The sequence below is a fragment of the Hippocampus zosterae genome, chromosome 5 (genome assembly GCF_025434085.1).
Source record: "Hippocampus zosterae strain Florida chromosome 5, ASM2543408v3, whole genome shotgun sequence".
NCBI classification, from domain to species: domain Eukaryota; kingdom Metazoa; phylum Chordata; class Actinopteri; order Syngnathiformes; family Syngnathidae; genus Hippocampus; species Hippocampus zosterae.
Genome location: NC_067455.1, coordinates 6,715,914 through 6,860,092, shown reverse-complemented (window position 1 = coordinate 6,860,092; position 144,179 = coordinate 6,715,914). Strand labels below are relative to the sequence as shown.

The 144,179-nt window shown below is 43.7% G+C and overlaps 5 protein-coding genes, 2 long non-coding RNA genes and 1 other non-coding gene across 9 annotated transcripts; 1 reads left to right on the top strand and 7 right to left on the bottom strand.

Moving 5' to 3' along the window:
• Nucleotides 1–25,465: 25,465 nt before the first annotated feature.
• trnas-cga (transfer RNA serine (anticodon CGA)) lies at nucleotides 25,466–25,548 on the bottom strand. The gene has a single exon. It is a non-coding gene; the product is annotated as a tRNA-Ser (tRNA).
• A 23,228-nt stretch (nucleotides 25,549–48,776) lies between these two features.
• On the bottom strand, nucleotides 48,777–50,347 carry LOC127601349 (uncharacterized). The gene is made up of 2 exons (XR_007962537.1): nucleotides 50,240–50,347; nucleotides 48,777–50,164 (listed from the first exon to the last, which is right to left on the bottom strand). It is a non-coding gene; the product is annotated as an uncharacterized LOC127601349 (long non-coding RNA).
• A 4,705-nt stretch (nucleotides 50,348–55,052) lies between these two features.
• Nucleotides 55,053–70,134, bottom strand: tlr18 (toll-like receptor 18). The gene is made up of 8 exons (XM_052066275.1): nucleotides 69,987–70,134; nucleotides 62,779–63,777; nucleotides 61,437–62,619; nucleotides 60,204–60,611; nucleotides 58,559–58,635; nucleotides 56,599–56,633; nucleotides 55,350–55,510; nucleotides 55,053–55,269 (listed from the first exon to the last, which is right to left on the bottom strand). Exons 2-8 carry the CDS (start codon nucleotides 63,765–63,767, stop codon nucleotides 55,120–55,122), a joined length of 3,003 nt encoding a protein of 1,000 aa, XP_051922235.1. The 5' UTR covers nucleotides 63,768–63,777; nucleotides 69,987–70,134; the 3' UTR covers nucleotides 55,053–55,119.
• A 4,004-nt stretch (nucleotides 70,135–74,138) lies between these two features.
• Nucleotides 74,139–97,101, bottom strand: si:ch211-113g11.6 (uncharacterized protein LOC559008 homolog). Its single transcript, XM_052066480.1, has 14 exons — nucleotides 96,767–97,101; nucleotides 93,394–93,533; nucleotides 93,097–93,159; nucleotides 92,111–92,206; nucleotides 91,322–91,427; nucleotides 89,535–89,642; nucleotides 89,003–89,142; nucleotides 88,560–88,738; nucleotides 88,331–88,439; nucleotides 87,589–87,790; nucleotides 84,111–84,226; nucleotides 83,694–83,866; nucleotides 82,499–82,554; nucleotides 74,139–79,953 (listed from the first exon to the last, which is right to left on the bottom strand). Exons 1-14 carry the CDS (start codon nucleotides 96,885–96,887, stop codon nucleotides 79,607–79,609), a joined length of 1,956 nt encoding a protein of 651 aa, XP_051922440.1. The 5' UTR covers nucleotides 96,888–97,101; the 3' UTR covers nucleotides 74,139–79,606.
• Nucleotides 97,102–101,082: 3,981 nt separating this feature from the next.
• lingo4b (leucine rich repeat and Ig domain containing 4b) lies at nucleotides 101,083–110,448 on the bottom strand. Of its 2 annotated transcripts, none has more exons than XM_052066481.1 (3): nucleotides 110,289–110,448; nucleotides 103,925–104,033; nucleotides 101,083–103,840 (listed from the first exon to the last, which is right to left on the bottom strand). In XM_052066481.1, exon 3 carries the CDS (start codon nucleotides 103,826–103,828, stop codon nucleotides 102,017–102,019), a length of 1,812 nt encoding a protein of 603 aa, XP_051922441.1. In that variant the 5' UTR covers nucleotides 103,829–103,840; nucleotides 103,925–104,033; nucleotides 110,289–110,448; the 3' UTR covers nucleotides 101,083–102,016. The 2 variants fall into 2 exon arrangements, with proteins under 2 accessions (XP_051922441.1, XP_051922442.1); XM_052066482.1 differs by lacking the exon at nucleotides 110,289–110,448 and adding an exon at nucleotides 107,780–107,879.
• Nucleotides 110,449–118,592: 8,144 nt separating this feature from the next.
• Nucleotides 118,593–120,243, bottom strand: LOC127601346 (uncharacterized). The gene is made up of 2 exons (XR_007962534.1): nucleotides 120,094–120,243; nucleotides 118,593–119,940 (listed from the first exon to the last, which is right to left on the bottom strand). It is a non-coding gene; the product is annotated as an uncharacterized LOC127601346 (long non-coding RNA).
• Nucleotides 120,221–124,658, top strand: ctsk (cathepsin K). The gene is made up of 8 exons (XM_052066495.1): nucleotides 120,221–120,369; nucleotides 120,777–120,903; nucleotides 121,971–122,093; nucleotides 122,179–122,331; nucleotides 122,875–123,093; nucleotides 123,331–123,496; nucleotides 123,743–123,851; nucleotides 123,940–124,658. Exons 2-8 carry the CDS (start codon nucleotides 120,778–120,780, stop codon nucleotides 124,037–124,039), a joined length of 996 nt encoding a protein of 331 aa, XP_051922455.1. The 5' UTR covers nucleotides 120,221–120,369; nucleotide 120,777; the 3' UTR covers nucleotides 124,040–124,658.
• Nucleotides 124,659–129,549: 4,891 nt separating this feature from the next.
• On the bottom strand, nucleotides 129,550–140,543 carry onecutl (one cut domain, family member, like). Its single transcript, XM_052066484.1, has 3 exons — nucleotides 140,188–140,543; nucleotides 136,726–137,872; nucleotides 129,550–130,920 (listed from the first exon to the last, which is right to left on the bottom strand). Exons 2-3 carry the CDS (start codon nucleotides 137,729–137,731, stop codon nucleotides 130,610–130,612), a joined length of 1,317 nt encoding a protein of 438 aa, XP_051922444.1. The 5' UTR covers nucleotides 137,732–137,872; nucleotides 140,188–140,543; the 3' UTR covers nucleotides 129,550–130,609.
• Nucleotides 140,544–144,179: the final 3,636 nt, after the last annotated feature.

Here is a 144,179-nt window from a genome sequence, read left to right as displayed (position 1 = left end):
GCACACACGCACACAAACTCTGGTCTTTCCGATGTACCACCAGGTTAGATGGATCCATCATGAACACACACACACACTCACAGTGGAAAAGGTGTTGATGTGGTGCCCCTCTGAATGACCCTTCACCTTAGCCCTTAGATTACAGCCAATCACAGGTCACTTTGCCTCTTGACCAAATCCACACACTAACACAAAGTTGTTCATTTGCAAGTTGCACCAGAACACACTCACTTGACTCCCTGATAAAATATCACACAGACACGCCCGCACGCATCCACACACGTGACTAAATTGACACGCATTTACATTACTGCTTCGTCATGCTAACCTCACGTCAACCTCCGACGTCAACGCTGACTTCAAGGCTCCGCCTCCTCCTCCACCTCCTCCTCCCCCCTTTTGATCTTCTTACCGTGCCTCCGTGTTACTGACAAAATCACAAGCGTCATGGAGTTCATTATCTTGAGCGCCACCCACGCAAAGAAAAAGTATGCGAAGCCTTCGGAATGACTTGCGTTTTTCTGCAAACGCGATGATTTTTTTCAAGTCACAACAACAGACAGATACGGCGTTTCGCTAATCGTAAAATGTGAAAAACAATTGTGAGTAGCACTGCGATTTATCAATTTTGTATTTATATTGCACTTAATTGAATTGTGTTTGTTTTTCTTCTTTCTTCTTTCTACCCACATTCTTGCTGCTGGAGGCTGTGTGGGACAAATAAAGAATATCTATATAATGTGTGCGCGCGCTAGCGGCTAACAACGAGGCGCTCTGAAGGAAACCGAAGCCCCGTTTCCACTCTTCACTCCGATTTTTTTTTTTCTTTTCACAAATTAACAACAAGGCGCTCTAAGGTGTGTGTGGGAACTAACTAAATGAAAATATTGTGGCTTTTCACCGGGGTTTTTACCGTATTAGCATCGCGCTCAATTTGGGCAAAGAGCTTTTTGACAGAAGTGTCACAACAGCGCCCAAAAGAACGACACACTCATCTTACATTAATTGTGGCGGCACGTAAATTATGTAGACAGTGGAAGGCCAACGAAAACAACAATTGCCTATAATTTTCACTTGTCTTTTTAATTTCACCTTGACACCAAAGCTTATTCTTCAAAGGCTCTTTGCTCCGCCTCCCACCGGCCCGCCGGGCCGACCTGTTTGGTGGCGTCTTCGAGGAGTCTGATGTCATTTTTACAAGCGTGTCGCAGCATTCCTTGGCGATGTCGGGCCGGGTGTAACGCGCTCCTAATTAAAGGGCGACGAGGCACAAGAGGCTTTTCCAGCGCTCCTTCATTAACACGCGAGTGCAAAAGAGCTGCTAGGACATCACACGATCATTAACACAAGCGCTGCTTTTGAGGGTGTTTTTCATGTGGGCTTTGCATTTTTTTGGATGCCCGCAGAATGTTCAGTACTCTCAAAGAGGGAAACACAAAGACACAAACAAATACGACTTGGTGAGGAATTCTTCTCAATGTAGAAATGAAGAACATTTAAAATGAGTGGGGAGTTTAATGACAATGTAAGTGAAAAAATAGATTGAAGAAAATAAATGAACAAAAATCAAATAGTTGCCTTCGCAACCACAATAAACAACCCCCTCCCCCCCAAAAAAAGAAATCAATAAAATAACCCTTAAATAATAAAATAGCCTGAAAAAAAGAAGCAAATAAAGTCAATTTAAAGTATTACAATTTCAGGAAAATAAAATACTGGTTAATGTAAGATTTTAAAGAACAATGAAGACAAAGAAAAATAAAGGGATACAATGAAAGAAAGTCAAATGAAATATAAAGGGAAAAAATTGAAAACATTCAAAACAAAAATTCATTCATTCATTCATCTTCCGTACCGCTTGATCCTCACTAGGGTCGCGGGGGTGCTGGAGCCCATCCCAGCCGTCTCCGGGCAGTAGGCGGGGGACACCCTGAATCGGTTGCCAGCCAATCGCAGGGCACACAGAAACAAACAACCATTCGCACTCACACTCACACCTAGGGACAATTTAGAGTGTTCAATCAGCCTGCCACGCATGTTTTTGGAATGTGGGAGGAAACCGGAGCACCCGGAGAAAACCCACGCAGGCCCGGGGAGAACATGCAAACTCCACACAGGGAGGCCGGAGCTGGAATCGAACCCGGTACCTCTGCACTGTGAAGCCGACGTGCTAACCACTGGACTACCGGGCCGCCCCAAAACAAAAATAAATAACAAAAATAAAAATACAAAAAAAAATATTCAGCAAATAACATGAAAATTCAGATGAGCATAAAATATCACTACTACAACAAAAAAAAATAATAAATACAGTTACAAAGGAAAACAAAATGCCATTGACGTTAAAAATATACATTTCGCTTCATCATCTTGTTATATTTATCGCAGTGTCGAATGTCATAAACGACTTCATAAAACATGTTTTCATTGGTGGTTCAATTGCATTATGAGGATAGCAACATCATATTTTGTCCATATTTTGTATTGGGACATTGTACAGCCGTCATATCGACATCTGACTCTCACACTAGAGACCCACGCGGTGCAGCAAGATGTAGTGATGCAGTCATGGACACATCTTTGTTTGTTTGATTGCGTTTCCATTTTTCAATATGAGCCAAGCCTCACTTGTATGACTGAAACAATACAAAACAACAACAACCACTCCTGCAGCTTTGACGTCTTGTTGAACTTTGACATGTGAAGCCTCCATATCATCTCTGTCCTCATTCCCCAACACATGCACACACACACACACACACACACACACACATGCAGTCAACAGATGGAACCCCCCAACCAAGCATTCAAGTCAATGCTTAACCACATTTGAGCCGATCAAACACTTCCGTCGACAGCGGTAGCTAGCGCACACAAACAACTTCCCCTCTCGCTTCCTCTTCCTCCTGTCTTGTCATCAACACCATCGAGAACCTTCGCCCCCTCCCCACATTTCCACAGCGGCAGTCAGCTCTTATCTGAACTCAAACCTATGATGGGCTCAGATAGCAGCCGGGGTTTACACACACACACACACACACAAAAACCCAATCACTTAGCTTGAAGCTTTAAGTGACCGTTAGCTGGGTTAGCATTAGCACCTCTTTCTGCTTAACAAGCTGAGATATGGATTAATGTGTGAAATTTGAAAGAGACAGCTACGTTAGCATGTAACAGCACAGATGGAAATCCACCAACCAGGAGGGGTCAATTTAATTTCTGTTTTGTAGCTCCCATAAGACCCCGTTTCTCTCCATGTTTATGTGACTCACTCGCGGTCCTTGGAAAGTTACAAAAAATAATCAGCCATGAAAGCTACTTCCACCACTTGAAAAGAAATTAGGTAGTTACTATCATAACAGAATGGACAAAAAAAGTCACAAGAAGCCATGCCTGGACCTGAACAGGAAGTCGGCCATTTTGATTTGAATTGATTTTGTTGGGTGACTTCAAGGGCTTGTACTTGGACAAAGACCGGCGATGAAATTGCTCCAAATGGGTCCTAATCCGAACCCAAACCCTACAAGAACTCGTGAACGCAGGGTATGCCCAATTCAAGACAAATAACTGCCAAGATTCAAGATAAAGTCTCATGTTCCCAAAATTGAACAGGAAGTCTTTTTGAAACAATTTTCTTGGTTAAATTCTAGCGCTTGTACAAACTCAATTCGGAGCTCACTCACAACAACAGCACACACACTCACAGCACTCAATTGTCCGTCGCAGTTTTTTTTTCTTAATGACATGACGATTCCGACTTATTTTTTTTTCCACAGTTATTTATGACGATTGCATGTGTGAGTTTGTGCGTGGCGGCATGTTGTCATGCTCCTATCACTGAGTGTTAAGCAAGAGTGCAGGTTAAAGGGTGTGAGTGAGTGTGTGTTCAAACCAGCAGGGTAATTACAGGCTCATGCACCGTCCAGGCAAATTACATGCACACACACACACACACACACAGGGACACTTTAGGGCCACAGGAAGTATGTCACCAAAGTCCACGAGAAAGCGATAAGTCCAACCAACACACTCCCTCCCCACTCCCGACCCTCACACATACACACACACACACACACTCGCACACATCTTCAGCAAAAGTGACTCATGTGAACACACAAACGCACACTTTTAGCTGGTTAATATTTAGTTGCTCATGTGATCAGAAACAGGACTGATGAGTTTAAGCCCAGTGAAAACTAGAATGTGTGCGTGTGTGAGATACAAGATGATATTGACGGACAAACACGCGCGCGCACACACGCACACAGGCAAATCGTTGACACGCATCCCAGTGATTTTGTGTGTGTCTTCTCTAGCACCTCCTTTTGTTGTTGTTACACTGCTGGTGAATCACTTTCGTCACTGTGTGTGGTTTGTATGTTGGTCTATGTGTGTGTTTGTGGGGTTGGAGGGGGGGGGTGGCAAACAGCTGAAACGGCCAAATTGATTCTAATTGACAGAGAACACACACAAATTGACTGGGAACACGACCCACCCACCATCCACTAGTGCAGGTAAAAGACGCACACACAGTAGAAATAACAGAGGAGACAGCAAGTCTGGCTCCGTATTTAAACTCGCAGTGTTTGTCTTTCTGTTTCACTCATCTTTATTGCTCGGCTGTTTATCTACAAAAGGAGTGGACCACCACGGCCATTCCCACTCTCATTTAGGAGGATTTGCTATTTTAAAATGACACACAATAACTTGAGTGTCTTCAAATGGTGGAAGGTTATTATTATATTTTTTTCCACCCATAGTCTGTTGTGGCATAATGCGCACGCCGCCAAATTCGGCCCTAAGGTAGATCAGACAATCAAACACTTTGTTTCCTGGACGAGATGTGACGGATTAATGACAGTTGGCTAGTTCAAAAGTTCAGTCAGACTTCACTCACATTACAGGGCAGGATGCCAAATTTTCTGAGAAAACACACATTTTAGAAATTAAAGCAAAGCCATGTACTTTTTTTATTCTACCTCTCGGCACAAAACTTTTGGGTGTCATATCTGTCGCTCTTTTTTTTTTTTTAAAGCGGGAACGTTAAGCGGCATTTCTAAATGAAACACAAATCCTTCTAGAAAGCTAGCTTGCTCGCGAGCTAGCTAGCTCGCTAGCTCTCGAGCAAGCTAGCTTTCTCTAGCTTTCTCTAGCTTTCTCTAGCTTTCTCTAGCTTTCTAACTAGCTAAATAGCAAGCTAGCTAGCTCGCTAGCTCTCGAGCAAGCTAGCTTTCTCGCTAGCTAGCTGGACAGACAGACAGACAGATAGTTAGATGGATAGGATATTTTGTAGATGACGTAAATAGGTGATGGAATTGAGTTCAGAGTGAGAGTGACAAAAGAGGTGTGAGCTTTTTAATGACACCTCTCTAGGAGGAATGCATGGTGTGTGCGCATGTGTGTGTGTGTGTGTGCATAGATAGAAATGCTGTCTATGCGTGTGTGTGTGTGTGTGTTTTTGTTCGAGTGACCTGGCCCTGACCTTGTGCATCCATGTTGTACGTATGAATGCTTTCAAGTCCCTTTGTCGCTGGTAGTGTGTGTATGTGTGTGTGTGTGTGTTGTATAATTCGAGGCGTTCGAGTTATCCCAAGCGGCCGGTCATGAGCGAGCTCACCTGTCGCGCGGCTAGAAGCTCAAGGCATGCAGGGTGGCAGCTGAAGAGGTCAAAGTGCGTCCCAGTGTGTGTGTTTGTGCGTGCGCGCGCGCATGTTTTTGCATGTGTGTGCTTGTGTCATCGATTGTTATTTCTTTCTCCTCTTTCGACAACGATACCCTGCATTTGGTAACTGTAGCCTTTTTATAGGCGCTCTTTTGCCACACACATGCATGCTCACACGTACGCGGGCACAGACTCGCGCACAGTGCTGTGTTACGTAGCAGTGAAAGCTACTGCTGCTGTCCATCCCTAAGCCCTTCCCCTTAATCAGTTACAGTGTTTTCACACACACACGCACACACACACACACACGCAGGCCCACACGAATACATGCATACAGGAATCAATCAATCAATCTGTCCATTCATCCATCCATCCAGCCAAGTCGAGCCATCTACTTTTGTCTTTCTGTCAGTCCTCCTAACAGACACACAAATGCGCACACAGACAAAATACAGTGTGTGTGTGTGTGTATGTGTGTGTGTGTGTGTGCAACCCCCGCCTGGGTCTCTATTCCTGTCCTCTGCCAGGGTTCAAAGGTGACATCATTTACAAGCTACAACTGAATACACAAGTCAAGGTGAAGTGGGGGGCTCAGGGTGGTCGTGTGTGTGTGCGCGTGTGTGTGTATGGGACAGACTTGTATCGGGCTCATCCTCGCCACGCTCCTGATCGATTGTCAGGACAGCTGCTGTTCAGACAAGTGTGTGTGTATGATGTAAATGTTGGAAACATGAAAGAGTATGCGTATGAGCACGCTCGTGGCATTCGACTCTATTTGGAGTCTCATCTGTGATCTGGGCTGACCCACAAGGCAACTGACCAAACTGTATCCGCACGCATTTTGTGTCAGCAAAAATCTTCGAGTGCGTGCGTGTGTGTGTGCGTGCATGTGTGTGTGTAAGTGGCAAATTACAGCCTCATAAACACTTCATCTCACGAGCACACACATGAGCAGCAAACCAGTGTTACAACACACGCTGCTAGAGCCAGCCTGCCGCGATCTGCGCATGTGTGTGTGGTTTTTTTCTGTCATGGCGTGTCTTCTTCAGTTCGACACAGGAAAAGATCACATTGGATTCCTTTTGTTCTATCTATCTATCTATCTATCTATCTATCTATCTATCTATCTATCTATCTATCTATCTATCTATCTATCTATCTATCTATCTATCTATCTATCTATCTATCTATCTATCTATCTATCTATCTATCTATCTATCTATCTATCTATCTATCTATCTATCTATCTATCTATCTATCTATCTATCTATCTATCTATCTATCTATCTATCTATCTATCTATCTATCTATCTATCTATCTATCTATCTATCTATCATCTAGTTAGCTAGCTAGCTACATAGATCGCTATCTAGCTACCTAGCTACCTAGCTACCTATCTATCTATCTATCTATCTATCTATCTATCTATCTATCTATCTATCTATCTATCTATCTATCTATCTATCTATCTATCTATCTATCTATCTATCTATCTATCTATCTATCTATCTATCTATCTATCTATCTACAGTATCTATCTATCTATCTATCTATCTATCTATCTGGCTAGCTAGCTATCATTAAATGCATGAATGTTATGTCATCATCATCATTATATTCATTATCATCATGATCATCATCATCTCATCACCAGCGTCATTACTGTATTCATCAACAACATATTCACCATCAGCTTCATCATTGTCATCTTCATCACGAACATCATGATCAGCATCATCATCATAATGAAATCATCCTCATGAAAATTGTTCGCGTCAAAGTTAGTATGTTTGTCTTCATTATCAACATCATCGTCGTCATGATCAAAAACCACATGATTTGCTGAATCTTAGATTTGCCCACTTTGTGCTTAGGAGGCATACGTGGTGTATGCTTCACGGTATTTCATCCTGATTGTGGCACTGATTTTGTCTTTATTTTGACTTAGTTTTCACAGTGTTGGAATTACATGACCGCACACAATGTATGACGGTACCAATCTGCAAATAAACTGAAGTGCCCATTGTAAACATCTTGCCTGTTGTCTGAGCTGAAGAGCAACTACGACGTGTTTATTTAGCACCAAAAGTCCCTTTCCGAAATGTTGAAACTCAAGGCTAGTCACCAGCACCCCCCCCCCTAAAACCCTGAGGCCAAAGAGGAAGTTCTTGGGCGGACAGTAGATGTTATCAGGCGGCACTCTGGAGTGCTGCATCGTGGGAAAAAAAAAACCAAAAACTAGTCAGTCAATCAGTCAGTCGCCTTCAGGACGACAACACAGGAAGGATGCCCTAAGTGGCTGTTTCCATGGAAACCATGCCCGCACCCTCACCCCGCCGCAAGTGAACTTTTTACCCTTGATGAGGACGCCTTAAACAGGCCCGGGCCGCCTACTCTCCCGCCCCACAAACCCCCATCGGCGCCGCATGTGGTCCGGCTCGAGAAAGTGGTGGACGTAAAACCGCACTTCAAACGCAGGTTGGCTTTCAGCGGATGACAAAATATTTCCTTGCAAGCAAAAAAAAAACGCTGATGGATAGAGGGTCCTGAAGGTTTTTACGGGTTTAGTGTTTGGACTGTTTGGACTGCGGCCTCTTGTTAACGTCCTCCCGGCTACAAACACTCTGACATGTGATTTATAGAAATGAGCCATTGGAGGAAACACGGCAGAATAAATCAAATGCACCCTTGAGTACAAGTCCCTCCGCACGAAATCTAAAAAGAAGAAAGTGTGCCAGACTGACTGTACCCCCCCCCCCCGCACCGCCTCCTCCTTTTTTCCCCCTCATATTCTCTAATATATAAATCAGCATGTATTGTATTGTATTGTAATGTCACAGCATTAGCGTCGTGGTCCAAAATGTTAAGAAGAATCTGGAGAAGTACCTATTCACAAAAAAATGCACGCTTGTATCGTGAACTAGTGGATACATGTGATTGCCAAACAATCAATCGTATGGATAGCTAGCTAGGTAGCTTTTCTAACTAGCTAAATAGCTAAATAGCTATCCATGTAGCTATTTATCTTCCTAGTTCTTTATCTACCTAGCTAGCTAGGTAGCTAGCAAGGTAGTTATCTAGCTAGCTAACTAACTAGATAGATAAATAGATAGATAGACAACTATTTGAAATCCATCCATCCATTTTCCGAACCGTTTAATCCTAACGAGGGTCGCGGGCGGTGCTGGAGCCTATCCCAGCAGTCTTTGGGCAGTAGGCGGGGGGCACCCTGAACCGGTTGCCAGCCAATCGCAGGGCAACTATTTGAAATTAATTTTAAAATAAAAATTATGTTAAAATTAATGAAAACATTTTCGGCAACCAATTTGAGTTAAAAAGACGAAACTAATGCAACAAATATTACAGAACCCTTGATAATCTACTTCCCACTCTTGATGTAGTCAAGATAATCTTTCTTTCAGTTTTTTTTTCTTGGTATCTTATCTGACATAACGGGTGAAGAGGTTAGCAGAAGCAAGCATGGCAGGTCCCCCGTTAGCCGCTTAACTTGGGGGGGAAGCGGTCCTTAGGTGTGATGATGCGACCAGAGAGAGCGGTTGACCTTATAGGCCGATGAGTATTAGCAGGTTAATATGATCCGTGAGCACGACCTCAGTCACCCTCCAAACTGTCCAATGAACCTGACGACCCCCCTGGACCCTCGCCCCCTCCTCGCTTGATTACACCGAGTGGGCGGAATCTAGGTGATGAACTCTGAACCCTTTGGAAACATTACCCGAGGTCGTATGAAGAGAAAAAGACAAACAAAATGTATTCACATTGTGTACATAAAGTGGAATATTTGACCAATAAGGAAAACCTTTGATTCTTTGTTACAACAATGGGGTTCGATTTGCGGCATTGTATTTAAAAGATGACTTTGGAAAAAGTACATATGATTGGAATATATTGAAGACCCTTGTGGAATGGCCATGACTTAAGATTGAAGTTGTGATTTTGAAAACTCAAGGTTGGGGTTAGCCAGGTCCAATACAAGTTGACATTTGGTCAAAGAAGTACAGTAAATGGATGTGTTAAAATGTGTTGAAGGTCCTCTGGTTTCCTCGGGGATTCTGAAAATGTGCATCTTAGCCTCATTGAAAACTCTAAATTGTTCATAAAGTGTGCATAAGGAGTTCAAGGGCTGTAGGGTCAAGATTAAGTTAAATCAATTTTTTTTTTCAATATTTTCAATCTCCCGCACAAACCTGAGCAAATCTGTTGTGCTTCTTCCTTTTAGTCCGCACACTTCACCTGAATTAAAAGGGAATGAGATGAGCAGCTTTGATTGGCCGGGAATGAAGTCGACTAAAATCAGTCCCACAACTGCGCAAACGCCCCTTTCTAGCTGCGCCCATCTATAAAACGATCAAAAGAAAGAAAACTCCACCCGTACACACAGTTTTGCTCTCGACTTACGCTATCCATGAAAATTGAATTACCTCAATTATATGGCACTAATCAACTAACCAACATTTGCATTCACACCAATGGACATTTTAGAGCCTTCTTTGAAGTTAACAAGAGAAAACACAAACTCCACAGATGAAGCATCAAACCTTTCGAATGTGTGGTAAAAGTGCGAAATGCAAGTGCACTGTGCTGCCCTACTCTTCAGCATTCACACGATAATCTCTCAAAAGGTGCCAATGAAGTTTGCAGGAAAAGATCGGAGAGCTCTTAAAGGGTTGGAAGGCTCAAAGGGGATCAAGGGATGAACCTCCTGAACCCGTAGAGACCTTGGTTTGTCCTCCAAACGGAGAAAAAAAAAAAGCCTGCAGCGAGTGACTCCTTTTAGCTGTTATTTATTTTTAGCTTCATATTTATAAAAAGCAGTGAGATATCACCGAGGCGTCACTTTGGAATCAGGTTCAGCTCCACGCTGTTATCGAACGCTGATGAAGTTGCATGCTGTCACTAAAGGTCCTCGCAAAAACAGCACTGTGTATGTTTGTGTACAAGTGTGCGTGTGTGAGTGTGTGTGTGTGTCCGGCAGGTTTAATCAGAGAAGTCCTTGTCCGGGATAAATTTGTGGCCCCCAGCCTCCTAATTCATCCTGGGCTCTGCTGCCGGCCTTGGTCCACTAATGAAACCTGCCAAGGCTAACCAGAGCCACACACACACACACACCTTCCTTGTTGCTAAATTACAAAGCCCTGTTATCCAACATGGCCTTATGCTCACAGGTTGATGGATGGCCACACTGTTTTATTTTATTTTTTGAGGGGGGGCTCAAGGACATTTATTACTTGTTTCCTCTTAGGAGTTTAACTAGCAACCTGTTGTGAAATTGGGGGAAAAAAATGACGTCAACAACAACATTGAATGAAACAATTTGTGGATCATAATTTACGACTGCAATCCAATTGATCGTGCTGCTCCTTCCGGTGTGCCTGCCTTGGCCACCGGGGGCAGTATAATACAAATATGGAGACACAAACGAAGAAGGACAATACAGTCAAACCTCGACCAAATCGGTTTTCGATAAAAAATTTTGAGGGTTTTTTTTTCGGATTACGACCGAAAATTGGTTCTCGACCAAACTGAGCGCACTTGAATGTGCCACTTGACTCCTCTCGCCTCGGAAGTGACGCTTCCTCGTGTAGCATTCCATTGTGAGCAGATGTGTTCAATAAAGATTTTTGTTTTTTAAAAAGCATGGTATCGGTTTTTGAACAGCCTTCTGGAACGGATGGTTGAAAACCGAGGTATGACTTGTTCGACAATAACTGACTCAGAAGATTTGGTAATAGTAGTCATTCTTTGTGGTGGATGAAGAATATACTTGTGACTATTGTTTTATTGTCGGTATACGTGTTGCACCATCTTATATGTTCAAAATTTCATTGGTTGCACAATCATGACGTCAATGCTAACCCTTACCATGTCTAAATGTTCAGACTTTTTCGGCAAAAGGCATATTTCCCTCCAAATCTGTCCAAGTGAGCACTTCTCCTTTGCTAAAATAATCCGTCTCACAGATGTGGCATATCAAGATGCTGATTAGACAGCACGATTATTGCACAGGTACGCCTCAGGCTTTCCATAATTAAAGGACACTCTGTGCAGTTAAACTACGCTCTGGGATTCAAGTGGTGTCAAAAAAAACAGTTTGAGTCTGGCGTGACCACCATTTGTCGTCACATTGCCTGGGGTGGTTTTTTTTCTGGAGTACCACACTGGTAAATATTAGTAAAAGGCATCATGTAAAATCCTTATTATTCTGCTTCAGTACTTTTTGGACTCAGGCTGCTCCTATAGGATACATGTTAGCTTGTGATTTTCTGACTGAATTTAACAAAGGAGACCATTTCAGCTTTTCTCCTTCACAACCGTGACCTAATGGGCACTAAGGTAAATCCCGATTGCTCTCCATTTTGTTTGCCGAGGTTTCCTGTACTCAGGATGCAATTTTGCTATATGCTATCACATTAACTGTTTGCATCCGCAAAGAATGAAAACATCTCAAAGAGAAGAAGAGAGGCCAGATTTCCCAAAGGGGTGCTGATAGGCACACACACACACACACATACACACACACGAACACACACACGTTGTCTCATCTAGTGTATTTCTATATCCTTGTACATGCTAACAGGTTGGCAGATCCAACAGCAGGTTGTTTGACGTGAGTGCCTGGGTATGTGTGTGACCTTCTGTACATGGCAGCTTTATTAAAAATCACACATAATTATTACATTTGCATGTTAAAATGCCAACAGATTAGTGTGTAATATTCCCTCACAGTCACGAATTGGCAGTGACTATTAGTTGGTTTCGTGGCAAAGCCATCATTAACGGGCCGGAGACAGGCTTTTCCTGTCGCCGACATCAACCCGTCGGAGCCACCAGGTCACGCCCCGGGTTAGTCTTCTCTCTTTGATCTCTTGAACGGACGGGTTGCATGTGCATGTGCGGATATGTACCGACCATTGACTGTTGCAGCCCACCAGAGATGTTACAGAGCTAATAGAGTAGGAAAGGGCATAAAAACACAGCAGATTGTTTTCTTCGTTGTTCCGCTAAGCCTCACCTCTAAATCCAAACAGACCAATCACGACGCAGTAAAGAACTGTGGTCTGACGGGGGCAGTTTTCTGGATTCAGTGATACGTGTTAGGACTGATCATTATAAATGTTAGCGTGTTAGCTTCATTGAAGGCCAAATTTTGTAAACTTGAGTGTGAATGCTTGTCTATTTGTGGTTCCGTCTTCGGCTAGCAAGAAGTCCAACAACACTAATCTCACCCAAACTACTCTCTTGGGAGCGTAACATTTCCCTCAAAGAAGAAGTTGGAATGTGAGACAGGCTGGCAGACGGCCGCAGCCGAAGGGTTGATGCCTCCCGCAGTCTTTTCAGCCTGGCAGCGGGGAGAATTTACGCGCCTCCTCGGGGGTCTTTGGTGGTCCTCCTCCTCCTCCATATTGGCGCCGTGCCTCTGGCCGGCCGTAAAGCAGCAGTGGGATGGAGAACTTTCCAGGGAGAGAGAGAGCGCAAACATACGCCGCAAAACCCCTCCCAGCCTGCGACATATGTTTTACTGTCTGTCTGAGCATTACACACACACACACACAAGTATGCACACACTTGGCCACGCACACATGGGCCTCCTGCCAACACCTCCTCAGGTCAAACAAATCCCTTTCAAATCTGGCCTGCAGCCGCCTCGCGGGGGGTAAGGTGGGGTAGAAGTGAGCATGCCACTCACTGTGTGAGCGTGTGTGTGTGTGTGTGTTGGTGGGGATTGGGGGGGGGGGGGTTGTGCATTAGTGTAATGGTCATTTAAACCCTCTTCTGGAATATTTGATACAATGATGTCGATGATTTTATGATGAAACTTCTTAATTAACGTTTCTATTCATTGATCAAATGCCAAATTTGAGATTTATTCTAAATAATACAAAAAAATTAAAAATCTGAAAAACTGCTTTTTCGAGATACGGGTTCATTAATTATTATTATTATTTCAAAAAATTTTAATTATTATTTTATTTTTAAACATATATATATATATATACTGTATATACTGTGTATAAAACCTGCTTCCTTTGTGAAGTCAGGAGATTAATTCAAATGTATTGTTTTATTCATTATCTAAAAATATAAATTTATCAATAAAAGCCCTATGTCAAAAATAAATTTTTACTCTTATTATCCCATTTTACCTCATCCGGTTGTGTATTAAAAACAAAAATAATCAAACGTGGCAGTATAGCGCTCAGCTTCGCCATTGTCTGTCACGATGAACACATACATTCAAGTCTTTGTTTTACAACCTGAAAGCTAATTCTGCTCACACGAAGTCCCTGCAGAAAGGTTGAAACAAGAGGCATCGATAAGATGAACAAGAAAATAAGCGACTGCTGAGTAAAAGTCTTAATTTACTTCAGAAAGTCAAGTCTTGGTACGCATTTCTCATTTGCCAGTCAAATGGCGCGTTTTGTTTGAAACATTGCAAAGTGGAAACTAAAAATGGAGCGCGCCACTCTCACACAATGCGTTCATTAGCCATATGTGGGTCAGGAGAGCTTAATGACGTCAATCATTCGTGGCAGTGGATCAATGAAGTCACGACCAAATCTTATGTCAAATCTTCTGAATGCATGTGACAATGCTACAAAACTGTAGCTACAGTTACGTTGCAACTGTAGAGCCATGGCTAATGTTAGTTTGAAACAACTGACCTAGTGTCATTTATGTTGAAATAGCATTTAAAGCTATCGGTGCGTAGTTCACTTTCGCAGCAAATATAGGTTAGCGCAGAGAGAAACCTTTGCTCACATGAAACCTAAACGTTAAGTAGCAATAAAGGCTGTTTTTCTCAAGCAAATACCGATGGGATCATTAGAAAACAGAAGCTGCTATGATGTAGCCTTTGTAGCATACCTTTCCACATAGCTTGGTTTCATTGGAGCTGTAGAATTTAAAGCAAGACAAAAGTGATTGTGGATCTAAACAAGTTGGGAACACCCATACAGCTTTTACAAGCTCTTGTTGTCTGAAGGAGGCGGTTGTCATTGCAACACAAAGATTAGCGAGGTGTAGCTGGTCGTCTGCTAACGTTAAACGTTACCGGGTTGTACCCGATGGATTTTGGGCTGCGGTCGATCTTGTCTCGTTTGTCATTTCGCGCCGTGCGAGGAGCTTAAAAGAAGCCAACAAACAAGGCGTATTGTGCTTGTTTTGCTCCCTGAATTTGTAATCCTCGTCTAGCTAGTTCCTCCACATGCAGACTGGATTAATTAGCTTGATCGGCAGCCCCTGTCCCTGACCAGAGACCCCCAAAGTGTAATCTGCTCACCGGTGCTGTCTGTCTGTCTGCGCAATAACAACATACAATGCTGTGTCAAGACTTTTTAGTATCATTTTGTCAAAAATGTGTCAAAACTGATTTTTAGGTTTAGTATTCATTTGAAGATGAACCTGATTCTGGATTGAAGGCAAAAACTAAATGCTAAAATGAGTGTAAAAACGTTCTGTCGTTAAAGAAAAACAATAAAAATGGCTGTTAGATGGAGTCAAAAGTATTTACATTTTCAAAATCAACCAAAACAGATGCTAAATCAAGTCCAAAACCTTCAAAGATGGCACACAAAGAAAGTGAAAAGCTGTCAGGTCATGAAACACAACATGGCTGCTGAATTCAGTGTAAAACCTTTGTAGGTTTTAAAATAATCCAATAGACGCTAAACATCTGGGGCTTTTTTTTGTTTGTTTGTTTTTTTAAACGCAACTCTGGCTACTAAATGAAGTCTAAAGTCTTGTTAAAGTTGTTTAAAAACATGAAACACGACTGCTAAATATCAATGCTGATGATGTTAATGATGCTAATAGCGTTGACTTTGAGGTGTGAGGCTTGAAAGGGCGTTTGAGCAAACGCTAACAGCGGCCCGTCGGCTTCCATTGTCCCGGCGCTCATTAATGCTAATGCTAACTGTTTGCCCACAGCGGCTACGTAAACAAAGCACAGAGTGGATTGGATTGGATTGACCCACGCGTGTGTTGTCCTGTCACCTAGACCACTTGACATATATCGTCAATATTTTGTGTTAAAATAACAATCGTCTAAACCCCCTCGATGTGCGTACGCATTGTTGTGTGTTGAAACCGACACTTTCTTCAGCTTCTCACTGAAAGCAAATTGAAGTCGTAGTTGTGTTGCCGTGAAAAGATGATCAAATCATTCAAATCATTTCGGAAAGTGCTCATTTATTTTAAAATGTCGTAATGTGCTTTCATTATGAAGCGTTTGCATGTTTTTGTTTGCAGCATTCAAATACCCATGAAAGATCTGTTATGGAAATAAATATTTTGATATTTTACCGCACTGCTGTGGAGTTTCCCAAAATGAAGAAAAAGTGTGCTGTGCGATGCAAATGAAGAGACAGTTCAAAGACAGTTCAAACATTTGCATGGAAACAGAGAGACTTATATTAAAATCGATTACAGCAAACATGTCCGAGTTATGTGATCAAACGGGATCATGGAAAATCATTTTTTTCCCCTTTTCTCATTCGTTCTGTGACCTCATTTAGTAACTCTTTTTGCTTGCACATTTCACACACACATGAACCTTAAGTGGTTTATGTAACACACACACACACACACACACACACACACACACACACACACACACACACACACACAAATTATAAAGCGGGCCAAACAGCCAAAAACACAGATGCAAAATGAACACACTCACAAGGAGCATGAAGACTTTCACACTGAACTTATCAAATGCGGTGCTATTTTCCTCGAAAGACCAAAAAAAAAAAATATTTGGTTTCTTTTTGTGGGGATTGGAACAGATTATTGGCAGATCATTTCATTTCAATGGGAAATACTGACTGGTCACAAGGCGCGTTAAAGTGTAAGTCAAGGTACCACCATACTAACAATGAAGTGCATGTAAACTTGCTGTCACTGTACTTCCTCGGGCGTTGAGGTGACAAGTCAAAGTCAGCAGCCCCCAACCGTAGACCCCTGCCCCCCCCACCCCCGCGCTGGCGGCTGACCTCTAATGATGATGGACGCTGCTGTGGCGGAGAATGGCATCATTGTTCCAGGTGACATTCCTGACGGTCATTTGGGGCCGCCTCCTCCAGGATCCATCTAGACCCCCCCCCTCCCCACCACCACAACCACTGCCTCTTTCCATGACAAAGAAGGCGGTCACCTGACGGCCCGGATGGACCCGCTTCACTCAGCAGCCTCGCAGCCAAAGTAAACAAATGGTTAATTCAGGATAATTCAGCAGAACATACAACACCGCCGTATAAATTCCTAACCTGTAAACCCCCCACCCCACCCCCACCAGCCCCATCAATTCCCAGCATCCCGCTCTTTCTCTTTCTTAACGCTCATCTAATACCTTCACGTGACAACCTGCATCACTCCACACCAACAAAAGTATTGGGACACCTACTGGAAGGCAAAATGAGCTCAAATCTTTCATAGCTTGGCCCCCCCAAAAAAACTAATATTACAATTTTCCAGGAAAGTTGTTTTCATAAAATAGTGACATTGGGCTTGTAGTTCTTATCCTTCCACCATCGTCAAAGGTACATTTTAGATGTGTCACAATTAATTAATTAATCGTTGATGCTTCATCAATTAATCGTTGATGCTGTTAACTCAGGCATCGTTTCGAGTTAATGTTAGACTTTAAATCGTCCAAATAATCTTATTTCAGCCTCTGAACAGTAATTATTCTCAAGTCTCTGATTATCTTTTGTGTTTAATCTAAATAAGACATTTGCAAAAATTGGCTTTTACTTTGCAACGCAAAAGGTTAGTGAGAACCGCAATGCCTCCTGTGTGATATTTCATAATTGTTGAGTTCTTGTTTTTTTTTAATTGCTAAAAAAAAGACAATGATAATTGGTGAATGAACAGTAATCATGGAAAATATGGTTATGCAATCCACTTTCATGTGAAAAGTTGTTTTTTTTCTCCAATTATTGGATGACTCGATGAGATAATGAACAGACTAATTAACTCTAAAAATACAGCCCTAGTATCTTTAACCCTTTCAGGGACAGCGGTTACTACAGTGTACAGCTCATCATGTTACCAGGTTACACGTTATCATTATTGGTGCATGAAAGATGAAATTACAGCTTTTTTTAAAGTATATGCTTTTTTCAATTTGAGTTGGAGATATTTCGTGAGTTTCTACTACCAACTGTAATAAGAAGGGAGCGCGTCCACGAGAAGGTTGGATATCTCCATTCTAGTTCTTCCCACGTGCCTTTTTATCTCGCTTACGTACTGCAACCAAAAGTTGACGCAAAGTGGGGGTGGGGGGGCACGTATTTATCCAGCATGAGGACAAACATCCATTCCTCCGGTGAATAGTGTGTCAGCATGATGTGTGAAGAAGAATTTCGGAGGGAAGTCCGGGTCCATCAATGGGATCATTCACGGTCTTATCAGGTGAGTCTTCACCCCTGTGACTCCTTTACCTTCCCCGTCGCTGCCTCCTGGCCTTTGTCCTCCCGACAATGTGGCTGTCAGGGTGGGAGGAGAGGGTGAGGAAGGCTAAATGAGGGTGAGGGAGTGGGCTGTAAAAAGTAAGGGGGGGGGAGAAAAATATGGTGTTGAGCCCTCATTCTTTACGGGGATGCGCTCCAGGTAAATAGAAGCCTTTTTTTTTACTCCCGCTTTGCTTTGTTGTCGGCACACAATGAAGAGGTTTGTGCACGTGCGTCCCCAGTGCCAACCCGACCCTCACCTGATCATCTCAAAATGTCTGCACAGAGAAATTGTGGGGAGAAAAAACGGCAAGTGTGAAAGACCCCAAATTTACAGATAATTGACTGATGTTATAATTGTAAGAAGAATTTTTGGGTGATGGTGGCAAAAGGTGGACACAAGCACACAAACATAAACATAAATAAATGAACAAAGTGTCAAATTATCGAAACATTCATCACCACAAGAATGATGACATGATAAGGTAACGTGACAACAACAACAAAGCGACGCAGGCTGACCGAAATTGAGAAAACACCTGGACAAGACGCAAGTGGATGGAGGGAGCCGAGTGAGTGAACGCGCAAGATAGAAAATTAAAATGGAATACAACAAAACAGGGCACAACGTGGAATTAAAACTAATTATAATGTAAATAAGGCTTTTTAAAAAAGTGTTGGCTCTTTAACACGTTTGAACAACGTAGTCGTCGCCATTTCAGTTTTCGAGATTTTTTTATTTTTTTTAGCATGGCTAAAACTGCATGAGTCGCCTCTCCGGGCACTATATAAGAAATTTACAATGCCTACATTCTGAAAATGTGTGATTATCAACTAGCATGACCGCTGTAGAGCGCCTCATTGTTGGCTGTGAGTGCACACACATCATTAAGAAAAGGTAGAAGAGTGACGATGGGAGAATGATTATTATTTACAGCTTGTGTGTACCTGAAGCTATTCGCAAAAGCGTGGTCTCTTTAGAGCGCCTCGTTGTCCCAACGTGAAATAGCCCCACAACGACATATTGCAGTTACCACAGGCTCGAAGTGGTTGTACTGTATTTTCATGGCTCAAACAAATACTTTTGTGTCGACAAATAGAATCCATTTTTCAAGGTAGTAGTCTCTGTATTTGATTGACAGCTGACAGTTTAGCGGTGTGTGGTTTCGGTGCCTTTCGCAAGCACACCCAGTGCACTTGAGCCCCATTTTATCCACCCAGCAGCATTTTAAATTATTCAAATTTGGTAGGGTTGTTCACACTCTTCTCGGCGGTGGGTTAAATTTCCACTGCAAGCCAAATTGTTCTGGAACTGGTATTTTTCTCTGATTTTCCTAAATAGTCAATGCAAATTACTCTCGGGTTAATTTTAAAGTCATCAACCGTTGCCATAAAATGTGTTGGAATGTTTTGTACCTTGTAATGTGTTTTTTTTTCCAAAAATAAAACACTCCAAATGCGCTGAAAATATATAAATTATACAGTATACAAAATATAAGATACATTTTAACCCTCTTGAAAAATTCTGCATTCACACCCCAGGTATCCGCACACCTTCTTTTAAATAAATTTGTAATTTGTAAATAAATTAAACCTTGATGTTCTTAATCGGTGCAAACCACCAAATCAATTTCAAAACCGCAACCCCACTTCCGTCAAAAACTTCCCTTAATTGCAAAACCATCATTGAAACTTGACTTTAAATCCCCAAGCACTCTTACCCTACGTTATTAAAACCCAACTTTAAATTGATAACCCTACTGTGAAACTTTCTTTGAAAGCCTACTTAAAATCCCCAACCTTGCTTCGAAACCCTGGGCCTACTTTGAAAGCCTTCTCTGATACCCTAATCCTAATTTGAAGCCCTACTTTAAGTATGGTTGTGCAACTTAATGAATTTAAGTGAGAATTTTGTCCCAGATACCACCAGGATCTAGCAGAAACTCCACGCGCTGTCCCTGAGGCTAGCTTAACGGTTACCTGGGGAGGTTCACAGCATTTGGAGCCCCAGGGAGGAAGCGGGCCTCCCCCTGGGTGAGGATGAGGTGGGGGCGGGGGGAGGGGAGGTTGGGTGATGAGCACCTGCAATCCCCCCTCCTCCCTGGAACACATCAGAGAGTGGAAGGTGAAGACAGATTTCTTCTATCCCACATTGTGTGCCGACCTTGAACGCAACACATACCAACCCATACTTGGTTGTTGTTGTTTTTTTTTTTTGGGAGTACATTTTATTTGGATATTCAAATACAATACCGGTACTCTATTTTCACCGACTTTTTTTCGGAAATTTCCCTCCTTTCTTCCATAACCTTAATTAGTCCATGTACTGCATGGCCTTTCCAATTCTCTCATTTAAACTGTTACACTTATAAATATAACATTTGTCACAACATTCTCTGTGTTGTGATCAAGGGTTACACATGAGTGAGTGTGTGTGCGTGTGTGTGTTGGTGTGTGTGAAAGGGAAAGGCTCCATTAAAGCTCACCTGTTCTGACCCCTGCAGGTACGTGGGCTTCTTTTCATTCATTCACTCTTTTTGCTCACTCATCCCTCTTTTTCTTCCTTCAACAGTGGCCCGGGGCCACGCTTTGAACTCTCAGTGTGTGTGTGTGTGTGCCTGTGTGTGTGTGAGACAGAGAGAGGGAGAGAGAGAGTAAAGGTTTGTCATATATTTGGCCTCAGGTGTTGGCCCACTATTGTTCTTGCTTAATTGAACTGGCATGGAAGTAAAGGCCTCTTTAGTGTTTGTGCGTGCGTGTGTGTGTGTGTGTGTGTGTGTATTTGTGTGACATCCCTGCCAGCAATTCAGATGTTATCTCAGCTTTTGTCAAAGCAGCTACTATTTGTGTGACGGTGTGCGTGTGCGTGCGTGTGTGTGCCATTTAACTTTATTTCCTACTGTATATAAGACAATCACCCCCTTCCCCTCATAAACACACACACACACACACAAACGCCGCGTGCGAGTGAGGATTGCTTAGTTTAATTAAAATTCATCAAAACAATCCAGTTGAAAATGAGAGAACCTCCGTAAAGTCACTGTAGTCATGATTTTTTTTTTTCTTCTGGGAGAACGTCGACAGGCAATCAGAAAGCATCATGAAAAACAAGACCGCATAAAGAAGACAAAGACAAAAATAGGGAAAGAAATCCAGACATAAATAACAAATAACTACTCACAAAAAAGTTCGGGATATCAGGCTTTCAGGTGACATTTCAGGACGAGCCTAAAATGGATTCAAACCTTTAGTGGTGAATTTAATCCGAAACTGTCCACACAGGATCATCAATGACCCGAGGGCTGCCCTTCAAGAAGAGGGGGATGCCGTGCCTCAGTCGACTCGTGAACAGCATGAGACGTCAAGCTGTAACTGACACATGACGAGTTATTCAGATGTGGGATTTTTTTAAATTTTTTGTCGTGGTGTACCCAACATTGTTATTAACTTTTCAATTGATGATCATCGGTGCATCCTTCTCATTAAATGAGATCACTGTAGAATGACATCCCGAACTATTTTGTCGGTAGTGTAGCTTCACCAACGAAACAACCAAGTGAAGTCCCTAAAATCAGAACCAGATAAAGGAGCAAAATACAACCACTCTAAAAGGCAGAGGACACAAAGAGCCGAAACAAGAAAAACAGAAGAAGACAACAGTCAAGGCTAGACAAGAAAAGACAAATAAAGAATGAAGAAGTCACTTTAGTCGTCAAGAAAGTGACTCAGTGACCCCAAACCCCCCCACCCCCACATTGGTCAACGGGAACTCATTTTGTTAGAAGGACAGTGTGATGGATGGATGTAAGGCACCTGTGTCAAACTCAAGGCCCGGGGGCCAGATCTGGCCCACCACATCATTTTATGTGGCCCGCGAAAGCATATCAAAGATGGCAACTTTATGATGCTTGCTAAAATTCATTCATTCATTCATCTTCCTAACCGCTTGATCCTCACTAGGGTCGCGGTGGGTGCTGGAGCCTATCCCAGCCGTCTTCGGGCAGTAGGCGGGGGACACCCTGAATCGGTTGCCAGCCAATCGCAGGGCACACAGAGACGAACAACCATCCACGCTCACACTCACACCTAGGGACAATTTAGAGTGTTCAATCAGCCTGCCATGCATATTTTTTGGAATGTGGGAGGAAACCGGAGCACCCGGAGAAAACCCACGCAGGCCCGGGGAGAACATGCAAACTCCACACAGGGAGGCCGGAGCTGGAATCGAAACCGGTACCTCTGCACTGTGAAGCCGACGTGCTAACCACTGGACTACCGGGCCGCCGCTTGCTAAAATCTCCACCAAAATTTCTCATTTTCATTTGTGATAAATCAAAGTGATAGGTAGCATTTTCTTTTTAACCAAACCTTTCATGAGAGTAACTTAAACAATAGGCGAAAAACACACCTTTCTTGACCAATGAGCGTTTTTTTGTCTGTTTTGTGTGTACGTGCTCAAGGCTGAGGTGTGCCGCTGTAGCATTGTGATGCTAACAGGGATTAGCGCTGTGTCCTCCCTGCTGACCGCTCCATTGTGAGCGAGCCGAGCCACAGCGGGGCTGTGTCTACGCCACCCAGCAGGACTGACTCTCTCTCACTCACTCTTCGTGTGTGCGTGCGGGTGTGTGTTTACATGTTAAAAGCTCTCTAATAAGACGCCAGTGGACGGGAAGCTTTCATCTTAACCTGTCCTGTCACACCCACCACCCCGGTGAGTGTGTGCGTGTGATTATTTATGGCCGTTGTCTCAGAGTGGAGCACTTACACATCTTCTGAGTCAGACTGGAGGCTCCAGAGGAGGAAGAAAAGGAGGAAGAGGAGGAGGGCGTGCTTGTAATCTATTACATTTGATCATTTACCTGATGGAGTGCAGCATTTACTTCAATTCATCTCGCCGCTAAATACGCAACTTGTTCCCGCAAGAGGAACATGGAGATTTATTCATTCTTTCATTTCAGTGGGCTACACAGAAATGGATTTGCAAGATCTTATCCAGTTTGTGAGAAGCAAGAGTACACACACGACGATAAAAAAAAAACATCATCGTCTGTTCTTTTGGATTTACAGTGATTAGCTCATCGGAAATGATGTCAAGAACACACCGCAACAAGAGAGTCGGAGGCCATCGCTCAACCCAACTTGGTGTTGACCATCACTTCGTATCGTTTTGATTATCAACACGATCGTCAGCTATGACTGTTGTCCAAGCAGATCAGGGACGGAAAGAAATGTCTCTTCACAAATTCGATGCCACAGAATAATCACTCAAGATGATCTTTGCAGACTTCCAATCATCAGACTTTTGGTGACTTTTAAGAAATTTGGGCAAATATTATCAGTATGTGTATAGTAATCTTAAAGGAACGAAATAAAATGCTATCTTGACCACATACGTAAGAATTTGCCATTCGAAATATTTAACAGGCTTAGCAACTGTGATTCTCGGCTCTGACTGTTTTCCCATTGGATCGAGTTGGAAAAACTCACACCCTCTTCACACACTCCACACCGCAGGATAAGCATTCAGGATCATCTTTGGAAAGATCTCATCAGAGGGGTTTTTGCTGGCTTTAGAAGCTGGGTTTGGAACTCAAAATCAACTTTTAAAAAAAAACTTTTTAAATATTGGTGATATGTTTAACCCCAAGATACTTAAACTCCTCCACTTTAATCCACCATTTAGTCGTGACCGAAAGAACGAGATCCCGGATACAAGCGGCCGAAATGAGTTTTCTCCGCAGGGTGTCCGGGCTCTCCCTTAGCGATAAGGTGAGAAGCTCGGTCATCCGGGAGGGGCTCCGAGTCGAGCCGCTTCTCCTCCACATCGAGAGGAGCCAGATGAGGTGGCTTGGGCATCTGATTCGGATGCCTCCTGAACGCCTCCCTGGTGAGGTGTTCCGGGCATGTCCCACCGGGAGGAGACCCCGAGGAAGACCCAGGTCACGCTGGAGAGACTATGTCACCCAGCTGGCCTGGGAATGCCTCGGGATCCCCCGGGGAGAGCTGGAAGAAGTAGCTAGGGAGAGGGAAGTCTGGGCTTCCCTGCTAAAGCTGTTGCCCCCGCGACCCGGCCCCGGATAAGCGGTAGAAGGTGGATGGATGGATGGATGGTGATATGTTTAATATTGACATTTTCTGTGCATATTGGGTAGCTAAAATAAGTCTTAACATACTCCACACCACACGATAATCATACAGGATCATCATCAGTGTCCTTGGGTGTCTTGAAAGGCGCTTATAAATAAAATGTATTATTATTATTATTATTATTATTATCAGTAACATCTAATGATTGGAAATGATTGGACCTTTGATGACTTTGATCACAATCAGCAGCATTTTCAACAACGGGAGAATCAGTGGATCAACTGTGTTGACAGCACACATTAGGGTTTGCCATTGTAAAAATTGATCGTTTCGGATTGGTAATCTTGCTTATTTTCAGATTAAAAATGACTCGGAATGGCACAGCATAATCGATCAGGATCGTCACCTATTTATTTTCGTATTGGGCCTCAGCTGACCTTTGACAACAAGAAAGGGAAGCCTTGTTAGCCTTGTTAGCATGTGACTTAGCATGCAACCAGAGCGTTGTTAGCACAGCTACAAAAAAAATTGTACTGCAATGAACATGCAGTATCGTGCAAAAGTTTTTTAGCCGCGTGTAGCTTGGCTGTTCCGATGACTTGTTTTCATATCGATGCTTCGAAAGATGCAAACACAGTGAATTTGTGTGTGTGTGTGTGTGTTTGCTGACAGTAATCAGATTACTTTAATCTGATTACAAGTGTAATTAGTCAATGAGTTCCACCCAAAAGTTGGCAGACGGGCAGATTGACCTAAGCAAGGGCAGGGAAATTCATTCGGGTGGGGGCGGGGGTTCGTGTATATGTCTAGACACACACACGCACACATACACACACGGTGTAGACTTGTATCAGATATCGTTTTGTAATATCGATATGGTGCGAGTTTCATCTCGTATCTTCTGATTGTCTTGTGTCACCTTGTATCATGCCGTTGATCATCATGTACAGTATTGTCTTGTATCATTTTGATAAATGCTGTGTGTCATCTTGAAATAAATCATATTATCTCCGCTTGTATCATCCTAAATGGTCTGACGGCCTTATACGAGCTCTCTCCGGTCCGTGTTTCTTCTTATATCTTCGGATTGTTACGTTTCAACTTGTATCGGCTCGACGCAACATCTGACGCGATCTGATCTTTAGCTAATATTTGACCTTTCTTCTTTTGATACAGGTGTCATGTGGAATGTATCAAAACAGGTCAACACAGGATTTATCCGGCAGCAAAACATTAAAACAGCGTTGCTGGCAGGATTCGAACCTGCGCAGGGAAGACCCCAACGGATTTCGAGTCCATCGCCTTAACCACTCGGCCACAACAACCTGCTGACTAGCCTCTGCTCCTTCGTATGAAGACATGCTCTGTGTTAGCAACTGCAGCTTCATCATCACAAATTGCATATCTACAATATGCGCATCCTAGAAATGGTCTTTTATTGTCTTGTTACTTGCTTGAGACTTTCAGGTATCAGTAAGCATGGGCGTGTATCATATCGATTTCGCAATTCTAAGGGTTTGGAGGGTTTTAAGTTGAGCAAGGTTTCTACAAAATGAGTCGATATCGAAAATAACTGGGAAGGATGAATCGTGAACTAATTTGATCATCAATTAGATGTTGATTAATTGATTAGTCGTTGCAACTTGAGTTCTTGTGATTCTGTATCGTCTTGACTTAACCCGTATCAGCATGTATCAGCTTTATGATGCATGATTACATTATATCAGTGCGCATCGCTCTGTATTGACTTAATGGTGCGATCACTTGGTATCTCAAGAGGGCTGTGTATCACCTTGTATCATCTTGGATTGTCCCACATCAACGTTGATCAGATTGATATTACTCTGTATCATCTTGTATCGTCTTTGCATTTTCTTTAGTTTTTATACATGACATGATGTATTTATTTTTGTATCTTCCTTGACTCTTTTATGTCATCTTGATGCGTCTTGTCTTATAACATCTTGTAAAAACTGCTGATGTATCCTCCGGTGTCGTCTTATCTTGGCTTGTATCGTCTTCGCCCTGCTTCATCCGGTTAAGAGAAAAAGAAGTGGATGTGTGTGCATCTCTTTCACTTTCTGCAGCTTGAAGATTTCCAAATGACTTCTCAACAACATGAAGAGCATTTCCAAACTCTTTGTGTGTCGGTTAACTCGCTGGGTGGGCTGGCGGCGGCATCTGTGTCCAAACGCGCTTTGATTGACAGCTCGAACTGATTGGTCTCTTTCATCTGCGGTTTCGTCTGAAGCTTCCACTTTTATTTCCACCGCGTGACTCGTCACCATTTTGTTTTCCATTCCCGGCTGACCGAGTGGAAAAACAAGGACCGAAACAGTTGCTGCAGGACAAACACCGTTCCTGTCCGGCCACGCAGACTCAAGACGCATATACACACACATGGCCGGGTGGGCTGATAGCAACACTGAGGGTCACGTGACACTCGCATCATGAGCCAATCTGCTTTATTGCCAGTAGTGCTTGTAAACATGGAACCAAGAGAGTAGACCCCCCTCGCGGAAAAGTATTTGTTAGTGTAGTTGTTCTTTTGATTCTCGCAAGGCCTGCGGCTGGCTTTTATTGTCGTGTACGGACTGATATCGTCTTGGATCATTCTTTGTATCGTCTTCATGTTTACAGACATTGTTTGGTATCATTTTACTTTGGCTTGTATCCTCGGTGATGCTGTGTATCCATTTGTATGGCCTTCTGCCATCATGTTTCTGCTCCCTATGGACCTAATTGTCCGGTATCAAGATACCGTGTTTTTACTCGAGGTGTCATGTATCACCTTATATTGGCTTGTATCGACTGGCAGGTGTCATGTATTGTCGTATACCGTAAAAGTAGACCCCCCTCGCGGAAAAGTATTTGATAGTGTAGTTGTTCTTTTGATTCTCGCAAGGCCTGCGGCTGGCTTTTATTGTCGTGTACGGACTGATATGGTCTTGTATCATTCTTTGTATCGTCTTCATGTTTACAGACATTGTTTGGTATCATTTTACTTTGGCTTGTATCCTCGGTGATGCTGTGTATCAATTCGTATGGCCTTCTGCCATCATGTGTCCGGTATCAAGATACCGCGTTTTTACTCGAGGTGTCTTGTATCACCTTATATTGGCTTGTATCGACTGGCAGGTGTCATGTATCGTCGTATACCGTAAAAGTAGACCCCCCTCGCGGAAAAGTATTTGTTAGTGTAGTTGTTCTTTTGATTCATGCAAGGCCTGCGGCTGGCTTTTATTGTCGTGTACGGACTGATATGGTCTTGAATCATTCTTTGTATCGTCTTCATGTTTACAGACATTGTTTGGTATCATTTTACTTTGGCTTGTATCCTCTCTGATGCTGTGTATCAATTTGTATTGGCCTTCTGCCATCATGTTTCTGCTCCCTATGGACCTAATTGTCCGGTATCAAGATACCGCGTTTTTACTCGAGGTGTCTTGTATCACCTTATATTGGCTTGTATCGACTGGCAGGTGTCATGTATCGTCGTATACCGTAATTCCATTGAATTGTGTAGTCCTGTGTAAGCTTGTGTCATCTTATGTAATTTTGATGCCGCTGTGTAGTCGCTTGTATCGTCTTGTATCATCTTAATGATGCTGCGTATAGACTTGCATCGTCTTAATCGTGCTGCGCATCTCCTTATTTCATCCTGGATCAACTTGTATCGGCTTGAGGCCGCAGTCTTTTAGTATCGATGGCTCAGTGTTGACCTGTATCGTCTTGATGGTGACGTGTATCACCTTCCGTTATCGAATCATCACAGCATTTTCTCAGTGTTGCCCTATATATCGACTCATAGTTTCTTGATATTGACCAAAATATAAAAAGTGAGACTGATATTTGTGACCCGAGTGCCGCTGTTGTGCTTGTGTGCGAAGCACCAACTGCTTCTTCCCTTCTTTCTCTCTTTGGGCCCCGACCCAAACCGCCAATGTCAACTTTTTTGTATCCGGCTCTACTACTCTTCCACTTTAGCATATTTAAATGCTGGACTAATGAAGTGAACCGCTTTTGCATAAATATTTGTGTACTCGCTCCATCTGAACTAAACATGGAGTTCCCTTAATAAACTCAACTTTAAGTGTACTTTTATTTTGCCGGCAGACACGTGGGAGGTTTATTTTGAAAGCCTCCTTGAATGAACGCTAAATATTTGGACCATGTCGGTCATTGTCGCTCTCTCTCGACTTTCCCTCCGGCCGGGGTTGCCTTAAAGGGCCGGCGTGTAAATCTTCAGACGGCGGCGCTGGCCTTCGTATGGCCGACAACTGCGCTCGGAATCACACGGCCCCGCATTCTCGGCATTGTGGAGATGTTAAAGGTATATGCCGCTGTCAAAACACACACACACACACACGCACACAACACACACGCCTTGTCTCGCTGTTCCACCTGGATGCTTCTACTTAGAGAGCTGAAACGCACACCTCTTGTGTTAAAATAAGCACTGTCGTGTTATCATATGTGTTGTGCGTGGATGTCATGAATCGAGAGATCGCGCGCACACACCCACACACACACACACATACACACTTTCCTTTGTAATCCCACACACAGTCTGAAGCTGCAGCCTGAATAAGCACAGCGCAGCAGGCCCAGTATTCAAAAGGTCAGTGGGTCAAATGCGGTAACACACACACACACACACACACACACACACACACACACACACACGCAGCAACCTGAATCCAGCAACATTGTCCTGCAGCGTTGACAAGATGCCAGCAGCTGAAGGAGAAGTAAAAGATGAAGAGCAGTAGACGGACAATAGAGGAAGGAGTGAAAAATGAGACGCCGCTTTTGTTATGCGGTTTAAAGCTCGAGCGCGTATGGTAATTGCAACACTTTGACGCACGGGCACATCATTGACACGTATAGGGGAGGCACACGCAATTGCTGCTATTCACATCAACGCACAGAAACACGAACAAGCACACACGCGATGGAATATCGCGAGTGGACCTCGGCACACACGGCGACACGCTCTCACACGCCAGTCATTTTTTCCGTCTGTTGACAGGGACGATGGCGCTGATACTCTCGCCCTCTCCGGGTCACAGATAAAAGGATTTAGGTAACCTAAGGAACTAAAGACGCGCACGCGGGACACGCAGTTCCCCGTTTTAAAAGAGTATCTTTGTCGCGACGCTGACTTGTATCTGATGTGAAATCATTGAGTGAAGACTTTGAAGTCGTACGCGCGCGCGGGCACACACACACTTCTCCTTTCACTGCAAAACGCTGACGTACTTTGTGTGTGTGTGTGTGTGTGTGTGTGTGTCTCAAGGCAGGCTCCAAGGCAATGCCATGGGAACCAGAGAGTGAAAAACTCCCAGATGTAATCACGATTGCTGCAATGATGCAAATAATGAAGTTGATACATTTGAAATGCGATGCGATGACTCACAGGTCAAATGTGGCTTTTGCTTAGCAACGCCGTACGCGACACACAATAGTCGTTTTGGAATCGTCGTGACATTTATTGTTATCACATTTCACGGACTCGACTTTGCCTTTGAGTTCACTTTACTTTCAATTTGACTATTTACTTTGACTTGATCCTTTTTACTTTGCTTGATAGGTCACCCTTTTCCTTTGTATGTTATTTTGCTTTACACTTTGCTCTGCTAAGCACTTTTTACTCGACTTTTCACTTCAATTTTCTTAATTTTACTCTTTTTTTTTTGGTGTCATCATTTCACTTTACGTTTGTCTTACCACAACTTTACATCACCCCTGGATTCACTTTTAACTTTGACTTTTCTCTCTTTGAAAGCCTTAGCTGTCCCGCACTTTGCATTATCTTCACATTTAGTTTTACATTTTTGTCGCGGTTTTTTTTCTTAAAAACATGACTTTGACTTTTGACCGCATTGCATTTTAGCTGACGTTCAAATTTATTTATTTGACATTACTGCGCAGTCCTGCACTTTACATTTTTCATTCCCTTTTGCTTTATTTTATGACGTCATTTTGACCTTCCTTTATTTTTACTTTTTACTTTACTTTTGACTGTACAATACTTGACATTTCAATTTACGATTGTTCATTTTAAACTTCTTGACTTTTTACAGTGTTGCCCTTTACATTAAATTAACTTCAATGTTACGCTAACTTCTGACTGCTTATTCCCTCAAAATGTTATTTGTTATGTTTTTTTTTGTTTTTTTACACATTCTTGCAAATTAAACCCAAAGTTTCCTACATAGGCGGCCCGGTAGTCCAGTGTTTAGCACGTCGGCTTCACAGTGCAGAGGTACCGGGTTCGATTCCAGCTCCGGCCTCCCTGTGTGGAGTTTGCATGTTCTCCCCGGGCTTGCGTGGGTTTTCTCCGGGTGCTCCGGTTTCCTCCCACATTCCAAAAAAAAACATGCATGGCAGGCTGATTGGACACTCTAAATTGTCCCTGGGTGTGAGTGTGAGTGCAAATGGTTGTTTGTTTCTGTGTGCCCTGCGATTGGCTGGCAACCGATTCAGGGTGTCCCCCGCCTACTGCCCGAAGACGGCTGGGATAGGCTCCAGCACCCCCCGCAACCCTAGTGAGGATCAAGCGGCTCGGAAGATGAATGAATGAATGAATGAGTTTCCTACATATTGCCACGTTTCCCAATCAGCAACAGGAAAAAAAAACATGATAAACATGCTCATCATTTCCAAAAAGCAGTGATGTCACATCGCGTTGGGTTGACCATAATTAAAACAGCTCTTCTATCGCTTATGTCATTGCTCGGAACATTTCTGAGGGAATGTTTATATTTCATGACATGTCTACAGTACGCCTACAGTGTTATAAATGTTGTCAATATTGTAAATGTTAATGTGGCTGCTCATGCAAGCTGTTTTCTTAAAGTGATTTGCAAAAGTGAAAGATCCAAATGATTCCTTTTGAAGTTTTTTTTTCTTTTTTTCTCCGCCCATGCAAAAGTCTGCTGCTATTCATAATTTTCTTTTATTGGCTTCAGCGTTTTGCTCCAATTATCCCACTTCCTCCCCCTCCTCTTCCTCGTCCTCGTGTCGCCACACTGACATTGAGTGCGTGTGTGCTGATGCGTTTATTGGCGCCCCAAAATGTGACACTTTGTCTTTCGGGCCGAGTCAGCATTTACACACATATACACACACACACACACACACACACATTTGTGTACTCTTCCGCAAGTCATTATCAACAACATCACTTATCTCTGCTATGTATATACAGTACTCTGTACACACACACACACACACACACATAGACACACAGACACACGCACAACACACACACACACACACATACAGTGTAGAGTTGTACACTGTACCTTGTATACACAAAATGTGTGTGTGTGTGTGTGTGTGTGTGTGTGTGTGTGTGTGTGTTTGGGGGGTCCCCTATGATGTGGTGAGCATATCCGGTTAAAGTGTGTAGGAGGACAAATGAGAGGGAGTGTCTTAGTAGGAAGTCAGAGCTCCTTTTCTCTTCCGTCCCGCACACCTTTCTTCGACTTAAGTGCGTGTCGACACGCACGCGCGCGCGCCCGCACGTCACTCAGACGTCACGCTCAAAGGGAGTGACAGGAAAATGAGACGAGTGAAGTGAGAAGTGAAGCCAAAAGATGAACAGAAAGAAGTGAAGGAATAAGGAAGGGAAGGGGGAACCTGGAACGAAGCGCAAGCACGCCGACATCAACGTTCATTCTCACACAAGTCTGTCGTCTGCTTGAGAGTGTGGCTGGTCGACTTGCAGACCGTCTACACACATGCACACACACACACGGGACTTCCTTCCTGCCCGTCTGACTGAATTAGCAAAAAACCTTCACTTTCAACACACTTTCACTTCTTCCTGCCGACACAAAACAAACACCACATAACACGAAACACCAAATCATCCATCCGTATTCGTGTTACCGCCGTTTAAAATGACCCCGATTATCCCAAAATCAAGTGCAATTGTTCTAATAGAGTTCCTGCTCACGTTCTACGAGCTTTCTAGAAGACTGACGGGTATTTGGAACTGTTCATAATTGCCTCCGTCTCGTCAAAGGCCCCAGTTTCGGATGAAAAAACGAGTCCGGAGGGGCTCCACTCAAAAATATTTCTTTTTTTTCCCCCCTTTTCTTTTATGTGCTTTTTCTTGATTGAATTACATCACTTTCAAAAGTTATACATTTTGTAAAGGAGAAGTGAAAATAAACAGACGAGAACATCTCCGCTTTTTTTGAGGCCGATGTGGTGCATCCAAGCAATTGTAATGAAATAACTGTAACTAATCAGAAACGGAACTAAAGCAAGTAAGCAAGAAAAATATCCGGAAAAGTCCTACGAGAGCCGATGAACTTCACTGAGGGTTACTCAGAGGCGCAATTTTTTCTGAATTGTTTATCCCCCCCCCCCCCCCCCATCTTGAAAACACATGTTTTTGAATCCGCTGAATTTACAGGTTACATGAATGGCGGAAAAGTTTGCAAATGATTTATGGTTTTTTTAAACCTGGTGTTTGAACTGGGGTGTGTAGACTTTGTCACACCCACATATTTTCCGTCAACCGTGTCATCAATTTTGAAACTGCGTTTTGATTGCGCGCATCCTTGTAAGAATACCCTGAAGTGGCCAAAAGGATTTAAAAAAAATAATAATAATAAAAGGCTGATTCAATGTGAAACCTGGTCTCGCTGGTTTGGGATAATGAGAAAGTGATGATGGTGAGAAACCAGAAGCCACTGGACAGATGTGACAAAATTTCTGTGAAAAGTGAAGAATTCATGAGAAATTTAAATGAGCTGATGAGGAAGTGATTGACAAACGCTGTGAAAAGTGAAAAGTGTTGAAAGCGAATGAAGACACCGCGCAGTGTGTGAAATGATGCAACAAGTAAAAGCAGACCAAGAAAGCAAAAAAAGAAGTATATACTACAGTGGACATCCTATCAGGTTATCAAGTTACAGCTTTTCATTATTGGTGCATGAAAGGGTTAAAATTAAATAAATAGCCCCCAAAAAACATGCAAAAAACAGTCAAGATACAACAATACAAGTTTTAAAAACAAGGTAAAATCCTTGTCTTAAACCACTCCAAACACCCAACCGCAGTCGATCAAAAACAAGTCAAGAATTTTGAAAAAAATGTTCAAAACTTTTGTGAAGAAGTAGACAGAAATAGTCAAGAAGCAGTAAAATCAGGATTTCATGTTTGAAAATGAAAAAAAAACAAGGAAAAAAGTTAAAAGAGGAAAAAACCACACCTACCAAGAACAAAAACAAAAACAAAACAAAACAATGAAAAGTCACAAACCGTATTCATTAAGCTGAAAGGAAAACCGTCAAAAAACACTGAAAAAAACCCCAAAATCAACATTCCAGTTAAAGACAACTTTTGAAATGACCAAAAAAATTGTTAAATAAAAACTCAAAACACGTCACGAATCAAAGACCACAGCAACAATCAAAAGCAAGTGAAAAAAAACAACAGCCAAAACTTCTAATAAACAAAACCAAAAAGTCAAAACCCATGTCAACAACCATGTGTAGAAAAGCTGTAAGAAATAGTCATATAAAATAAAATAAATATGAAACGCAATTTTTAGTCTTCAAAAAACTCATTTAAGAAAATGAAGAACCAAGTCCAAAAACAAGAAAAAAAAGAAGTAAAACTCCCTGTCACAAATAAGTCAAAAACCACATCAACAACTCTTAAATAAGTTTGTAGGGTTTGTTGTTGTTTTTTTTTTTCATGTTTTGTTGTTTGGGGGCAACGTTGAAACAGACTTACGAAAACGTCGTGAGCGGCGTCGGGAAGTTGGCCCGCTTGCCGCCTTTCGCGTGCGAAAAAAGAGGAAGTGTTTTTTGCGGGTGACGTTATTCGTCCCACAGACAAACTGGAATAACCTTCGGTTTGTATTTTTTGACGTTTTCTCTCCACCCAAAAAAGCAGAAGTTTGTGGCAAAAGATTTTGGTGAGTCACGCTGGCATGTCGCTCTTCTTTTTGTTGTTGCTGTCAACGCTTCTATCGGAGCCAAATTTTGGTGAGAGTCGCGGCAAAAGGGCGTAACGAGCATTCGCATACATTCACCCCAATGTATGGACTGAAGTTAACATGCTAACTTTTTTCGGCAGCAAGACTCCCGTGCCGAGACTCGAATGCAGAACCTCACGAAAGTGAGTCAGGCAGATGCGCAAAACACTAACATACTGTGCTACCGCTACGCTAAACGGTATGTGCTGCTTTATTAATCCTCACATTATGAATCACGGCGGCCCGGTAGTCCAGTGGTTAGCGCGTCGGCTTCACAGTGCAGAGGTACCGGGTTCGATTCCGGCTCCGGCCTCCCTGTGTGGAGTTTGCATGTTCTCCCCGGGCCTGCGTGGGTTTTCTCCGGGTGCTCCGGTTTCCTCCCACATTCCAAAAACATGCGTGGCAGGCTGATTGAACACTCTAAATTGTCCTTAGGTGTGAGCGTGAGTGCGAATGGTTGTTCGTTTCTGTGTGCCCTGCGATTGGCTGGCAACCGATTCAGGGTGTCCCCCGCCTACTGCCCGGAGACAGCTGGGATAGGCTCCAGCACCCCCCGCGACCCTAGTGAGGATCAAGCGGCTCGGAAGATGAATGAATGAATGAATTATGAATCACAGGCACAGTTCAAGCACAGCTAGCCTAGCTGCTAATTGAGCTAATGTCCTTATCCTCTTGTGGAGGGTCACTGCGCTAGGTTAGCTTTGGCTAATATGTGCCAAACAAATTGGGGAAGGTTCCTACATCTGCGTTGTGCGTGTCCGTGTGTGTGTGTGTGCCGTGATGTCCGCGGTTGTCTGCGTCTCTGTGTGCGTCCATGTGTTTGCAGAGGGCCGGATTGGGAAATGATCAACGCATATTAGCGACGTACGTCGGGTCAGCGTGACTCATCGGAGTCATTTTCAGAGTTAATTTGCGTGCGCAGCGTTCGTCAGCGGCGACATGATGAAACAGAAGCAGGACTTTCCCACGGCTCTTTTGGACCCGAGCCAGTTATCTTCCAAGGCCCTTCAGTCACCAGATCGCTAAGCTAGTTAGCAATGCTCTTCTAATTATGAAGCTTTTACAAGGCAGAATCTTGACACTTGATCATGCCCAGCACAAACACACATCTGACCATTCTTGCCTCCTCCGATGTTTTCAAAATCACAGGGACTGGAAATTGGCCTCGGCGCACATGCTGGACACCAATGAGCCGCCACTTTCTGCGTCCCCCCGGCACCACCGCCCACTTGCACACACACACACTAACTTCTGCCGTCCCAGACTGTTGTGGGCACATTTGAGGGTTAGCAGCACTTTGAAGGCCGTCATTGATGTCAAATGGCTGCCAGACAACACAAGAAGACGGCTAATGGAGGACAGGACGTCTCGGAGGTCGTCTCCAACTAGCTTGCCACAGCTCGACTTTGTGTGTGTGTGTGTGTGTGTGTGTGTGCGTGTCGGACTTGCATGTTGCCCAAGAGGGGTCCTCACTGTGGGCATCTGATGTGTGGGCAGTTTGTTCCTCACAGGTCCGGAACAAGCAGGCAGGAAGTGTGAAAGGGTGGGAGTTAATGGAGGGACCCCCGATCAACCCCAACACACACACACACACACACACACTTCTCACCACCTTTACCCACCGCCCCCTCATCTCTTCATAGCACCCTCACACCACTGGAGGGTGAAGAGGGGGCTGCGGGACCACCCAGAGAGACGCCAACACGGGGACAAACTATCGCTAAATGGGAAGGTTCAAATGACAGATCAAAAAGCATTTCGGATTTGACATAGTTGTTTTGCAATGGTCAAAATTTGACGGAATATTGTGTCAGCTAGCACGATGGATGAGTGGTTAGCACGTCAGCGTGACAGTTTTGAGGTTGGGATGGAAACTCTGGATTGGATGCTCGCTTGGGTTTTCTATCGGTAAACATACCCAAAACATGCGTGTCGGTTGGATGGATTTTTGACGTTGACGACCTCATCTGCTGTTCAACATCTTCCTCATTGGTGACTCAGGGGGAGTGAAACAGCACCATGTGACCCGCTTCAAAAACAACCCTCCGCTCTTTCATATTGTTGGGAACGTTGGCGTGGGGCAGGGGGCAGACTCATACTTGGGGGGCTCGGATCATGGGCGGCAGGGAAAACTGATCGGGGCTGGAAAGAATCAGCGAGACGCAAATTAAAGACCAAGAGCGGAACCAAACTCTTGTTTCGTGACAGACGGAGACGGAGACAGGCAGAGACCACACTCATGTCATGTGACCATCACTCACAACAGTCAAGACAACCACACGCGCACACGGACACACAAGAACCCTCGTGCCGCAATTATTGTGATCCAACGTGATACACAAATAACAGATGGCACGTTGATCAAACCTCAATCGGACTCATGACACACTTCAGCGGCCCAAAAAGTTCACGGTCAATGTTTACTCAATCTACTAAGACGACAAAACGGAAGCAATTCAAAGGAAATACACCACACACACCGGAGACGCTACAAATAAATGTTTTATCTCATATTGTAGTCGTGTGTGCACAATCATTTTGCTCGATGAACAGTTTTACTCTGACTAACCAATCAGAGGGCGCAAAAATGCTGACATCATCGAGAGCTAGCACACTGATGGTGAGAGGATGAATTTTACATTTGATTGGTTCACGAAGCAGTCCTATTGCTGATCGAGTTGGAGTTCCAAAGGAGTTGTTTAAAAAAAAAAAAGATCACTTGTATTTTTGGGCCTAAAACAGTAAAGTCAGAATAACTAAAATTTATGATATTAAAATGACCGACATGACCGACATTTATGGCCTAAAACAGTAAATTAAGTGAGAATAACTGTACAATTTAAATGACCGACATTTATGGCAACAGTCATAGCGAGCAAGTTGTTTTTACTTCTGTCTTGAAATCGGGGGTTTGGTCTGTCGCTTTGAAAATTTGAGTTCATCCAACTTTTTTTTAATGATTATTATTTTACCAGCGGCCCGGTGGACCAATGGTTAGCGCGTCGACCTCACAGTGCAGAGATACCGGGTTCAATTCCAGCTCCGGCCTCCTGTGTACACTTTGCATGTTGTGTGGGTTTTCTCCGGGTGCTCCGGTTTCCTCCCACATTCCAATAACATGCATGGCAGGCTGATTGAACACTCTAAAATTGTCTCTAGGTGTGCCTGTGTGGACTTTGCATGTTGTGTGGGTTTTCTCTGGGTGCTCCGGTTTCCTCCCACATTCCAATAACATGCATGGCAGGCTGATTGAACACTCTAAAATTGTCTGTAGGTGTGCCTGTGTGGACTTTGCATGTTGTGTGGGTTTTCTCCGGGTGCTCCGGTTTCCTCCCACATTCCAATAACATGCATGGCAGGCTGATTGAACACTCTAAAATTGTCTCTAGGTGTGCCTGTGTGGACTTTGCATGTTGTGTGGGTTTTCTCCGGGTGCTCCGGTTTCCTCCCACATTCCAATAACATGCATGGCAGGCTGATTGAACACTCTAAAATTGTCTCTAGGTGTGCCTGTGTGGACTTTGCATGTTGTGTGGGTTTTCTCCGGGTGCTCCGGTTTCCTCCCACATTCCAATAACATGCATTGCAGGCTGATTGAACACTCTAAAATGGTCTCTAGGTGTGCCTGTGTGGACTTTGCATCTTGTGTGGGTTTTCTCCGGGTGCTCCGGTTTCCTCCCACATTCCAATAACATGCATGGCAGGCTGATTGAACACTCTAAAATTGTCTCTAGGGTGTGAGTGTGAACGTGAATGGTTCATCTGCAACACATCGAGGCAGAAATCGGATTGGACAAGAAAAAAACTAAAATCCAACATCCACATAACACTGGTCAACAGCCAATTTTTATCATGATGAAAATCCGATGGGCTAATTCGAAATAAAAAAAAATTATCTAGAAAGGTTGAATTGGTTCTCTAATTCAAAAAATAAATGTTGAGCAATTTGTTGACCAATAAAGTGAGATTGGATTATTTCCCACAGCTCATCTGATGCTCTGCACATAAGTAACCGACATGAAGATAACTAAAAAGAAGCGGCTAAGGCTACAAAGCTAGCTGTCCCTCAGGTGTCTGTCACCTGACAGTTGCTTGCGCGGCTTGATGCGACATTTTGAGTCAGAGAGCTCGGACGTGTGGAAGTAACGGCGTGGATGCATTGCGGGGACTTTCCGCCACTCGCACCCCCTCCCAAATATGGACGGCAGTCGGCTGAGTCAGCAGGTTGCGGTTGTTGAGACAGCCCCGCGTGAAAGCGACAAACTGTCAACCTTTTTAAATAGTCGCAAGTGTTTACATTGTGGGCGGCCCGGTAGCCCAGTGGTTAGCACGTCGGCTTCACAGTGCAGAGGTACCGGGTTCGATTCCAGCTCCGGCCTCCCTGTGTGGAGTTTGCATGTTCTCCCCGGGCCTGCGTGGGTTTTCTCCGGGTGCTCCGGTTTCCTCCCACATTCCAAAAATATGCATGGCAGGCTGATTGAACACTCTAAATTGTCCTTAGGTGTGAGTGTGAGTGTGAGTGTGAATGGTTGTTCGTCTCTGTGTGCCCTGCGATTGGCTGGCAACCGATTCAGGGTGTCCCCCGCCTACTGCCCGGAGACAGCTGGGATAGGCTCCAGCAACCCCCGCGACCCTAGTGAGGATCAAGCGGATAGGAAGATGAATGAATGAATGTTTACATTGTCAAGAGTCGGATAACAGCGATGTCTGCAACGTCGTTTCTATGGATACGATTATTATGCAACATCTCTAATTTGACTGACAGGCGGCAGCAGTCGCCGTGTCACCTCCTAACGAGTCAGGAAACCCATTTGAAGTTTACAAGCGGCCGCGGCAGGCGCATGTCACGCTGACATTATAACGTCTTGTTCGCATTAAGATGACAAAATGAGGAATGTTTATCTCGTGCGAGCTGCTCCCAAATGAAAGCGCCGAGACGAAATGTCAGAGAGTGAAAACAGGCACTCAAACCGCCATTGTTTTCCAAAATGAAAGACAACATCACTGACAACACCAAAGTCGCGGCACGGACGCCAGCCCAGTTCATGTCTTCGGGATGGGCCTTTCTCCGCTCCATTTTCACTTTGATCACACGGTCTATCCCTTTGCCACGCCGATTTTGAGGTCCTTCACAAGTGTCCCAGAGGCCCTCTACAAGTTGTTTGAGCATTTATTCGATACCCTCAATCTGTTGCTTAAGATCCATGTCCCAATACAACTCTAGGCCCGATTTTCATGCCCAGCACAAGTCAAGCACAAAGTGTAACTGTGCACATGGGTGGAGTTTTCTTTGTTTTGGTATTTTCGTAGAAGATTCAGTTAGAAATGGACATTTGCGCCATTGTGGGAGCAGCCGACTTGATTTCCGGCCGATGAAAGCGGCTCCTCTCGTTGTCTTTCAATTCAAAGGTGAGCGGTCTATACAGTGAAACTCCTCTACAACGAAATCATATTTGCAGCAAGAAATTTTTCACAACAGGGGACTTTTCACTGTAGCAATTTACTTTCACAAGTAAACTGTGAAAGTAAATCTCTTGCATAATGTCTTTTATTTTGCTTCCTCCATATTTGATTTGCATTACCATTATCCTGTCTTCAAGCGTTAAAGCTTTGGTATGCAGAGGTCCATTTTGTTGCCATTTTAGCAATGCAACACTCGGGCTGCGTCTGAAACAAATACTTCCTGCACTACTGCTCATGTGTAAACCAGTGTGGTGGTTTCTGAACGAACCAGTAGAGGTCACTGTGGCATGCTGAGTTTGGATTAGACTTTTGCGGAAAGCTTGTTTTCGTTGTAGTGAATCTCATTGCGAGACAAGAGCAGAGAAAAAGATTTCGTACAACGGAACAGGCGAACTTTTCATTGGAGGGGGAGCAGAAAAGTGGGAATGGCTTTTATGCATGAAAATATTTTCACACTAGGGGACATTTTCACCCATGTAGATTTAGATGCCCAACCAGCCAGCAGGGAAGGAGTTGGGGTCTTACCGGAGAGGGAGGCGCTCAGCGCTCGCCCTGCCGGAATTGAGGGGAGTGGGAGTAGCCGCCCCACAACCCTCCTTAAATGATAATTAGGCGAGGGCCCTTGCGGGGCTCGCACTGGGTGTGAACCTCGCGAGGCACCAGCGAGAGTCGTACCGGGTGTGGGACCCGGGAGGGGTCGATTGCCCAGGAGGAGGAGGAATAATAATAATGATAATAATAATAATAATAATGTATGATGTATAATGTATCAATGTATTGATTTCTACAACGATTCAGAGTTTAATGCATGCGCTGATGTTATATTTATGAATGAAATAGTATGGCATCCACCACACAGTAGTGGAGTGCAAAATCTGTCGGCCCGCACCTCAATCCAATCCACCAAAATTGTGTTACACCACCTGTGTCCCAATTTAGACCTTTTTCACATGGTCTAATCTCAAGTGGCGTGTAAAGGAACATGCACTCGGTCCACCCAATGAGGCGTAGCGTTTTTCCTGGTACCAAAATGACGATGAGCCCGTTGTTACGTCGAGCACATTTGTGAGCCCCGTGTCCATTCACCGCACGAGTAGAATTGACAAGCGTACTAGTAAATTCCTCCCCCCAACACCACCACTACAAACGTATGGCATTTATGGATGCTAACAGGACATCTACAAGTTAACAGTGGAGCAAAACAGTGCACGAGTTGACGTCTCAGCACAGTCCTACAAGTGCAAGCCTAGAACCGTCTTTCCATAAAGCCCTACATGATAGCATTAAGCTAGCTAACTTTCACTTACATGAAATGATATGGTTTAGTTCAACAGTCTTCGCATATAAGCTGAATGTTTATGTGTCATTTTTATACGCACACACACGCACACACATACACTCACTCACACGCACACACACGAACACACACACCAAGTTCAACTGTTGAAAACAATAAACAAGTTCGAAAAAAAAGCATGCTTTGCCTCATGTTTGGAAAACTGTGCGAGCAAGTTTTATTTTTGTTTCCACGAAGTGAGGTTATGTAATAGTCTTTCATTTCTCAACAGCGAGAGAGTGGAAACAGGAATATTTTTTAAATTGTGTTTCCCTGAGTTTACTGTGACTTTGGGCGGTGACAATTGTTTTCAGCATAATAGGCCACTGAGGAAATTAAAGTCACATTTGAAACTTCATATCCTTATCACACCAATTTGGGAATTCTGAGGTTGTCATTCATCCCTCAGTGGGGCGAGGCCGCTTTCAATTGTATCCGCCTGAGGGTGAGTCAACCTGCGGCGCCATACTTGACTAATGGAGGCTGAATTAAACGTGATTAGCCCCCAGCGACGTTAAAGTTGGCTAACAGGCTTTGGCAGCTGCTTTTGCGGCCAAAAGGTGAGGGCGGGTTACGGGTGGCGTTCGAGACGGGGCAATAGTCGACTTGATGCAACGCGTTTTTTTTTTTTTAATCCTCGTTTGACTTGGCTCAGGGACAACGAAAATGAATGGGAATTAATTACGCTTTACTGACACCTACTGGTGGAATCACATATTTGTCATACGGGACAAATGCATTCTGATTTGGCATTCACAAATCATGGTCCTTGTTGATTCCATGGCATTTTTAAGTTTTGGTATCACCAAAAGCACTTAAACGAATCCAGATTTCACAATGCTTGACTTGTTTTCAACAAAAGGAAATTGATTCAACAGCCGACGAATGAAAGATGTGTGTGGGTGTTTGGGCGGATGGTTACGTGCGATTTCATGTTCGCATGATAACAATTCCTCAAAGGGGTGACGTCACGTTTGTCAGAGGCTACCTGAATGTGACAAAAATACATAAAAATTGCAGCAATAGTTATTATTACTTAACAAGGCGCACACAAGTTGGGAGGTGTGCCAGAGAGAGGACCCATTGTCAGTTGTTACATAACTTGTTCCATATAGGCTACTTTTTAAGGTGACTCATCACCCCTTACACACAATGAAAACATCTCACCAGTTTCATATTTTGGCTTTTTCCATTGGTCTTGTATCGGTGCTTCTTTAGGAATAGTTCATCCTTAATTAAAGGACTCACAGAAAAAAAAGTATGTGTTTCAAGTCTGGGAGCCAGAAGCCTGAGAACAAGTTTGACAACAAGCTTGTTTTCCATGACCCTTGGAAATCGCCAAAATGATCAGTAAATTATTATTCAGCCATGGCTCCAAGTGACTGAAAAAAATGTGGAAATCTGGATCCAAAGGATTTTATTTCGTGCAACCACTTGATTAAGTCAATTCAACAAAAAAAAAAAAATCCAGTGTGCTCATAATGGACAAATCTACCAAACTTCATGTTGCTCAGTCAAACTTAGACTTTGGGGGCTGAAATATTTTTAAAATGACACTTGGCCGTTCCATCACCAACTGAGGCAAAAATGGCTTCTTCAAACCAAAATGGCTGACTGCCTTTGTTTACAATCATGGCACTTTTTGGTGATTCTGCTTATGACCGACACGTTGACTAATTTCATGTTGCCAAGTGAAGCTAGCGTTGGGAGCAGACCTGTTTTAATAATATATTGCGTGCAACTTAACCAAATAGGGTTAAAATGGAAGAATTGGACCATGGCTTGTTGTGACTTTTTGGTGGGTTTAATTCTGGTAGATATCAGATACCAAATTACATGAAAGCTGCTTCCAGGTCTGGATTTTCAAAAAAATTAAAATAAATCGTCAAAGACGATCAAGAATTTCAACATCTAACATGGTCCGACCAAACAAACTTGTTATGACATCACTGTGACCACTTCTCGTGTGACTTTCCCTCCAATTCCAAAAGTCATCTTTTCAAATCAAATCTTGATAGCTCCCAACCCAACTTCTCCAATTTTTTCTCTCTTGCTAGACTTTTATGTCGGCATCGGACCTGAAGCTGGGGGACACACAAACACACAAATTGCCTCTCTTGTCATGTGACAAACACACACACACGCAATCGCCAAAGCATCCTGACCAGAGGGCTCAGGGAGACTTTAAATACAGTTTACCTTCAGTGCTGACTGATCAGCTTCCTTTGCACTCACACCAGCGGATAACACTCACACACACGCACACACGCACACACACACACACACACACACACACACACACACACACACACACACACACACACACACACACACACACACACACACACACACACACACACAATGACCTAACTGTGCCTCATCATGTATTATCTTGCAGCTACGACGTCGCAAGTATGTGTTTTTTGTGTGTGTAATTCCACAGTTGACCAATAGGGGCAAGCTAAATATTTTTTGGGGACCAAGTAAAATTCAACATTCGAAGCAGAATGAAAACAGGAAGTAATTCTGCCCGGCTTTGTTTTGATTGGATTGATGTATAATGTTAGATGAAGTTAAGTTTGTTAGTTTGAAAAAACTAAACAAAACCAAAAAAAACCACAACAGGACTTTATAAACGAGGCTGTTGATTTCATGCTAGCTATTTACTCGATGCTTATATCACCGTTTCTGATGTTGTATTTATGGTATTAGGTGCTCTTTGCAGTTTCAATCTTAGTCATTTGTTGATAACATTTCAAGAGGTCATTGAATCATCCGGACTCAAGAGTTTGGCTTGCTGTTCATCTCCAAAGTATGTTTGACATTGAGAAGTGAACTCATCCAACAATGTTTGTACGATTTAGAAAAATAACGCAATTAATTTTTTTTTTCAAAGTTCTGAAATGTAACCCCTACAAGGGAAGGGGGATTCCCAAATCAACATTCCCCATTGAAATAAAATGAAATCCCATTGACCCAACTCCACAATGCTTTTGTTACATGATGCAAACAAGAAAAAAATGCTCATCAATTCAAACCGTATATGAACATTTTTAGCCTTAACCCTTTTAATTTAGCGCAAGTGAGCATCATCATGCGTTACCATCTCTGATCATCGTCCTCAGGGAGAGAAGGGAAAGTCACAGCAAACAGGAAGTTGGGCAGACGTGAAAATCAGACAGGAAGTCAGGAGAGAAAACAACATGAGAGCAGCAGGACTTTGGTCATGTGACCACAAGATGCTGCGTGACGCCACATAGCGTGCACACACACACACACACACATACACACACATACAGGAAGTTGACCAACAACTGTTTTTGCAATTATTTGACTCGTGCCAGTGCCACTGTTAATAAAGCAACACTTTTGCTGAGATCTATCTATCTATCTATCTATCTATCTATCTATCTATCTATCTATCTATCTATCTATCTATCTATCTATCTATCTATCTATCTATCTATCTATCTATCTATCTATCTATCTATCTATCTATCTATCTATCTATCTATCTATCTATCTATCTATCTATCTATCTATCTATCTATCTATCTATCTATCTATCTATCTATCTATCTATCATCTAGTTAGCTAGCTAGCTACATAGATCGCTATCTAACTACCTAGCTATGTAGCTATCTATCATTCTATCTATCTATCTATCTATCTATCTATCTATCTATCTATCTATCTATCTATCTATCTATCTATCTATCTATCTATCTATCTATCTATCTATCTATCTATCTATCTATCTATCTATCTATCTATCTATCTATCTATCTATCTATCTATCTATCTATCTATCAACTCACAATTTGAACTAGCATAAGAAGAGCGTTAGCCACGGTTACCGTGACAAACAATGATATCAAAACGCACACAACTTTCTTCTTCGCGACTGCGCTAAATGCCGAACGCGAGCGTGAAACCAACAATTGGTCGGTCAGACATGTGAACTGCCTGCTGAGCGCCGTCCACTTGTGACTCCCGTAAATGACATTACGTATATTTCCTGATGTATGAGTGCGCTAACTTAGATGTTTTTCTGGGTTGGCTTCTGATATGTTAAACACTACTGATTTTCATTGTCACCGTTTGATATGCGACACGCTACGTAATTATTTTTTACCTGACATATGACTGATATGTGAAACATTACAACATTTTGGAGGCACAGACAACTACTGAGTGAGCCAGTGATTTTGAACTGATACGATATGCAACGTACAACGACATTTTGACCTGACTGATGTCTGATAGTTTATGCACGACCGCATTGTCACTTGACTTTGTGATACTGTATGTGACCCACTATTACACGTGCACACGCACACTGTCACTTTAAACTCAATTTTTGGCTTTTCAATGTGCATATTTCCTGTTTATCCTCACAAAAAACGGGATCAGAAAACACAACACCGCTTGTATCCATGGGGACCAGGACCCCGCCCTCTCCCACTCACTGCCCGCCTGCCTCGGCCCTGCTGGTCGTCCAGGTTAACTTCTCAAGAGTTCGTTTTGAAGTCAAGATGAAAGTGTAACGGTGATGCGCTCAGGTGCGGAAAAAAAAAAGCGGACTGTCTAACAACAAGAAAAGATTGTCAGTTGTTGAGGAGCACGTAGGCGGTAATTAACGTGAGGATGTTTGTGTGTCTGCAGGATCTTGCAGCGACAAAACATGAAAACCACACCAGAGATGTTAAGTGACTGTCTCCTCTTCTGTTATTTATAGGACTGTTTATTAGATACACACAGCCGCGCGCACGCGAGCGAGTGGGCGTATGCGCTGGACTGCCATGTGTGAAAGTACAAGGTTCTCATGTATTGTAATTTTATTTGAATTCATTTTCAAAATGACATCATGGCCCCATTCATCATTATTACGGCCCCTCTCAAGGTCTCATGTTGTTGTTTCTCATACATAAGGGGTGCCAATATGCCGATCGCAATCGACCGGTAGCTCCCAAGTCCATCCCGAGGGATGTCGAGGGGGGGAACCCCCCCGCCCCCCAACTCAAAACATTTGTGTGTCTGTGTGCGTGTTATTACAATGATATATTTTTGTGTTCGTTGACACTGCGCCCTTAGCATCCTACCAGTCTCACTTTCACAAAAAATATTTAAAAAATAAATTAAATTAAAAAGCAGGTCACCTTTAAACTACGGTATCGCTGCACAAGTGCCTCCCATGCCTCCGCGTCAGGTCTCAACGAAGGTCGGCAGTCATTTGCTTTTCACAAACTCACAAACTTTTGTGTCTACCTTCATCTTAGGGGTCGTCCTGAGTGCGTATGCGCTCGTGTGCGGTAACGCGTTGGTTGATCAAAAAGTAGATCAAAAAAGGTTGGTCCCCCTGTCCGACGTGTTTGCCGTGTACGCAAACTGAACCTGCTGTGTGTGTGTGTGTGTGTCTGTGTGTGTGTGTGTGTGTGTGTTTCTGCCGTGGAAATGAGGTGACCAATCATTTCCCAACATTGTGAGCTTTGACTTTCTCGTGCAGTGTGAGAACAGTGCGACACACACGCGCAACACGGCACAACACAATGTATCCATTCTTTTGTGCGCACAAGTGCTATATCCTTCCTTGGGTTTTTTTTTCCGACAGTGGCTTGTTTTCATCCATGAATCCAGCACCTGCGCTACTGCACAATGACGCAAACACACACACACACACACAGAAAGTAGTCACTGCGTAAAACCACCTTCATGTGTGCTCACATTTCACAATGGTATAGCGTTTCACATAACAGATATTGGTTCGGCATGTCACACAAGACATGTTTTAGTGGTCGTCGTTATAGACGTCTGTCACGTAAAAATGTTGCGCCATCGCATTTCACAGATAGATGTTAATTTCTGTGAAAGTGAAGTGTCAATTTGAAATAACATGGAAAGTTGATGACGTCAGTCATGTGAAAATCTAGTGTTTTCACGCATCATATATCAGTCCAATATTGTAGCGTGTCAGATATCAGACATCACTCAAGTTCAAATGTAGTGTTTCACATAACGGTGGTAAATTGGGGGAAAATGTTACATTACTTATTTCATATCAGTCTGAAAGTGGTGGGATAAGTGACATAACAGACATAAATGTAGCGTTTCACTTATTGCACATCAGTCAGATGATTTTTTTTTTCTGTTGCATGCTAGCCGGGTAAAAATGTGACAGTATGTCATTTCACATCTGATATGTCACATATCACTTGTCACATGTTTTAATGTGTGACATTATCGACGTCAATCACATAAAAATGTAGTGCGTCACATATCAGACAGCTAGTGCAAATGCTGTGTAGCCTTTCACATATGAGCGTTAGTTGGGTTGAAGTGTCTCATAGATTCATTCATTCATTCATTCATTCATTCATTCATTCATTCATTCATTCATTCATTCATTCATATTCCTAACCGCTTGATCCTCACTAGGGTCGTGGGGGGTGCTGGAGCCTATCCCAGCTGTCTCCGGGCAGTAGGCCGGGGACACCCTGAATCGGTTGCCAGCCAATCGCAGGGCACACAGAGGCGAACAACCATTCGCACTCACACCTCGGGACAATTTAGAGTGTTAATCAGCCTGCCATGCATATTTTTGGAATGTGGGAGGAAACCGGAGCACCCGGAGAAAACCCACGCAGGCCCGGGGAGAACATGCAAACTCCACACAGGGAGGCAGGAGCTGGAATCGAACCCGGTACCTCTGCACTGTGAAGCCGACGTGCTAACCACTGGACTACCGGGCCGCCCTGTCTCATAGATAAGAGTATCAATTAAATAGAATGCGTAGCAAATCTAGTGTTTCACACAATATATATCAATCAAATATTGTAGCTTGTCACATATCAGACATCACGCAACTTCACCCTTTCATGCATCCGGTAACCTGACAACATGATAAGCTGTCCACTGTCGTCAAATGTCGTCTTTTGATTATCACATGCCAGTGAATGTAAAAAATGCGGAAGTCTTGTCACTCAATTGGCCATACGGTGTTTCACATGTCACGCCTCAATCATTCTTCATTCAGGTGAGATTGTTGCAGTGTTCCGTATCCGACATCAGTCCGCTGAAAAGAAAATGCTTCATATATGACGTCCGTGAGGGGAAAATATTGTGTGTTACAAAATCGCATCACTCATGCACAAATGTTGTATCGATTCACAGATCAGTCTGTTGAAAACGGAGTTTGAGCAAATGTCAGATGCCAGTCAGGTGAAAATGTCGGCGCGGGTCATGTGGAAAATCATTCATGCCGCCGCACACGACGACACAACGGGTTCTCCCGCATGGTGATGTTTACGTTCTGAAGTCTGCCCGCTCGCCGTCGCTCCCAAAATGTGGGCATATGTTAGACTGAAAAAGAAAAAAAATTGCCAGCGATGGTCAGAAAAATGGGGAAATAAGGAGTCGTGCAAGTCTTGAGGATGATCAGCAACACATGTCCGATAGCAACGCACACAGCATGTGACTGCTTTGAACAAAAGTGTGCACATGCGTGTGTGTGTGTGTGTGTTTGTGTAGCTGTTTGTGTGTCTGCGTTGTCTGTTGCCGGCTATGTGTTTTTCTGTTTTCATTTTGTTTGATTGTCTGTTTTGATTGTGTGTGTGTGTGTGTGTGTTGTGTGTGTGTGTGTGTGTCTGTGTGTGTGTGTGTGTGTGTGTGTGTGTTTGTGTGCCTCTGTTGCGTAAATCTCTGTGTGGGGTTGATGTGTTTGTTTTTTGGGTGTTTGTTCTTCCAGTGTGTGCTTTTTGTGTTTGTGCGCGTTTTCTTTTTTTCAAATCTGTGTGTGTGATGTACATTTGTTAATATGTTTGTGTATTGTTTGTCTGTTTTAGGGTTCTTGGGAGTGTGTGAGCGCTCGGCCGTGTGTATTTGTGTGTGTGTGTGTGTGTGAGAAACTGTGTGATATGTAAAGGGGGGTTGGACGGAGGATTTCCTGATTTGTTTGTTCCTCTCACACACTTTTCTTCCTGGTCTGGGCTGGATTTAGACTTCCTGTTCCAGAGTTATTCTCAGAGCCCTGACACACACACACACACACACACACACGGAAATACAGATGGTGGGGCTGTCTGTCTGTTTCCACACACTTTTACTGAGTCTTCATGAAATCTTGATCAAATTATGCTACGGTGCATTGAGATATGAGTGAAGCACCATAAGTGTTTACGATGACAGGATTTTTTTGCTTTGACTTGCGAGTACATACTTGACGTACAAGCACTTGTACGGGTGCCATGATCTCAACTCACTTCACAATAAGCAGCAGTTTGGCAAATACGTAACAATACGGGGTGGGGGAAGGGAACAAAAAGAGGCTTCCAAATGTTTAACGCCAGTGTCAGTTGAAGTTCATTGTCAAACTAAACATCAAACTAAAGTTGAAGTATACTGAAAAGTTAAACTAAGAGAATCGAACCATGTGTGTTTAAAACATGGCTGCCCTCGAAATCTTTTTGGGTGCAATCATGACGTTCACAATCAAAGTTTATCTAATAAAATGACAAAAATACTGTATGTTTTTTTAAAAATCCTTAGATACATCATAGTCACCAAAGATGCAAATTAGTAAATACATTCATGTGTGCAAATTGCTACCAATGTGTTTTGCTCGTCAAGCAGTTTTCGCTCAGACTGACCAATCAGAAAATGCTGACATCAGGACATGAGGGCCAAAAAAGAAACATTCAAATAGCCAAGACTAAATTCCATTGGGCCTGCACTGCTGATTCTGAAGGCGGATAAAGTTGACATGGCAACAAAGAGAGGCTGAAATGTGATTGGATAAAAACAACCCCCCCCCCAAAAAAATCTAACATTCACTTATATGTACTTCAAGCAGTGCAGACAAGAGGCACACTACAGAATGAAGAGAATAATTACATTGAACAGATATTCGAATTTAATCTGTAAATGGAGGTCAGTACTTCTGATGGCGTTCACAGGCACGCGTGCACATGCACGCTAACGCGCCCACTGCCATGCTTCCTCACGATTTCCCGAGTGTACGTGTGCGTGTGTGTGTGTGTGTGTGTGAGAGAGAGAGCCGGTTCTCAGGCCCACCGGTACTTCCTCCTCTTCTTCTTATTCTCCTTCTTGTTCTTCTTTTGTCGTTTGTTCTCCGGCGCAGCTGCTGAGCAGACAGGAAACAGATGCTCACAGCGTCGCTCTTCCATTTCTCTTTCCCGCCTCTCTCCTTTTTCCCCACCTTCATTCTCTCCACTTCCTCCTTTTCTCACCATCTTTCTCCCTTTCCATTCTGCTGGAATACAAAACTTCCATTTCTCCTTGTTTATTCGTCGTCTTTCCGTTTTTGGATGTTAGCTCGGTGTTCCGAATACAGTGACAAGGTCGGACTCAATAAACGAAGAGGAAGAAAAGAAATTGAGGGACAATGTGATGCTGAGTGAAGGATGAAGGAAAATCCCCGTCCAGAACACAGGCTGTGTAACAGAGTGTGTCGCCCCCTAGTGGTTAAGATTTAAACTGCGTCACCTATGACAACGACAACACGCATTTTTTTCTCCAACGGTGATTTTTGTGTTTGTTATAATCAATCAGCTCTACGCCTGCAAGCATGTTAGTCATTTTTCAGGATTTTTTTGATCCCCAAAAGAGGATAATGGACAATCACAGGAGGAACATAATGAAAACTGCGAATGTTTAAAACTTCAAAGCCTGTCCTGGTTTTTTAAGTAACTCCTTCCATCCAGTCTATATCCTGCCAAATTCACAGATCGCCTTCAAAAGCACCTATCGCATATCGGTGACACGAGACAAAAAAAAGAAGACTTTCTACTAACACATAGTAAACCTTGAAAGTGCGTGGAGGTCAACGGCGATTGGCCGGAGCTGGCAGGAGGCCACGCCCTCTTTATCGCTGACCGCTGTCAGGGTTTTTTTAACGGCGTGGTGGCCGGGTCACGGCCGGGTCGCCTCCCAGGCCTTAACGACTTCCTCCCATCCCAATAAAGACGAGATGTGTTGTGATGTGTCGTGATAAATGAAAGCGGCGCCGTCCGATGACCAGCAGCTCACCCCGAACACGGCAAAGCTGAGGATGAAGATGACAAAAGAGAAAAATTCAGAATTTAAAGGTTTTCATCTTCATCCCATAAAAACCTTCTCACAACAATTTTTTGTTTAATTCTGAAAAAATACAAACATTTTTAGAGTTCCTTTGTATCTTTTTTGTGTATTTAAATCCAATACAGCATTTATCTCCAAAATTTGATTCGTTTTGTTCTCATAAGAAATCAGCATGCACATTCAAATGATTTTATTTTAATCTGAAAAATATCTAAAAAAATTTACATCGTTTTAGTTTTTACAAGTAAAGCATTGATCTAAAATTTTGTCAATAGTTGTTGTTTCTATGTAAAAAAAATCTTTAATCTCGTCAAAATATTTTTTCATTATGATCATAAATATATGCATAGACATGTTTATTTTTTTGTTTTTTATTTTTAAAAAAACGAAATGTTAAATGTTTTGTTTTACTTTTTGAGATAAACAACCACGTATAACATAATTTTAATAGATATTTTGGCGTTGTACAAAAAAAGTATCTTAAAATTTGGAGATGTACAGTACTTTTTATTTTTACCGCCCCCAAAAAAACCTTTTTGTCTATATTTTTTGCTTTTATCCACAAAACGGGTATCTTTTTATTTTTATTTGGTTTATTGGTTGTTTTCATTTGGTCTCAAATATGCTTGTTTCACCAAATTTGTATGAGCGTTGCGACCCACAGATGACTACCATGCAATACACCACCACACCAAAACACACAGCACCACGAAGGCCTGCTAAGTACAAGCCAAGGTTTACGTAGATAACATGATCTCCAATGACAGCAAGCGGCAATTCATGACGACGTAGCACTCTGACGTGATGTTTGTTTGATGCAAAGTTATGAATGAGGATGACGATAGAGTTGATGAGTTGTCATGTTCTCTTCACAACTACGTGCTTGCAATAAGAGAAAGAAAGAACTCCACAGCTCCAGTTTAATGTATAACTGTCCTCTCTGTGTGTTTGTGAGGGTGTGCGTGGGTGTAAAATTTCACCGTGTGCCTAAATACATTTGCAACGACGCTATTGATTTTAGGCTCTCCAACGAGACTTGGATTCATTTGACACTTTTGGAGGAAGATGGGCCCGATGGGCGGGGCGAATGGGGGGTGTGACTTTGAGTGACAGGCAGCGTAATGTGGCGCCCGTTTAGCCTCCGTGTCCCCTCGTCAACTTCCCCTGCCCGGATCCCCTTTCTGGGGGTCACAGATCACCCATTAGGATGCCCCTCGGTGCCTGATAACGCATATACTGTGTGTGTGTGTGTGTGTGTGTGTGCGTGTGTGTGTGTGTGTGTGTGTGTGTGTGTGTGTGTGTGTGTGTGTGTGTGTGTGTGTGCGGGCGTATGTGCGTATGCATGGATGTGTGTGGGCAAAGACTGATGGTGGCTGTCAGGCCTCTCAACCCCTACTGACAGTCCATGGGTTCGAAAACACACACATACACACACACACACACACACCTACACACAAACACACACACACACACACGCGCACACTTTGTGGAGCCTCAGGGGCTTGGTTGTCCTCGCGTTGGCCCATCCAGGCAGCGGTCGTGCTGATGACAGAGAAGTGTGGCTGCTCAGTTTCATTCACACACTCAATCAGTCATTTCATTAAACAATGTAAATAAATTTCATCTCAGACAAAAAAAAAAACTCGCAAACTGTGCAATAAAGTCAAGTAAAATACAATTCTCAAATGTCTGTGTGACTTATCTTCAATTGCACGGATGTACAGCAAAACAAAAATAAATACATTTGAAATGAAACCTGAAGGCTCAGATCACGGCCTTGTCAAACGACATGACTTTTTTGTTATTCACGACGTTCGAGCTGTAAGACTCCCAGATAAATATTGTTCTGCGTCTTGGATCGTGAGGTGACCCTGCCCGGTCTTTACACGCTTCCGTCAAGATTCAGTTCATTGGCACAGGTCTGGCAGGGAGTCTGTAGTCAAGGAGGCTGTAGCCATGTCAACGCAAGCATTAGCTTAATTTGCGCTGTGTCTATGTTCAGAAAAGGCAACAAAAAAAAAGTATGAACCCGTTCCTGTATGGTGGGCAGAGGACAGAATGGACTATTCTCCAAAAATAACTTCCAGTCACAAATTTGTTTACTGCCAGCGCGCACATTTGCTAATCAAATGCTAGCTTTGCAGTTAGCAAACGTAGCATGAGTTGAAATGCTACGTATACGTTCCAATATGTCCCTTTTTTGTTCAAATCACTTTTTAAAATTCTGTACACCACATTGTGATTATGTGCGCCACGTCCAGTTTCTCGTCATAAGTTGGAGGGCGCTGTCTCTTGGATCAATGCCGAAAAACAAGAGCTCATCATGTTTGTTACAAACAAGCTAAGTTTGACATTTTGGCAAGCCGTTTGATGGATATAATTTACGCGCGTCCGGTTCACGACGTTCGTGTGACATGACACTTCGCCGGAATCGTACATTGCTGTCATACTCTTCATGTCAACGATTTGCTAATAGTGGAAGTTGTAAAATTGCACCATGTTCGAGTGATGATGACTCACGCTGCAAGGTTTTGATTTGCTTTGAATACACGTAGAAGCGCAAAGGCCGATTCCACTGTGACGGTGTGTGTAAGGGGCTTTCACGTTAATGATTTTGATGGAATGATTGCGGTTCTCCTGGTGAAGGACTACAGCTGCCGGCTGAGGAAACAGGAAGGAGGTTGAAATCTACGATAAGAAGTCAATGTTGTCTGACGTTCGGGATTAGCATTTCACCCCTCAGGAGAAGGTTAATGGTCCACAGCAGCCGGCCGCATTCCTACGAGGCGGACTTTGACGCAGCCTCACCTGTGTTTGGAGTTGGTGCGGTTTTTTTGCCATCCTGCGAGGGAGATTTGCGTTTGGGCGGAGAGCAAACGGGACCCCAGGATAAGGAAGGCGCGAGGTAAACATTGACCCGAGCGCTATCGCACGCTTGTCCGTATCCCATCTTTCACGACTAGGCAAAAACTATGCAAATAGCTTGGATGCGTTGATAACTCTCTTTTCACGCGGAGTATCGTCTGATAACGGCCACAGCCCTGTGGGCCCAGCTAGTTTTGCCATATTTCCTTTGTTTTGTCTTTTTGTTTTTATTGCAGTTGGTGTCAAATAAAAGACAGCATCAACATTGTCATGATAGTGAGAACAGAAAGCAAAAATTTAAAAGCGAAAGGACCTTTTCACAATTTGAAAATTCAGCAACATGGTGTGTTTGTGGTTTGCGTGTCTGCCTTGTGGATTAAAAAAAAAGTTACTATTTTTTGCATCCAACTAAATTCTACTTGTACTGGTTCGCATTGTGTCGCACATCCGCCCCTCTGGATCTTCACCCAGCCTCGCCACCAAGTCATAGAAACTCAGTATGGGAGCTGGTTAGTTGCTAAATTAATTGTATTGTGATGTCACAAAGACACACGCACGCTTAATTCTGTTAAAGGAATAAGCCTTTTGTGTTCAGAAACAACTTTTTGATCAAACAGGTGTGCCGCACATCTTGATCACTGACACAAAAGACATGGAGCGTTCGATTTATTAGCTGGTCTTAGTGCACACGCTTTGCAACATCAGGATATTGAACTCGGGAGCATATTTCCTGTTCGTGTCGCCACCGTGCAGTCGCGTTTACCATGTGAGACTCAGCCTGCCGCCATGTTGGCAAACATGTGAGACGAAGGAACACATGACAGGGAACATCTGCCTGCTAGACTTGGTTGGGAAATACATGGGAAGGACCTTTTTTGTGGACTGTATGTGCGTGTGTACAAAAATCTTCCGAGTCATTTTAGTCTCTGTCGCCATCTACTGGTCAGTTGTTGCACTGACCAAGAATCTTTAAATCAAAAAGACTAAATCTTATTCTCCTGCTTTTCTAATCGTGTTATTTTCATGCCATCTAGCTCTCGAAAAGCCCTAGAACATAGAAAACAGACTTTAGACAGTTTTAACAACTTTATTATGATGCAGAAAACAAACAACTTCACATTTTCTTCTTTTCGTTTAGTTCTTGCAGGAGCCTTCAAAGAATTCATTACAGGCCACGGTGAGTGCCGCCACCAGAACTACAAACTCCTGAAAGTCGAGTTGCTGGTCGCCGTTCTCGTCCAGGTCCGTCATGATCTTGTCAACGGCGGAGGCGTCGCTGCAGCCCTGAAAAACAGAGGTGACACTCTGGCCTACAAGTACAAGATTTATATTTAAAGGGAAAGTAAACCCGCAAATTGTCTTACAGCCATGAAGTCTGTGAGCTCCTCCTGCAGGAGCGTTTTGAGCTCAGCTTTGCTCAGCTTGTGCTTGTCGCCTTCTTTGGACGAGTACGAGTGGAAGATGGTGATGAGGCCTTCGATGGACTTTTCTAGCTGACGGCTCATTTTGTCAACACGCTCGGTACCTGCAACACACAAACGCGCAATTGAGCACAAACCAGCAGAGGATGAACAGCAAACCGTCACCGCCAAGCCGCAGATGCCATTTTGAATTTCAAACTTGCATCCCAAACGGGACACGTGGATCTTTAATAGATGAGAATGAAGCAGCCATTGTAAATCCGTTGTGTCTTTTTCCACACAATAACATGGCAGATGACATCAGCGCCAGTGTCTGGTGCAGAGCATAAAATCTTTTCCAAGTGAGTGTCAAGTGTTAAATTCCACACCCTTGTCCAAGCTTTCTGCTATTGCCTTTCACACAAGTTCCATCTGCCTCTGATACCCCCCCGCACCCCCACCACCAAAAAAAAAAGGGCCTGGGGAGAAGATCCTGTCCCCATCTAACTCCAGTTATTCCCGCAACATTTATACTAGTAAATTAGCATGAGCCTAGCTATATATATATATATATATACTGTATATATATATATATATATATATCCATTTATTTTGAAAAGGGGTACAGTATTTGTGTTTTGAAAAAAAAGTGGAGGATTACATTTTGGGTATTTTCACAAGAAGCATGAAGTTGATCATTTACTTTCGGGGGTCATCTAAAGGGATGTGTGATGCCAGATTGGGGCCCCGGGCCTCGAGTTTGACACCTATGACTTAAAGCAAGCACACACCGTATCTTTTTTCTGAGACCTATGCAAATGATTTTGAGTGTGGCTTTTCCTTCCCTCATACTTCAGTTAGTCTCCCATTTTTTTTTGGGGGGGGGGGGCAGCGACAATGTGAGAACAGTCCCCAAATAACACTTTAAAAGGTATCTTTTGAATAAGTTAATATGCTCAAGATTGGGGGAGTGATAAAATTACAGTTATATTAACAAATATATTTCAACGGTCTCTCGCTATTGCAGATTTTCCACAGATGAATGTGGAAAGCATTCCTTGGAGACAAATGCGGGTTCACTGTACTCCCTTTCACACAGGCAGCACTCAGCCTCTGAAACTACCTCTGAAGCTGAGAAATTGCCGAGTCGCCATTCACTCCCCCACCCCGTGTCGGTACCTTTCACACAGAATCCAACGAAGTGGAATATTACCGCGACTGCATGCTTTCGTACAGCAACACAGCATCCTGGAATCAGACAATTACATGACGTCAGTGTCCAATTGTCCAACGGTGAAATTGTTTTTCCAAGCTTAAGCCAGGTGTTAAACGTCACAGCCATTTCCCGTCTTTCCACGATTCCTTTCAATACAGGCGCCATACTGCCTTGAATGTGTTGCTTATCTTTCACACTGCAAACCAGCACAGGAAAAACAGGGTTTTGATGGACAGTGCCAAAATGCCTTTAGCAACCAATCAGATGGTTCTGTTCTCACTCGTGATGCATGCATACCAATATACCAGTGTAAATGTTCCGATACTATGCCACAGATACCAATTTGCCAGCCTGACACCTTCCAGGCAGGTGGAGTAAGAACCATGTAAGGCGTGCAGGGGTACTTTTAGGTCAACAGGGATGACGTCACTGCCCACTACCCCCATGACCAGAGCTGAGCAGTGAAGACAGTCACTCAAGAAACTCTGCGCAGACAGCCGGCTGCCACAACTTGCAGGGTGGTTGATTCCATCGACATATGAGAAGAACTCATCATCCATTTTGCAGGTTGACTGTAAATTATGCTCTACAAAAAAATGGAAAACGAAAGTATTCTCTGATTGGTGACGGAAATGTAAGCATTGGGCCGCTGGCGAGTTCCTGGAGCCCAGCCCCAACCGAAGCAACTCACGAGGCCTTCGGACAACGGGGCACATCGGGCAAAGAGAAATAAGCAATGGTGTCCTTCAGCTGTCCTGCCATATATTTCAGTTTGTAACTACGGCCTGTCTGATACAAATTATTTACTTATTTCTTTTTTTTTTTAAGACCGATGCAAATTTGTGTTAAAGAAAAAAACTAAATGTACCGATTTGCGCAATTCAGGGCCAGCCTGATTCCTATTCTATCGTTCAGAAAACTGTTTTTTAACAATACCTGATGAAAATAAAACCATTTGTCACAACTGCAAGACATAATGGTATTATCAAAAATCTCAGGATTCAAAATGTCTAAAGGGGAAAAAAAACATTGCGTTATCAATTCTTCTCACAGCAATGTGGTTTCCTACGAGACATTTTCTCCACTGGTTGGCACCAAGTGACACCTGAGACGCAACAACGTAGGGGGCGATGGCGAGGAGTCACATCACCTCAGAATAATGGAATGGAAAAACCAGCAAAGTGAACCCCATGCTGAGCAGCCTGGACACCCCCGGAAGATTTCAATTCACTTTCAGGTCCTACCAAATTTCATGAAGGTGCAGAGCAGTGGCGGGAAGTAAAGAACAATTACCTTTAATCTACTTGAGATTTTTTTTTTCAGGGAATCTGTAGCTTGAGTATTTAGGTTTTTTTTTCAACTGAAAACGTAACATTTAGTTGAATCGGCCAACTTAAAATGTTTGCCAAGTTTGTTGACCGGCAATTTTGAGTTCACCCAACATTTTTTTTGTAATGGTGCAACCTTTGACATTCAAAAAAAAATCTCACCAAAAAAACAAAACTGTATTTTGTCATCAAGGTATTGCAGGACATGGAAAAAAAAGGATTCAAAATTTAACACCCGACACTCACTTTTCCCACTCTGTTACGTTGAAAGCAATTCTATCATCACACCAGACTTGTGTGGACTTGATGCAATTATCCCAGGATGTGTCAACGCAGGTAAAATAAATGCACACATCTTCTTTGAGTCTAGATGTGGCTATTTTCAGAAATGTCTGTGTGAAACAGACTTACGTTTCTATTAAAGTTTAGACAGCGTTGAAATGTATTCCAATGTGTTAATTTGTATTAAAGAAGTTGGGAGAATTAAGAAAGAAGCCAATCCTGTGGCCTCCAATAAATAACACAAACCCAAATGAAACAAATTCACAACACACTAAGTGTTTTGAAATTCCCCCCAATAAAAGGTTATTCTATTATTTCACCTGCAGAAAAAAGAGATACAAACTCACCTGACCGCGAAGTTAACAAGCTGAAGGGCGTCCAGCTGGCATCTCATCACTTGTGAACTCTTATCACCGGAACCTGATTAATCTTCGGAGTGACAGCGGCGACCCCTTTGGCCGTTTGTGGTACAACACGTCACGACTTTCAGTTCAAGACCTTAGAACGTCTTTTTCCATTTAAAAACACGCCGGCAGTTACATTTATTCTGATGGCACTGGAGACGCTGCTGCTGTGCTTCCTTAGGTACACTCGATTTCAGTATTGGGTAATACTCGACGAAGCTAGCGTGGAGAGATAAGGACTTACGTGGAAAGTAAGAAACTTTCGATCAGACATAGAAAGTGCAAGTATTTATAGACTGCTGGTTTCTTTAAAAATGATTAACTATTAGCTCCACCTCGCTGCTAATTAAGCTTACTTGGGATCAGCAATAACACATATTCCGGCGATATGTTCTGCAAGTTTAAATTTCTGAACATGAAGAAAGTGTTGAATTTTAAAATGGGTCAAAATGCGGCAACTTCTTGCCAACTTCTTAATGCCAATACATAAAGAAACTCCAGAGTTAAATTTAAACATTTGTCATTCAAACATAGCAAAACCAATTAAGAGCTCAAAATCTGAGCCGTGATACCGGAGCACAAGCTACTATGCCAAAAACGAGTGGGCAAATTGATCAGTTTACATGAAATTTGGCAGAATCACAAAAAAGCTGTATGATTCAGATGAACATAGGGATTTGAAAGAATATTTTATCACCTTTGATGTTTTTGAGGGACATTTATCATCTGTAAATTTTGGCAAGCTTTGTGTACATGATATGAACACTGTATAGTCTCTACCGAGATAAATTTAAAGTTTTTTGCATCCCATTAAAATGATGAATCAGGACGAATTGGCTCAGACTGTAAAATGATGCATGCAAACATGTAGCCATCAGTGTTTTGGACAATGTGGTAGAAAATCTATGTCATTTTTCAAACTGCATTGCTTTTCAAGGTAGTACAAAGTCTTTGGAGGTGCATTTTGTTTTTTTGAGTTTGTGCCTTAGACGTACAACTCACCACATTGTTTGTTCGATACACATTTTAATCAAGAAGACCGTAAAAAAAATAAATGTCCAGCATTTTACAAATATTCGTTAAGGTAAGCCTACAGTGTGCTTCTGTTCTGTTCGCGATCCTTAAACGACTGACAGGTTCAAGACGTTTATGTTTTTGTAAACAGTACTTTGACTAGTACAGGGCGATTAATGGTTTTCATCTGAATCATAATTTATACTTTCATGATTTCAAATATACAGGTTGCTTAACATCCAGTTTAAGGTCCATGTACAGTACTTGTACTCTTTGTCCTCATTCGCCGTACAACTTTGGCCTACAAGTAGAACAACTACAGATAACGAGTGATGCAAAAATATGCACTATTTGACAACTACGTGTGACCAGTTCTCCTACTGAAGTACTCAGATAGTAGCTAAAATGCAGCACTTCAGATGGAAATTAAGGATATCGAATGAATGCTGAAACAGCTTTCCATACTGGCGACTTCAACCAGGTGCACAGTGGGGGTCGAATCTTTTCAGCATCCGAGTATCGTGTTCACATGGGCCCTTTTGTGTCCAGGCGTTTAGGTTTACCAAGGGCCTCACGCCACCACAGGGATTTGTCTTCCATTGAACATTTCATCTTTAACGTATTCCGCTCCTCCATCAGGATCGGCCATTTCCGGCCCCGTAGGCTCCTTCAGCGAGTGGCCCCCAATGGAGGAATTCTTACTCCGGGTGCTATGCCTGGTTGGTTTGCCCAAGACGCTCCTCAACTGGGCCCAGAAGAAAGCCTGCTGGTTGGCCTGCTGAGGCCACTCCAGGTACGTCTTGGTGCTTAGCATCTTCTTCAGCTTGCAGTACTTACTGGGCAAGGAACCCGGATCGATGGGTTCCTTCACCACCAGGATGACGTCGCTGAACGTTTTGCCCATGGCTCGCTGCTGAGCAAAGTACAGCTCGTAGTTGCACCACTCGCTGTTGACAAAATGCCGTGACAGCACAAATATGACCTGTGAAGAGAAACAAGACAACAAAATACTTTAAACTCCTTGAAAGCCTCGTGGTGTATTGCCTCTAAAATTACAGTGGTGCCGTGCGATACCATCTAAATTCATGTCCACGCTTGCAGCGTCAAAACACTCTCAAATCATCTTTCCCTATTGAAAGCAATCAAAGCGCCGTTCATCTGTTCTCCCTCTCCCCAAAAAAACAACATTTCCAATGTGTTTTTTAATGAGGAAAATCTTTCTATCACATGATATAATGTGGATGGATGGATGTCCGCTTGAGTCACGCTCCTGACAAAAGGGACGTAATGAAACTATCCCCTGGGAGGCGACGTTGCTTCCCTAATTTCTCATTCTTATTCCTTTCCTGTGAACTCCCCATAGCATGTGAAAACCATGTATTAACACCAAATTGAACTGCACTTTGGTTCCGTTTTGCTTTTTTTTTTTTTCCTTCTATTTTTGGCACCTTTGGGCGCAAGCCAAATCATTATTTATCACTTTAAAACCATACGTTATCAGGCTGAACTGGACTGCAAGGCTTGGTGCCAACTTGACAAAAGGCCACTTGACGTCTGAGACTCACAACCTTTTTTTTCATCTCAGGAGTTTGTATTGGGTAATGAACCTAATCTGCTACTTAATATTCTTAACACCAAAAGCCACGATTGTATTTTTAGCGCACTATACCCAGTGTTTTATCATCTCAAACGTCTGGTACTTCTTTGAAGACAGAGAAGGCCACTTCCCCTCAAAATAGTTCTTCTATTATCACATAGTGAGGGTCGCCACAGCCAGTGGTGGCTTTGTACAACAGCACTGCGTTACCTTGTGGCTGCTTTCAATATTCTCGATGATGTTGTCGATGATCCAACGTCCTGGCATGAAGTCCCTCTCGTGAATGCACAGTCGGTAAGGGTTCCGGTTGTTCTCCAGACATGGCAGCAGCTGCTCCCTCACCCAGTCGGCGTCACAGTGGCTGTAGGATATGAAGGCGTGATAGGCGAAAGGGCCGGCTTCTCCGGCAGCTCGCTCCTTGTGCGCTCTGTATTTGGCCCTGATGATCTGATAAGTGGCCTTGGTGTACCACGGCAGGTCGAAAATGTAGCAAATGAGCATCAGGATGAGGATGACCGCCGTGGTGGTGGCGACGCTGATGATGATGACCAGTCTGACGTCGCATGCCACCTCGCTTGGGAGGTATCTGGATATGACGGTGTTGAGGAATTGCTCTGGGTGGTAGCACTTGTAGTTCTCGGGCCAGTCCGTTAGGTTGACCCGCCCTTTGGTCTTGGTGTCCTCAATAAAGGCGTGAAGCTCACAGGTACAGTGGTAGGGGTTGTTCCCAGCCCTCAGGTGAGAGAGTCCAGGCATGTGCTGAAAAGATTCCTTGCTGATGAGACCAAAGGAATTCCCATCCAAAGCCAGCCTGAACAGCGACGGACTCTCCCACCTGGATGGGATGAACTTGATTTTATTGTCGCTTAGAAGCAACTCCTTCAGGTTTATGGCTTTCTCGAAGTATGTGACATTTAGCTGGTCTAGGTTACACGAGGACAGGTCCAAAAAGTGCACGGTGGTGGGCAGACAAGCAAGGGCTTCTGTGGTAAACTGGTTGTGGTGAGCGATGACTGTGGTGATGTTCCTTTGCCAGATGCAGCCCCGGCTGCTTTCGGCGGATCCCAGCTGGTTGTGACTGAAGTCCAAGACTTGAAGCCGGTGAAACTGCCTGGTCAGTGCCGACAAGTCTCTCAAGCTGGTCAGCTCGTTGGTGCTCATGTTGAAGGTGTGAAGACTGGTCATGGAGCCCCGGTAGTTGCACAACTTGTTGAATATGTAGTCATCCCGTAGGCGGTTATTGGAAACATCCAGGACTTCCACACCACTCATCTCCACCCAGGCGTCGCAAGGGACAGAGTTGAAGTATACGTAACCAATGGACAGCTGCTTGACCTTGTTGAACCATGTGAAGCGCCAGTCAAACCGCAATATGTCGGGATTGCTGATGTACCTGAAAGACATCAGCAGCCAAGTTTTTAACCAAATGTGCTAAACATGTCAAGATTTACTCGTCACAAAGCCACCAGCGAACGAGTGGCGCCTCGTAGCTTGAACTAAGTTGGGGTATTTGTAAGTGCACTTTATCCTGAACCTAAATAGCACGGCTTACCAGAGATCTAGCTTTTCCAGCTTCAGGTCGGTAATGCTGGATTTGGCGCCGCTGTCGGAGAATTTTTGCGAGCGTGCAAAGTCAATGTACTGGAACCGGAGCCTCTTTATAGGGGCGACTTGTAGGTTGGTCAGGGCCATTCTCAAGAGGTTCTCATTGAACTTTCCTCTGTGGAAGACTAACTGGAAGGCTGTGATGTCCCCTAAACCCTGGAAGATGTCCTCGTCTCCCGTGTAGTATGTGAACTCAAAGAGGTTGCGGAACTGGATGGCACTGAAGCTCTTGTTGGCGAGGTCTTGCAGCATGTGAAGCAGAGTGCCAGGCCGCTGGTCGATGGCCATGTCGAAGCCCATCTGTTCGGTTTGGACGATACGTAGACTTCCAGGCTCATAGTAACTTAAATTGCTGGAGCATTTGATAGCGAAACCTTTTAACTTGATCTTCATCAGTGGGCGAAAGTCTTCCCTCTTTAGACCCTCCACCAGAGGGCCACCCAAGGACAGAACCTGCAATTTAGCCAGCCTAGAAAATCCCTCGGATAATGTAGCACGCTTGTAAAGATTGTTGGACATGTAGAGATACTTTAAGTTCAGCAGAGACGTCAGAATCGAGGCGGGAATCTCTTTCAGGGAGTTGTTGAAGATGTTAAGACGCTCGAGCAGGTTGTTGTTTCCAAAGGCGTCGTCGTCGATGCGCGAGATGTTGTTGTACTGAAGATTCAGCACACGGAGGCGAGGGAGACGTCGGAAGTCCTCCGAACGGATTTCTTGGAGTTTATTGTAGGACAGGTCAATGTCCTCCAGTGTGGACGGGAAGTAACTCCACGGGACACTCTCCAGTTGCCCGCCCAGGCAATCTGCCGTGCGGCCCGCGTTGGAGAAGCGACAGGGTATCCCTTCAATGGCTCCGCTTCTGGTCCATGGTCTCTGGGTTGGCGACGTGTGCCCGCCATTGAAGACGGCACTGAGGACGACGAAGCTCCACAACATTGTGACTCACCTGTCAAAACAAAGAAGCAAGACATTCATACTTACAACAATTGAAACGTTTTCCAGTCCCAAAAAGACCATTCATTCATCTGAAAAACAATAATTCAGCTCTTAGCTTCAGGTGCTGGAAGCTGTCCCTGCGCCTGTTACTGGTATGCTCATGAGCAAGACATTTATCAGATCTTGAAATGAAGCCTAGGACAGGTTGGGCCCATTGTGTAACATTTGATGATGATGCTTGAGTCATAACTTGAACGCTTTAAAAGGCGATTGTGTTGGATGAAGCCCTTTGTGGTTGCTTTAACTACTCGGCAACTGTGGAAAATAAAAAGACAGTCAATGTCCTTGATATACGGCTTAAGGTCATCGTACAAAGTAGTAGCACACACTTTGTTCTCACTAATTAGACAATTTAAAGCACTAGCAGAACGACTGTGACGTGTATTTTTTTTTTAACCTGTGCTGCTTTTGGCCAACCTTAAGATAAAGATAAAATAGTCAAACTGCCACATTATAAAATCAGTCTGAGCATTTATTTGATATAATGAATATCCAGCTTTAGGTCCATTTACTTAAGACAAATACTATAAGTGCTCAAGACCGAGTCCTACAAGTTATGGTTTTGTTTTTCCCCCACTAGTGCCAGTTTTTGCCAATTACCATGTCCTTAAGTTGGATATTAGCTTTATGGAAAGCCGTCTGAACAGTTCAATGTCTGATATCAATATCTTTGATCGCAGTTTAGTCATTTTGCTGACCGCCGAGCAAATCACGATAACCTGATAAGCTGTCCGACAAAGAGCGCTCTAGTACATGGACCCTTAAACGGGCTATCAAGGATATGGAATAAATCCTCAAAAAACTTTTCATACAGCACCACCGAGTTGACTCTCACAGCAATTGATTGATGATACAATGGAACCGTTCAACGGGAATGATTTACTTTATCACCCGTTGCGTTGATAAGAAGTGGAAATATTTCTCTCGCACTCCAGCGGCCATAAAAAAAAAGATTTTGAAAACATAATGCTATTTTTAAAGCATTGATAACAAAAAAAAATACAAGTGTACTCGACAGGAAATCATGCCCTGACAACGGTGTTTATGAGCCGCGTGAAGAATTTTAGTGCAGTGCTGTTTAAACTTGGCACTAAAGTGGTCCTTCTCTCAACATTATTGCCACATTGAGCATTTTCATTTATCCATTTAATGAGCAACTACTTATCTTTGTCTCTCTTTATCATGTCCTAGCTTGTGCGTTGCTTGGATATGTTGTTTATGAGAAGAAGATTTTTTTTTTTAATTTCTTAAATGTTTGCTCAGCCCACTCCGATGATGACTCACCGCGCCTTAGTGTCCTTTAGGGATTTGCATCATCTCATTGCTTTTTCCACTTTGTTTTTGTTTCACTTCACAGCTCTCTTTATTTGTCCCCCTTTGTTTTTGCTTCATTTCATTTCTCTTTTGACTCTTTGAACCCTATTTTGCAGTTAGTTATCTTAACCCGCCAACTATTAAAATCCCCCACAAAAATGCACAATATTTAGTAATGAGGCCTCTCCTATTTATTTTTTTTACCCTTTTCATATATTTTTGTTTGGCCCCATTAAAAAAAAAATCTATATTCATATTCCTGTAATCATCGTTTGCATCATTAATAGTATTTAAGATCACGTCAAATCAGTTTAATAACATGCTGACACATAAGTGACAAACGTAGCAGTTGGACAAGGAGAAAAGTACGCCGTTCCATATTTTTCTTAAAACTTTTCTCGTGGGGAAAAAAAAAAAGCAAAATCAAATCAATTCCATTGATCAACACGCGCACACATACCTTCAGGTTCCCCGCTTCAAGAGTGTAAACACACTCTTTCAAAACGTTTCCTCATACTGTCTTTATATCGTTGGTCTCTGCGTCGGCGGAACTCACGTGCAGGACGTTTTACGGCTTTCCCACAAATTGCGTGCGTGCGTCTGCGACCGCGCGCGCATGCGCATCGACGTGCATATTTCCTTTGAACTTCATTTTGCGTTTGTGGTTGTCTCACAAATAAGTGGAGCCTAAGAGCCTTATCTAAATAACGCGGTGTCCACCGCGCTTATGACTGCTGCCAGTTGCGTAGGAGGTCACGTGCAAAACACTCACTATCTGTATGCTTTATTCATTCATTCATCTTCCGTACCGCTTGATCCTCACTAGGGTCGCGGGGGGTGCTGGAGCCCATCCCAGCCGTCTCCGGGCAGTAGGCGGGGGACACCCTGAATCGGTTGCCAGCCAATCGCAGGGCACACATAGACAAACAACCATCCACGCTCACACTCACACCTAGGGACAATTTAGAGTGTTCAATCAGCCTGCCATGCATATTTTTGGAATGTGGGAGGAAACCGGAGCACCCGGAGAAAACCCACGCAGGCCCGGGGAGAACATGCAAACTCCACACAGGGAGGCCGGAGCTGGAATCGAACCCGGTACCTCTGCACTGTGAAGCCGACGTGCTAACCACTGGACTACCGGGCCGCCCTGTATGCTTTATCTGTTTGCAATTTAATGCCTGCTCCATATTTGGTATCAAAGTAAATCAGGCCCCAAATGTCTTGAAAGCATCATCCAGAGTGTGATGCAGATCCCCCAAAAAATTGTTTTGGAAAGAGAAATTTAGACGAGTCTCTGTTGGACTAATGAATGTTTTATGATGTATTTTCTCGGTTGAGATTTGATCCACTGTGAGTTGCCGTGGCAACTTGCCTCATGCGTAAATAGCCCGCCGGCTATATTGGAGCTCTTGTTTATTCAGTGTCTTTTGAACAACTTTCTGTTTTGATGTCGAACATTTTTGGACAACTTCACACTGCGCCCAATTTGCACAATATTTACCCACTTAGCCTGCTGCTCAGATGTTTTTAACTTTTTAATTACTGGCATCAAAATTGCAAATCTGTTCTTTCAAACAATGTCCGTGGATTTTATGATGCCAGAGGACTGTACGCCATCGTTACAAAAAAGGATTCATCTCAATGGGATATTATTTTTTGGAAATTACAACAAAGCTGAGATCAAGCAACTTCACAAATTGTATTCCGCCTGCTAGGTTCCACTTTATTTATCTTATTAGTGTTCTTAAAAACTATTTGAAGTCAGTTTATTATGCTTTTTGTAAGGGTCAAGTGACTTAATATTTTAAACGACCTGGCGCAATGTCATCTTAAAAGTACTTCAAAAAGTGTCAGGAAAATTAAAACGACATGAGACTATGTGAGACTTGCCATGAGACTTCTCTCGGTACTCTCCTTGGTTAGCCTGTTCTTGCTTAATCTATATTGTGAAAGGTTCATTATGTCATGAAAGAGTTGAGTCCGTGCTTGGTTTATATACTTTCAAGTTGGAATTATAATTGACATAGCTGTTGCCGTGTAAAAGGCTCATCCGATGATTCAAATCTCAAATCTTGGTCGCAACTTTGCTTGAAATGCTTTGGTTGTTGGTGTAAAAAAAAATCAAATAAAAGATTAACAGGGGAAAATGTAAAGTATTCGGGAATGGAGTGACGTTTTGTGAAATATTAATACCATACTTTTAAAGGGGGAAAGTGTTTCCTGTCTGGAGATGAATCAATATTGTGGCCTTGGTCTGGTTTGTTATTAACCTGCACAGCAGCCGCGGCAAGACTGAGTCACGTGGAGGAAGTTTAACGCCTTCTAACGTCATTTAACAGAAGAAGGAATGGTCAGGCTTTATCTGAGTGGCACATTGATGTTGCGACACCTCATTCAATGAGACTCAAAGAAACTAGGCCATGTGAACTATTGTTGTTTTTCTTTTCTCCTCAATTGGTGTGTACACTGTGGATAGGTGCCAGATCAAGATAGCTAAAAAAAAAAGCTTCTGAGATTATTTCCAATGAACCCATGCCAATCCGCACATAACCTTGATGAGCCACAGTTTTTTTCGTACAACATTAAAAAAAAATAATTAACTGAGGAACACGCCTATTTTAACTGCATGTGCTCTCTGTAATGCCACCAGGGGTCGCCAAAACGCCCTGTTCCTTCTCAGGTGGAGGGTCCTTGTGGCATTGATGAAAGTTAACAGGTGCTAATATGTAGCTGCTCAACAATAGCGATGTTTGGAACTATAGAAACGCTTGTGCTCAACATTTCTACTTAGTAAGGGACGATATATGTTACAAAAACACAGATGTATTCTCATGTTGGAAATGTTGGACCCAGGCGTTCGGCATTACGCTAACTCATTGAGCTGTGCGGTTCATCTATTCATTTTATGATGTTACATTTTTGAACTTTTGAGAAATCAATTGAATTAAAGTTTTTTGTTTGGTCATGTGACCTTCACAAGTTGCGCCGTGATTGGTCATTACCGGAGCTACAAATGCACTTATGAATCAGAATACCCCATTTAGACTGCATGCCACATTTTAATATTAAGAGAAAAAATGACTTGACTTCCCCTTTTAAACAAAAAGTGAGCAGCCAGATGAGCAAGCGATGTGTGACAGAACACAAAAGGCACTCTGTGGATACCAAAACGATAGCGATAGTCGGACTGGCTCAAACATAGGCTGCATTTTTTTTTTTTTTAGGCTGCATTTTTTTTTTAATGACCCACAGGGTTTAAACTCAAAAATATGCCAATTCTGAATGAACCTTTCAGGGACAGTGGTTACTACAGTGGACAGTTTATCATGTTATCAGGTTACATGAAAGGCTTAATAATACATATTACCTGACCAAGGCCTCAGAGGATGCTCCTCAACTGTAAAACTCTTATTATTATTATTATTTTTTTTTGTCTAACAAAAATCAGCTATTTCATGCTAACATGGAATATGAAAATACATGGATGTGCTAACGGAACTTTGCATCAATCTTACGGTAATTATAAACTTTCAAGCAACTGCTACTTTAACACACAAGAGCCGCAACACATCCAAACAAAGCATACAATAATACTCACGGGCTTACAGTGTATATTTTGTCCACTGTCTGGGGATGATTATTTCTGGAGTTTAGCTATGCTCTTAATTAAGCTGCTTCTGTTCCTGTTGGGCTCAGTGCTGCCTGCCATGTGGTTTGTCACTGAAGGCGCATAAATGTAGATATATACTTGTATCGTGTGTCATATAAACCACCCTAATTACAATCTCTCCCCAAAAAAAAAAAAAAAGTGGTGTGTTGTCTTCTTGCGCAAGCAGCAGTGTGAGTCACAAGCTCACATTTTATAAAGCAGCATTTGGTAAAAAAAACAGCACCCTGTTGCTTTTTGGCTGCGAATATCTTTTAGCACCATCGGTTAGCAAACGCAAACTTGCAACACAGGGTTGTTGCGATGTTTTCACGATGGCGACTGATTATCGCTAGCCGTGTCATTGGAGTAATAGCAAGTCAAAGAAGCCCAGTCAGCACTTGTCTTGCCTCGAGGTTTAGCTCCGCTTTTTTTTTTTTTTTTGGGCCGCTGACTTGTTGCTCAATCCAAGCCTAGCTATATCACGCAAAGAACAACTGGAGGTTGTGAACTTGCCCGGTTACAAAATCGCTTGACTTCACTGACTATATTTAGCATAAACTGGCACGGAACTGGACAAGTATATAGTTTAGAAACGGAATACTGCCATCACATTTTGTACTTGGACCAAAATCTACATTGAGACTGAAAAGGATTCCATTGAAAAATGCACACATCAAAATATTCTTCTATTTTATATTCTGTTGTATTATTTTTTTTATTCTGGTTATAAAATGATATTAAAAATATTTTTTATTCTTTGCTTATATCAGCTGTCCATAAGTTATTTTCTCAATTTAAGCTTCCTGGCTTTCACATTAACTGTCTGTAAACTTTCAACTTACAAAGCAGAATTTTAGCTATTTTCCCCCCTTAATCTCCATATTATTATTTTTTTAATTTTGTCCGTACATTTGTCGACAAACACGATATTAAAAATTATTTTATTGATGTATTTATTTTTACCAGCAGTTAAGATACCAAAATAAACATTGCACATAAAGTAATCATAGGAATGCGCAGCTATCTATCACCCCTTCCAAAACTCACTCAAAAAGGGTCAATCCGTGAAGCCACTTCTTGGCCTGGAGCCACCAGTTGAGCAACCCAACTCTGAATCACTCAGGCATCCATTCAACAACAACGCGAATGAGAATGTTTGCTGTGGATCAAAATGTTTAGCATTTGAAACTCACTTCCTCAGAAGAATGGTCAGGGGCTTCCTCCTCTTCCTCAGCGTGGCCACACGTGTGAATCGGGCCAGTGTGTCAAACCCGTTTGTTTCTGTTGTCCCGAGCTAACTCCCTTATGCGCTTACTCTGCCTCGTGTGTGTGTGTGTGTGTGTGTGTGTGTGCATTGTGTGTTCAGGAATGTGGAACGGCCTCCAAACCAACACTCTTGCTGACTTAGACTACTTAAAAGTGGAACTAAGGCCTCGTAGTGCACAATGCGCATTAATTTTGGAGCAATTTGATTTTTGACTGCAATCATCACAAAACCACGAGGAAAATAAAATATCCTACCCAACCTTCCCTGTGAAAATTTTTGTTGGTGAAGGAAAAGGGATGGATCAATTGGCAAAATAAAAAAGGCTCTCATAAACCGCTCCATCAGCTCCACGATGGGTCAATTCCAGTTTTTACAGCAGTGCAGTGACTAGTAAGATAAGATAAGATATCTTTTATTCGTCCCACAATGGGGAAATTTACAGCCTCCAGCAGCAAGAATGTATGTAGAAAGAAGAAAGGAGAAAGAGAAAAAAAGAAATGAATAAATAAATAAATAAAATTGTAGTAGCATGCAATAATAATAATAATAATGCTCTTGCGACTGTAGCATGCAAGTATGATATAAATATCTACGTGCATATTTACAGCATTGGCCAATGAGACAGATGTGATCTTGAGCAGTAATCACAGTCCGTAGCATTGTATGTTGAAATATACAATGTATGGAATCAATAAATCATCTCTCAAAGCATTTTACATTTGAACCCAAAACAGACCAGCGGTGCAGTGGCAACTATACAAGCATAATAAATTGACACTTAATTTACGTCACCTGCAGCAAGAATGGTCCGCAGCATTGTGTGTCGCATGGAAAAATGTACACAAGCAGAATACTATATCATGTTATTGTGCATACAATTTATATCACTGTGAATATGAACAGCCAAGTGAATCATGAGCAGTACTGAATGAAGCATTAAACACAGTACAGTGATAAATAAACACAGTGTGTTTGGCGGATATTTAAAAAACGCGATATTAAAATCTTCAGAGGCATATATTCTTCATCCTCTGTGAAGAACAATGTATATTTCCACTGCTTACAGAGGAGTTTAGATCGGCTTCATGTATAACGGTACTTCTGTAATTTATTGCCTCCGGGTTGTGCACACCAGAATTAGCGGCGGGGTGTCCATAGAAGTTAAGTAAAAATCTTGTTTGCCCAATCTTCTATTGCTTTTTTTTTTAAACGCTGATTTATATTCAAACGGGGGGAGGGGGGGAGGAGATATCACCTAAACCACGGAGTGTAAATCCAGCCTTGATGATGTAGGCCTCCTGTTTTGACTTTTAAACATTAATTTTCCATGGCACCCTGTGATTCATTTTCCCCCCTCACCCGGCCCCTCACACACACACTTTCAATGATTTGTGCTGACGCACTTTTTTTGTTTTGATATTTTGATACCCGGCTCATGTTGATCAGTTTTGAATCACGACTGCTCGACTTGCGTAATCCTACTGTCCACACCTTTGTTCATTGAATAGCTTTGTGATCATATTGTGTATTTGCGTCACTGTTTGTGAATAGCTGCCACACAATTGACATTCAAAGCAGGATCAGCATCGTCAATATGGCCGCAAGATGGCTGCATGTACTTGAGAGGAAACATTGAGATTTGAGGACAACATTTAATTGCCTTAAAATGTCTTCTTGTCCTCTTCCTCCTTGAATATTTTGCTCTCAATTCAGGAATCAAAATTTTGGGGGCAGGTACAGGAAGGAAAGGTTAGATGTGGATCATTAACAAGCAGCGCCAAAGGGCATTGTGTTCTCTGGTCCGAGACGTCTGACCTTCATTGGCATTTTCGTCCAGACTTATTCACTTCAGACAAGGTCTGGTGATGAAATCGTACTAAATGCTCAATCTGGCTATAAAAATTAAATTATTATTATTTAAAAAAAACCCAAATACAAATAGGTAAGCGGAGTCTTCATTTTTGTTGAAGAGATTTAGTTTTTAATCCAAAAGGCCTCTTCAGTTCACAATTTTGCCTATGGACTGTGGAGTATCACTATTTATCTCTGACTGTTTTGTCCCCTCAGGCTGGTCATAAAAAGGGGCGGGCCTAAGGGTAAAAAAAAAAACACAGGCGGCAGAATATTGTTCCCTTTTACTTTGCTGCCACTTTGTCAAAGAAAATCCCCAGATACAAACTGAGCAATGTTATGCATGCAATGCATTGCATGAAGGAATGCGACCTCGACCTCGGAGAGCCCAAGTAACCCCCACACAAGCGCATGGAACAACGTAGGAGAGCAGCCTCTCCCTAGTTCAAAAAAAAGAGACATTCCTGTGAAAAAGAAAATGTCGAAATTCTGGATTGGGAGGACTACATGTACCAGTTTAAAAGGTGCATGAGAGAAGATATTTATGTCAAACCAGAAAGGCTTTCTCTTATCTGCTTACTGCAACGTCCTGGCACCACTTTTCCCCCCAAGTATTGTCTCCTTCTTCGGGTAGAGTGGCCACAAAAGAAACGTTTTACCAGCAGGCAGGTGGACAACATGTTGGTATGCAAAACGCACCAGAGCGTTTCAAAGTTGTTTGTGACCATGAGCAAGCATGTCTTAGGCAATGCTTCAGACTGGTGGTTTCAGTTTCATTGCCCAGAATCCAGATTCAACGCCAAGCAGGAAATGTCAGTTTGTGTCACATGCTTTGAAAGTACCTTGAACTTCCTTTCTCAAAATTTGGCTGTGTTGACCCCATTCTTGCCAGCTGATGTGATGTAGCACCTCAAGGATAGTGGCAGGCAGCTGTTAAAAGCCTTCCACCATTTTTGATTTTTGTGTGTGATGTTACATGTCACACCGTCAGTTCTCATGTAGTGTTCACTTTAGCCGCCATATTTTCTTGCGAAAACATTGCCATTTACTCTAATCTTTCTACAATAGAATTAATTTCCTGCATGCACTTCAAAATGTTCTAAATTGTTTATAATTGGGCAAGAAAGGCAACTATGTGGGGCAAATGTCAATTGCCAATTTTAAATTATATTATATCATTATAATATATAGTATTCATTCATTCATTCATCTTCCGTACCGCTTGATCCTCACTAGGGTCGCGGGGGGTGCTGGAGCCTATCCCAGCTGTCTCCGGGCAGTAGCCGGGGGACACCCTGAATCGGTTGCCAGCCAATCGCAGGGCACAGAGAGACGAACAACCATTCACACTCACACCTAGGGACAATTTAGAGTGTTCAATCAGCCTGCCATGCATATTTTTGGAATGTGGGAAGAAACCGGAGCACCCGGAGAAAACCCACGCAGGCCCGGGGAGAACATGCAAACTCCACAAAGGGAGGCCGGAGCTGGAATCGAACCCGGCACCTCTGCACTGTGAAGCCGACGTGCTAACCACTGGACTACCGGGCCGCCCCCAATATATAGTATTGTACATACAAATTATTATGTATTTCACCTAATTGGTCTGAACATGTAATGTACCACAAATGTCTGTTCAACTATCTTAGCCTGTGACCTAGAGTGGCAGGTAGACACGATTTAACGCTTTTCTACTAGATAGCAGAAAGTAAATAATTAACTTTTTAACCCTTTCATGCACCGATAAGGATAACCTGTAACCCGATAACATGTCACTGTAGTGACCGCTGTCCCTTCATTTACAAAATGTGCCTTTGATAAATAAAATTTGGGATACACTGGTCTAGGCATTGGGCAGCCCGGTGGGCTCGTGGTTAGCGTGTCGATCTCAGAGTGCAGAGGTACCGGGTACAATTCCAGCTCCAGCCTCCCTGTGTGGAGTTTGCATGTTCTGCGTGGGTTTTCTCCGGGTACTCCGGTTTCCTCCCACATTCCAAAAACATGCGTGGCGGATTGAACACTCAAAATTGTCCCTAGGTGTGATTGTGAGTGGTTCATCTGTGTGTGCCCTACAACTGTCTGGCAGAGGCAGTGTGTTGTCATGGAAAAAAATGAAATTTGAATGAACGGGAATAAACAAAAGTCACTTTAAGTTGACTCATTTTTATTGGGAATTGAATTCGCAACGTTCTATGGATACCCGGGTGTCAAATAAAGACGGTGTCGGTTTGTTTTGTCGTCACATTTTATTGGTTATCACATGTCAATAAGGATTTGTTACATGAATATCTATTGCACCAGATATGACCTTTTTAAAAATAACAGCATTTTTATTATATCATGATTAATTATAAGTACCGTAGAAAGAATTTAACCAAAAAAAAAAGACACAATGACAGCGGGCACATTTCATGTACATCACTTGAGACCTCAGAGCAACACGACAGCGAGCCACCTCGTTCACAATAAACACGTCCCTGAAGGCCACGTGACAAAAGATGGTGGGTCAGCGGCCGACAAGTTCCACTCAGGCGGCCATTTAAAGACACGCTTCACATGCTTGGAATCTGATTCAAATGCAGACTGCCAGCAGTAACCAAAGCAACAGGTGGATAGTGTGGTGGATCCTTTCAGTTTGTTGACTGAAAGTTTGCATTTAAACCACAGGCGGGTCCTGACGCGACGACGTCCTGGTTGTTCGGTTGCGATATGCCTCGAAGGAGACCCGAGGCTTCGTATCAACGAGCTTGTATCAAAATGCTTCGCTTTTGTACGTGAAGTTAGTCGACAGCTCGAAACGTGACACGGGTGATACCATAGCGGTCGAAGTGAAAACCAAGTTCCATCCAGTCCGGGCAAGTCTTAAGTAACTCTTGAATCTTAACCTTGGTGTTTTAAGCAGGTCTTAAGTTACTGTGGCAAGAATCCAGTCAAATTCCGATGAGTCAAGTCATGTCTTGGGTCAGTCAGTACCTGTACTTGTGAGTTATCTGTTAAGAAAACATTCATCATTGCATCTTTTTTTTTTAAAAACGAACTCCCAGGCCAGTCTTTGTACTGTCTAACCAAGATGAAGTCTACTTCATGTTGGACTAGCTAGCTATTAGCCAAACTGCGAGGTTAATGTGGCCCACACATCTCTGCCTACATGTTTTAGCTGGAGGGCTCGTCTGCAGCGTCACATTTTTGTTTGGCAATTTAAATCATGACTCCGAGCTGTTCTGTAAATTGTGGTGTGCAGAGAAGATGCGTTTTTGGCGTGTAGACATAGCTAGCTAGCTAGCCGTAGTGGTAGAAATGTAACAAATAATAACTATCGGTCAGTAACTAGCAATTGTGCAGCTTAGCCACTTACAAAGCCGTTCAAGCTCTCATCTCATGAGTGAGGGGGAACTCATACCGGGGGCTCCATTTTAGCTCCACCGAAAAAAATACCTTGAACGCTGAAAATGCTGTAAAGAGCTTAACGCTAGGTTCCGATAATTCAGTACTATTCGGCCTTCGCACATTTGTAGCTATGATCTCTGAATTCACTTGTCTTTCGGGACCAAATCCACTCTAAACAAAGCCGACAGTTTCTCCCTCATAATTGATAATGCCACTATATCTCCTTCCCCCCCAGGTGAAGAGTCTGGGTGTCATCCTTGACAGTTCACTATCCTTTCACTCCCACATCAATAACATTACCCCCTCCGCTTATTTCCACCTTCGCAATATAAACCGCCTCCGTCCCTCACTCACTCCGCACACCACCGCTATCCTTGTTCACAGTGTCGTCACTTCCCGTATTGACTACTGTAACTCACTCCTCTTCGGTGTCCATCATAAATTCCTCCATAAACTTCAACTTGTTCAGAATTCAGCAGCCCGGATCATCACGAGAACCCCCTCCTTCCATCATATCACCCCCATCCTCCGACAGCTCCACTGGCTTCTTGTTAAACTTGGAATCAACTTCAAATTACTTCTCTATACATTCAAAGCCATCCATAACCTTGCCCCCACTATCTGTCACATCTTCTTCATCCTCCCTCCACCTTTTTCTACCCTCTGCCCGTCTCAGTACGATGGGGTGCAGAGCCTTCAGGTCGCTCTGCCCCCAAACTCTGGAATTCGTAATATTGACTCTCTTTCCATATTCAAAACAGAGCTCAAAACCCACTTGCCTACCCGCCTAAAATCTTTCTTTCTTTGTTTATTATTTTATCAGTGTTTTACTATTGCTCTTGGTTGTACAGTGCCCTTGAGTGTTATGAAAGGTGCTTGCAAATGTGATGTATTATTATTATTTCGGTTTGACTCGAGTCATGTCTGGTGACTACCCCCCCCCCTTCTGAAGTCTGTACACAGAATTTTTTTTTGCTGAATTTACTCAATTTTATTTCATCAAATGGTAGCATGAAATGAAATCATCTGGATGTCATGCATTTTTGTAAACTAGACTATACATCTACTTAAAAATGTATCTGAAACCAGAGGAAATTTAATTTTTTTATGCAATTGTCAGAAAAAAAATGAGGAAATTCAACGCAACATTTCTTCAGTAGCTAATTGTATGAACACGGTTGTCATGTACATGCACCAAGAGTCAAGAATGTTGATGAAAGCTCAATGCAGAATTAAAAAATATATATTTTTCCTATTCTGACTATTTTTAAATGCTTTTAGTGTTGTCAAACCGCAAATAATCCGATCCGCAAGCAGCGCGCGAGAAAGGAAACGTCGTCGTCTCAATCCACACTGCTCGTCAACTCAAATAGATGTAGAGCGCAGCGAGCCGGCTCCTAATTAGCTATTAATGACAACCGGGCCGCAGCGGATGGCCCGACACGACTGCGGGATAATTTGTCGGCACTCTGGAGAACTTTCTAATCCACTACACGACTCTTCAGTCACAGACTTTATGTTCTTCCAAGATAAACGCGAAACTAGGGCTTCCCTTCGTCAGCCGGTTACCGCCGAACGTACGTGAAGCTTCTGTCTTGGGACGAGCAAGTTTGTTTGTATCACAGCTTTGAAACTCGGTAAGAAAAACTAACAGATACATATCACATTCCAACTATGGCATTTAAAAGACCCAAAGCATCGAGACAAATGTTCACATAAAGAGGCAGCAATGGTAGAAATCAGCACTGGCAGCAATAAAATACAGAACATCACAAATCTAAACACAAGCCTTTTTTTTTGTTTTAATCTCCTGGTAAAAATGTTGCCCTTTTGACGAGGTCTGCGTTAAAATGAGTCTTGCGACACCTTGATCACGTCTTTGCGTTCCATCGGTCACAATTTAGGTGGTTCTTAGTTTGATGTGGCTTGGCGAGTCAAAGATTTTCAAGTCAAGTCAACAGTATTTATGGAGTAGTTCACAAAAGCATAGCCAAGGTGGCCCCGCCCCCTTGTGATTACTTTTCAAATTCTTGATTTTGCAAAGGGGAAGTCAACCCAAATTTCTTTACAAAAAATAGGTTCCAGAGAAATAGGAGTTAAGCAGCAAAATCCACCTGTTTTTGTCCACCTCTGGTGGCGGCCATTTTGTCACACTCTGTCAAGGGGAATTGACATCACAGTCACTCAGGTAACGACCAATCAAGGTTCACCTGTTCTCTGAACCTGAGCCATGATTGGTCGTCACCTGAGCCCTGAACAACGGTGATGTCATTTTCAGTCGACAGCATGTAGCAAAATGGCCGACCCCTGAGATGGACAAAAAAAAAACGGTGAATTTTACTGCTTAACTCATAAACATTATGAATCTGAATTCTGTGTTTCGACTAGTAGAGCTGCATAGAAGATATTATTGTAAAAAAAAAAAGGTTTGACTTCCCCTTTAAGAAAAAAAGGGGAAACGTCATTTAACGGCAGATATCGAAGTTTTGTGGGAAAACAAATGAGAGATTTTTATTGTCAGGCCAAATCGCCCAGCCCAATGTGAAAACAAGCCAAGACATGTTGATTTGCAACGGTTTGTCAAAGCAGAAAAATGGACTTTGAGTCAGTATCATCCATACTTTTACGAGGACCACCTAATTGCGTTCGGTCCGCACCAAACACGCTGACCTTAACCAAAGACTGTTAAGTTAGGCCCAATATAAGGCCAGTCTTAATTTGAGCCTTTCTGGTCCTGCTCACTTTCCAAAGGTGTTGCTGCACTCGATGTAGTTGACCTTTTTAAAAAAAGGCCGAAGAGAAACGGCAAAGCTGTGAACAAGGTGTCATGGCTGAAAGCATCTTGTTAAAAAGATGCGAGAAAAAAACAACAAAAGAAAACTAAAACGCCCCTTTCTGAGGAGGAGGTACTGAGACACAGTGGTGGTCGGCAAAGAGCTCTAACTCATCCTCGTTACTTCCTGTCAAAAAAACAAAAACTAACAACAACAAAAGAAAGATGATTCTTCCTCCCAGCGATGTTGCCCGAGTCCCAGCAATTGCTTGGACTGCAAAATTGTGCTTAGGAGTTGATGTCCCAGAAGTATTAAGGCTTTGAAAATCTCAATACCAGACTTTTCCTTTTTTTTTTTTTTCCAAAACTACCAATGAGATGCAAGAAGTGATGCAAGATGTCTGATGTACGAGCAGTAGTAAAGCTTCACATATCCACAACGAAGCACAATCTAAGTCAAAATATCGAGAAAAAAAAACCGTCATAACAATCGGCCTGGTATTGATTTTTGTTTTCAACTCCATTGGATATGTTTAGCTTTTACAGTGCGGGAGGGATGGTTCACAAAGAGTCGTCATCATCGTTGGTGCTAATGCACGCTGATCCCCGATGTTCACCCAGGTTGACGATCAAAACCCACGTAATGAAAAAAAAACATCAAAAAGGTTGATAACCGCGGATATTAATTGCTTTAACCGTAAATATTATCCTAAACTATAATCCCAAATCAATTTCAGATCATTTCAAAGTCGTCATTATTTTTAAACGAATCCAGTGAGGTGATCCATCTCGACTGAGAAGATCTTTGTTTGTTGTGCAGGAGCTAAGTTTAGCCTGGGTTGTTACCGGAGCATCTTCGTCATCTTTTTTTTTTCTTTTTTTTTTTCGGGTAATGCTTTAAGATTTGGAGTTTAAACAATTAATATGTACTGGCAATTATAAATATGTTTAGGAGGCCGCGTCAGTCGGATTTTGTGTGTGTGTGTGTGTTACACAAGGACAAAGTTTTCCCCAAGAATAATCCAAAAATCTAAACACAAGTTGGAATAATATAAAAATGTTGCATTAGTATGAGAATAAATTTCGATTTTCAAGAAAGAAATGTTTCGATCTTTGCAAGGAGAGAGACATTTTGTCTCTGTGAAAATTTCCAGCAAGACATATTTTTCCAAGATATTACATTTTAACAAGCAAATTTCAAAAAGATAAAATTTTTACTTCAGGAATATTATTCATTTAATTCTGGAAAAGGTCCCTATAGTCTGAAAAAACAAAAGTATTGGATTATATTCTCATTTTTTTATTTGGGCCAAAACGATGGTAAGGAGCAGTAATGTTTGTTTTATCGACACATTGATTTCCACATGGATGTACGTCATGAAATACAATATGCCGTAATTTATTGCAAATTATTCCCCGGGTTGAGAACCACAATCTGAAGCGATACCTCACGCCGGAATTATTTGTGAACCAAACCTCCCGCATATCCTCTAACTGGGAGTCATTTAAGGATACGTGGTTAGCGCTAGCTGCGGTTAATGAAGCCAAAGGGCGGCCATGGCGAGCAGCAGCGACGGCCCCACGGTAGAGGCCGGCGAGGCGGCCAACAGCCGGCCGTGGCTGACCACCTTGAACGAGATGACCTCCACCTTGAACCCGTCCTCGGTGGCCATGCAGCGGAAGACGCCTTCCCTCAGGGGCGTGTCCACCGCCGGCCCCAGGACGCAGAAGTCGCCGGAGAAGAGGCAAGGGTAGTTCTTGACACAGTTGTCCTTTTCCCAGCGGTAGGTGGCGTGGAAGGAACGCACCGGGCAGGGCAGGAAGATGGAGGTGTTGGATGGCACCGACACTTGCCTGGGGGAGGTGCGACGCAGCTTGAGGGCTGTTGGAGAACAGTTGGAGAAAAAGGTCTACTATGCTCACTTCTTGCGATGGATTAATCTATGAGTCATTAAGTGTGACATTACCAGAGGTGGGAGTATAAGCTCGTTTCGAGTCTTGACCTTTCAAAAATCAATCTATTCGAGCAACTCAAATGGAGTGTCCACTATATTTCAAGCGCGTCATGGTTTGGGTCAAATCGGGTCAAAAATAGTCATATACAGTATACGTATGTATGTGACTTTATTATATTTTATTTATATATACTGTGTATGTGTGTATGTACATGATTTTTTATTTTATATATATGTATAATAGGGCGGCCCGGTAGTCCAGTGGTTAGCATGTCGGCTTCACACTGCAGAGGTACCGGGTTCGTTTCCAGCTCCGGCCTCCCTGCGTGGGTTTTCTCCGGGTGCTCCGGTTTCCTCCCACATTCCAAAAATATGCATGGCAGGCTGATTGAACACTCTAAATTGTCCCTGGGTGTGAGTGTGAGTGTGGATGGTTGTTCGTCTATGTGTGCCCTGCTATTGGCTGGCAACCGATTTAGGGTGTCCCCCGCCTACTGCCCGGAGACGGCTGGGATGGGCTCCAGCACCCCCCGCGACCCTAGTGAGGATCAAGCGGTACGGAAGATGAATGAATGAATGAATATATGTATAATTTGATATCATTCCCAAACCAATGTCTCTATTTTCATGACTGTATCTCAATTGAATGCATGACCAGCTTATAGTTTGTAAATTTAACATTTCACATGATCGTGTTGCCATTTTCTTTTTTAACGATTTTTATTTTTTATTTATTTATTTTTTTACAAAAATGTAATCCAATGAATCCAAATCTAATAATCTTCAGAGCTCCCTGTATGGTACTTGCTTTGTGAGGTTTGCTTACGCACCCAAAAATAAATAGCTAATTAAAAATAAAAAGTCTTTCCAAATCACCGCATCTTCAAAATGTCGGTTTTTAAAATCAAATGAAAGTCAAAGTGTCAAGTCATGTTGATCAAGTCGATTCTCCTGAATACCAAGTTCAAAATGGAATCGAGTCTTTCGTCGTTTTTTACAAAGAACGTCCTAAATTGGTGGCTTGAGTTTCAGTCAATTATAATACACAATCAAGTCAATCTTTTGAGATCTGCCCCCCCAAAAAAAAGTCTCTGGGCAAGCTATTCTATGGCGTAACGTGTCGAGTCAAGTCAACAGTATTTCTAGAGCACTTTCAAACAGCCATCGCTGCATACAAAGTGCTGTACATGGAGCGATTTAACATACACAATAAACAGTAAGACGAAATGGTAATAAAGGCGGTAGAAAGCACCAAGCAGTAAAATCAAGAACAAATCTAAGTCATGCTGAGTCGAACGCCAAAGAATAGGACTCATTTACATAACTAATTACCACCTGGCACTGAGTTTCTTTGGTCCTGACTCGGCAGCTTGGCTGGATGAACAGCCGCCATTTTCAAGCTGCGGATGGTCATGGTAATTAAAATCATGGCGGCGGCGGTGGTGGTGGGGCGGGGGGCGTTGTGGCCGTTCTGTCACTCATTTTGGCAACGCAAAATAAAAGGGCATAAATGTGCTGTAAATCCATGTCCGTGGGATATTTTGACATGTAACACTCATGTTATTAAGACACCTGGTCACTCTTTGAAAGTGCTCTATAAATATATTTGAGTTGTTTTAACCTAGTTTCTTTTCGTCCTTTTACTTTATTTATTTCTTCTTCCTCTTTCTTCTTTCTACCTACATTCTTGCTGCTGGAGGCTGTAAATTTCCCCAGTGTGAGACTATTAAAGGATATCTTTATGCACCCTGGAAAACCGGTAACATGATAAGCTGTCCACTGTAGTAACCACTGTCCCTGAAAAGGGTTAAATTATCCCCAAAAAATGCAGAGTATGTCGTTTATACTTTATAAATGGTCACTCCACCTCCACATTTCGTATGACTGACAGCTCGTTGGTACTTATCACCTGAAAACAGAAGCAATATTTTTCCCTTCGGCTCCAACAATGGTGTCCTATTTGTAAGGGCAGCTCATTAATTGCTAAGACTGCTCCGAACAGGCTGCAAAAAATTATGCCTGCAAAAAAAAAAATGCAATTGCTGTAAAGCAATTAAAGTGACTCGGCTGCATAAATCCAAAGACTGCACCAGTCACAGAGGCTGCACTGCATGAATTTACAACAGGAGGACTGGAAGCCGTCAATAAAATGTTGTTGTAAAACTGTGAAATAAGAATAACACAACAGACTTGAAGTAAGATTAAAAAAAGTGATTTACGAGAAGCGACAGTCGGCGTCGTTACTCTAAGCGTCTCCTTTATAGACTTGAAACTTATGATATGAGCAAGGCGATGCTTGTCGCCACCATTCGGAGGTTATAGTTGCATTGCGGACTCGAAAGTTGGCTTTCATGGAAGAAATTATCCCGCCTGCAGGTTTTTGAGCACTCGGCTCAATTAAGTGATAGTCATCTTTGGACCGCTGCTTTAATTAAGATACAGAGAGCATTTGAGGGCAGATAAAGGGCTCACCAGCAGCCTCCCCGCACACCGATGAGTTGGATTGGTCCAGATTCTGAATGAGCATCCTGTTAGGAGAGATGACACAGAAGACGGATTGCTCTTAAAGACTCTCACCAAGCAATTAGGAGCCTGCAAGTGCACTTTAAAGCATGCAAATGATACAACTGCGTCCAAAATTTGCTTATCACTGTCTTTCGTAACAGGAAAACCCTTGTAAAGTGCTGCATGGACATTTTAAATATGGACTCGAAGAAGGAGAGCAGAAGAGGGGGTCAGATTCTCAGCACAACCTAATCTGCACCATAATATGCACCAGCAATGCGGATGTTAACTCCGGCACTGGATGTACAGGCACTGAGCAACCCGCATCGCAAAGTTTTAGAACTCATATTCCTGAAGCAACGAGTTACACAAACTCTCGGGCTGGGAAATGTATCCACTTTATTGATTGATTTCAGTTTAGCCGAGCCATGCAGTTTGCTCATTGTTTTCTGTTGAACTGTTGGGCAGTTAAAATATTCATGAATTAATTCAAGATGCTGATGGGCGGCTCGGCGGTCGACTGTTTAGCGCACAGGTGGGCAAACTACGGCCCGCGGGCCAACTCTGGCCCGCTGGTCTTTTCAATCCGGCCCGTCGAAGGTTGGTACACAATTACGGTTCGATGTCAATGACTGCATCCATTTCATTTGTACTTGTAATGACAGGCATTTCAACGCCAGGGGGCACAGTTACTTGAAGTTGCAGAGCATAGGGAGGAAGGGGGAGACGATACGGAAGCCCGCAGTAGCGCCAAGTCAAGCAAATCCCATTCGATACGACAGAATAATGTGCTCTTAGTCTGAAAAACGTGCCAAAAAACTCAAAATACTGCTTTTTAAATAAAGAAATCCAATTAATATTATGTCGAATTTAGTTCACCCTTTTGATCCGACCCTCCATAATATTTTCTGGTTCTCATGTGGCCCTATGCAAAAAATAATTGCCCACTTCAAATTGGAAATTGATTTGGGGGAGGATTTTATTTTTAGGCCAAATTGCCCAGCCTTTTCTAAAAACAAGTCATAACTATTGCAAAAATCTGTCGGGGGAAAAAAACTTTTCTTGACCCTAAGCGCGTCAGCACCTGAACGCGTCTTCTTGCGAAGCTTCCTTTCAATCATCGTGACTGGTTTGAGAGTGATAGACTGTTGTGCCAACGTACCCCGACGTGACGTTATATCCTGGCGGGATGGCGATGCACCTCCTCCTTGCCTTGTCCCAGCCGCAATACGGGTCCCTGGAGAGGATGCACTCGCGGCACGTGTCGCCATAGCGACCGCAGTCGGCCAGCGGCAGCCGTTGGACCTCCATCGCCGTGGCAACGTACAAGTGACCCTGCGGCAAATACGCAGCTTCCTTTTACAACCGCCATTCGATCGCTTCGGGGATTTAATTGGCTTTGCAATCAAGGTAAAAGCTGCTTTGTTTTCAGACGGGCATCCCGGCTCAATTTTTAGCCTGGTTTTTAATGGTTGCTCTTTGAAATCTAGAATGGAATACCAAGTGGCCTCATCCATCTCGATTCAGAGCATAAATTATCGATTCACAAGACACGGGAGCGCCGTGGTGTTCTGCGTACCTTTTGGGGGTTGATGGCCATGTTGAGGACAGGCCCCTCATTGCGGAACATGGAGTACTGGGAGATGATAAACACCCCATTGCTGCTGTGAAGAACTTTAAGCACTTTTCCCTGTTCTGTTTGCAAAGACAAAGCGGACAGAATCAGAATTCTTTGGACCGCTTCCATTCGTAGGAGGGCTGCTGGGTCAAAATGAAGAAACCACACAAAAATGAAGGAAGAAACTGAGCTTCTTATCTTGGAATGTCAGTTTATCTTTTCAGGTTGGGCAGTGAACCGCGTAAATCGCTGGTAAAAATTTGTAATATTGAGAGACCATATAAGGAAATTGTCTTTCCTTATAGAGTTTGACACCTCAAACAACCTCAAATCCACATCTAAATTTATTCAAATGTACTTTTTATGCCTTATCACACTGGTGTCAAACTCAAGGCCCGGGGGCCAGATGTGGCCCCACCACATCATTTTAAGTGGCCCGTGAAAGCAAATCAAAGATGACAACTTCCATGATGCTTGCTAAAATCTGGACCAACATTTCACATTTTCACATGTAATAAATCAGTGAATTTTTCTTGTGACCAAACCCCTCCTTAGAGTTACTAAGTGTCCATGCAGTGGCAGTATTTGTCAATGCGAATTGAAGTTCACTGTCAAACACTCACACCAATCAAAAGAAACGTCAAAAGAAAATAGATATGTTCACGCCTAAATGTTCGACCAAACCATGTAAAAATAGCATGAAAAGGTGAAATTCGGACTTGCTTGTTTAGTGTAAAAACTCTGCAATGAAAATCTGTGATGAACCCGATTTGGCTTTAACCAGCCTGAAATGCCAGCACAGAGAAAGAAAGTGAACCAGTTTCTCATGGCACTGATGACGAGAAAAAAAGATTAGTGTTGATGTTTTTTGTTTTTCATATATATCAATGGATTTTCCTCTTGGAGATTTGTAGCGGTCTGACAAATAATCCCAGAGGGAATATTTGTGTAGTACAATGAGGCCTTTCATCTCATCGCCAGCACGGTTCTTCTTTTGCTTCCCTAACTTCTTGTCCTCAAACTTAAAAAAAAAAAAAAAAAACTCCTTTGTCTAAGATAACGTGACGCATTTCATCCGGTTTATTCTATTTCCAGCTTTGCTATCAAGAAAGTGGATCAGCACCAACATGGCAGCAGCAGCAGGCAGGCAGGTGGCACTGCGGGTTGAAAACGGGTGACAGTGCAGAACTTCAGCTGCTGAGTGGACACATTCGTTTTTGTCGAACAACATTCTTTATTGGAAAGCTTGCACACTTGGAGAAAGGCCAAAAAGTTGTGCTGGGGTTTAGCTTGGACAAGCGTTTCAGACACATCAGTATTTGTATACTCAAACCGAAGAAGTCACTTCTTCATAAGATGTCGTCTTTAAAGCCGCTTGGTCCATTTTACGTGTGACTTATACTGGGAATTTAAACCTGTGAAGGTATACTGTCTTGTCTTTAGTGTGGTAGACTCAACAGCAAAACTACGGCTAACCGCTAATGCTAGTTTCTAGCCAACGTCATGAGGAGAGCGGATCGGAGAAGAGGGAGAAACTTGGCTAGGATAACTAATAACTAAATGCAGGCCGCTCATTTAGGTGAGCACTATGGGAGCATTTTGACTACTAATAAAGACGGAAATCGCATAGTCGGCAAGAATCAAAAGTCTTAAAAAAAGTCCCTGGTTCACATCAAATGTCTTCACGCGCCTTGAAAAATGTTAACAGCAGGGCAATGGGGCTTTGATGGTGATTCGAGTCTTGGATAGTGTGTCCAAAATTAGCGACAAAATTAATTTGACTGCATCAGTCATTTTTCAGAATCTTCCCAATTTTTCCGTTGAGAGCCGATTCGTGGAATTCTTCCCCCTTTGCTAGCTATTATATGAAGCCGGGCTAATGGTTTTGTTTCAGTTTCTTTGTGTGTGTGGTTATTGATGTCAAGAAGCTCTCCAAAGGGTAGCAGAGCTGAAGATTTGCACGAGGCTTTCGCCTCGGAAAGTACAACCATGATGTTTTTGACATGGAAAAGGTAGAACCAGTTGCCTTGGAGTCCAATGATCAGCCCCATCATTGTTGATTGAATCTTGAGGGGCACAAATGGTCTCCCACTGTCATCATGTTTCTGGCAGTGTGGCTGCTTTCCGCTTTGATTCAATTTTTTATTTGCCGCCTAGTCATCCTTGTAGACGCAAACGTTCTCGAGCCTCTGTGAAAAGGCACAAGCGATTTCATCCTTCTTCAGACGTCAGTGTGCTCCATTTTCTTTTTCCGGCCATCAGGCCATACCCCTCCTGTTGCTGCCACACTTCATTTCGCTGACAGTGAGAGGCGTTGTGCGGTTCTCTCTCAATTGTTTTCTCTTTTGCTATTTTTAGCTTCAACCGAGTCTCTCATGTTGGACTGACGGCGCTGTGAATTTGTTTGCAAAGACGCTAAGCCGATAGATGTGACATCTCCTGTGAACACGAGCGCAGCGAGAGAGTCGTGCACATGCAAGACTTGTGATGGTTGCCATGGCGATCTCCCTCAGGCCCTCTGCAATTTTCGGAGGACCTTCTCAGAGCGACGGCAGCTGGGTGACGTGCGTGTTTGATTGCATCGAAATCAAATACTGTATCTCACCGCTCATGGTCACAACTGATATGTGGAAGGTTTATGAACAATGTCATACACAAAGAGGACTTATTAAATCAAAGAACTGTGCTGTTCTTCCCACATTTAGTCTGTGCTGTTGTATATATGGGTGTGGCACGGTGGTCAACTGGTTAGCATGTCGGCCTCACAGTGCAGAGCAGCAGGGTTCGATTCCAGCTCCGGCTTTCCCGTGTGGAGTTTTTGCATGTTCTCCCCGTGCTTATGTGGGTTTTCTCCGGGTACTCCGGTTACCACCAATAAAAACAAGCACGGCAGACTAATGGAACACTCTCAATTGTCCCTGGGTGTGATTGTGAGCTCGTACGGTTATTCGTCTATGTGTGTCCTGTGATTAGCTGGCAACCTGTTCAGGGCTCCAGCACGCTCTGCGACCCTCGTGACGATAAGCGGATTGCAAAACGGATGGGTGTTGTCAGTATGCGAACCTGAGTGGGATTGTTTTGTTCCTTGTTGCACACCAAAAAAAAGCAATCTTGAATCAGTGCCAGGTACTGTATAACCTTTCACACTCAGCTGCTGGCAGTGGCAGTTGGTTTCTGTTTTTTGGCCCGGGGCTTAGTTTGTCTCCATTTGGCTTTGCGCTGCCTTATTCACATCCCAGGGACAAGAGTTGACTGGCTTTTTGTCGAAAAATGGCAGTTCAAAATCAGCGTCAACGGTCAGTTTTGCCAGATCACCGTGGCTGCTTTTCCAGTCAAAGAGGAAAGAATCTGATCTCATTTTGACTGGTTCACATGTGGACCAGTGTGAGAAGACTATTACTGTCCCAAAAGTCAACAACTTGCAGGATAGCGAATTTACCTGTTCCGAGATAAAGGACACTGTAGTGCTCGTCGTTGACAGCCAGGACGATGTCCGCAACAGTGTGTGTGATTTGGTCGTCCATCGGCAGGTCCAGCGGGGCGACGCCCACCGGCCGGATCACGTCCTCGATTTCCGGGTGGTATCGGATCACGCCCAGGTTTTTGAGGTCATTTGCTGCAGAAGAATTCTTTCGACCGCACTGTGAGGAGAAGTAACGGAATCAGAACTGGTCGGAGTGGAAGGATACCAATTATGTATAACCTCATCAGAGCAATGAGCTACTCAATCGTTTCCTGTATATTCAGCCCACAGTGGCACCTGGTTTGCCAAGGGATTGTCACTGGGAATTGGGGTAAGGAATCAACCCCGTTTTTCATCTAAATCACTTTTTACTGGTTTATGTCGGCTTATTCAATAATGTTTGTTTATAAACACGCCAATGCAATTAGAATGGGAAAAAGTATTCACTGGGTTTTTGCTATCGGTAGTTGGGCCTGGTCCCGATGCCCATGAATAGCCCTGGTCCACTGTGCTGTAAACCATAATTTGATCCTAACCCAGGCCTTAATCCCAATGAATCTGTAACTTGAAACACAAGCCTTGGTTTAAAGCCATAAGTCCTGAACCCCCCGCCAAGCAATTGTAATTACCGCACTGCGAGAAAAAGGACTGAATGACGACCAGTTGGAACGGAAAGAGAACTCGACCCGGGGCGAGCAGTTCAACCGCATGTCCTTACCATCCCGGGTCGATTTCCAATGAAGGAGTTGCTGTAGCCTTTCAGCTTGGACGTGGAGAAGGCCTGGTCGATGTCTTCAATGGAGTAGGCGCAGATCACAGTTCTGCCCCTGGAAATGAAGGCCCACAAGTTACATTGTCGGAACGGATTACGGTTCTACCGCTGGTAAAGAGTGACTGATTGACAGATGATCAAACATGCAAGAGAGTCAGTTGGCATTCCAGCTCACCAGGCGTTGGAAAAGAGGCCATACATGACACCAGCCCGTTTGTCCTCTGCGGTCAGAACCACTGCCTGCTTCATCCTGTTGTACTGCTGCTGAGTGTTTCCGGCACCGCACATGACCCGCGCCTTCATGAAGGTGGTCCACGAGTCGGTCAGCAGGTTCTTGATCCCGCCCTCGTCCACCTATGGAATGTGCGGGGGTTCACTAAATGATGACTTTGGTGACTAATTTTGTCTCAGAAGATCGCAATTGTTACTTTGGCAAATTGTGTCTTTGGCCTGACTTTCGTTTCTGAAAGATTCTGACCTATGACATTTGGATCATGAGGGGGGATCCTTGGAACATTGTTTTTCTCTCGATCCAAAAGCTTTGACAACCCCATTCCAGAATATTCCAAAGGACTCGTGTGACAGAGGGTGTGATTGGGCGTTGGGATCTGTCCTTACCGTGCAGATACGGCCAATGCGGGCCCGGTATGGCTCCTCGTCCACTCGGGCGGTCTTGTTGAACTCACTGAAGAAGAAATAGATCTCCTCCTTATACTTGAGGGTAGACGGGATGATGGCGGCTCCAGCAAACTGAGGGTCTGAGTTGGGGAGATGTCAACATGAGACACTGACCGTAACCAAAGCAGAAGCTGTTTGGGTTTTAAAATGAGTTAGAATTTTAACGCCAGTGTTACGTTTTCTTTCCAAGACTTTCAATCTGAACTTGAAATCCCAACTGTGCGTTGCAACCGTAACCTTTGTTTCAGACCCAAATGCTGTCTTGAAACCCTGACCCTTTTTTAAAAAAAAACACTAACTTTAGCATAATCTTGGAACAGTATTTTGCAACCCCAACTCTAGAACCCAGCGCCAACATTTTCACTTTTTTTTGGTGCGACTCACAATGTGAGATAACATTGCCACCCGTAACCTAAACACAATGATGATTTCCACACTCGCTTTGTTTCCGTGCCAACTCCTCCTACTTAACTCAGCAACCAAACGTTCTCCGTCTTCAGGAGCTTCTGGGGCCCAAAGGTGCGGCGGATGGAGCCGACGTGACCGCCCACCGCCGACATGGCTGAATACAGACTCCCATCTGAGGAGAATTGACAGCAGCAGGTAAGGAAAGGCCAAAATGGAGCCTGATGGATGACTGAGTGAAAGATGTGAATGCAGAGGAGAGGACATTAAACGCAATAAAGAGGAAGTCGCGGCGAAACGGAGCAGGAGGCTGAAAGCCACCAACACACGTCGGTCTCCTTTTCGGGTTCGTTTCCATAGCGATCGTCGTTAAACATGGAATAATTAAGACCTCATTAACTCAACCTCTGCTCTGCGGTTTGTGGCAAGCACTGGATGATGTCATGCAACAAAAATCTCATACATTTGCATGCCGAGGAGGTTCAAATTACGTTTCAAAATCATGAAAAGTAAAGTTCTTGTCTTAGCTCTGGAATGCTCTGGGTGTGTTCTCTGAATGCGTCAAAAATCCACTCGCCCCACGGACCTGTCAACTGTCAATCAAATACGACTGCTACGATCGAGAAAAATGATTGCGACTGTTTGTGGATTATATCCCGCCGTACTATCACGGGTGTTTTGCTCACTGCGACAATGAGGTGCTCGAAAGCGGTCATGCCAACGCACAGTCCACACGCTGGCTCGCAAGTCGGATTATGTCTTCCATTAGGGCCACTTGAGGGCCCCATGTGCGGCCCCAGTCCCCGTGTTGTTATTGCTGAATAGACGTTTTTTCGCCTTCGTATCTTAATCAGCCGATCATTACATCATCAACAAAATCGATTTTACTACCCTGCCTCAACATTCCACGCTTGAAGTGACGGCACGAAATCAACAAATTGCTTATCATCTGTTTTTAGCGTCTTATTTTCCAATTGGCCAGAACTTTGGACTTGTCCGTCTGCTAGCATCACCGGAATATAACGCTGCGTGGAGCTGCGAAACGTCCAGCCAACGAGGCGACACACATAAGTACAAAAATAAAACGTCGGTGGCCGAGAATAGCGGTTAGCCTCGCTAGCTTCTGGCTACTCTTAAAATATTCATGCCGGTGGGATCTCGGGACTGGCGGCAGGGAGTGAGGGCGGCGGTGCAAAGTGGAACTCCGGCTTTGTCAACCCAAATTTTACGTCAACAATGGTCAGTCAACATCTGTGCGCTAATAGGAACTTTATTTGTCATTGAAGTGGTGTGATACAACACGCAGAATCATTGTTAATGCTATTGTCATTCTTCGACACTGAACGTCTGGCTTCCAAAAGTATGTGGAATGTTTTGTAACTCAAAAAAGCTCCACCCTGATTGGTTCCCAATCATTCGCATGATGAACGATGTCATCAAAACAAAATCTCTGTCTAAAAGCGTGACCTAAAATGTACCTTTTTTTTCCGAGCAGGATTTTGTCCGCTATATACTGTATCGAATTGACCTGCCATGTTTCCCCAAGCTGCTGTTGCCTTTGTAAGCACTTTGACGAAACATAGCTAAATTAAAACCGTTCTGCGCTGTTGTATACAAAGAAACCTTTACGGTATACTCTGGAAAAAGATCGTTTAGATCTTGTTGTTAGATCAGTTAATGTGTGGAAAATTATCCGCCTGGGGCGCCGAGGAACAAAAATGCGTTATCTTTGTGAGACTGACGAAGACTGACGAAGAACGGCTGCGCTTTATTGGCTCCAGTGGATGAACATCAACATTTTTACAGTACGCCGATGGCGTTCGGTGCTGCTCCGGCGCACACACGCTGGTTTACCTGCAGGCAGGCTGATGGACTTTTGCGAGGGGTACGGCGGGGAGATGTCGGCGGGCGAACCAATCTGCCCAACACCCTGGATGTCAGTCAGCACTGTGTCGTTAACCTGCACGTAGACATGTTTGACACTCGGGACCGGTTCGTAGAATTCTAACCCTGAGCTTAAACCACAACCCAGACTTGAAACATGAACACCGGCTTTTACCCTTTCAGGGACAGCGGTTACCATAGTGGACAGTTTATCGGATTATCATTATTTGTGCATGAATGGGTTAATGATCACATGATCAGATTGGGACAATATTTTCCGAACTTGAAACCCGATCTTCAAGCCCTAAATCAAGCTCGAAAAGCTATTTTGGAAAAGTAACTTGAAAATATATTTTGATACCCTCACTTGAAGCCCTACTTCAGGTTTGAAACAGTCCTGCTTTTTGAAACCTCAAGCCAACCTTTCACCTAAGCCTTACTCTTACCCTGAAAATCGAACTCCCAACCTCAACCCAGGCTTCAAACCCTAATTTAAAACATTAACCCATATTATATGAACCAAGGCTATGAAAGGTATTTTTCAACCCTAACCTGAAATCCCTACACTGGCTTTAAAACCCAGTTTAAAATCACTGCGCCTTGTTTGATCAGGTTGCAACAAAAATACAAAGAGACCGGAAGAGTCACAAAAAGGCATAAAAGATGCCGTACTTGGAAAGGTATCGTGCATTTTTTTTTCCAACCACAAAAAGTGGGTCAGGATGTTTAGCTGGTATTCATGTTTGGTGTACCGCTCACCAGCATCCAGCAGCGAGGACTGCCAGCATTTGTCCCGCACACGATGAAGGTGTCGTTGACTTTCTCAATGACCGTGATGAAGTTGTCGCACTCCAGCTGCGAGGTAAACAGATGACAAAAGTGAGACGAGGAAGCCACGGCTGAAGTACGAGCCTGAAGAGAGGCGAGGGTGCAAACATGAGACGAGATCCACGGAGGGATGGTCGGATTGGATCACTATGCTGTGATAATGTTCAATCATCCGTCCATATTTTTCCTCACTAGAAGGCGCACCTAAAAGCATTCCATTTTCTCAAAAGCCGACCGTGCGCCTTGTAATCCGATGCGCCTTATACGTGGTTCAATATTCTGATTAGTTGGACGTAGAATTTTAAATCTTCAGTAAAGCGCTTTGTTACAGCTGCAGCGGTTGTGAAATATCGATATCAATAAAGCTGTATTGTATTGTATAATCCCTTTAGGGTAGCTTCATCTAGTGGATGCATAATGCAACCGCAGCCACTACTGTATATTCGATTCTGTGCGTCTCGAAAATTTTATAAGTAGATATGTTTTCCATGTAAATGCCCGAATCCGCACCAAGCCCCCCCAAAATTCTGATATAAATTTTCGTATGAAGAGACGTTCGTAAATAGAAAAAAAATGAGATTAAATTTCGGTACCTCCACCAAGGAATATTTATTTCTTGAAAATTCTGTAGGACAGGGAGTTGCCCCAAAATACCACCCTCCCTCCCCACCAGTAACCCCCCGCCCCCTCCAAAAAAAAAGTTGGCAGAGTTCGCTGGATTCCAGCAACTGACGATATCATTTGCGAGCTTGATCGATTTCCATCATGGCGGTGTTTAAAGCTTACGAGTAAAACGTGGCACAAAGCTCGGACCGACAAAGGTGATGATGATGATGATGATGGTGAAGATGATCACAGATGATGAAGATGCACTTTGAAGGCTGGTTGGACAGTCGCACTCGAGAAAGCGCTTCTACCTCGAGGGGCGCCGCCTTAGCCTTGCAGGTGTCGATGGCTGTCTGGTCTGACGGCGCCGGGATCTATTGGGGAGAGCTCCTGAGTTAGTAAAGCACTCCATTTTCATCAATACTCGGAGTAGCTCACAATTGTTTGATATCAAAGCCTTTTGAGTATGTATTCGATATCCTTCATACACGTCTTACGGACGCAAACGATGACGATGGGGATATCTCCCCCACTATGTAAGCACAACATTGTGGAGCGATGACCCGTCAGAGTCAAAGTGAATTAATCATAAATAAATCCATAAATACCTGCACATCACGTACGCCTCTGTTGCTGAAAGTGAGCACGTAGATGACAGCCTGGCCGCCCACGTAGAGTGTGTCGCTGCCCTCTTGGTGATACATGCTAATGTAATTCTCGGGCTTGTCAAAGTGGAAGCGAGACGGTTCTGGGGGAGTCGAGACAACGACACGTCAGACAAAAGCTTCTGTCCAGGTCAAATGTTATTGAACTGTCATTGTAGCGGAGCAGCTATCGTGTGTAGCGCGGTATAATGGACAATGAATATAACATTCAGAAAATATTACAGAGCGTTTGAATTCATTCCATGATCAAACTCTTCATTTATTCATTCATTCATTCATCTTCCGAGCCGCTTGATCCTCACAAGGGTCGCGGGGGGTGCTGGAGCCTATCCCAACTGTCTTCGGGCAGTAGGCGGGGGACACCCTGAATCGGTTGCCAGCCAATCGCAGGGCACACAGAAACAAACAACCATTCGCACTCACACTCACACCTCGGGACAATTTAGAGTGTTCAATCAGGCTGCCATGCATGTTTTTGGAATGTGGGAGGAAACCGGAGCACCCGGAGAAAACCCACGCAGGCCCGGGGAGAACATGCAAACTCCACACAGGGAGGCCGGAGCAGGAATCGAACCCGGTACCTCTGCACTGTGAAGCCAACGTGCTAACCACTGGGCTACCGGGCCGCCGCTCTTCATTTACTCACAGTCAAATAAAAGGATCCCATTGAAATGAATTGTAAGGCCAGTAATCCGTTCAGAGTCCCCCCCCCCCCCCCCCCAAAAAAAAACCCACCACATTCAAATGCAATGCAATAAAATACATCATGAAGGAAACTGATTTCATGAAGTGTAATTATGGTACGGACTGTTTTCACGTGTTTTGGATGTCTACCTTGTAGGGGGCGTGGCCCAGTCAGGAGTGGAATTTGATTCATTTGTGTGTAGATGTGAGTGGAACTCTTTCCACTTAAATTCCTGCCGATTTTTATCCAAGAGAAATTCCGAACCATCCCAAATGATCAAAACATTTTGGAAACACAAATGTCACACCGAGCTTCTGCGCCTATGACTCGGAACACAGGCTGAGGTGAACAGCTCCAATTTTCAAGCTAAGCAATTCCATTGTCTCTGTCATTTGCATTTTTGTTTGGCGGTGTGTCTGCTGCATGGGCCACACACTAACTAACAAATGTATGAAGTGCTGCCTTCAGCAGTGAAAATTGTTTCTTTTCACAACACTCTGTGGGCTCCACAGTTTGGCAAGTAGTACCCACTTGCCGAGATGCAACACCCTACAATGTCAGATGTGTCTCCTGGGATGAATTAAAAAAAAACGGATTCGGAAAACCGCTTATGATTTAAATGGTCTGCGCATGGAATTGCACCACAAGAGATCGATCTCTTTGGAACGATTCGCTTTGATTCAAAGGAAGATCATTTTTAAAGTCAGATCTACACGTCAGCTTTAAAGTTAAGCTTCCCAAACCATTTTTTTAAAAAACTCAAAAGTAGATAGATTTTGGTCAATGTCATCCACTAAGAGTCATTCAAATATAATTGGGGGTACTTTTCGGAGTGCTGTAAAAGATGGCCGTAACATGTTTTATGAATTCATCTGGTGAATTATGCCTGCCCTTGTCGATTAACATTTCAAAGAGATAAGCAGGAGAATGAATGTTGGACTTGTGAGCTGTGATTGTTGTGGATTCATTAAAAATGTACAATGGTGCGAGGTCCTCACGGGAGCGTTTCAGCAGTTAATGAGATTCTCATTAAAAACACGTAATTACACCGGGAGGAAGGCAAAGAAAAGAAAGATCTTTTCTTGAAAAACAACAAAAGCGGAAATGTACGGTCAGGTTTACTCATTGCTGCCACAATATAGATTTATTGTGCGTATAAAAGGTTCATATGTGGCCACAAAATACCAAATTCTGTCTAAGAAATATGACGGCCATGACACACTCATTTGTGTGTTTATCGTCCCCATGAGGCACTCGTCTGCAGCTGCATGGTGACGTTGTTCTGTAAAGATGTCCTTTCTTCACCACAAATTTCACCGAGAGAATCTTCTACAGATGCACTCTGCCACATTAAAAAAGTAGCCAGTGTCCATCTTACATATCGACGAGCACCGTCCCCACAACATAACTCATATCCTGCTATTCATATCGAAACAGCGGGCAACAAAAGTGAGTACACCCCTCAGTGAAAATTTGACATTTAATGGCACGACGATCTGTTTCTATTCATTTTATCGTCCTATTATACAGCCGTGCACTTTTTTTTCCTCTTAAATTCGGCGTGACCGCCTCCTCAGCTGGTCAAGCGAGGATCGAAAGCCTCTTCAAAGACCTCACATGTACGACTTCAGAATGCTTCACCTTGTTGTCTGCCAGTCTGGTCGAATTGTGCAGTGTGTGCGCGCGCTAGTGTGTGCGTGCTTTGCATTGCAATGAATGTCGCCTTGTACGTCATCTTTAGTGCCCTGTTTTTTCAAGCTCGTTTTATTATTGGGGGGGTGTCCAGAGGATCCAGAAAATCCAGATCCAGCCCACGCAGGCACGCACGCGCACGTACACAGCACCCCCTCCCCCTCTTTAGCAGGAGGTGTGAGGTGTAAAATGTGAGTGGAATTAATAACAAGCCGTAAATTTTCCGCGCACTTACACACACACATACACACACACACACACACACACATACATGCAAGCACATTGGCGTGCACGTGCACTGGGTGTTATTTGATGGCTCGTGTTGATTGCTGCAGCCGCCTCGCTCGGCCCCGCATTGCAGCCCCGCAAGGACGCGGGGAGCCGCGCGCCGCCTCCACGCGGCCATATTTCACGTCGAGGGTGCAGCCTCGACGCGTGTGTGTGTGTGTGTGCTTGTGTGTGCGTGTGTGTGTGTGTGCGTGCGTGCGCGTGCGTGCGTGTGTGTGCGTGCGTGCGTGTGCGTGCGTGCGTGTGTATGTGTGTGTGTGTATGTGTGTGTGTGCGTGTGTGTTTGCGCGCGCGCGAGCAGGATGGAGGTTGCATGCGTGTGTGTAGGTGCCCGCGCGTGATTGACAGGCGTCTCGGTGCGCTAATTGTTAAAGCGCGCACGAAGCAGCCCGCCCGCGCCGACCTGAAGCAAATCTTCATAATCGGACGGAATCTTTTGGCAAATAATGTCTTGATGTATTATTTTTTTCCCCCAAATATGGAATCAATTTCATTGACTTCAGCAGCAACTGGGGGAGGGGGGAGGGGACATTTTCAGGACTAATTGATTTGCCCCCGCCAGGCGTCCAAAACTCATTTGGACGCGTGGATAAAATTAAAAAAAAGTGAGATTAATACTTTAATAACCACAATGCAGCTGTGCTTACTTACCGTGCACGACGAATTTCAGCCTGGCCGGCTTTGCCGTCACAGCGGCGGCAAAAAGCCCCGCGAGAAGGAGGAGAAGGTGATGATGATGATGATGATGGAGCGCGTTCATCTTTATGCTCATCGTCGCCAAAAAAAGATGGTCAGAAATTATTGAATAATAATAATAATAATAATAAAAGAATCCTATGCTTAACGCTCCCCGTGTTGGCTTCCTTCCAAGCGGGTCTGCCGCGTCCTCAGTGCCCGTTGCTTGCGCGCTGCTGGTCGGATGATGACTTGGATGAGTCGCGCCGAGAAAAAGAAGCTCCACCTCGCAGGCGCTTGGCAACAATTGGCTGCAAAACGCGCGCGCACACACGCTCGTTCACAGATCCGCGCGCGCGCGCACATTACGCACACCACCTGTTGTTGCGCTTTTAACACATTGGTAACACTGCTAATGCGCTCTTACGTGGCTCCGTGCTGGTATTTGAAACTCATGCAGGTTTTTGCTAACCATGCGGATGTTCAAATATTTGTTCCTTTGATTCCCAAAGTTCTGTTGTCCTCATTTTACAGTTACACTTTCCAGTCATTTTTTTTCCCAATTCGATTTCAGCCTCTGTGCGTTTCCATGTTAGTCTCATCCTTTGTTGAATTGTCAGAGCAAATTCGTATTCGACAAGCAAAACCCGCCTGGGGTAATCTCGACACACACGAATAGATTTATTAAAGAGCAGTTTTACGTTTGTGTACATATTGTTGCGTTCTGTGATGTGGTAGTGATGAGACGAAAAGCTTGAGGCCCTTCTTGGCTCATTTAATACGCCGAATTGGAGTGAAGTGAGCACTAAATATAAAGATTCAATTTTGGGGTATTTTTTGGTGTTGGACGCTGCGCTTCATCATCAAACTGTCAGCCGACACTTTGTCAATTTTTGGAGTGACTCAAAACGCATTTACATTCATGTAAAAAAATAAAACAAAAAACTATGACGTAATTTGGGCTCATGATTGGACGTGAGAATTTCAGCCACCAGATGGCAGCAGCATCAACTTTTTGAACGCTACATATTCATTCATTCATCTTCCGAGCCGCTTGATCCATATGAGATCCTTAAATCTGCACTGGTTTAATACGATTCTCCGGTTGTGCTTCTAAATTTTGCGTACCCTGGCAGAATTTGTCAAATGGGTGCCATTCTTTTAAAAAAACAAAACTTAAAAAGGTGTTCATTAACAACACATTTTATTTGCATGTTTTACTTTCATTTACTTTTATTTATTTGCATGTTGTAATAAGATAAGATAAGATATCCTTTATTGGTCCCACACTGGGGAAATTTACAGCCTCCAGCAGCAAGAATGTATGTAGAAAGAAGAAAGGAGAACGAGAAAAAAAACAACAAATATCTTTCAATTAAATACAATATGAACACAAATGGATAAATCGCAGTGCTATTTACAATTGTCATTCACATCATCATTATTATTATTATTATTATGATTGTTATTTTTTATTCATCAGCCTGACAGCAGTCGGTAGGAACGAGCGTCGGTATCTCTCCTTCTTACTTCTTACTTTTGTAAATTTTCACTCCTCGGTTTTCTCCGACTCTGTGTTTCCTCCCCTATGACTACTACCATGGTTTGCTATTCATTTACATCTGCTCTTTCTCTTCTATGCTTTCCATTTGGGTCCCTGTGCTCATCGTTTGTAAATAAATGATCCTCGTGGCCTGAGAATAACCCGGAAGGGATACCATCAAGCCGTGAGGCCGTGTGTGTAGCCACCCCGAGCAGGCCAGGGCAACTTTAATCCAACCCTGAGGCGTAGCGTCCGAAGGGAGCGAGTGGTAGTATTAAAAATAGGCACTATGCGAGCCGGCGGAAAGACCTACATAACAGATTGAGACAGTTGAGAGGTAATCCAAAAGGCTTTAAATCCGCACACGTGATCACGGGATGTTTTCACTTTTTCTGGGTTATCCCTGCCCAGCGCATGAATGTGCTCTCAGTCCACCGTATCGCGATGGTCGTAAAGGAGACATACAGTGATGCCCTGAGATGTGAGTTTCATTCAGTCTGTGACCACAGTCTGAGTTTAAAACACTCATATCTCAAATCATATTTCCCCATTGAAAGGAATGGGAATTCCATAAAGCCTTTTCAGCCTTCCCACCAAAAACTGGTTTTGTGATGCGTTTTTAACATGGAAAAATTGAAGACATGGAAAAAATAAGAATTAACTGGAATGTGAAGAGTTTAAACAATTTTTGCCACATTTTTTTGCTTCGGTTCAATGGACTTTGGGCACCTTGGCCACTTGGGGGCAGTACAGGACATATATGCAAATATTGCACAGGGAATGACATAAAAGTAAATTTGGGATAGGATAAAGATTACATGCCCGTGCATATTGTTGTCTTACCTTTCTACATGTGTTGCTCCACCATTTGTGTTCAAATATCCATTGAATGGGAAATGGGCTGTCACATATACAGTACAGCACTTATCTTTGTTTTATGTTTAGTTTGACAGTCAAATTAATCGGGCGTGGTAATAAACAGCTTGAGGTCTCTTTTGATGACTTTAACATCTGGCATAATGTTGTTTGTTGGGAAATGAGTTCCTACCTTACAGGGCTTGTATCTCACATTTTTTGCAAGTCAAAGCAAAAAAATATATATATATCATCTTGTGTCTCAAAAAGCTTTTAAGTTGGGTCACTTGCATCCCAAGGCACCATTGTATGATGTATTTTTTTAGCTAGTTACAACAGTTCTCGGGTGTTTTAAAAGCTATTTGTGGCGTAACAGAAAGAGCTAAAAAAATACGCCGATAGTTCAGAATAGAGGAGTATTTCAACAAATAAGTTCCACAGGGAAATTAAAAAGAAAAAACTGATGAATTTGCGAATAGTGAACCTCAAATATGCTAATGTTGTTAACACTGTAGGCTCACGCAAGTGTGTGCTAACACTTATTTTCACACTTTACCAGAGGGCAGGCACTCCAGACACATAAATATTTGTGTATAGGACATTCAAAATGATAGCAGATATCCCTTTGGAAGTACAATTTGTGATAAACATCCACAAATGCATTTGCATTTGTGTGTACAGGTGCGCACGTAATCCTCGCTTTTGTGTTGCCTTCCAACCGGGCCACTTTGGGTCCCCCATTCTAAGTCCTCAGAGTGCAGATTAAGTGCTTTGGTTATGTAAGCATGTGTGCTTCCCTTTGTCACTAACAATACAAAGATCTCTCCGTTGGAAGATTTGCTTTTAAGATGATTAGATCAGATTTTTCTTTCTTTTTCTTTTTTTTTTCATCTGCTGTTGGGTAACAAGAAGGCAAGGCAGAAAATACGTGGAAGATTGAAACTTAGGTTTAATCGCTATAAAGAGGATTTATTAGGAAGAAGTTTTTAAACTTTTTAAAATGTTTTTTACACAAAGGTCTCTAGAAAACTGACGGGTGTGAAAACAAACTAGTACAGTGATGCCCCGAGATCCAAGTTTAAGTACTTTGTACACCAAATCATCTTTCTGCACTGAAATTAATAGAAATTCTTTTAATCTGCTCCAGGCCTCCCCATCACCAAAAAAAGCATATATGGGTTTTTTTTGGGGGGGGGGGGGGGGTTAAACGGGAACGTGTTCATAAACCGGTTGGCAAAAAAAGAAAAACACTGCACCTGTGCATTGTGAAAAGCATTTAATAGTTGTCACACATAATAATTGTCAGACGAATGACAAAATGATAGCCTAATAGCATAATTGCCCAAGTCAATTTTTTTTCATTTTTTACTTTTACCAAAAACAGAAAAATATCACTATTCATCTTTGCCTTTGTAGATTAGAATAACCCGGATAACTGAGAAACTACACTACTGACAAATAACATTTTATAGCAAGCACATTGATTTTTTTATTGGTTTTTTGAATTGCTATCATGCTAGCAAGAAAGTAAATGACTTGCACAATTACGCTAATAGGCTCACGAGAAGTAACCCAGCATGCACACACTAAAGACCTCGTTATTGACATAACGGTGATGCTCGGGAGCGTTTTCTCATTCAAAAAGAAGTAAATGAGGCACATATTGTCAAGCGTGTTTGGTACAAAATAAAATGTAAAAATAACAAGTAGGAAGTGGTTTCTTGGTTATCAAAAACAAAATAGGTGTCATCATAAAGTAAGAAAAGATCCTGACAAACCTGCTTAAGCTTCCAATGGTAAAGGGCACGTTCCTATATACATGAAGCATCAGAACTGACACGCAATAGCTACGATAATCAACTCCACCGACTGTATTTATTGCTTTTTTTTCCCCGACTGGTGTTCACAGTGAGCACGTCTACTCGTGTTGGCAATGAAAATGTTACAAAATGGCCGCTGGAAGAAGCACTTGAAAAGTTTCGTAGAGTAATATTTGCATCTGAACATTTTTTGATGTTAGTGAGAGCAGCAAAGTTGCGCACGGCGAGCACGGTGAGGATGATTGTTGGTTAAGATGAAAACATGGCTCGAAAGCAGCGGTTCTCAAACTGGGGTCCTTGAAATATTAGCTGGGAGTCTGCAAAAGAGGTTGTGATGCATTATTTGATGCCATTATTTTAAGTGACATACTTGCATCTCAAGGAGTACGAAAGAAGCTAAAACTGAACTCATGCCGCGACTGCAGCTAATGATGTCACTTACAAGGCCACGCCCCCTACTGTGTGTGTGTGTGTGTGTGTGTGTGTAACTAATTACACATGAAACCAGTTTATGTCTTTATAGTCACTTTTGTTTTGTGTGGTTTTATGTAAATGTTTTACAAAACAGCACTATTTTCTTTCTATTTAAAATGTGTAACCAAAATCTTTTGGCAGTTTGTGGGGACCTGGAATGGGTAAATAGCATTTAATTTTCTTTCAGTGGGCAAAAGTGATTTGTAATACGAGTAAATTGATTTACGAGGTAGGTCACGGAACCAATTAGGCAATGGAAGCCAAATGATTGACTTTTTTTCCTGAAAAATCTTTCATTTTAGAACCAAATTTTGGAATTTCTTATGGTAGCTTTTGGAATTCTTTCTCAAATGGTTCATTTTTTGATCTCTATTGCAGTGGGGTTCACGCTCACCCCATGAGGGGAGTCCTTGTGAGTGTTCCCAAGACCCAAAAAGTTTGAGAACCCCTGCCCTCAAGTTATAACAAGCCCAAGAAAGTTTCTCTCTGAAAGACATTTGAGTCGTCCTCACAACGGTGAACACTAAATTGGCTTTAAATAAGTTTCATGGTGAACCTGCCGCCGTCCCCACCGTGCCCTCCGCCGCCCATGGAAGAGCGAGGAACGAAGTCGATGGTGGCCGTGTGCTTGATCTGGCCTTTGCTCTGGCTCCAGAAGAACATGAAGATGAAGCAGATGGCCACGGAGCTGAGGAAGGACAGGAAGCCCATGGTGGTAGCGATGATCAGGGTCTTGGCGTCAAAGGGGTATGGCTTTGCCAGTTGGGCCGAGGAGTTTGTGGCTTGTGGAATCGGGGGCTCTAACCAGTCTTCCTCTGTGAAGGAGGGGATGGTCCGGTTGCGTGGGCCCCCCTTAACATAGAGGCCGACTGTAATGCTGTCGTTGCCGGCGGCGTTGCCCGCGAGGCACTGATATGTGCCACTGTCATGGACCTGGGCAAACCGCACCTCCAGGGTACCGTTGGGTAAAACTCTGATTCTTCCCACTGGAGTAACTATGTTCCTGTGAGATGCGATCCAGATGACGGACGGAGCAGGATCCCCGTCTGCCTTGCACGAGAAGAGAACAGTGGTGCCATCTTCAACCCTGGCCTCTTGCGGCCGACGGTCCAGGATTCGAGCGGGTCGACAGGTGAACACCCTTGACAGCTCCTTTTCGGAAAAGTCCCTGAATTCTCGCTGCCTTACGGTGTCAGGGGACAAACACGTGGGTTGACGTCCGTCAAAGTTCAAACGTAATCGCCGACGGACCACCCAGAGCAGACGGCAGTCGCAGGACAGGGGATTCCCGTCCAACCTCAGCACCTGAAGGTTCCCCACTGAGTGCAAGGTGCTCTCCTCCAAAGTCGTAAGCTGGTTTGATGTCAAGTTGAGCATGCGGAGCGAGGCAAGGCCCTTGAAGGCCCCCGGCTCTATTCGCAACAGGTTCCCACCGGCTAGGTGCAGCTCTTGGAGTCTTAGGAGGTTCCGCAAGAGATTACCTTGAATTACAGTGATGGGGTTGTAGGACAGGTCCAGGAAGCGCAGGTAGGCCAGGTGATGCAGAGCGGAATATGGCACTGCACTGAGGTTGCAGCTGCTGATGACCAGAGCGGTCAAGTTGAGCCCGATCAAGCTGTTACCGGCCACCGTGTCCAATGAGGGCCAGTTGGCAAGAATGAGGGTGCGCAGCCGGTGCAGGCGGCGGAAAGCATTGTTGGGCAGCGTAGAAATGGTGAGACGCAGCATGCGAAGGTACGTGAGGCTTTGCAGCTGAGACAACGCCTCGGTGGGAATTGACGTCAAATTACTGCGATTGATGTTGAGTTCCTGCAAACTGTGCAAACCAAAGAAAGCTCGCTGTGAAATGAAGACCAAGTCATTCTCTTCAGCGTCCAACGTCTGCAGATTCACCGTTTCCCTGAAGGTGTAGTCCAGGAAGACCAGAATCTCATTCTGGCTCAGATCTAGAAAGCGTAGACCGGACAGGCCAGAGAAAACACCGACAGGGAGTATCTTGAGACGATTGTTCTTAATCCGAAGCGTCCTGAGGTTCTGTAGTCCCTGGAAAGCTTCTACCTCAATCATCGAGATCATATTGTCACTGAGATCCAGATCTTGAAGTTCATGGAGGCCAGAGAACTGGCGGCGTCCCACAGTCCGAATCTTGTTGTAGGATAAATCCACATGTTTCGTATCGCCGGGAAAGCCCTCCGGGATGGAGTTTAAATGTTTGCCAGAGCAGATGACTTCCTTTGTCTCGAGCCGACAGGAACAGCGAGGAGGGCAACTACCTGCGGAGGCACCCAATCCCACCTGGAGCAGGATGCCCCATGCCACCCATCGACCCACAGACTCCACAAACATCTTACCCCCTTTCTGAAAAAAAGACACAAAGATCGGACGTCAGTTGGATGCCAACGCCGAAGTACAATTTTGACGACTTCTTACTAACAAAAGTACCTTGTCAGTGCCTGAGTGCGGGGGATCATCACCAGCACCGGGCAAGTTGGTGTCAATCTTGGGTCTGGTGGGCTTCTGTTATGGTCATTAGCATCCTCTTAAGCATCGCCTGGAGTAAACAAAGAGAGATAAGTGTGTCTACAGTAAATGCATGAAACGCTGGAGGCGGTATCGCAACGGCACACTGAAATGGCTACTTTCATATCTGCTCACAAATTTTCATGAATAGTTTTACGTTAAACAAACACAAGTTGAACCAGACCACTCCCCGAATGTTTTGAGATTTATATTTTAACAGCACTGCGCTGGTTTTAATTTTGAAACACATGTAACCACCAAAAACAAAAGGTTATAATGCCAAGAAGACTGCTAGCCAATGCTAAGTGGCTAACATTGATGACCGACTTAGTTGCTTGGATGCGATCGTGTTTAACACACTGTAGTCAAGCTGTGGCTTAGAAATAACGGCTCATCTCTGTGAACATTTTCAGGCACCCCGCTGATTAAATGTCACAAACCAAAAGGAGTGAAACAAACACAAACAAGCAAACAGTAGGAAGGAGGCGCCTTTCATTTCGTAGCAGCTAGTGCATAGCTTTGAAAAGCTGTTTCAGGTCCATTTACTGTACTGGTACATTATTCTTCTTCAATAGTAATACAATTAAGCACCCCCCCCTTCCCACACAGACACACAAGTGAGGATAAAGAGCATGCTGGATATGAAGGATATTGAGAAAAACCAAAACGGACATGTGAGTAAAGGCTACATAGCAAGTCTGCTGCGTACTTCGTTCTCCCAGCTTGAGTGAAAATGTATGTAGGTCGAGTGTGAAGCAGATGTTACGCAAATGAGAGAATTCTGCCCACCAGGCCAAGCCAACAACCAAGTCACCATGAGACTGATGATCAAAGACCATATCTCACTTTTTTTTTTTTTAAAGACACTTTATCCCGCCAAAAAGAGGCTTTAACACCCTCGGAGGCGTCCATGTGAGACGGAGCCCACTCTCCCGCCAAAAGCCGCAAATTTTGCCTACAACCGTGCACATGAGGCCTCATTGGGGCGCCTGGAGGCGGGCATCTGGAGAGTGCCAGTGCGTATGTGTGCCAGTTATTTGCATTTGGAAAGAGTTGAATCAAGTTTTAGATGGATGACTTTTTTTTCCAGTTTCTTAAAAAAAATGTTTTTGGTTTTTTTTATATCCTTGATAGCCATCAAAAGGCCGGTGCACTGGAGGATGTAGTTGCATATGTGCAAGTCTTCAAGTTTCGAGCAAGTCCCCAAGTTGCTGTGGCAAAAAGGAAGCAAGTCAAGGACCCACAAAATTTCAAGTAAGTCGTGTGAAGTCATGACGCCAACATCTCAAATACTCTTTCCCCATTGAAATGAATGAAAATGGCATTAATTCAACCCAACACTCAAAGAAAAACTATTTTTTTTAAACTTGAAAAATATTTTTAATAAGGATAAATAGCCCTACATAATATATTACTAAAAAAAGCACTAACAGTAATCACGTAATTAAACGAAATGTAAAGAATTAAACCATTTTGGCTGCATTTTTGCTTCAATTCAATAGAGATTGTGCTGCACCTCCTCTTGGCCACCCAGGGGGCAGTATAATCAGAGATACAGACGCACATGGAGAAATATAAAAGCGTTATTTGTTAACTAGCATTAAGCTAAACTGACTTTACTAAGACAAAGCCAGGTGGTGGTTTTAAGTACACAGTGTGTAATTCTAATTGTTTCATCTTTAGTAAATTTCAACTGGGGGGAGCAATTGACAGCTTGAAACATCTTTTTGGATGAATCCTTTCCCAGCTGTGAAAGTGTCGCTTGTTGTGAAGCTTTTTTTTGTATGTCGAGGCACCACTGTTCAGTTCTTGGGTTAAACACCAAATGGAAGTTAAGAAATGTAATACCACATGGCGAATGAACGAACGCTCTGTGTGTGTGTGTCAAACTGCTCTGCATCATGCTTACTGTCTTTAAAAAAAAAAAAAGTGATATAACGTTTCGCTTGACCGCTGTTCACCAATGCGGATTCAGGGACTAATTGACGATGTTCGCAAAACAGCGCAATATGTTGTCTTGAAGTTCAAACTCCGCTTGTGGAAGACATCATTAACCGAGGACAGATCAGCTTCAACTCTAACTCGGTGTCGGTTTCATAGTGTAGAGTTCAAGACGTGCCACAATAAACACACACATGCTTGTTATAAGTGGCACTCATGTCTGTCATCACACCGAGTGAAATCATGCGTAAGACGAGAATGTCATTGTTAAATCAATTTAAATACATTGGCATTGGCAATGTTCTATTGTTAGAGGAAGTTTGAATCCATAACGTCACAGGACAGGTTCGATTGTTAAATCAACTTGAATGACATTACGTAATGTCAACAGACCGTTCTGATATGACATCAACTTTATTTACATGCCATTTGACGTGTTCCATTGTTGAACTCTAAATACACATCACGTCATTCGGCAGGCCCTGTTGTCGCAGACACTTCAATCATCAGACTATCGTTTGATAAACTTGAAATAGAACACATCACATGACTCGACCTACTATTGCTAATTCAACACGAGACATGTTCTACTGCTGAATAAACTCCAAATGTCTGTGATAATGTCATGAGACGTGTTCTATTATTACCTGAACCGTAAATAAGAGCCAGTCTGAAAATTGAAGCTTTGTTGTCCACGGAATGGCATGCGCCGAAAGTGCTGTCAACCGTCAATCAAACACCGCGCCTCTTTCTTTTGACTTCACGTTCCGACATGTTTGACCCGCGAAAATATACCTGCTTACAGTCTACGCTGGTTAAAATATACCGTCCATCCCGCTGTGTCGTTGCAGGCTTTTTATGCTACGACGAGAGACGCTAGCCAACGGCTAGCTAGCGAGCTAACAGGCTTGAGCTACTAACGCAAATGAAGACAATCGAGTATTTGTAGTGACTGTGATGAGTGGGTGCGGCTGGGTGGACTCATGGCCGACACCGTTGAAGCCACACCCCAAAAACATCAGGAACATTGGAATGGTGAAAAACACTTCAATGCTATCTCTCTGCTAGTGAATATTGCATACGCTAGTTCTCAGTCTTTGCACCGATATACTTATAATGCATCAAGTATTCCAAAACAACTATCATGGATTTAGAAACACCCCCTATAGCGCAAACTTGGGAGTTCTGTCCTTTGTTTCCAGCCCTGTGACGGACATTCCGGGATTCCCGTGGATCTGGAGTTGTGATCCACTGTGATCCGGGCTAGTGAGAGATCCAGGCTGGCAGGTGTCGGGAATTTGAAATGCAGCCAATCGGAGATTCCCACGCGAAAGAATGGAATGGACTTTTTTTCCCCGCCCTCGCGTTGATATTGTATTCCTGTCTTCATGACATGAATCTGACATGAATTAGCATTTTTTTAATGATCTATGCATCTACATTAGGTTTAAAGTACAAAATACAGTCATTACATTTTATTCAAAATCATTCCTGTGTTCGGCACTCTTTTGAAAAGAACTCCTAAAATGTTTAGAATTGTTCTTTTGGGTTTATAAATCCAAAATCATTCATTTCATCATGTTTAACCCTTTCGGGGACAGTGGTTACTACAGTGGACAGCTTATCAGGTTACAGTAAAAATTATTCCAACATGTGCGTTAAGTTCTAAATATTTCATGAACACATTTCAAATGTCAGTTTTCCACACTGACGCAAAGTTTAGAAAATGTGTCCACTCAGATCAGGTTTTAATGACTAAAAAAAAAATCACCATTTTGCGAGGCCAAGCCACACACACCAACATCCATGTTCTGGTGGACGTGGCCAAATACGCACCCCCCTCGTTTGGTCTTGATGCCCTTTCACGTCTGAGTCGGATCAGCACGATCGATCGCCCGCCAAACCCCGAGCGACCATTCTCTGGCAATTCGTCAAATCCCGTTCTCCGTTTCGTGACTTCCTCTGCTGTTGTCGCTGACCAAAGGTCCCACGTAGCCTCTTTGGCAACAGGTGCACCGACAACACAGCCGTCCGTCCTCCGGTCCCCAGTACATCCCAGCCCAACGTAGCCCGGTTCTGTTCTGCGACACTTGTCGCCGCCGCGATATATTTAGCTCACGGGGAGAACGACGAGAGCCTCAAATCCTCCAATTAAAGTGGCTCGAACACTCCGCGTGCGGTTGTCTTGTGTTTACGTGCCTCTTTTTATGAGCTTGTGGCACCTGCCGCAGTGTGGAGGGCCCGGTGCGTGCAAGCGGCAAATATTACAAAATAAATAAATAAACCACATTTGCCTGCGGAACGCTAGCATGGCACTGCAGAAGTGAGCAGCTGCTTTATGAGCGCCACAAAAAGGCCATTCCCTGAGGACTGGCTTTTACCAGCCTGCTGCTTGATGTTACAAAACATCCCCCCCCCCCCATACAATCTTAAAAGAGTTTGCGCATCACACCAAGTACTTGACACGATGACGTGGGGTGGGAGTGGGGGGGTTACATTTGTTACATTTGTTCTTCTGGATGTAAACGAATCAAATGACCAAGAAAAAAAAAATCATCAAACAGTTGTGTGTAAGTGACGCGAACGCACTCAAAGTCGCTTCCAGAATGGATCTGTTCGCCACAAAGACACGCTTCCAAATTGCGCAAAGTGCTGCGTCGGCAATATTAATAATAGCAGCCTTTAATGAGGACAGGGAATTGGTCTCAACGCAGCACCACCTGATAAATCAGGTCGACGTCGCAAACTGACACTGCCCGTGTGTGCGTGTGTGTGTGTGTGATGGGGCGGGGCTAAAGCAGATTGACAGGAGACAGTTACAGTTCAGAGGTTGGAGTTCAAAAAGTGATGGCGCTCATTCTGCGTGACACAAGTTGAATGCGTCCGGTATGAAGTAAAGACAAGTACGGAATCCAAAAACAAAGCGGAAAAAAGCTGACATTGGATTGACATTGAAAGTCTTTTCGATATGCTCACAGAGCTGTCAGTCGCAGCGGAAGCGTCTTGCGCGTCACCGCGGCAACGCGTGAAGCCGACTGCTCGCTCCAATCCCTTTTAAAAAACAGATTACTGGTGCTGGCTGTTTTTTTTTTTTTTTTTTTTGTGTGTTTTTTGACAGGATCTTTTCTAATCGATTGTTTCATCGTTTCAGCATATTGCTTTTTTGGAGAGCCCTTCATAATCCTCTTAGCCCCTCGTTATTTGTCGAATCTCGGCACCTCCTCGGTGCCATGCACCGATGACATCATCGCTGAATTCAGGAAATACTTTGTCAATGCACTAAAGTCGATTTTTCAGATCCGTATTTTACTTTGGATTTTTTTTTTTTTTTTTACTCCCTACATTCTAGTCCTGGCTTGGTCAAAATAGGCGGCGTAAATTCATCCTAAAAGACTTCTAAGTGTTTTTTTGTAGCGCCATTGCAGCACTCCTGGCTGCAATTGTTCTAGAACGCAAACAGTGGAGAAGACTTGGTCATCCTCTTTATCTCCTGAGCACCAAGCACAAAGATGCCTGGGAGCCAGCCAAGTGCTCAATTTAATCAGAGCTTTTTTTTTTATGAGCAGCAAGTGTTTGCATGATTCATTTGGAACATTAAGGTGTACGGCTAATAGCTTCTGAGACGCTAGCGGCTTGTTTCGATCTGCGGCTGACAAATGGCGACGACTTTGACTCCGTTCTCGGTTCACATGCGCCACGGCGTGCTCCGAAAAGGAAGGTGACATGAGTTCGGCGGTGACGTGAAAACGTACACCAGAAGTTCTCTTTTGACTCACGCTAATGCGAGAACTTCAGTGGAACTTTAGTTTTCGGTCCGATTCGGTTTTCGACAAATTTTTCAGTGTAAAGTTTATCCGAAGTTTAGTCTAAAAATATGTGCTGTTCATTTCTCGAAAGCGACGCATGTTCATCCGAAGCATTTTTTAAAATGGTGCAGCCATTAACATATTCGGGCAGCATTGGCATAAAGACAATGTAAAAAAGATTATGATTTATTATGGTTGCTCGCCGAATGTATTTTCAAAAAAACAATAACAAAAAAACAATGCTCCATGTTGTAATTTTTAAAGTGATTGACTTCACTCATGATAAACACTCGCGATGATTTCATGTTTCACTCAACCTTGAGAAGAACTATTTGGATTAAACCCAAAATGGATCAAGTGCTGCCCCAGTTCTGACTCAATCAAGCGTAACATGACCGCGCCGTCCGTCCATCAAGCTGATTTAGTCGAAACACAAAATAACACAACGCAAAGCTGTCTGTTGCCTCATTTGCGGGGAGAACAACAGCAACAGTCAATTTTGCATCATTATTTTTTTTTTAAAAAGTGAGTCAACATACCAGTTTGGACAAGCTTCCAATTCGGCTACTTTCACCCCAACCGGTCCCTCGTCTGCGTCGTGTCACGTCCCGGTCTGTGCGATTTACTTCTCAAAAGAGTTGTTGTGATGGGACCAGCGTGAGAATTCAGTTCGACTTTGTGTGCGTGCACGCGGATGTGAGAGAGAAAGAGAGATTGAGAGAGAAAGTTGCCGCAGCTTCATCCGTCCGCCTCCTCCCCTATGGGGCGGGAAGCACGTGATGCCTTCCGATCCACCAATAGCGATGGAGGTATGCCATGTACACACGACGCAACGGCACAGTTTGGATCCAACTTTTTTGTGAGAAACATGTCCACCTGATTTCGGGTGAACTGCTGAAACTGGTGTCAGGAGAAAATTTTTTTTTTGGGGGGGGGGGGGGGGGAATTGCACGGAGAGCCCCGGACTGATACTGAAATGGCTGCTTCCAACCAAAATGCTTGACTTTCTGGTCAATTTTAGGCACAGGTCCTTGAGACATTTTTTGTCGGGTGGGCAATTATTTTTTGCATAGGGCGACATGAGAACCAGAAAATATTATGGAGGGTCGGATCAAAAGGGTGAATTATTCGACATAATATTAATTGGATTTCTCTATTTAAAAAGCAGTGTTTTGCATTTTTGGCACGTTTTTCAGACTTTAAGAGTATATTATTCCGTCGTATCGAATGGGATTTGCTTGACTTGGCGCTACTGCGGGCTTCTGTATCGTCTCCCCCTTCCTCCCTATGCTCTGCAACTTCAAGTAACTGTGCCCCCTGGCGTTGAAATGCCTGTCATTACAAGTACAAATGAAATGAATGCAGTCATTGACATTGAACCTTAATTGTGTACCAACCTTCGGCGGGCCGGATTAAAAAGACCAACGGGCCGGATTTGGCCCGCGGGCCGTAGTTTGCCCACATATTTTAACTGCCCAACAGTTCAACAGAAAACAATGAGCAAACTCTATGGCTCGGCTAAACTGAAATCAATTAATAAAAGGATACATTTCCCTGCCCGAGAGTTTGTGTAACTTGTTGCTTCGGGAATACGAGTTCTAAAACTTTGCGATACGTGTTGCTCAGTGCCTGTACATCCAGTGCCGGAGACATAATATTAATTGGATTTCTTTATTTAAAAAGCAACTCGAGTGGTGTTTTGTTATTGGACTTCTGTGCTCGTCACGGACTGTCCATAACGAACACCTTGTTCAAACATAAGGGTGTCCATATGTGCACTTGGCACCAGGACACCCTACGCCATAGTTCCATGATCGACCTTGTGGTTGTATCATCGGATTTGCGGCCGCATGTTTTGGACACTCGGGTGAAGAGATGGGCGGAGCTGTCAACTGATCACCACCTGTTTGGTGAGGAGGCTCCGGGGGTGGGGGAAGATGCCGGTCCGTCCTGGCAGACCCAAACGTATTGTGAGGGTTTGTTGGGAGCGTCTGGCGGAATCCCCTGTCAGAAGGAGTTTCAACTCCCACCTCCGACAGAGCTTTTCCCAAAAAAAAAAACCAGAGCGTGGGAAGAGTTCGGTAAGGCCATGGAAGCCGACTTCCGGACGGCTTCGAGGAAATTCTGGTCCAACATCCGAAGTCTCAGGAGGGGGAAGCAATGCACCACTAACACTGTGTACTGGAAGAAGTAGCTTGGGAGAGGGAAGTCTGGGCTTCCCTGTTAAAGCTGTTGCCCCCAGCGACCCGGCCCCGGATAGGCGGTATAAGATGGATGGATGGATGGATGGCAGTCCTTGACATCGAACCTTAATTGTGTACCAACGTTCGGTGGGCCGGATTAAAAAGACCAGTGGGCCGGATTTGGCCCGCAGGCCGTAGTTTGCCCACCTCTGGTTTAGAGGGTGCACGAAAGAGTTAAATTGTCAAATGAGCAATAAATGATGACTCCATGAGGGCTTTCATAAACCCAACAAGCAAATACTTAGTTGTGAATTGAATAGAATTTTATTATTATTATATTGCTCGTCACATGAAATATTTAATAAGCGTTTGCATGCATTCCGGGCCAGTCCAGTCCAATCGCTCTCTTGTGGTTCCCTCATTTTCGGCGGTACAAATCCAGAGGGGCTCAATTAGACTCAGCAGAATTAAAAATGAGCAACCAAGTGGTGATCTTCAACCTTTCTGTCCGGATCTTCAAACAAATGGCATTCAGCTCAACTCATAAGGGCTCAATAGGGAGCCAATTAGTCTCGAGGTGAACACATGCCGCGCACACACTTTGTGCACACATCAGCCTTGTGCTCCATGAAAGAAAATGGACAAGTCTCAACTTTAAAAAAAAAAAGCAAAAGTTGTCCGTTGGTGGAACCTCAGGACCAGTGAACGAAGATGTTTCTGCTAAGTAGACACTGATGCAAGATGGGAAAAGTATGGCCTGTTCCTTTCTTCAATCCAGCCCGCCAAGTACACTCACACGCACTCAAAGCTCCCCACCAAGCCCCGCCTCTTAAAGGCACAAGCATGTTCACAAGCACGACGGTATTTTCTATCAATTTCATCCTCAAAATGTTTTCTTTTGGTTCAATTACATTTCAATTATGCTTGAAAATTGTTTTGATTTAGTTGAAAAACAGAATCACAAGGAAATTTCAGTTATTACAAAAAAAAGAAAAGGAAAAACTCAAATTGAAAACATTTAAAAGTCTTATTGAAATTTTAAACTACCTTTACAAAATGTCAACAGAAAAGAAAATGTGGTCCATTTTGCACACACACACACACACACACACACGCACGCAAACACACTAAGATGTTCCGGGAGATGGCCACGAGCTGCGTCTTCTGATGCAGCGTATCTTTTGGGAGTGTGCTGAGACATTGGCATCATGCCGGCATTCTGAGAGACGATAGTGAATCCTGCGTGCTGTCAGTGGGGGTGGGGGGGGGGGGGGGGAGTGACTGTCGAGGTGAGGTGCTGGGGGTTGTGCACAAGGAGGTAATGTCTGCCAGGAACATCTGGCCATCCTGCTGCCATCTGCAGGCTCCGCCTCCCGTAAGAAAGATGAATTATGTGTGGGGGGATTAGCTCCTGGCTCGTCCTGCAATGTTTCATTTAAACCTTCCGCTAGGACTCTGCCTTGAAATCAGAGACCTGAATCACAATTTTATGTGATGATTTTTTATTTTATTTTTTTACTTGTAGAAAAAAATCAATGGTAATGAGGTTTTGCTTTTTTTAATTTCCCACTTCTGGTATTATTAACGTTATTTTTTTTCTTGATAGCAAACATGGTTTGAAACCGTTTGTTCCTTTGCATTAAATTCTGCAGCAAAATAATACAAGTACAGTATGTGGGTGTGGGGGGGTTGTTTGTTTGTTTTTTTACAGATGTTGTAATGCGGAAATAAGTACTTTCTCTTCCAAAATTGTACCTTTAGTCAAAGCAGGTTTGTGCCACTGACTCTGCGATGGCTTCCCACCGGGCTCCCGTTGTTGACGTATGCCAAACGATATAAAAGTTACTCTGTTTCTTCTTCACAGGAATTAAACTCACCCTTCGCTGTTTGAAAAAAAAAAAACAATTGCTCTAAATTGATGTCAATGCATGGTTTGGAAAACAATGACAACGCTGACTGTGCTTTTGTCAACTGGCTCCACACTGTTCGCAGCTATGTTGTTAGTGTAAGCAGAGCGTCCCAGCAAGCCAAGACGATCGAGGATACATTTAGCAACTCACAGGTGGTGTGAAGTAAATGTGGCTCAGTTATCACCTCCGAATGTGTGGCATTCCTCTTTGACGTCGAAGCACGTGACCTTCAGAGCGCCATGGAAATCCTGTCAACATGAATGAAGGCCAGTCGAGGTTTCAAAGTCGTAGCGCTAATACGCTAAGAAATGGACCTTTTACGTTTTAAATCCATGCTCAGGCCACAGCTGCTGTCTTCTCTAATGAGGGTGCATATCATGCAGACCACCACCACCACACACACACACACACACACGCACACACACACGCACATGTTTAATTCGTGCGCGTTGACGCTTTCACAGATCTAAAAATATGAATTAAAGGACAGGCATAGCCAGGGCATGCCAACCGCTAATCCGCATGCATAGTCAAGTCGGTGGCGGATCAGCATGTGGCGGATCAAGCGTCAAGAAAATTATGAATGTGTGTCGGCAGCATGTTGTGTGACTTGGCCGTGCGTGAATGGCAGGGGTGAGGGGGGGCGGTGTTCCTCTCTCCTCCACCTCTGAATCTGAAGTAATCCCGGCAAACATGACGGCACATGTACTCACCGACATGAAGCGATTAGATGCCAGGGAGTCTGAATGACTGTTTTTTTTGGGGGGGGGGGGGGGGGCGGCGGGCGGGTTCTACCTCCGTCCATTTATGCTGCTGCTTCTCCTGCGCTTTGTCTCAAAAGGGCCTTAAAAAGGATTGTGTGGGTTACATTCTGTTTCAGGTACGTCCCCTAATTGTAGAAGGATGCAGATGGTACCATGGGGAACCTCACAAGATGAGGAGTGTAATTGCATTTCATCCCTCTACATCTTTCTAGAGCTCGGACTCAAACCGCAAATCTCCATTCTGCCATTCATGTTTAAATCAGGGAATGGCGTTTGAATCGTCGTAGCCCAACTGACGGGAAATCCATCCATCCATCCATCCATCCATCATCTACCGCTTATCCGGGGCCGGGTCGCGGGGGCAACAGCTTTAGCAGGGAAGCCCAGACTTCCCTCTCCCTAGCTACTTCTTCCAGCTCTCCACGGGGGATCCCGAGACGTTCCCAGGCCAGCTGGGTGACATAGTCTCTCCAGCGTGTCCTGGGTCTTCCTCGGGGTCTCCTCCCAGAGGGACATGCCCGGAACACCTCACCAGGGAGGCGCTCAGGAGGCATCCGAATCAGATGCCCAAGCCACCTCATCTGGCTCCTCTTCCAGAATGTCGACATTCTGTTTCAGGTACGTCCCCTAATTGTAGAAGGATGCAGATGGTACCATGGGGAACCTCACAAGATGAGGAGTGTAATTGCATTTCATCCCTCTACATCTTTCTAGAGCTCGGACTCACACCCCAAATCTCCATTCTGCCATTCATGTTTAAATCAGGGAATGGCGTTTGAATCGTCGTAGCCCAACTGGCGGGAAATCCAATTTGATGATATGGCTCTATGTCCGCATCACGCGGCTCACTTATTTGCAGACTTCATCTTTTCAAATGCAAAATACAGCAGTACAGTACAGGTAAGCACCAGCTGTTGTTTCCCTTTTTGGTTTAAAATGTCTTCCTTTCACCCGTATCCCGCTCACCATGTGACCAAAATGTAGAATCCAGGTCTGTTATTGCAACGATTAGTGTCATACAAAATAAATCCTCGTTGCTTACGGTGATCGGCGTCATCCTAAAGCTAAGCTAACGAGCTGAAGAAACACACGTGCACTCCCTTACATCGCTACGTCAACCATATTGAGCTCTTAAAGGGACAGTACGTGCAGCTGTATGACAGGATTCTGATCCAAGAGCAAAAATTTGGACTTGTCACTTTTCCACACCCACTCGAATCCCAATTCGAATCACCACCGATTCATGCGGAGCCCAAATCCTTCGACGTCTCAAGTGCTGTTAGGTCATCACATAATCCGTGTCGTGATTCTTATCTAAAAGCAAAAAGATAAAATTGCAGCCTATCTGATCACAGATTGCACCGAGACGCTCCGGATACCTACGGCTCGGCTCCAGCAGACCCATTTGGAACGTTGCCCAGGGACTGAAACGGGTTGGCTGATGAACCCTCGGGGCTGGTACCTCACTCACAGCCTGCCTGTTGGCTGCAAAATTTCCAATTAAAAAGATCCATTTGGGAAATGGAAGTTTGCAAGGTTTTGGAAATGAGTCATTTTCAAGGGCTCATAAGGAACAGACGTTTAGACAAGATTTTGGATGATATTTAAAAAAATAAATAAAATCAATTCCATTGGGAATGACAGCAGAATGATTAGTTTGCTCCGGGACACCCGAATGTCTCTCAAACCTGTGAAACTTAACTTTACTTTAACTTATCTTGTCGGATGAGGTGCTGGTGGTACATGTTGTGTGTTTCGATCCATAACTGGCCTAAGCGCCCGTGTACTGTTGCTGACGAATGATCGTCAGAAATTGTTGCTCCCGCGTCATGTTGATTTCTGCCTTCCACTTGGCTGACCTCAATCCAAAGAACATTGTCTCGTCACATTTGGACCACTGTTCTTGGGGAGCTTTGTACAAGAACAAAATGTTTTGACTATGTGGGCGGTGGGGAATACGAACTTGATCTTCTTAAGAGTTTTAATCCGGATAACGAGTCCAAAAGTGAACAAAATGCACAGTGGTGGTCAAATAAGCAGATTTATTTTTAAAGAGGCGACTCGGCTGCAGAGTCTCATCACGCGAGGATCGGCCTCGGCCACGTTGGTCTTTTTAGAACTTGTCCAATACTCCAGTTGCTTCATGCCTTGCTGGGCTTTTCCCACTCTGAGGAATAAAACTCAGTTGATGATTTTTCAGACCATAAGGCGCACTTAAAATCCTTTTGTTAATACGCCATGTCATCCGCTGGTGTGGATGTATGTCAGCTTTTGAATTTGAAATTCCTTCCTATTAAGTTTGTGTTGTCATTCTCACCTGCATGTAAACGTGAAGGGGCATCTATCATTTCATCATGCTGGAACTAAACAACTTAGATCTTCCGCGTCTAAAAAAAATGGGAAATGTATTCCTACTAGCCTAATGCTGCGGTCGAACCTAACGCAAGCTGAGCATTTATGGCAGCGCCTTGTTGCCATGTGGGACCGCGAGGTACCACAGCCAGCTTCCAAATTAGTTGCCGTGACCGAGCAAAAAAAAGATTGGATAATGGCCTGACCTTTTTACAGCTGTTATACTGGCTACCAAGATAGCATTTAGCATTAGCCAAAGATACTACAGCCACCGGTCACCAGATGCCTTACAATGTTCAAACTTCTCTTTTTTTTCATCTGTTAGAGAATCTAATGGTGGTCAAAGACTTTTGCACAACACTGTTGCATGTGTTTGCAGTGGCTCATCAACTCACTCGAATAATGTGTTCCAAAAATCTTCCTGGGTCCTTGCTGTGTTCAAAACCTATTTTTTTCATGAGACTTTTCCAGAATCATTCTTGAGTGATACATCAACAGGCCTAGACTGTTGGCGAGGGGACTTCCCATGATGCATCTTTGTCCTCCTTTTTTTTAACCTATTTTACTAATCCCCCCCCCCCCCTCCCCGAAGTAGGCATGACTTCACAACTGCTTTTAGTGTTTGTTGTAATTCTCTTCAGTTTAGTATTTGCATTACGATGGCCTAGCCTTGCTGCCCTACTAATTAGCATTTAATAATTTAATTTTCAAAGTGGGAATTTGCATATACTCGTCTGACTCGTGTGCTGGCAGCGTGAGATTGATTTCCACTCGGTGACAGTGTGGATCTGGGTGTGAATGGGTGTTTGTCTATGTGCCCTACCACTGACTGGAGATGCTAGATAGCGACCGAGCTAGCTTGCTCACTCGGTAGCGAACTAGCTAGCTAGCTAGCTAGCTAGCTAGCTAGCTAGATAGATAGATAGATAGATAGATAGATAGATAGATAGATAGATAGATAGATAGATAGATAGATAGATAGATAGATAGATAGATAGATAGATAGATAGATAGATAGATAGATAGATAGATAGATAGAAAGAATTCATAATTGTTTATATTTTGTGTATTTGACCCACATCAGGCATGGACATCTGAATGACAAATCCAAACTAGATTGATGACTCGATTTGTAATCTGACTTTTCCGATCAGAGGTATGCCAGACAAAAAGTCATTTGGATGCTTTGCATTTTGTGTTTTTGTGGAATATCCCGTCACACACAATCAGAGGTCAGGAGGTTAAAAAAAAAAGAACAAATGTGCGACTGTAATCCGTGAAGGTCCGAACAAGCCTTAAACCCTCTTTAGTGTCTGCGGCCATCGTTAATCTGGCGAGCGAGCAGCCGGTGAAAAGTGGCATCAGAAAAGCTTCTCGGCACCATCGTTGCTCGGTTTACGTAAGGTCTTCAGTGACTGCTCCTATAGATCATACCGTAGTTTATAGATGACTTTTGGCTGACGTAAGAGAACTCCTGATGCTCAGGGAAGTGAGGAAAATTATTTTGTATTTTTATTATTGGTAAACACAACAAATACAATACAAATACACATAATTTTATCGTAAAAGTACAGTAGAAGTGGATTGTTCAGAGATGATACAGGTTTTTGAAAAGAAACAAGGGTCTTACAAAATTTTAGACAGAGTCAATTCGTAGAATCAAGTTGCATTTTTACAAAAATGTTTTTTTTTTTCTTTTTTTCTACCGCCGGATCAGTTCCGTGCGCCCGTCATCTAATCATCTTAAGTGCTCTGGCTATCTTGTTGGAGGTTTAGGATGCGGAAGAGGAAAAGAAGATGAAGATGAGGTGTCATCAATCAAGAGCCAAGACCGGCGCGGCGGTCCCATGGCCGCCACTTAGAACGCCTGAGCATCGGAGCGCCGCTGCTGAAGTCATTTGTGACCTTGAAAGGCAAGAAAGCTTTGTCATCACTTTTTAGCACTAAAAGCCTCGATTGGACACAAAACTGCTATGTTACTGGAAAGTTATATTTATTTCAAAATATTCTGAAGAGGGGAAAAAATCAAATGTAAATAAAAGAATCAAGTTATAGGGAAAATTAGGATCTTAAAACATGGTCACAAAGCAGCCACAAAAGAACATGTCTGCGGTTGCAGGAGTACCTAATAAAGTGTCCCCTGCCCTAGTTTTGCATCGTCCAGTGTGTCAGCTCACACATGACCAAAGCGGTCCGTTCTTCTGTATATTTAGACATGTTCATGTTGTTCATGTACTAATCAGGCGCGTGACTAACGCCACGAGGAAGCGCAACCGTTAGCGTGCGGCCTCCATTTTGTCCCCCTTCTATAAATGAACTTCTTTCCATTACGGGATGACCACCTGAGGAAGTGTGTCATTTTTTTTGGTCTTTTTTTTTTTTTAATATTGTTGGTTTAAATATTGGTGTCACAAACACAATTCATTAGGTACACCATCTTTTGACATCCGAGACAAGAATTCGGCTTTCATAAAGACAATAATGCTCACTTAGGATTTTTTTTTTTTTAACTCACCGAGATATTCACTGAACAAACTCCTACTCTGGAATTTGCCCAAATGAGCCTCAACTGGAAACAGGTATCCTCGACAGGCAAAGCTAAGCTATTAAAGTTTTTTTTTTTTCACTCTGCAGTCAAGTTTGGGCAGAGAGTGGCATCAAATGTAATTATTTTGATGGATTTTTGGATACAACAAAAAAAAATATGAACCCATGGAACCAATTTTTTTTTTTTTAGATCAACACAAAAGTGGGGAGACTTATCTCTGAGAACAGAACGCACAACAAAGTCTCTTGAGCTCGTGCCCGAATCTGAACAGGTAGTCAGCCATTTTGGTTTGAATCTGCCATTTTGGGCAAATTTGAAGGTCCTTGGCTGCCTCTTCTTGTTTACGGCGTTGCAGCTCTTCCAGTAGATCTCAATTTTGCCCATGTTGTACCGCACTGGAGGTGGGCAACTCTTCCTTGAGACTCACACCTCGACTGTAAACAAACAACAACAACAAAAATCGCTTAATTTTGATATTAAGAAGCGACAAAGAAGTCGTACGTATATACAATATGTTAATCACAATCATCCTCAAAGATCAACATGTATATCCTCTTGGATGAGGTACACTTGTGATGTTCTCTTACTTCAATCCTGCTTGTTTTTGTTTTTGTGTTTTTTTTCCACCCGTGTCAGCAGACTTCCTGGCTCATGAAGCGGCATCATGCATGATGGCAGAGTGAAACCAGATGTCCTCTTTCTCATTCCTCGGCACAACTCCTCCCCGGACCCCAAACTCCTTTCTTACTTCCTCAAAATTCCAGGACATATAAACCAGACGCTGACCTACTTGCGCATTGGACCCGCACGGCACCAAATCAGGACCACTTCAACAGAATCTGACAAACTTCTTGACTTTGAAGGTACGGTAACTTTTCGGTTGATATGTTTGACTTTGAAGTTAACTTCCTGTTCCGCAAGTGTCGTTTTTCAGTTCATTTGCGCCAAAGATCACAAAGGTACATAGAAGTACAGATACTTGAGTTAAAAAAAAAAGAGACAAAGAAAAAAAAATTGAAGTGCTGATTCCGCTCCTGTTCGCAAATGAAAATAAAATGTGGACTCTGAAATATACTGAAATAAAGAAAAAAATAAAGTTACACAATGCTTGTTCTAAAATGAAAAAAAATCACCTTACCTGTAGCATTATTTTAAATAGAACTCCAACCTACATAAGGTAAAAATACAAAAACATACAACCGAATCATAAAATGCTACATGTGGTCACGTAAAAATCTGACACGGTGAGCGTGTGTTTCTGCTCGCGCAGGATGTGGCGGCATTGCCTTGGCATGTTTCTTCTGGCGGTGTCGGCGCTGGCCCGCCTGGATCAGGTGACCCTGGACAGCCAATGGGAACAGTGGAAGATCACTCACAGTCGGGAATACAATGGCCTGGTCAGTGTGGTGTTGTGTTTTTAATCATGATTTTAAATGTTACCCCGCGAATATCTGCCAGTGTTCCACTTTCAAACTTGCCAGGGAGGAAATTCCTGGACTTGCCAGGGCCGCGCAGAGGTGAGGGGTGGGGGCAACGGGGCAGGCAGCCACCCGAGGAACAAAATTTAAAATACTTTAAAATACTTGTTTTTACGAGTATGTTGAATGGGCATCCCATTGGAACAACACTTGTTATTTTTCGGCAGCATAAAAATCGGCCTAAATAGCTTTAGGCGTGTTCTACGGGGGTGGGGGAACACACAAGACGGTCTACTGATGAGAGTTGACTGTGCTCGTAGTTTAATGTCCCGCACGCGTCGTCTTTATTTGCCGCATTTTGTGGTACTAAAGAGGGAGGGTGTCTCGAGACTGCAATGTGATCTGCTTTTAATCGTCCTGATTAAAGAATCCAGGCTGCGACATCAAGCAGCCATTTGTGGCTAATTAAAACGTCAATTTGACCCATTTGCCCAGATGGATGACTTTCAATGTGTCGGCTTCTATTTGTGCGCTTTGCTCAAGTCGCCGTCGCCTTTTGTCTCACTACGATGACAAGGTCAATTTATTAGGTACGCACGCGAACGACACCCGATGCCAAAATTAAAGCTACAAGAAGCAAACGTACCCATCCGTCTTGGTGCCCCAAACTTTTTCATGGTGAATCCTAAATATGATCGGCAAGTGTTGACGCCGTGCTAAAGGGATGAAATGCTGTCACCTAGTGGACAGATAGAAGAATGGCGAAAACGCGTGCATCCTGTCCCGAAAGACATATTCACCAAACTTTGTGTCGAGGGGCTAATTTTTTCAAACATTCCAAGTAGCGACTGAGTGAGTTTTGGTTTTCATGTGGGGGTTCTGTTAAATATATTTTTAATTCCCCTATGATACAAGCGCTTCTGAAAATTGGTGAGCGTTCGGGCATGTTGAAAGGGATACATTAAAAAAATCAAATATAACAAAAATAAAACCTGAAAATTAAAATTTGTTGAATTACCAACAACAACAAAAAAAATCTCGACCAGGACGAGGAGGGCATCCGGCGAGCCATCTGGGAGAAAAACGCACTGATGATCGAGGCACACAACCAGGAGGCGGCGCTGGGCCTGCACTCCTACGAACTGGGCATGAACCACCTGGGAGACATGGTGAGGAAATATGGCAACAAATGAACCAACGCAGTCATCAACACGATCAAAGCTGAAAAGATGTGAGAATTTGGTGTGGTCGCAGACGTCGGAGGAAGTGGCGGAGAAAATGATGGGCTTGGAGATGCCCATGACGCGGGAACGGGGCTTTACCATGAGTCCCGAGCAACAGGCCTACCCGCTGCCCAAGTCGGTGGACTACCGCAAGATGGGCATGGTGACACCTGTCAAAGACCAGGTGTGTCATCTTGTGATGTCACCTACACGCCCGATAACGTGAACTGACTGTTTATATTATCATCAAGTATTAGAATGAACTGCAAAAGAGTATCAAGTCCACAGTTTCAAGAACATTGAAATGGATTTTCAGAATAATGAGGAAAATTCAAAGTGGTGACATTTTGCCATCAAGTGGAGAAACAGAATAATGCACGTTCAACAGACTGAATTAACGATACGTTTGACTGGATTTTTCTCCGCTAATATATTGAATTCATAGCATTTTTAATGATACATACTACGATTCAATCCCGAGAGATAAAAATTAATTTGGCAATCATGCAAAGACTGAATGAGCAACAGCCCAAAAGCTTTCCTTACTCAAAACCAGGAAAGGTTTTTAAAGGGATGAAATGCTGTCACCTAGTGGACAGATAGAAGAATTCTCCTTCATACGAACACATCCGCGTTACACCGGAGTGTCGTAACAACGAAATAAGTCAAGAAATGAATTAATAAGGATAATACTAAGCAAAGTTTGTGTGGTTGTTTTGTTCCTCAGGGTTCATGCGGCTCGTGCTGGGCCTTCAGCTCGGCGGGGGCCCTGGAAGGTCAGCTGGCCAAAACCACGGGTGAGCTGAGAGACCTCAGTCCTCAGAACCTGGTGGACTGTGTGACGGAGAATAGCGGCTGTGGAGGAGGATACATGACCAACGCTTTCAAGTACGTCAGGGACAACGGAGGTATCGACTCAGAGGAGGCCTACCCTTACGTGGGACAGGTGAGCTTCAAGATGGACTTCTTTTACCAAAAGTCCATTTAGGATAGTCCACAATTGTCCAAAGGTGTTAATGGGCATTTGAATTATTTTATTTGTCTGTATGTCATGTGATTTTCTGTCAAACAGTCCAGGGTGTAGCCAACTGTGACCCCAAATATCTTAATGAGAAAGTGTACCATTAAAAAAAAAAAAGATCTTAAATCGATCTTTTTTTTTCATTTGCCACGCCCCCTGTAGGCGGAGATGTGTCGCTACAATTCGTCCGGAACAGCTGCCGAGTGCCGTAGCTACAAGGAAATTCCCGAAGGCGATGAGCACGCCCTGGCTGTTGCGCTCTTCAAGGTTGGGCCAATCTCTGTTGGCATTGACGCCTCCCAGGGGACCTTCCAGTTCTACCAGAGAGGTCAGTGAACACAGCATGAAGCCTCACATCATGTCACGCCATGTCGTCAGGCACATCCCGCCACATCATGTGACGTCATTCCACAAGTCAATTTGTTTCACGTCATGCCATGCCAATCTATTTGATGTCACGTCACATCACTCCAGGCCATGTCATGTCACATCAAGACCCATAATATCATGTCACGTCACATTCGAACGACATCACTTCATGCCACTTCATCCCGCCCCCTTGTCACATGATCAGGAATTTACTATGACGCCAACTGCAACAAAGACGACGTCAATCACGCCGTGCTGGCGGTGGGCTACGGAGTGACGTCCAGGGGCAAGAAGTATTGGCTCATCAAGAACAGGTGTGACTTCCTCATCACATGATATTATCACACAGGCAATGTCGCTATGGTAACGCTTTAAAAATGTTCACATTTGTCTTTTCGCCAGCTGGAGCGAGAGCTGGGGCAACAAAGGCTACATTAAGATGGCGCGTAACCGTGGCAACTTGTGCGGCATCGCCAACCTGGCTAGCTACCCCGTCGTGTGAGCGCCCCCGCCCCGTCTTCTTCCCCGTCTATTTCTTATCCATCAACCTCATCCGGGATGTTCGGCCATCACCATGGCGACCGGTCTCATGTTTTCATGTCTTCGTGGCTGTTAGCTGAAATGTTTTTGACTTGAGAGCGCGCACATATGTGGCGTCGCTGGCCGACGCAGTTCTACGGACCCCCAGACGTGACTTAATGATGTCATTGTGCCCACGATATCGACATCACATAATGCTAATTTTTGACCATGAAGTGTGTATAATGTACACGAACTACAAAGGACTGATACCAGTATTATTCCATAGTGTTCATTTTCCTGAGAGAAACACTATTTAAATTTTCACTTGGGTCAAAAGCATTTTCATAATAATTTTCTATACAATATCATGTAGGCGGGTTTGGGTTGATTATATAATTATGTGTTACGTGGTCGCAGTGACATTTTTTTTCACCCTTGTCATGTGTGGGTCTCCGTACAGTTCAGCACTTTTGTTGTGATCATTACTGTTAATGTTATTACACGTTCACGACCCTCGTGAGGATGAGCGGTTCGGATACTGGATGGATGGATGTGTAAAAACGTTGTTTTGTATGAAATGAAATTAAAAGTTCTAAAGGCAGTTTTTGTGACGTCATATCTGTGACTTGGGAGGGTGTAGTACACACGGGCGCCACTGGAGGCTGCTGTTGATCATCTACTCGACTCCCACAAAAGGGGAAATGATCTTTAGCAGGTTTTTCGGCTCAAAAACGCCTTACTACACTATGTCGTTTTTTTCGGCTCAGAAACGCCTTACTATACATGGTCGTTTTTTGGGGCTAAAAATGCCTTACTATACATGGTCGTTTTCTAGGCTAAAAATGCCTTACTATATACATGGTCGGGGGGTTTTTTCGGCCAAAAATGCCTTATTATACATGGTCGTTTTTTGGGGGGCTAAAAACGCCTTACTATACATGGTCGGGTTTTTTTCTGCCAAAAATGTCTTACTATACATGGTCGGTTTTTCTTTTCGGCCAAAAATGCCTTACTATACATGGTCGTTTTTGTGGGGCTAAAAATGCCTTACTATACATGGTCGTTTTTGTGGGGCTAAAAATGCCTTACTATACATGGTGTTTTTTTTCGGGCAAAAATTCCTGACTGTACATGGTCGTTTTTGGGGGGCTTTTTTGGGGGGCTTTTTAATTTTATTTTATGAAGCGTCTATTAAACCCCTTTAAAAAAGGTGTGTGTGTGTGTGTTTTATGGTGGGTTTTTTTCGGGCAAAAAGTGGGGAATTTTTGCTGTGAAAAATGTCGACTTTTGGGGAACCTGTGAGTATTTTAGTCTCTCAATATGTTAATGTATTTCACGCGTGAAGAAAACATTTCCAAGATGAAGATCCCATCTTGTCAAGAAGCTCACCGTGAGAAATTTTGGGTTACAAATGAGTGTTTTTATTTTTTTCTACTTTTTTAGTGCAACATCACAACAAACAAGCTTCACATGAGGTATTCAAAGGGATTCTCTTGAGTTGCTGATAGAAAAGAAAGAAGAAAAGAAAAGAAAATTCCCGCCACGTTCTTCCGACTCGGGCCGGGAGCCCAGGAAACGCATCGACAGTCAAATATTCGCGTTCCCTGCGGCGCCTTCTCCCCCTCCCCACCCGTACAAGCTTTTCTCCTTTGGACCGGGAACGAGGGAGCGAGGCTGGCTATTTCTTTACAAACGTGGAAAAATAGCTTCTGTCTCCTACTTTGATTCCGGGATGACTTTATTGGGGGGAAAGTCCCGTGATTCCGGCATTTTGGGAAAACAAGGAACAGGCAACGTTGATTACAGCAAGAACCTCCTTGCTTGGATTGTCACCTCCTTCTTTCTTTCATTTTTGGTCTTGACAAGGAATTTATTTACACACAGGATACGGATGGACGGGACGGAAGCTTTGGCTGGACGCGGGCCCACTCGGGCGCCACTAAAGATTGATTCCAGCTATTTTTTTATTTTATTTTTGGGGGGGGGGGTTTGGACACAAAGGCATGAAGTAGAAGAAGAAGAAGAGACGGATGAGACGGACAGGCAGACACCCTGACAGCATGGAATTCTTTGGTTACGGAATTTCTTCTCACACAGTTGAGGTAGATGGTCAAGTCTTTGTGTACACAAAAGAAAGTAGGGAAGGGGGGGTTAGAGTACTGTATAGGTTAGGGGGGCACAGTCAAAAGAGTCAACGTCTCAGTTCCACTTCAACACAATAACACTGTCTTGTTCATGTCACCATCAATACTAGCGATTGCAATTTCTGTTGAAATTGCGGTTGAATACTGAAGAGCTGATGCCGAGAGGAAATTCGGACATTTATCCGTTCTAAAGGTGAGATGGAAAGGAAAAGATAGATGTGCGCTAAATTTATAAAATGCTTTTTTGATCTAATTGGACTCGTGTGAAATGTGGAATTGTGGAAAAATTAGGAATTTAGGAAGCGCGGATAATGATTCCGAAGATGTGAATTTCGAAGTAGCGATGTTTGAATCAGTGGCAAAGTGACGAGTCTGTCCCCAAAAAATAAATACATAAAAATAAAAACACAAACAAATGAAAATAATTTTTTTGCATAATAAGATCTGCTCTTCAGCATTCCCGCAATGATGGATGCTCGTGGTGCTTCATCATTCCTCTGAGTGCTCCATGCATCAGCAGCAGCTAACGTCTTCAATCTTTGGTTATTATTATGATTTTTTTTTAGTTTTGTTTGGGTTTTTTTTTTTTGCTTTTTCCCCGCTTTGACCCTGAAAGAGGTTTTCATTTGCATCCTCCAGCCACCAGGTGGGGCCAGTGGGGAGGCGGCGGTAGGGTTAAAATGTGCATCGGCAGCACACTTTCGATCATGCTAACAATTGTTAAACATGAAACTTTAAACAAGGCTCAGCCCCTCGCCCTCACCACCACCACCATCATCATCCTCTCTGATCCCTCCCCCCTGCCCCTCACCTCCCCGTCCACCCACGGCCTGCCCAAATCCCGCCGGTTGGTCCGAGAGCGTACACCCGAGCAAATACCCGCAGAGAAGGACTCCTTTGAAGTCGACTCCAAAAGTCGATGACCTCCTCCAAGACCCCCACCACCCACCCCAAATTGAGCGGCATCCCTCGGCGCCCCCCTCCTTGCTCATCTGTCAGGTGCACACAGTGAAAGACTGCTGGGAAACGAGATTCAATCTTTGGTATTTTTGCAAAGCTAAGACAACCATACGAGAAGGAGGGAAAAGCCTTTTGGGCGTTTATTCCGTATCCTTCATATCCAGCTAAAGATCCATGTGCTAATGCATGCTTTGTACCTGCGAGAAGCCCAATTGAGCCCCCAACTCGGGGCCCCCAGGTGGAACAACTTGGTCTTGCTCTTGAGCCTTTTGCAACTACTGGTGCCACTTTTGGCCTATTTGTATACAATTAAACTTTAAAAGTAAACTACTGTGCTGAATGAGGCCCGATTAGGAAGACACAGTCGTTCTGCTCGTGCGCTGGAATGTCTTACTTGTGAGGACCAAGAGTGTACGTGGATATCAAGGATGTGAAATAAATGCTCAAAAATGGCTTTCCCTGGACCCCTCAAACCCTTGGAGACCTGATACAAAATAAATCAGATAAGAAAGACATACAATATTGGGGGGGCGGGGTCAGATTTTCTGAGCTGCTGGGTAAAAGCGGCGGCACCATAGCCAAAAATTAAATCAAAACGAGATTGATGGCTCTTGGGTTAATTTTGTCCAAAGACAAACCGAGTAGAGAGTTTGAAATGTCTTCACCTTGAACAACAACAATGTGTAGTGAAGGCCAAAAGGTCAAAAAATATCTGAGTTCGTGCGGAGAGCCGGGAACTTTTGATCTACCCTCTGCCGTTTGCTGAAAAACTCACCTATTTACTATTTTTGTACTATATCCAAAGCATCAAAATTAATTCTTTGCTGCCATCTCATGAAATCTTGGTGCTAAGGAACTATGTTGAAGACGGTCGAGGAGCTTCGTTTAGACAAAAGTAGTGCTTTATAAACCTTTTGGGGCAGGGGGGGCAGGGTGCTCGTGAATAACATGGGCTCATTGGACACATAAAAATACATTCTTTGCGTTGAAGAGAATTTTGCCCCAAACCAGAGCTGGACCATCTTGACCTTGGATTTCAAAAGCCCCAAAACCAAAGTCATAATTACCCATCTGGATGTGGCCTAAACTAGACTGAGAAGACTAGAAAGAGCTTCCCTTGAACAACCAGGAAATAAAACCAAAGAGGCAGTAAAAACACCTGGAAGTGCCCCCCAAGAACATGACCCCTTTTTGTTGGCTCTTTCGAGCCCCCCCCCCCCCCCCCCCCCCAAGGGACCCCGTTGGTACTGAGACTGTGGATGAGGACACAAGTGAGGTGTATGGGGGGTTAGGGTCGGGGTCACAAGCATGCAGGACCCAGGGGGACACGAGCACGTGACCTTGAAGACTCACGGGGAAGGTGGAGGGGAGGGTCCCGAGCCACCTCATCACCGCTAATTATTGTCATCATCAACATGATCAATATTCATAATTCATATCACGACATTCAAAGAAGCTTTGGCCTAGAAGAGCTGAGCACACACACAAAGAAACAGGCCGTCAAGATACTGTACGTAACATCACGGGAGGGGGCGAGGAGGGTGGGGGAGGGATTGTGGTGAGGAATCGAGGCGTCGGGGGTTCGAGAGTTACATTCAGGGAAGCAAAGTTCATCTTTGGTATTACGATGGGATTCTACAGCTAAAAGTGCCCATCGGATAAAAACACAGACATCATAAATAAACATGTACAATGGTATCGTTGGTGTCAATAAATAGGTGAATAAATTAAAGGGGGGGGGGACCCAATAAATAGACAAAAGATAAATAGAGTGGATGGGGTCACTTGGCCAAAAAGGGCGGTGACTTAAAGCCGTTTCCTTTGCGGACCAAAAACCATCGGCGTGTGCTTGACATCTGTACAAAAGAACGGTGGAAAGAATCACATTCCTTCAGTGTAAAAAAAAAAAAAAAGTAATTAATTAAATACAAAATAAAGACTGGCATGTGTGGCAAACAGAGAGAAAGTGTCAAACCCCCCCCCCCCCCCCCCCTTCCTTTCAAATACCTTGAATGGTTTTTGGGAGCCCAAAATGAATGGATTCTGTCCATGTCTTTGTGATTCAGTCAAGGCCATGGCATTGGGCGAGGGGGGTGGGGCTTCTCCTGTTACAGCGAATGATTGACAGCTGCGAGTCGAAGACGATACTGAGGCCTCAGGATGATTCCAGCCTTGCAAGTCGTTGGAGCCATCACCATGGAAACGCATGCTTTAAAAAAAAATAAACTCCTCGTCTTCCTCGTTCATCATGATTCTCCAGGAAAGGCGGAAGATAATAAACTAAATGGGAGAGGAGGAAGGGTCTGATTCAGGAAAAAATCACACACGACAGAATGAGAGAACGCTCAGCACATATGAGCAAACAGCAGCTCCTGATTGGTCAGGAGCGGGCGAGGCCGGAGGTGCACCAAAATTATGCTTGCTCCTGATTGGTGGAACCTCTCGCCGCCCACTAACCTACAAGAAGCCGACAAGATGGCCTCACGGAAAGGACTGTACAGTGGTACCTCGACTCCGTGACCAAACGCCACTTGATTTTTCATTTTTGAAATGAAAATGAAAACTTGCACTGTTTTGTAAAATAAAGATGAAGACATCACAAAATAAAAGGGAAAGAATTGAAGTGGTTTTATAATTAATTTATAATTAAGTCGATAATCACACACACACTTCACACAAACTTTTTTGTGTGTTTTTGTGTGTTGATGTTTCCCTTAAAGGGGTGTGGCTCAATTCTAGACTTGAGACCATCCAGTTATCATGTGGTTTTAATTCACTGTGTGTTCTCATTGCGCATTGAGAATGTTACCATTTTGTATTTGTGTAATTAAAAAAAAACATTTGTATTGTTAAACGATATTTTTTAAGTAATAAAGACAAAAGTCATTTGTGTGTTGAGTGCCTTTAAGGGGCGTGGCCAAAAGAGTAAAATCAGGAGCCGCAGCTAGTCGGAATGTTAGCATGCTCCTTGCAATTGTTCTCATTTTGTCTTTGTGAAAAATAAAAGGTCACAAACGTGGACATTTGTGTGTTGTGTGCCTTTAAGGGGCGTGGCCTAGTGAGTGACAAGATCCGGAGTACCACGGTCGCTCTAAGCGTGCTCGTATCTTCTCAATGTGCGAGTGTTTTCATTTTGTTTGTGTGGGCCTATATCTCCCGTTTAATAAACGTCTGAACGTACATCCGCGATTTACGTTCAGAAACAAAATTAAACAAGCAATGATTCGCAAAAGTCAAGGTACCACTGTACAAGCGGGACCGTCCGCCCCGCACTTGTATCAACGCGGCGCCCTCCCCCACCTAGCCACACTTCAGGGCGCCCGCCCTACGCTTTGGTTTGAAATGATGGCTCACGGCTGCTTCCGCGCCTTCAGGAGGACATTTCATGCCGGCCGGTCACTGCTCAGACTCGGCTCCGTGTCCCCGTGCCGCCCGCCCCGCCGCCATCACGCCGTGCTGCACGACACCGCCGAGGACGAGGCGCTGGATCCCGAGGACCCGGTGGAGGACGGGCGGCCCTCGTCGCTCCACTTGTTGAGATTGCGGCGCCGCGCGTTCATGAAGAAGTTGCTGACGGTGGAGAGCTCCAAGCCCAGCTGCTGCGAGATGGTCACCTGCAGGTCCTTGGTGGGCCGGTGGTTCTCCCGGAAGATGGCCAGCAGGGTGCGACGTTGGAGGTCGGTGAACACCAGCCGAGTGCGCTTGGGCCCCTGGTTCCTCTCCAGCTTGCTCTGCTCCTGCTCTTTCCTCTTGCAGGCTGCGCAGTGGGTGGGAACGCAACGACGAGACAAATTAAAACAAAAAGTCCAGGCAGCTAACGAAGACAAATGGATTAAGTGCGGGCAAAGTGGATTTGTCTGAAGGGAAAGCGCTGAGGTCGGCAAACCGGACGCCTCAAAAAGAGACGAATCAGCAACTTGTGTCAGGAAAGGCATCGGCGCACGCGTCCAGCAGCTTTGCGGCGATTCTGTCGGGCACTCGGATGCCTTCAGTGACACGCTAACTGATCATAATAACTGCATGAGCTGACAAGACAACTCAATGTGCTTCACACAAACAAAAGCAGAAGATCTATTGACACCTATTTAATTCAAAATCCCCCGATCCATCCCCCACCCCCTCCCAATTTCAGCCTGCTAACATTACATTTTCTCAGATTCTCAGTCATCCTCCATGAAAGCTGTCTTCGCATTGAATACAACTACCATATTGGCCCGAATATAAGACGGCCCTGATTATAAGACGACCCCCTTTTTTTCAAGACTCACATTTGAAAAAAGACTTTTTGAACACCAAATTCATTTTTATACAGAAAAGAATTACATTACATCATAAACAAATGACGATAACAATATATTTGAGAGAAAAAGCATGTTATTTTGACCCATTTAAATCTTAATATCTGAACATTTAAACATGTAAACTAAAGTGCAATCACATTCGGTAATGAATGGCTTCTGGTTTTTGAAATGTAAATGACATCATAACTTCTCCTCAGCTGCCGGTTAGCCTGGCCGATCTTCGACCCACTTTTCTCCAGATTGTCGCTGCGTTTCTCCATTTTCTGTTATCTCTTGTATTATTTTCTTCTATTTTGTTACTTACCGCTATTTTTTATTTTTCTTCTTCGTGCTACCGCAATTTTTATTTTTATTCTTCTTGACAGGGGTTCGCTTCGGCCTTGGGAGTCAAGTTCAGCATTCGCTTCAATGATATCTGGCGCCATCAAGCGTCATGAATGGGTATAATTTCTAGACCCCGAATATAAGACGCCCCCCACTTTTTCAGTCTTATTTCAATGCAAAAAAAACCCCGTCTTATATTCGGGCCAATATGGCAAAGCTCTTGCAAACATCGGCTTTTACTTTGGGAATCATTTTTGCCTCATTTCTGATATTTGAACCACCTTAATCATTTAAGTTTGTGCATTTTCTGCATTTATTGTCAATCTGAAATAATGTCCTGTTTTTGAATTAAGGGATTTTAAAAAAATCTGATTTATCAATAAATAATACAAAAAATATAATCAAATAATAGTTAGTTGCAACCCAAATACTTTCACAGTTACTACAGTGATACGTTTACCCAGGATTGTAGCCATTGAATATTTTAACAATTATCCCATTGATTAATTGAGCAATGTGCAACATGTGAAATGCAGGTATTATTTTCTCCACTTGGGGTCATCATCCTCACATTCTACTGTTGTATCTGTGACTTTGAGTGTGTGTGGCTTTAAAAGGTGGGAACCGGCCTTGGTGAATCAGCAGAATGAGTGCGTAGAATTGGCTGGCTGTTAACTAGCTAACCCGTAAACGACTCCTCGTGTCATGTAAACAAAATAACAGCTGCGCCTCAACCGATAGGCTGGAGATATCAGCTCAGTGTGACCTTCAAACTCACACACGCACACGCCACACAAACACTCCATTAAATAAATGAAACAACCTCAATGGATTCGCTTCATTTCGTCATCCCCAAACATCTCATTCCAAGTTTCTTGGTCATTCGCCAGGGAAACAAGCGGGATCTCAGCGCCGCCTTGTTCTCCGTCTTTCTCCTAGGTGACTCTATTACAACCTTCGGACATTTTAAAGTATGACTAAACAACGATGTGACACGCTCACTGCCATGTGATGCTTAAGGAGCGCCAACAACATGAGATTATGACAGCTATCTATCCATTTTCCGAGTCGCTTCTCTTCACAAGAGTCGCAGAGGGTGCTGGAGCCCATTGCAGCCATCTTCGGGCAGTACGCGGGGGGCACCACATAAAGTCAAACTCTTATCCCTAACCCCCAATGAAAACCCTAACGCTGAAGTAACCCTAACCGCTCAAACAAACCCCAACTCCAATACCAACCCCTAACCCTTACCCGAACCCAAACCGTAAACTTAACCTAACCCTAAACCTAAACCTAATTCCTAAAACCTAACCCTGACCCATCACCCTAACCGTGAACCCTAAACCAAACCCTAAACCCTAGCCCTGACCCTAACACTAGAGACTAACCCTAACAACTAGCCCAAACCCTAACTTCTCACCCTAACCCCCAACAAAAACCCTATTCCCTAAACCTAACCCTAACCTCTGATCCTAACCCTACCCCCTAAACCTAAGCCGTAGCCCTAACCCTAACCCAACCCTAACCCTCACTCCTAACCCAAACCTCCAACTCTAACCCTGACCCTAATCCCTAACCTCTAACGGGAACTCCAACAAAAACCCTATCCATAAACATAACTCTAACCTTGAACCCTAACGCTAAACTAACCTTAACCTTAACTCTAACCCTAATCCTGAACCCTAACCCTAGCCACTAGCCCAAATCCTAACTCTAACCCTAACCCTTAACCCCTAACCCTAACCCCTGACCCGAACCCTAGCCCAAATCCTAACCATAATCATAACCCCTAACACTTAACCCTATCCCTAACCCTAACCCAAAACCCTAATCTTAACCCCTAACCCAAGGCCCTAATCTTAACCCTAACCCTAAACCCTAAACCCTAAACCATCAAAACTACTTTGTATAAATACGCAATCTAATTGCACACAATGTTACCTCATCTAGAGCAGTTTACAATCAATAATGATCTAATGTCATGACAAAAACCCATTAAATGTCAAATGATATACGTCACACTCACCAGCCATGCTCATGCATGCAAATGACTGCTCCTGGTGTGTTTTGCTCGCTGTCTGCAACCAGTTTTGGTCCGACCAACCGATCGGATGGAAAGGATGAAAAAAAAGCTGACATCGAGGCCAATTTGAAACCCGAATAGTTGAAGAAACAGTTTGATTCCATTCTCAGTTAAAGTTTACTTAATTAATTGAACTTTGCTCATCTTAATTCTAAGCCAAAATGTGTTTGGTTTGCAATGCTTGAAGCCACATGCTTGCTGATTATCTGATCATTTAAATCAAGTGTGTTGCAACAGGGATAATTGGAAAACATGCAGGACAGTGGCCCTCCGGGACTTCAGTTGCTTTAAGCAATTGAGATATGAACAGAAACGGTGCAGCCGCAACTGTAGACAGACAATGTAACAGTACTCACAGGCATATTTTTCTTTGTCTTCCGCAAAAAAAAGAAGAAAGAAAACAACTAATGTTACTGCAGATTACTGAGTCATTTCCAATAATTGTGAAACTGTTCTTTATTTTTGTCTGGATGACAATACTATACTGCTGCCGAGTGTCCAAATCACACACACTAGAAGGAGATTGGCTTGTTCCAAAGAGGAATGATATGTCGTAATAAAAATGGCAACACAATAGCGATGGCTAGTTAGAGTGCAGGGAGAATTTACGGCCTGTTGTGGGAGGGCAACCGGGATGGGCGGGGGGGGGGGTTGGCGTCCTGGTCCGCTTCCTCCCTGCCTGGCCATGGCGTCGGCGGTTGCGGTGGCCATTAAGTAAATGCTTGCTCGCACTGTAATGGCGCGTAAAAGGCTCACAATTGGCGCGCAATAAATCGGCGGTGGCTGGCTGACATAAATATTACCCCCCTTCCCCCCCCGGGCATCTTATGATGGTGAGAACAGCCGCTAATCGTGATGTACGCTGCGTCTCGTGTTGCGCAAACGTGATGGAGAGTCCTTGAGCGCCCATACCCCAAACCCCCACCCCGATCCCTTCCCCCCACCTCAGGGTAGCTCTGGCCTCCCCCCGCAGCCCACACAGTAGCCCCCCTCTACCACACCAACACCGCCCCAACCTCCCCATTGCTTTGTGGGCCAGCGGCTGATAGAAATTATTGATTAAATGTGAGGAGCTTAGACTCGGCCAGGCTGGTTAACTCTTGCGTGACCGCATGGCTGAATTAAAAACAACAGTCATGTGCATTTTTGCTTAGAAATCACAATATCCAAACGGGCTTGTCATTAGCCACGAGTGGTTCGTGAAACAATTATGACCTAAGTACAGTTCAGTTGTATTTCACTTTTAAAATCGATACATTTTTGTGTTATCTCTAATGGTTTGTTTTCAAACATTTATTTAGTGAATGGAATCATTATTTTAGAACAGAGTTGCGGCAGATTTTCGCATTTTTGCTCAAATGTTGAAAAAAATAATCATTTAAATACATTTTATATCTTGTAATAGTCAACTATTTTTCTTCTTTTTGCAGTTTATATTATAGAGATAAAAAGAGTGTTGTAGCTTGAAACATTTATTTCCAATTGTGCAGTATAACATAAAATTCCTGAAACCTGACATTGTTAAAAAAATGTATAAATAGGTTTTGGAACAATCATGTGGATTTAAATTTTTTTAAATGTGAGATTTATTCATTTAATTTTTGTTACATTTAAGTTTTTTTAAATGTGTGCTGTTTTTCAACATTGTTTGTCAACTTATTTTCTATTACTTTTTTTAATGCAGCCGTGTTTAATTTTATTTTTTTAAATATGCATCGGCCCAATAAAAGTGAAGGCGGGTCACAAATGGCCCCCAGGCCGGACTTTGAACACGGCTCATTTTGCATTTTCCTCATCTGCGGATTCCCACGTCCTCCACTTGGAGTGACCGTCCCAATGGCCTCCTCCAAACACTCGAGGCGTCGTGCCGTATATCATTCGACCGCTAAATCCCGGGCTCACCGGTGAGACGTGTTTGGACAAACGTCTCGGCAGATAAACGCTTATTTGACGAAACAACATCAAGGAGAAGTGAGAAAGGAGACGCGGGAAGCCTTCCTCAGAATGCTAATTCCCATCTGGAAATGGCGGCCGAGGCCGGCTGTTCTTTCCCATGGTAATCAATACACACTTGTAATTAAACAAAAGCGCAATCGGCCAAGAGGGGGAAAAAAAAAAACAATAGTCCCTGCCACCACCACGAGCACCGCAGCCCCCCCTCCCACCCCCGTTAGGAAAAAGTCTGGGCTCTCAAAGCGGTCCAAAATGTTGTTTCTTTCTTTTACTCTTTTTTAACATTTTTTTTATATTAAACCAGTTTGGTTAGAATGAAGGCTCCCAAACTGATTTCGTTAAGCTCAGGATGAGACAGGAAGTGTGTGATGTCATAAGCAGTGGAATACTTTTTGTAGTCTTTTGCAGTCTTTTAGAACATGGACAAGTAGACCAAAGATGCTCTCGCATCCGTGACCACGTCTTACAACATTCTATGAGCAGGATCTTTCTGTTTGGAACCTAATTCCATGAGGAACAAACATTGCACGAGGAACACAAATTGTATGTGGAACGACATTCGATGAGGACCAATGAGGAAAAGCATTTTATGGGGGAACGTCCTTCTACCAGGAGCATTTTTCAATTGTGACCTTTATTCTACGAGGGAATATCCTTCTGTGAGGGGCAGCAATCTACAAAGGGGCATCTTTCTATTTGGAACTTTCATCTACAAGGAACCTCATTCCACGAGGCATATGATTCCACCATATTGTTATTCCTGAACAGGTTTCCATGAGGAATCGCTTCCATGGGGGACAAGATTCTTATCGGAGCATCTTTCTACTGTATTGGGAACACTGAACATGGATGCCGTTATTCCACTTACAGTATGTACGTGTGCGTGTGGTTGCGTTCTCACCCTCGAGCCGGAGCGAGGCCATCCTCTGGAACTCGGGCTCCTGCAGCCATCGAGACATCCTTTTGAAGGTCTCGCGTCCGGACTTGAGCTTGGCCCAGGGTTTGGGGTTCCTCAGGAGATCGGAGAGCGTCCCCTGCGAGCGGCACAGAATGCGCTCGGCAAAGATGGCCTGCGGGATGCTGTAGCGCTTCAGCTCCGTGATGATCCTCTGGGCTACGTCACGCGTGTTGATCTCCTCGCCGCCGCCGCCGCCGCCCCCGCCCCCTGGGGACCCGCCACCCAAGGTGCCGTCCCCCGGGGAGGACGTTAGGGAATGCAGGTGGTCCGCGATCTTGGCAGCCGGCTGGCTGGGGTGGTGGTGCGCCTGGTAGTGCTGGCTGTAGATGTGAGGGTGATGGGCCGACCCGTCCATTTTGTTCAGCTGGTGCCCCATGGACATGTCGCCGGCACCCAATCCCGGGGGCGACATCTCTCGCCCGAAGTCCGAGGTCCTGCAGAAGAGGCTCCCGCCGTGGACGTCGTAGCCACCGTGGAGCATCTGTCCAGCGCCGCCACCTCCGGCCCCGCCGTTGGGACTTCCATAGCTGTGCATGGACCCTAGACCCGAAGTGGGCGGCGTCAGACTCTGGCTCATGGCGAGATCTTTGGCGTAGGGGTTGTAGAAGTTGGCGGAGAGGCCGGCTCGCTCCTCGCGCATCAGCGTGAAACTCCCGATGACGTTGCTGACGGGGAGGCAGGGGTGGTGGTGATGGTGGTGGTGATGGAACTTGTCATCGAAGGGCTGCAAGGGGGTCAGCGTGGTGTAGGTGCTGCCCGAGCCGGACGGGGAGTCGCCGCTGTAGCCCAGCGCCGACATGGCGTGCTCGAAGGTTGGCGGAGGGGCCCGTGGCTCGGGTTCCAGAGGGGGGCCGGCGCTCAGTGGGGGACGGGGGAAGGCGGCCGAGAGGTCCCGCGAGTGCAGCTCGGCGTGGCCGTGCAGCGACATCTCTCCCAGACTCCCGTCCATCGCGGATGGATTTATCGATGAGTCCGAATGTATTGATTTCTGGCGGCTAATTAATGATGTGAGCGCCGTTAAGTACTTCCTCGCACTCCCACGCCACCCACTGGAGGACCCTCTTCTTCTTCTTCAAGTCTCCTTTTGTGCCTGCACGAGACAACAGGACAGTTAGGCGTTGCAAAAACCAAACAGCATTCGGGCCAAATTCATGTTTTCTATCATTCTTACACTTGAGTGGATGTGTTGGGGTTTTGTTTTTTTTTTCCAAAAGATGCAAGGGCCACTTTGAAGTTGCTTGACTTGAAATTGTTCCACAAGGTAAAACCGATCAATCAAGGAAGAAATTACTTATTTTTAAAAACCACGACTGCTAAAAGTGAGAAGGCAAATTGTTTTGGACTTGGGGTTTTTTGAGTGGCCTGTGTCCCTGTCTCCCACTGAACACTGGTGTCAAACTCAAGGCCTGAGGGCCAGATCTGGCCCACCACTTCATTTTATGTGGCCCGTGAAAGCAAATCAACTTCCTGGATGCCTGTTAAAACCTCGACCAAAATTTAAAATTCTCATCTGTAATAAATACGAGACATATTGTCAGCATTTTCGTGCAAACAAAGCCCCTCATTACAGTAACTTAAACAAGAGTTGAATAAACCATTGTCATTTACTTTTTAAAATTTGGTTTCAGTCAAGGGAAACGGTAACTACAATGTGGCCCACGACAAAAATGAGTTTGACACCCCTGCACTAGAATATGATCCCACCAAGCAGCAGCTGAATCCCAAACCAACATTCAAAGTCAAAATGAGATCAATCCGAACTAAGATGACCAGACTTGAGAACCTTTCATGTGAAAATCGGACCTTGACACTCAGAAGAAAGTGGTGGAATGTGTTTTTCGGAAATTGAATTAGAGAGAAATTTGGTCTACTATTTTAGCTGTAAATGTATTATGTAAACTTGTCAGTGGTACTAGCGCTATTCCCCATTCCACATGTTAGCTTAGCCTCTTTGCCATGTATGATTAGATCGAAGACTTGCTGTGACCCTGCTCTTCCTTTTTACTTGGCTTCCCTTCACGATGACAGCCTTGGCAAATATTCATTCATTCATCTTCCGAGCCGCTTGATCCTCACTAGGGTCGCGGGGGGTGCTGGAGCCTATCCCAGCTGTCTCCGGGCAGTAGGCGGGGGACACCCTGAACCAGTTGCCAGCCAATCGCAGGGCACACAGAAACGAACAACCATCCACGCTCACACTCACACCTAGGGACAATTTAGAGTGTTCAATCAGCCTGCCACGCATATTTTTGGAGTGTGGGAGGAAACCGGAGCACCCGGAGAAAACCCACGCAGGCCCGGGGAGAACATGCAAACTCCACACAGGGAGGCCGGAGCTGGAATCGAACCCGGTACCTCTGCACTGAGAAGCCGACGTGCTAACCACTGGACTACCGGACCGCCGCCTTGGCAAATATATGAGTTGAATTCATTTAAGACGGGTGGGCGGTCAAAAGTAGGAATCACATAGGGGAGGGGGGGGGGGGGTTCGACCTTTATCCACATCTAACAGCAAAAGGCTCTACAGCTGTGTACTTGATCTTTTTGGCATCTGTTAAAGAAGCTCGGCTGAGAATATACAGTCTTCTGGTCGTCTTCTGATCAAATTGCAAGCATTAAAGACCCGGCGAAGATTTGTATACAACTTTTCAGTTGGTGCCATGACCCGGATCCCCACTTTATCGACAGCTACGCTACAAATACTGCCCACCCCAACAGATTTTTTTTTTTAAATAGCATTGCGGGCCAAGTCAAAAGTTATTTCTCCTGTATGCCACGGGCCACAAAAAAAATAGATGGCGGGCGCCGTGCTGGTCATCCTGGATCACACCAGGGGGATGTCGGAGCCTATCCCGAGTGACTTTAAACCATAGACGGGTTGCCAGGCAATTACAATCTAGATCGAGAAAATAAAGCATTCACACTTCGGTTCTGCAGGCCATTTAGTGTTGCGGGGGTCAACTGGAGAATGTCCCAATTGACTTTTGGTGAGAGAAGTGGGATCTAATTGCCACTCAATCGCAGGTCACATTTTAGACAAACAAGCAGTCACACATTGACGCTGATGAATAATTTGGAGTCTTCACTCCAACGAAGCTGCCCGTTTCTGGAATGTGGGAGGAGAGAACCTCACACAAGCATGCAGGATTCAAACCTCGAATTGAAGTGTGAGACAGAATTGCTGCTAACCACTAACGCACCGTGCCGTGGGGGCAGAATTCCAACAACAAACCAACCGCGTCCGAATCCGCGTTCGGACGAGTATACCGCGCAAGCGTTTTTTTTTCTCCCCTCAAACAAATGACCGCATTTCATGGTAGTCTATCATAAAATGTGCACAAAAATAAAAGAAACAATCCAAACAAGCAAATATAAATAAAAAGGAATCGAAATGGTGCACTATACCTTCAGCGCGCATCCACGCTCGATGCTGCCGAGCATCTCCTTGCGCCGAGCGACGTGCACACGCACGGTCCAAAACCCACCCACCCCCACCCCCCGCGCCCCCGTCAAGCTTTTTTTTTTTTATTTGTGTTGCTCTCCACCCAAAACCGAAAACAAATGTGCGTTTATTTCTCCGTTTTCTTCTGCTTTTTTCCGCCCCTCGTAATTTTTCTCCGCCTTCGTTCGCGTTGGTCTACAGCTGCTCTGCGGCGCGTTTTCTTTCATTATCTGCCGAGATCTTCTTCCTCCTCCTCCTCCTCTTCCTCCTCTTCTTCTTCTTCGCTCTGCCAGCCACTTCATCGATCTCGGCACCAAGTCTTTCTCCTCCTCCTCTTCCTCTCCACCCTCCTCTTCCTCCCCCGATCGTTCCCCCTCCCCTCGGTGCGTCACCGCGGCCTTAAAATCTGACAGATGTGCGATGAAATTCCTCCTCCAATTAACCCTTTCTCTCTAGGGGGGGTGCTCATGGAGGTGGAGATGCAACCCCCCCCCCCTCCACACACACACACACAACCCCACCCGTCTCTTCATCTCAGGTTGAGTCCTTCCATCTCATGTTCCACTCCAAAAATGTCGAATTCAACCATTTAAAAACCTTTTGAAATGCACACTCGTCAAGACACTTTATTAGGTACACCATCCAATGTAATCCAACCATCCGTTTTTCTCATCTGTTTATCTTCACAAAGGTCGCGGGCGTGCAGGAGACTATCGCAGCTGTCTTCGGGCAGCAGGCGAGGGACACCCTGAACCGGCTGCCAGCCAATCGCAGGGCACGCTGAGACGATCAAACACCCACACTCACAATCACACTAAGGGACAATTTAGAGAGTTCCATTAACCTGCCATTCATGTTTTGTCTTCTTTTGGGAATGTGGGAAGAAGCCGGAGTACCCGAAAAAAAAAAACCCACACAGGCACAGGGAGAAGATGCAAACTCCACACAGGAAAGGAAGGCTGGAATCGAAACCTCCACCTCTGCCCTGTGAACCAGTCGACCACCGTGCCGACCAATGTAATCCAATTCGGAGGGGTGGGGAGGGAAATCAACATAATCGTTTTTTGTTTTTTAAATATTAAGTTAACGTTATCTCGTACCCAATTATAAAATTATAATATTTGTATTTGTGTATATATTATATATATATATATATATTGGGGGAGGTATTTACGTATTTGAACAATTTAGTGCAGTTTCACGCTATTCCTCGTGTTTTGGACACCTGCATCAACTGCGGTGTCAAAATAATATTTTTTTAAGGGCAAAATTTGGGGTGATGCGTTGCTTGTCTGTACCTAATAAAGTGGCCACTCTGTGTATTTGAACCAGTGAACAATTGAGTCCCGTTCCTCATATTTTAGTCAGCTACTAAGTGGCGTTATGATGACGTCATATTTTTAAGGCACATTTGGGGGGGGGTGGAAGGGGCTTAGGGTGGGGGGGGTCAATTGAATCTCCTTAAATGGTGTACCTAATGAAGTCGCTCTGCTTTCACACAAGCCTATGTATTCATATCATATGTAGTTACAATATGTTGAACAATAAAAAATAATGTGGTGAGTGTTTTGTCAACAATTACTGTGCATCCTGTACCAAGAAAATGCAAAAAAGTCTAATATTAGACTTCATTTACAATGAACGTTGTGTTCTATTATTTGTCATATTTTAGATGGATTTCTGCATTGGACATCAGTAGATGGTGTACCTAATAAAGTGACGTGATGAATGACACAATATGTAATAAAAAAAAACTATATATATATATATATATATATATATATATATTATATATAGGTTTTTTATTACATATATATATATATATATATATATTTGGGGGGAAATTATGTGTAATTTGTTTTAATAAAAAAAACATATTTTTGAGGTGATTTTGCTCATGTTTTCTTTGCTCCTCTGCTTTGTTTTGTACGATCATTTTCCTCATCATAATAGTCATTATTAATGTGTCCCCCCCCCCCCCCCCCCGCTGCCCCACGTGATAAACGGGTTCATCCAATCGACGCTGCGCGTGCACTGCAGCTGATGCCACGCGATCGATCGGCAAGCTCGAATGGGGCGTGCACGCGCATCAGGGCCTAAATTGAGAGGGGGGGGGGTGCTTGTAGAAGCTTCCCATGGGGACTGGAGTTCAAAGTTCAAACACTTTCTTTTTTTACACTAAGTTTATACTTGTGAATTATGAATCGTATTAACATAATTTGCAATGGAATTTGTTGATGGACGATCGTCAGGTTTCCCAGCAGCTTATTGGCCCGAAAGGTCAGGGAAACGCTTGCTTGACGTTTCACGTAGTGCGTGCCATAAAACAAACAAAAGGATTTCGGAGAGGGATTCGTTTTTTTTTCGTCACAGTTCAAAATTATCGAGTGAAACAATATTTCATCAGAATTGAAAAATTTTGTTTTACCTGTACTGTAAATGCACATGCAAGTGTTGCATATTCGTCGCAGAGACGTTTTGGAATGAAACCGAAAAGAATGCAAACAAAGTCTGTTTTCGCGTATTATATTTAAATCTGCAAAAATGCAGACTTTGATGTCGCACATTAATCTTAATAGCACATTAACAAGGGTTTCTGTCACACACACACACACACAAACGCACACACAATGAGAAGAAATATTTCTTTTAGCACTGTGTGACTTTATTGTGATCCCATTAAACAATTGAATGACACAGTACACCGAAAATGTTTTTGTTCAATTTACTCAATATTATTTAGTCAGATGATATCACAAACTAAAATCGTCTGGACCCAGATTTTTTTTTTTAGGTATGTATGGTCTACTGAAAAAAAAAGTGCATCTGTATCGAGGTTTTATTAAATACAACGCTTTTACAAAATCAAATTGAGTAAATTCACCCGAAATCTCTTCAAATCAAATAACGTGAGTGCAATTTGTCATTAATATCTCTAGCCTGCAGCATTTATGTTCTCGCTCATTTTAATGCCTCTTCACTGAGTTTTTTATATATATATATATATATATATATATATATATATATATATATATATATATATATATATTTAAATAACGCATTTTAATGTAACTTTCTTCTTTTTATTTTACAAGCGGATACACCATAATGGACATTAAACTCCACCTGCTTTTTGACAAAAAAAAAAAAAACATGCACACGTACCTTTAAAAAAAGATGGAACACTGCAATATACCTCCAACCTGAAATTAGAAACAAACTGTATCCAGCAAAATAAAAAAGACAAAACAACGAAATGAACAAAAATTTAATTGTGAGCAGAAATTTTCTCAACTAATTTCAGTTCTATTCGAAGGAACGACAACTGAATTGAAACAAATCGATATAATCGGCGCCTTTAATAATCCGGAAGGACATTTCGTTCCATATGTTCAACAGAAACATTTGCAATTCCTTCGTTAAATATAACAACATTCAAGACAAGCCTTGGTTTCCCTCCAGTTTCACCCCTTATTTTTGTTTGTTTTAATGTCTTCCGCTTCGCCAAGCAATCAATAAAACGAAGCGCGCGCGCGCTGCCCAGTTAATCAATACGTGAATTAATTGCGCTGGATTAGTGAGAAAAAGGAACGAACGGAAACGCCAAATAAAAAGATGTGTGTGTGTGTGTGTGTGTGCGTGTGTGTGTGTGTGTGTGTGTGTGTGTTTTGAGAGTAGATTCTCGTGACTTCACACGTAGAAGATCAGCTGCGATGGGAAGTTAATAAGCTAAAATTTAAAAAAAACCTGACAGAACAAATGCGTATTTATTTGAATGTACTTTAATTTTTGTTCTTTTTTCCCCTCAGCGAAGCTCGTGCGCGCGCTCACGTCATCGATCGATCAACCGTTACTGCAAAACAACAACAACAACACCAACAAATTCAGTAATTAAAACAAATCATATTTATGAGTATTTTTTCTGCTCATTTATGTTTTTACTTCTCGGGCTTCA

What these genes read in the sequence shown, in the direction of transcription:
- ctsk (XM_052066495.1), top strand. Translation starts at nt 120,778, where the DNA reads ATGTGGCGGCATTGCCTTGGCATGTTTCTTCTGGCGGTGTCGGCGCTG. An exon ending in CCTACCCTTACGTGGGACAG is followed by an intron (nt 123,094 to 123,330) that starts GTGAGCTTCAAG and finishes CGCCCCCTGTAG; the next exon opens with GCGGAGATGTGTCGCTACAA. An exon ending in CTTCCAGTTCTACCAGAGAG is followed by an intron (nt 123,497 to 123,742) that starts GTCAGTGAACAC and finishes TCACATGATCAG; the next exon opens with GAATTTACTATGACGCCAAC.
- si:ch211-113g11.6 (XM_052066480.1), bottom strand. Translation starts at nt 96,887, where the DNA reads ATGAGCATAAAGATGAACGCGCTCCATCATCATCATCATCATCACCTT. An exon ending in GAGGCGTACGTGATGTGCAG is followed by an intron (nt 93,160 to 93,393) that starts GTATTTATGGAT and finishes TCTCCCCAATAG; the next exon opens with ATCCCGGCGCCGTCAGACCA. An exon ending in GGCCTCTTTTCCAACGCCTG is followed by an intron (nt 88,440 to 88,559) that starts GTGAGCTGGAAT and finishes CTTCATTTCCAG; the next exon opens with GGGCAGAACTGTGATCTGCG.
- tlr18 (XM_052066275.1), bottom strand. Translation starts at nt 63,767, where the DNA reads ATGTTGTGGAGCTTCGTCGTCCTCAGTGCCGTCTTCAATGGCGGGCAC. An exon ending in CTTGTTAACTTCGCGGTCAG is followed by an intron (nt 56,634 to 58,558) that starts GTGAGTTTGTAT and finishes GTCTGATTCCAG; the next exon opens with GATGCTGTGTTGCTGTACGA. An exon ending in TACGAAAGCATGCAGTCGCG is followed by an intron (nt 55,511 to 56,598) that starts GTAATATTCCAC and finishes TGTGTGTTGCAG; the next exon opens with GTACCGAGCGTGTTGACAAA.
- onecutl (XM_052066484.1), bottom strand. Translation starts at nt 137,731, where the DNA reads ATGGACGGGAGTCTGGGAGAGATGTCGCTGCACGGCCACGCCGAGCTG. An exon ending in GGCCTCGCTCCGGCTCGAGG is followed by an intron (nt 130,921 to 136,725) that starts GTGAGAACGCAA and finishes CCCACTGCGCAG; the next exon opens with CCTGCAAGAGGAAAGAGCAG.
- lingo4b (XM_052066481.1), bottom strand. Translation starts at nt 103,828, where the DNA reads ATGTTTGTGGAGTCTGTGGGTCGATGGGTGGCATGGGGCATCCTGCTC.